This window comes from Oryzias latipes, chromosome 21, assembly GCF_053564925.1.
Source record: "Oryzias latipes strain Hd-rR chromosome 21, Olatipes_Hd-rR_3.1".
Classification (NCBI taxonomy): domain Eukaryota; kingdom Metazoa; phylum Chordata; class Actinopteri; order Beloniformes; family Adrianichthyidae; genus Oryzias; species Oryzias latipes.
In genome coordinates, this window is record NC_136257.1 from 4,962,977 (window position 1) to 5,106,778 (window position 143,802).

The 143,802-nt window shown below is 39.6% G+C and overlaps 6 protein-coding genes and 1 long non-coding RNA gene across 13 annotated transcripts in view; 2 read left to right on the forward strand and 5 right to left on the reverse strand.

Annotated features, from left to right (window-relative positions):
* Window positions 1-470: 470 nt before the first annotated feature.
* On the forward strand, window positions 471-43,001 carry LOC101156778 (radixin). Of its 3 annotated transcripts, none has more exons than XM_011489232.4 (15): window positions 471-766; window positions 10,984-11,075; window positions 30,806-30,889; window positions 32,281-32,376; window positions 34,083-34,205; window positions 35,024-35,175; window positions 37,366-37,449; window positions 37,890-38,036; window positions 38,508-38,604; window positions 38,678-38,841; window positions 40,061-40,191; window positions 40,524-40,684; window positions 41,390-41,482; window positions 41,674-41,883; window positions 41,994-43,001. In XM_011489232.4, the coding sequence occupies exons 2-15, from the start codon at window positions 11,064-11,066 to the stop codon at window positions 42,156-42,158; spliced, it is 1,719 nt and encodes a 572-aa protein (XP_011487534.1). In that variant the 5' UTR covers window positions 471-766; window positions 10,984-11,063; the 3' UTR covers window positions 42,159-43,001. The 3 variants fall into 3 exon arrangements, with proteins under 3 accessions (XP_011487534.1, XP_078795252.1, XP_078795251.1); XM_078939126.1 differs by lacking the exon at window positions 471-766 and adding an exon at window positions 857-1,070; XM_078939125.1 differs by lacking the exon at window positions 471-766 and adding an exon at window positions 1,235-1,258.
* A 2,072-nt stretch (window positions 43,002-45,073) lies between these two features.
* On the reverse strand, window positions 45,074-63,280 carry LOC101157014 (putative ribonuclease ZC3H12C). Of its 2 annotated transcripts, none has more exons than XM_023951145.2 (6): window positions 62,811-63,280; window positions 53,728-54,589; window positions 51,460-51,599; window positions 51,149-51,383; window positions 50,023-50,129; window positions 45,074-48,656 (listed from the first exon to the last, which is right to left on the reverse strand). In XM_023951145.2, the coding sequence occupies exons 2-6, from the start codon at window positions 54,498-54,500 to the stop codon at window positions 47,257-47,259; spliced, it is 2,655 nt and encodes an 884-aa protein (XP_023806913.1). In that variant the 5' UTR covers window positions 54,501-54,589; window positions 62,811-63,280; the 3' UTR covers window positions 45,074-47,256. The 2 variants fall into 2 exon arrangements, with proteins under 2 accessions (XP_023806913.1, XP_078795250.1); XM_078939124.1 differs by lacking the exon at window positions 62,811-63,280 and adding an exon at window positions 56,037-56,170.
* An 11,131-nt stretch (window positions 63,281-74,411) lies between these two features.
* Window positions 74,412-79,945, reverse strand: LOC144988833 (interleukin-1 receptor type 1-like). The gene is made up of 7 exons (XM_078939845.1): window positions 79,651-79,945; window positions 79,395-79,578; window positions 77,968-78,118; window positions 77,820-77,885; window positions 76,222-76,348; window positions 75,865-76,010; window positions 74,412-75,051 (listed from the first exon to the last, which is right to left on the reverse strand). Exons 1-7 carry the CDS (start codon window positions 79,869-79,871, stop codon window positions 74,546-74,548), a joined length of 1,401 nt encoding a protein of 466 aa, XP_078795971.1. The 5' UTR covers window positions 79,872-79,945; the 3' UTR covers window positions 74,412-74,545.
* A 3,048-nt stretch (window positions 79,946-82,993) lies between these two features.
* On the reverse strand, window positions 82,994-98,509 carry LOC101157257 (interleukin-1 receptor type 1). Of its 3 annotated transcripts, none has more exons than XM_078939128.1 (12): window positions 96,624-96,746; window positions 96,167-96,239; window positions 93,310-93,520; window positions 92,152-92,320; window positions 91,073-91,247; window positions 90,859-90,927; window positions 88,893-89,019; window positions 87,698-87,837; window positions 87,410-87,550; window positions 87,094-87,258; window positions 86,076-86,264; window positions 82,994-84,365 (listed from the first exon to the last, which is right to left on the reverse strand). In XM_078939128.1, exons 1-12 carry the CDS (start codon window positions 96,696-96,698, stop codon window positions 84,172-84,174), a joined length of 1,728 nt encoding a protein of 575 aa, XP_078795254.1. In that variant the 5' UTR covers window positions 96,699-96,746; the 3' UTR covers window positions 82,994-84,171. The 3 variants fall into 3 exon arrangements, with proteins under 3 accessions (XP_078795254.1, XP_078795253.1, XP_011487537.2); XM_078939127.1 differs by having other exon boundaries at window positions 82,996-84,365; window positions 87,094-87,261; XM_011489235.4 differs by lacking the exon at window positions 96,624-96,746 and adding an exon at window positions 98,393-98,509 and having other exon boundaries at window positions 82,997-84,365; window positions 87,094-87,261.
* LOC110017430 (uncharacterized) lies at window positions 90,504-96,645 on the forward strand. Its single transcript, XR_002292835.2, has 5 exons — window positions 90,504-90,641; window positions 93,353-93,494; window positions 96,005-96,097; window positions 96,177-96,272; window positions 96,381-96,645. It is a non-coding gene; the product is annotated as an uncharacterized LOC110017430 (long non-coding RNA).
* Window positions 98,510-99,356: 847 nt separating the features above from the next.
* LOC105356773 (interleukin-1 receptor type 1-like) lies at window positions 99,357-126,262 on the reverse strand. Its single transcript, XM_020713330.3, has 12 exons — window positions 125,628-126,262; window positions 121,148-121,225; window positions 120,037-120,289; window positions 119,059-119,251; window positions 118,269-118,440; window positions 117,248-117,310; window positions 116,840-116,969; window positions 116,617-116,768; window positions 104,015-104,158; window positions 102,276-102,443; window positions 101,829-102,082; window positions 99,357-100,650 (listed from the first exon to the last, which is right to left on the reverse strand). The coding sequence occupies exons 2-12, from the start codon at window positions 121,221-121,223 to the stop codon at window positions 100,294-100,296; spliced, it is 1,962 nt and encodes a 653-aa protein (XP_020568989.1). The 5' UTR covers window positions 121,224-121,225; window positions 125,628-126,262; the 3' UTR covers window positions 99,357-100,293.
* Window positions 126,263-129,777: 3,515 nt separating this feature from the next.
* Window positions 129,778-143,802, reverse strand: part of LOC101157495 (interleukin-1 receptor type 1) — a 23,931-nt gene continuing 9,906 nt past the window's right edge. For both annotated transcript variants that reach the window (XM_004081522.5, XM_020713333.3), the window contains exons 2-12: window positions 143,379-143,456; window positions 142,084-142,336; window positions 141,698-141,890; window positions 139,759-139,930; window positions 138,031-138,093; window positions 137,476-137,611; window positions 137,231-137,382; window positions 136,042-136,185; window positions 134,337-134,504; window positions 132,698-132,957; window positions 129,778-130,632 (exon numbers count right to left, since the gene is read on the reverse strand). In XM_004081522.5, the coding sequence (XP_004081570.3) occupies window positions 130,339-130,632; window positions 132,698-132,957; window positions 134,337-134,504; window positions 136,042-136,185; window positions 137,231-137,382; window positions 137,476-137,611; window positions 138,031-138,093; window positions 139,759-139,930; window positions 141,698-141,890; window positions 142,084-142,336; window positions 143,379-143,454 (1,911 nt within the window). In that variant the 5' untranslated portion in view covers window positions 143,455-143,456 and the 3' untranslated portion in view covers window positions 129,778-130,338. The remainder of the gene's footprint in view (window positions 130,633-132,697; window positions 132,958-134,336; window positions 134,505-136,041; window positions 136,186-137,230; window positions 137,383-137,475; window positions 137,612-138,030; window positions 138,094-139,758; window positions 139,931-141,697; window positions 141,891-142,083; window positions 142,337-143,378; window positions 143,457-143,802) is intronic.

Sequence of the window (143,802 nt, forward strand, 5' to 3'; positions counted from 1 at the left end):
TTGTCTGCAACTGAGTGCATTGGAATGGAGCGGAACCGGGCGCATGTGGCCCGCCTTTTGTAGCACCTACGTCACTGCTACAGGCTTTTCCTAACCGATTTTCGTCTGCTCTGGATTCACCACGATTTGAATAAAGAAACACTCAGAAACTCGATTTTGTGCTTAATTATTGATCAAGTGAAAGATGCCACAAGAACATGATAAAAAAATACCAATCGACATTATTTTCATTGCTTCCAAGTCAAGTTAAACATAGCATGTGAACACCTATTTAAGCAGTGTATGATTCTTTATCGTTCGTATGATATAAAATGCTTTATTAAGTGACGTGGGTGGTTACTCAAAATATAACATGACCTAACAGGATGTCCAGCCAGGTAGGAGAGCTGTCCTTGTTGGGCATGGTAACGTTTGGAGCCCCTTCACGCCCCGCGGGAGTTTGCCCTGCGGTTTAAGTCACGGGGCAAGGGAGGGGAGGGGAGGGGAGGAGAGGGGAGGGGGGTGAATCTGCAGGACTATCACCACGCCTCGGCGCGGTGAATTCGTCAGCCATATTGACTGGCTCTTCTCCGCTCGCGGGAGGGAAGGAGGCAGGCGGAGGAGTTTCCTCCACGGCGGAGCTCGGTGTCTGCGTCCGGCAAACGGCGTGAAGAAGCACAGGAAGGTGGAAAGCGCTCTATTTTTACCTCCCCTCCGTGGATATATTTAGGAGCCGAGAGAGGGTGACAGTTGGACAAACCTCCTCGGAGCAGCCAAGGCGTTAGAGGTGAGTTTTTTTTTTTTTTTAATCGCCTTCATCTCTCTCTCGCCGCCCGTCAGTCATCGCCTTAAGCGGGTCAAGTTGTTGAGGATTTGTGTTCTTCCGCAAGCTAAACGAGCGCCTAACGGGGCTCTCCCCCCTCATATTCGCAGAGGACCGTTAACAACGCCGTTTGCGCCTTTAACTTCCAATACATAGCACACCCAACAGGCGGACAGAGTAGTGCTTCGACGCCAGTTTCTTTCCTTTTTGCCATACCTCCATTTCGAACCGGCTTCTTACACTTTTGGGGACGGGGGAGGGGGGACGGGTGAGTCAACGCACGGGTCAAAAACGGGCGATGTTCTGCTGTCTTTAAGCAAATGTTATGAAACGCAGGAGCCAGTCAGGGTAATTAGATACCTTCATATACTGAATGACCTGCAGGCGACTCCTGAACTACATTACAGCAGCCGTTTTCCTTCCCTCATCACGGTCATTAATGGATTCACCCGTAAAGTAGGCTAGCTTAAAAAGCTTTTTTTTTTTTTTTGCTCGGTTCTACTGTCTAAAACGGGAGCTCTTGTGTGTGTTGGCTTTGCCGCTTGGTCTCTAAATCTCAAAAGTGCGGACATTAATTTTGTAAACTTTAAAGTGTTTTCTTCAGAAATAGGTGCTACTAAATGTTGGAGAAACGCAGAGAACACATCGCTTTATTAACACTGTTTTCCGAGAGCGCGTGCCATGTCCTCGCGAAGAATAAAATGTTCAAATTCCGCTATTTCTTCGTCTATCTCTAATATTCACATACGAGTGTCAAGCCAAGAACTCAAAACGTAAAATTAAGTGTTTTAATTAGCCTGCCATTTTGTCACGGGTTCATTTTTCATTCAAATCACTTGTTGCACGTAAACGGTTGTTGTCATCGCAGTCGTATTAGCGCGCCCACACATGATGCTAGCGGTCCATATTGTACAAACAGACGCTCCGCCGGCGTCACGCCCCTTGGCACCTGTTGATTGGTCTGATTGAAACACTGAGAGGATTTAATTGGCTGTCATCGCCGTCGCTCAAACCTTTCCTGTTACTTTCTTGCACCGCCCCCTCTGGGACTAAATTACAACTCATTTGAGGAAGAGGTTGTGCATCATGACATGAGATCCCTTTGACTGCTCGTTTTAGATTTCTCCCACCTGGACTATTTTTTATTATGGCCCACAGCAGTCATTTTTTGTGTGACCTGTTGATTAACCAATACAGAACAGGGTACTATTCGTTTGGTTGTATATATTTATACTAAAAAAAGGAAGATGAACCTGTTGGTTCACTCAAAACATCAAATTTAGTTTCTAAAAATGTACATTTAGAAATGTCGATTAACATCAGAACAGCTACACTGTGCAAAGTCTTCTGTAAAGAATATGCGTTTTAAGAAAGTCATCCTGACCTAAACTGTTGTCTTTCTGCTTTGTAGTAAATTAATTTTGTTTTGAGATAAACCCGTATTTTCTGAAAGTCATTTACTATCCTAACTTTTTCTTTTTTGAGCCTACCAGCTAGGGTTAATTTGGACTTGTCCTCTTTTTTTAGGAACTAATAATCAAGTCAGGCTACTTTAACTCAGAATTTGAATGTACCCGAATCAAGATCAATTCTTCACACAGCAGAGGTTTGATTGTTCGAAATCTCTCCAGTGTTTGTTGTGGTCACATGACTTATTGACACTAATGGTTGGAATATATTGGTGCCCCTTTTTTTGTGTTTTTATAAATATTTTACAGTTGAAAACTGAAGAAAACTTAAGTTAATTGATAATTGTAAACCTTGGCACGCTCCTTTGCCCAACATTGGCCTAATATTTGTGTTCAGTGACACCTAGTTTAACTTTTTTTTTCTCTGACAACTTAGAAGTCATGCTTTGCACTAGATTTAATGTATGCAGTTTACTATGTATGCAAACTTAGTTTGTTCAAACACCACGAAAAGCAAAATAACCACCTAGAAAAAGTCTGCAAAACATTGCAGCTTGTTCTCAACACATCACCCTGATCATATATTTGTTGCATCTGCTGTGGGTAAAGTATTATGGGATGGGTGTTATGTGGTAGGATCCAGCCTGTGTTGATATGCATCTACTTTTTATCTTTAGCTTCCTCAGCAGTCACTCATGGGAACAGTACATCTTTATCTACATCCGTATATAACTCTGGGTTGTTCTCCTCTACCATCAACTGAAAATTTGTCCATTTTTTTGCTGATGTTACAATGTGGGCAAATAGTTGTAATTTGCTGTTTTGTTGCAATGCTTGAAGTGATGAGCAGCAACGGGAGGTCAGCCTGACTTCACGAGAGTTCTGTGGTTGAGCCTTTTGTGCAGTATAAGATGTCCCGGCAGAATGAATTGATTGTTCTCATTCTTTCAGCCCTGTGTTTGACAATAAGTGTTTTGCTTCTCATGGAGTATAAAGTGGCCTTTAAGCCCCGATAGGTCCTATCAAAGGTTTACTGACAGATCCTATCTAGTGTTTCCTGTCCCAACAAACACCTCTGTGTTATGCTTTTCGTATCTCGTCTCTCCATCTTCGTGGGTCATGTTGTCTCATGAAGTTGCTACATAAATACCTTGCAAATAAGGTATTTTGGCAGAACACCCAAAGGATAAAGTATGAGAGTCACCGTGGAGCGTCTGAAATCTATACTACACTCATTACTTCCCGTGGGTAAAGTGGACTGTTCTAGACTCACCTGTGAATGTCACACTTTAGTTTGTGTTTAGCATTGTGCTTCATCTTCTCTTGTGAACTGCAAAGATCCAGCCTGATGTTTTTCCTACCCTCTTGTGATTATTACAACTTGATGTCTAAACTGTCTTGCCCACAGAAAATGGCTGTCATCACTGCCATTAATGCAAAACAGATATAGATAGCAGTTCACCTTTTCTGACTTGTTAAACAAACTTTGTCAGCGCAATCTTGCATCCTTTTTTTTTTAACAGCACACTGTGTTCTGCGTCCTGATTGGCTATAGACCTAGTCATCGAACCTCCTTTGTGTTATCTCTTTTGCACAAAAATGTGGCACCTTCAATTTGCCACGTTCACATAAATCCTCAGTCAAGAGCAGATCTTTGTTTTCATGAAAATGTTCATGTGTGTCGTGAGAAGTGTATATATTGAGGGGCTATAGATCCCTAAATCATTTACCGTATAATCTTACTTTGCAGTTTTTACCTTCTGTATGATTTTTAGAACGCAACCCCAGTGATAAACGAGGCAACAGTGTACTGGTAATTAATTGTAACAAGCTCTAAATCCACTGGTTTACTAATCACCACTTGCACATGGTGGATATTTAAGAGCTGTGCTTCTTGCTCAGGTGTTAATGTTTTGATAAGAGCTGTAGATTGACCTTTTGGTTTATTTATTGTCACTTAGCTTGGTATCTATTCTTGGAAAAGCGGCTTGTAGTGCAGTAGTAGCAGTGAAACCTCAAGCTTAGCAGTTGGTACAGCTTCCTGTTGTCAGAACAGCTGTGGAGCTTGAGACTTTTAGATATGGGAATGCGGTTCTTTCTTGGCACTGACAGTGGGAGGATTTGTAGACATTGCAAATGCCTACGTAACGATGAACAAGTGTTAGTCTTCCCCTGAGGAAACCAATATGTCCGATGAAAAAAATCAGATGTAGATTCTCAAAGTCTCTAAGTTTTGTTAATCACATTGACAAGATCATAAACAGAAGATCAACAACCACCCGTCAAAGTTCTAGTAACAAAAACCTTATGTTCTCAAAGGGTTTTTTATTTCTCCCAGATGTCTTTTTGCAGCTTTAGAAACTGTGTATTGGAGATGGCAATTTAAAACATGTAGGAGCTTGAAAGTAGGGTTTCATTGTGCAAGGGTCATATACATGTTTTTTTATTATTGCATGCATGAATAAAGAAAACTAACACTCTGACTTGAAGTAAAGCCGTCTCACAGAGTGTAGTTCTTGGTTTTAAAAACTTAAAACAGGATATCATAGACAGAATTCTCTCAAACCAAACAGCATTGTCGTGTAGTCGAGCTTCCTTCCCATTGCATTTGGGTGCCTCTTAAATTCTTGCATTGTATTTCCCTTTTTCAGAGAAGTTTCAGTTTAGCCCACTTTAATTCAGCAGATGGTTTTCCAGTGAATATTACATCTACCAGAAGGCAAGGAAATAAATACTTAGCCCTAATGAATTACTTACAGTATTTTGATGGGTTTTTTTTACGCAGAAAATTTTATATTAGGAGTAGATTTCATTTTCAACCTGCAATTATGGAAAAAAAAAATCAGAAAGTCTTGTTTATCTTTGGCATTGTTTAATGACAATGAGAATATTGTTATTGTTGTTTTTAACCATTTTTACATCTAGTTAGATAGGCAATAGATAATAATCAATCAATAAGACTTTTTTTACACAAGTCATTTTCTAGGCATTATTCATTTAAAAGTTGCTCTGTTGTATATAATTCTAACAAAAATTGCTGTTATTGTTGTATTGAAATTGCACTTTTAGAAATGTCTGTTTGTTAAAAAATCATCTTTCCCAGGGAGCACAATTTGTTTTTAAGTAGCATAAACAACATTTGCAATATTCATAAACTAATGTTGACGCAAGTAAAAAGGAATTAATTGGAAGTTATTTCTGATGCCAGCAGAGTTAAATTTTTCATGAAGGATAAACTTATATTTTATGTTAGGATATTTAAGAACACATGTTTCTGCTCGTATTTATTGTTGGTGCATACATAGGCTTAATAGGGAGGTCTCTAACTCTCAAACAGCTACATCACTATAAAAAGTCACCTGGCAATCTGATTATATAGAATACTGCTTAGAAGCTATGTACAATAAAGTTGTAGACATGGTTTTACTTTTCTCTCCCAACCACCCAGATGTTGCAATACTAAGATTATTCACAAACTCAACCAATTTCTGCTTTTATGGACTACAGTATATGGTATTTTTTGATTGAATGCTGTAGCTTTTGGACAAACATTGAAACTCCCACTGCTTAAAAACAAAGTGATGCTTTAAGTTCTTGATGGTTCATGGTAGGCACGCTAACCCAAAACCTATCCGAAATGTGTGCAGGAATGTTTAGACGGAGCAGCCAAGTCATTTGCAGTGTCATAGAATTCTGTGGCAGTATATTGTGTAAATGATTGTAAGACTTTTACTGATCTGGCTCGTCAGGATCTTTGTCAGCAAAAAAAGGGGCCTGCTAGCAGAAATTTTACTACCAGCTTTTTTCTTCTAACTCTGATCTTTGGGCTTTTGGAAATTGTACATTTTGCTTTGACTGTTGCTGGAGCTGAATGTGTCTGTGTGGTGGGAGTGTTCTAACATACCATGCACCCATTGGATCTCAAGAGTCTCAGCTTTCTAGTAGTAAACTTGGAGAGCAGACAGTTGAGCCATTGAGTTTCAGCCTGGTCCAAACACCGTCTCTAAAATGTCTCTGAAACTTACATTAACCACAGTTAAATATATTTTTCCAAAATGCTTTTATTGAAAAACATAAATGTGAACAATACTGCTATTTTCATTAAGTCTTTTAGCTCCAGTGTCGACTTTTTTTTTTTTTTTTGGGACGAGCGTAACTCTTCAACTTTTCCAGCTGATTCTGTCGTAGAGAAAAGTGGCTTTATTATCACGTTTTTTAGGTGTCGCCATCAACATTGCCTGTGTTGAAGGGTTAAAACATGAGAATCTGAATTATTTTTTTATTGTTCTCCTTTAAAATAGGGTGATTGCTGTATTATTCTATGAGAGGGGTTTTTGTTTGGCAGGTGAACTTTTTATTTAGGATTAAAAGGCAGCAGAAGACTAAGTGAACAAAAAGAACAAAATTTGATATGAAAATTCAGTGACCAAAAAGCTTATTAATTAAAGTTCTTTTGTCTAATGTGTGATTAATCAAACAAAAACGAGGTGAAAAAAGATCAGTTTTCCCTCATATTTTCATTTAAACTAAATTGCTGTCAATCCTGAGAAGATGGATGTGAAAAGAAAGGTAGGACCTCAATAGAGAGGTTAGCAAAAATACAACAGGATAGACTTTGATGAAACAATTGTAACAGAAGTACAATGTACTCAGGCTGCAGTTTCTTTCTGCATGAATGGTAACCTGGAAGCTACATCCACTGGGGATGACCTTCTGTTGTACCGAATGAACAAACATGCCCTGTAGGCTTTTGCATCCAGGTAGTCTACTAACAAAGCAGACATACTGCTTTTAAAAAGCTTGTTTTATACCATGTGGTGCCAAATGCAGAGAAATGGTGTAGAAATAGTTTTAATAAAGGCTAGACTATTTAAACCTATTTTTACATTTTTAGTCTCTTGAATAAATGCCAGACTGAATGGTTTCGCAAGATGCAACATAAACACTTAAGAATTTGTTTTTGAGATGATACATTTCTTGAATTGAATTCATATGGATGACTTAAGATATTTAAGCATTCACGGCCTTTACCTTACTCCTGGCTGCAGGTATATGGGTCAAGACGAGCTTTGAATATCAATGGGTCTTGTGTTCACAGTCTCGCTTTCTCTTTGCCTTTCTCTATTGTGCTCCTCACCCTTCAGTTAATTCCCCTCGCCGTCCCGTCTCCTGGTTCTGATAAGATAAATTAACTTGGGGAAAGATGTAGAGCTGGTCAAAAGGGGCATTTAAGCCAATAAATGTTTCTAGCATTGAGCGGCATTTGTTTTCTTTTTTTAAGTTACATTTTCAAGATGCTTTTACAACTTTAATGGATGATGGTAAATTCTGGTATACTATGGTATAGTATACATGCATGTCAAAACCCCACCTTTTATTTTTTTGGCAGTCTGAGTGGCTAAGGTTCATAATTTTACAAAGTAAGACTCAAATCTGTGGATCCTTTTTATATTTTGTTGTTTAGTTTTGAAGTGTACAGCTTTCAGTCTTGGAAATCCCGAAGAACAAGCTGTCATCAAAGTGTCCTGTTCTTGAAATAGTTCTATGGGAAATGAGGTTAAGCAGCCACTGGTTTCACACTTAATAATTTTATAATTTATCAGTTCTTAGTACTTCTGCATTGATTTGTGTTATGATCATCACAAAGTCTCTTGTTTGGTATGTCTTTGGACTCCCTCAAATGTCAAGTTTCAACTAGACGGAGTTCGCAATGTTGGCTTTTTATTTTTATTTTTAAAGCAAAAACTGACTTTTGTGATATCACTGTCCATTTTGAACGCTGTTGTACTTTAGACTCCATCTAATGCTAAACACGTCAGTCTGCAATGAGCTGATCAATTTGGTGTGCAGTTGGAGTGAAGCATGATGGCTTGTCTAGAGATCTGTAAGAAATGACAAATGGATCAACAGATGTTCATTTTGGAACCTAAAAATGGGTCACCACCGGACTGCTTACACAGGACCCTTTTTAACCCTTCTAAAAAACTGATATTAGTTTAAATGCAAACAGAGAGGAAGTCACAACATAATGAAACATCAGATAAAGACAGGTTTCTTTTGTAAGGAACTCCTGTATTGATTTCTACTCAGTCTTTGCTTCTGCTTTTGGTGTTTTCATGCTGTCTATAAAATGTTTGATTTTCAATCCCAAATGAGTTGTTTGTGTTTTCTTAATAGAAAATACCCCATGAGAAAAGGGTTTCAGTCAGTCACCTGTAGTCTGAACCAACCGGAAAGTCAAATTCAAAGCTGCTGAGAAAACGAGAACAGATTCACTAAAGGGGAGCGGATTGACGGAAAAAGCACTTTATTCCTAATTCTGCCTCCAGTTGATCCATTTTTACATGAAATCATTAAAAAGACAGCCTAAAAACATTATGGTAAATGGCGTATACCTATATAGCCATTAGGCCCCAAGCCCTTTACAGTTACAGACCCTTTCACACAGTCACTCACACTAGTGTGAATGTGTGTGTGTGGTAAGTCTACCGACCTACCACTGCACCACGGCCGCTCGATTTCTTTAATGTCCAATCTTCTTGCCATTGACAGTAAAGATGCATTGTAGCATCAATGTGTAACGATACCGCTGTCTCTAAATCAACAGCTTTATCATCCCGTTTCTTCTGGATCATGTTAAAAATCGTCACGTGTTCTGCTGCTTCATTTGCTTAAGCTGAAAGCTACATGTAGGCAATGGGGGTGGGGGTGCGCCCCCCCCCCCACAAAAAAAACCAAAAGAATAGTCTAAACCAACAAATTCTAATAGATTTAAATTAATTGCCCAACCCTAGTTAGGGCTGAGTTTACTAGATCTGTGAATCCAAATTGAATTGACTTGTAAATTAAAAATAAATAAATTGGGTGTAACGATTAATATAAACAATACAATTCATATGTCTAGTAAATTGTGTTGAATCATTTCATCTGAATTGGAAACTTTCAAATTGAAGCCAAAGTTGTTCTTGGCATGGGTACTGGGTCTTAATAGGGATTCGATAGCAGTAATGACACTTATTTTCACTGAAAGTGGGTGCATGTCTAATGTGTTCTTGTGGTTGGAGCCCTTATTAGCTGTCAAAGATGTTATTTCACTAGCCTACATTTATTGTTTTGTCCAGGTCACCAAATTCTTCTACAGATTTAAAAATTTGAAAAGGACAATTGCCGATACAGCTTTTTTACTCATCTATGATATAACACCAATCCCTTTACTGTTTGAATTATGCGTAATTAGTATTTTCTTTTTTTAAAGATTTAACTGTTTGACAAGGTTAATGGTACATCAAAATGACTACTTGTGCTTTATTATGAAACAGATGTTTTGTATGAAAGAAGGTCCTACGTTACAGATGTTTGGAGTAGGTTAGGGATTGTTCTGCTGCGAATGCTCAGAGATTTGGTTCATCAATAAGAATTCATGACCATATAAACAATAGGGCTATTTCTGTAAAGTTAAACAATCAATATTAAATCGATCTATACTTACGAAAAAATTGATACTGATTTGTCAAGTCAATTAATTTCTTTACAAGTAAATAACAAGTTTTACTTTTTTTCACATAATTATTCAATTTCAGTAAGCTTTTAGTATATTTACAATTTGCTTGATTACTTCCACTTTTATTCATTAAACAACTTCTAGGTTTGTAAAAAAAAATGAAGACAAAGAAAGAAAAATCATAACCAGATAAATGGTTTTTAACAGAAACTCGAAAATACATTAATGATCAGACTATATTGATTCCAATACTGGGAATATACTTTGAATTCTTGCACATTATATTAACAGTTCTCCCCTCTTAAATCCAAACTTCTAAATATGCTTCAGCTACTGAGATTCCTTTTTCTGTAGCCTAAAGAATAGAAGTAGAAATCTACACCCACACAATGCACTCTTACATCTTTGTGTTTAGCTCGTTTAAATAAATGTAAAACCTACTCACAACAAAAATATAAGACAAAAGGTTACAACAATGTCTGGAGATGATAATCTATGATTATAATACTTGTATGAGTCACTAATTATACACTAATTATAAATAGTTGGGTTTAAGAATCTGTCATCAATAAAGTCTTCGTTCAAACTCCGCTAGACACAGCCTACTTTAGTTCTGTGTTGACACTTGAAAGGTCTATTTATGACCTCACCCTATCAAAAAGTACTTCTGTTGGCCCCCTCCCAAGTGCTTTCTTTATTTCCCCGGCTAATAACTTGACATTTAAAAAGTGGTTTAATACAGTCTCATTGGCTATGCATCCATTATAGCTGGTTCTCTGCAAAGCAAAAGGTCATCTACAATGTTGTTGTTTGTTTTTATCTTTATCACCAATTATCTTCTTTAAAGACGATGAGTTCAGTTCAGTGCTCCAACTGAATGTCTTCCTCTAACATGCCTTTAGAGGCAACATGAGTACATGTTGTCATATAATAAAGGAGTACTTTATTACTGGAATTGGTCAAGTTTTATCCTCTGAATACATTACGTAATTTCAATAAGTTGCCCTTTTGCTAAACCAACAAGTGCTGTATCTACCTTTTCTGTATTAATAGTGAAAAAAAATAATTAGAATATATAATTAGATGCCATACATAAAGGGTTTTGAGTTGATAACAGAGAATCGAGCCTTGTTTTGTAGATTAATATTTTGTCTATCTCGCCAAGGATTCCTGTATTTTCACATTCATTTATTATTACAAGGCGTTGAAAAGCCATTAGCATGGTAGTTAAAGCCCAACCCCTAAATGTTTGTGGTTTTTGCTTGTTTCAGGCGCCGGTGCCCCATAGAGAAGCAGGAAGACGGAGGACGATTTCTTTCTATTTAATCGGCAACCAGGAGAGACGCGAAAGATGCCTAAACCGGTAAGTACCTGTCATACTGAGATTAATGGGAGGGGAGGATTAAAAATGGATTTATATTCACTGTACACACCCACACAATGAGAGAGATAATAGCTCCCCTACTTACCCCCTACTTATGAGGGAAGTACCCTCTGGATTCATTATGACACAGCCAGGAAAATGTTTATTGATCTCTCATTCTGAAGCTTGCTTCCTTTTTAAATGAGAATCTCTACTGTGGAGGAAGAAGGCTTGATGCTCCAAAAAAAGCTTCTTTAAATTGGCTCATTTTTAAATGTTTCTGATTTACAGCAAATGAGACACCTACCCCACCAAATGGGATTGCCTGTAAATTACTAAATTATTGCCTTCCAGCAATATGCACAAAAATGAGTTGTAGAGCTGTGACTGTGTGGGATTTTTGATCACCGCAGTGATGAACCAGCAGGGGGCGCGGTGTCGCGGTTAACCGCAACCCCAATCCCCCTGCCAAACACAAAATCCCCCGGCGGCCACGTCGCAAATGAATACTATAAAAACGCAGTATTCTTTATTAACAAATAACAGTAACAACTAGGGTTGTGCCGATGGACGATATCGTCCATCGTGATGGGTGACTGACATCCCGATGGAGAGACCACCATCGTGATGCCACGCCCCCGCCACGTTGCGAGTCGACACCATAAGCCGCGGTTACATGTACAAAATATCTTGATGGGATCAATGGTCGGATTAGAATCCAACCGTGTACATGGGCCCAGAAAAATGTTTTCAGAATATAAAAACGTTCACTAAGGTCACACTTTCCGTCGGAATAAATCATTAGCACATGCGCAGTAGGGTTTGAAAACCGGAAGGATATAAATTCCGCCGAGCGGCTTTTTTTTTTTCAAACTTTATTGAATGTAACAATTCAATACAAAACAATGTTAAACAGCGCCGAGCGGCTATATACATTGACATGTCAGCTCGGTAATATACGAGACGATCTCCTAAACGTGCCTTTAATAATGTTACGGTTATTATGAAACACCTGTTCGCTCATCATTTGAATTTTAATCCGTGTGGTCAGAGCTTTTTCTGAACGAAGCCAGGATTAGCAGTATGCTAACACGGGCTAACAACATTAGTTTTGGGTGGCGCTGCACGTAAACATGTAAGATTAAGCCTTTATTTAGTCGGGACACGACTGGAAACACAAATCCGCGTGATTGTTTGAATGTTTTCTAAGGACTGAGCGACATTTCTGCTTTGAAGCTCAAACCGCTGTGTGTGCTGACGATCCGAGCTGTGCTCAGACACACACTTTTAGACCCGGTTCTGAGTTCGGTTGTATGTACCCCTAGAGCTGCGGAACGGATCGCAGTCTTAAATCTCCCACACATACCGTTCATGTACCCCCCCCCCCCCCTTCCCATCAAACACAAAGCTGTAAGTCTGCGCTCCGCCGGTCCACTTCAGTAGTGAAGTGCGGGAGCGGACTACTTCTTTTCTATTTTGTTTGTTACTTTTTTTGTTAAAGTCACTTCCCTCAGTTTATACTGGATCATCGCGGATTAGTCATTAGTTTGGAAATAAAATGAAAAAAGCAAAAAAACGAATAGCAGTTATATAAGAACGAAAAATGTAAACATACCCCCCCCCCCCCCCCCCCCCCCCCCCCCGACGATGTCATCGTCCATCCCGATGGTTGACAGCAAACATCGTCAACGGCCAATTTCAGGGACATCGCCCAACCCTAGTAACAACTAACTACTACCTAACTAATGAACTAACTATATAGGTGTCGTAGAATGACTGTGTGTATGTGTCAGGCGCTGCGTGTGTGTAGAAAGAAGGAGCGCGCACACGTGTGTTGGGGGTGTGCGTTGATTCTTCTGCAGTGGACCGCTCTTGAGCTGCACGCGAATTTCACCTGTGCTCTCTGGTACAGACATCTTCTCAGAATATTATATATAATTATATATATATATATAATATAATATATTATATATTATTATAATAGTAATAAACAGACTGCAGACACTTTGTCACCTTTCCGGTCACTTTGAGCCTGACACCCATGAAGAACGCGGGGCCGGAGGCTCCGCCTTTGTTTATACAAACACGCAACGTTGCGCTGCGCAAAATAGTTCCCAAACAAAACATGTAGTGATATACTTTGAAACCTAACAGTGGACGTTCATGTTCGGTGTTACGGAGTAAAGGAGAACAGTGATACCCCCCCCCCAAACACAAAATCCTCTGGCGGGTGGCCTTGTTGTGCACTCAAGAACGCACGCAGCTTGTAATGGAAATGAATAATTAGAACACAGTAAATTTGTCGTATTTCCTTGCGAGACGGAAAATGCACCATATGCAGAACTTAAAAAAAAAAAAAAACTTTCAAAATATAGAAGTGCGGTGATGCGGTTATCGTTACACCCCTAATGAGTTGTCATGCTCCCAGGTGTGTGAAATGCGTTCTCCACATTTGATCCATCCCCTGGGGAGCCGTAAGCATCAGAAACAGCCGCACTCTGAAACGTGGTGGTTTAACCCTAACCTGTAGTCCTAACCTTAACCCTTCCTCTGGGTCCATGCGGCCAAGGAAGAAGTTCAGCACGAATTTAGAAAATTACTTATGAAAAGACCCTTTCTAAAAATTAAACAAGATAAAGAAGATAAAGACATGGCAAAATATGTCAAGAAAACTTGGTTTCAGACAACAATATGGCGCCCTGACAGCATTAGCCGTAACCGGAAGTCCGGAACTGGAAATACACTCCTCACCCCCCTCCCCTCCCCATTTTGTTTGGAAAATACTGTTTTGTTTTGTCAGTTTTCATTGTTAAAACTTTTAACACCGGAGATGTGTCTGTCAAAGCCTGGTTTGCTGTTTCCGTAACTCCTTTTGCGATCAACGTGAATCAGCTGACCGACAGAGAAAAGCGGCTTTGTGCCGGTAAGCAACACTTCAAGGCAGCTTTTGACAGATATGCATAGAAACATCGCCTACCGGCACAAAGCCGCCTTTTTCCCCCCGCAACATACGCTGATCGCATAGTGTTAAAAAGAGACAGTTGTGAAGGAATTTAAACACTGGAGCTAAAGGTCTAGTGTAGTTTGTAGTTCTACAAATGTGAACACTTAATGTCCTTTTTGAGAGGAATAGACTATTACCGTTTTCATCCCATTTTAAGCTCCTGTTGCACACTGAACCGTTTATTCACATGAATTAAAAAAAAAAAAAAAAACTAAGGTTCCTATGATAAAATCCATGAATTGATCCATAAAAGTAGAGATTGATATTTTATGCCAAAGTCTGCTAGCTTGATGCTAACGTATGATTGCATTTCCTTAGAACGGCTAATGCTAATGCTCGTTCATGAATTGAATTGATTTTGGAAATTGTTGGTGATATCCCTCCCCTATAAAAGGTGCTGCAATTCTAAAATCTTGTAGAATTTGCGTTTCCAACTGATGATGTCTGCACCATCTGGTCTTCAACCAGGTCCCCCTCAAATATGTGGATTCCATAAATGCTGTTGAAGAGCAGCTATAATCGCTCATCCTGCAAGTCAAACTTTATCAGTTCTGCTTTAAAGCTTAAGGGTAAACTTGAGTTTGGAGATTGTTTTATGAAATAATTTTTTGCAGGTTCGAGGGAGGTAGGCACTGAGCAGAAACAAATGACTCAAAGACTGCAAGCTAGAATAAAATGTGTCTTTTTATTCCCCGCTTCAAAACAGTCACACAACATAACACAGGAGTTTAAGCCATGCAGTTTCAACAGAAAACATTTCATCTGCCCCTACCGTGACACACGGACTGGAGAGCCAACAGTCCCGATAGAGTGGCTTGAAACAAAACTCCGGCTGGGCGTTCGTACGTAACCCACAGCAGACTCTAAATAAAGTTGGGCTTCCTTATCTTTTATATTCTTTGATGAGCGTGAGGAAAAGGAGGGCCGGTCCCTTCCCGCAGGCTCACCCTGCACGTAGACTCATCCTATACCATCATAAACATGTCAGAATATCTTCTACAGAGCACTCCTTTTACGGGTCAGTAACATAACAGGATAGGATAAAATTCTAAACATTGTCAGGATATGCTCTACAGAGTCCTCCCTTAACAGGATAAAACTTTATATTAAACATTCCTTTTGGGGGTCAGTCATAGAAACATCATAAACATATCAAGACATTCTCCTTTTTTGGTTATTAGCAACATAGAACCTTATATAAGAGTACATAAGAGTTTACATAAGTATTCCTTTTTGGATGGTCAGCCACAGAACATTATCTTTAATGCAGGGCAGAAGGCTCCCCCCCTGCCTACAGCTCATTCCACCCCTTGGTCTGGGGCTGACCATCAATTAAGGAAATGATTCCCATCCCCGGCATGTGAATCCCAAGTAATAAAACGATATTCTCGTGCTCCTAAATAATATAAGCATTCATTCTGGATATGATGCACAACAAAATCAAGTAAATCTACCCGAGACGGAAAATGCCTGATGGTACGGCGATAATTACATGAAATCCAGTAATCATCTACAAAAATTTCCTGTTGACATGAAGGATCAAGGCGGACAGAATATTTTTCTGTTCCAAATGAATCATCTCTGGTAGATAGAATAATTTTCATTTGAAAGCCAAATTATAGATCAATTTAGAAACCTCGCGTCGCACGTGACGAATGTACACACAGGTTAGGATATTGCAAAGCATCAAAACAGCGATAATAACTATTAATATGATCAAGGGAGGCACAACGGTTGTCCGAGCTGTTACAGACATCCCAGAAAAGATATCCCACCAGTGGTGCGCAGAGTGTTGTTCCACCATTCTAGCGGCATGTACCACCTTATTCTTTGTTATGACCGTGGATATCATGAGTCTGGAAACGTTGGACCTATAAGAATTGATTATCTTTTGGACCTCCGTGGAACGGTTCAGTGCGCATATGAATCGCTCCAGGGATACCTTCCATGGCATGTGAAGAACATTCCACTGCAACATGGTAAGGTGAGATTCTGAAGTAAAATTGGTCAATTGATAGGTCACATTTTTCCATTTCCAGATATTCACGTTCTTCAAACATCCAGAAAAAGGTGTCCACAGCAACATCGGATGGGGGTTAATCGTGGCTATACAGATAGTGTGGGGAGCTATCTGCCATAGCAAGTCAGAAGGTTTTTCTACATACCATTCGCATAGTGCCGTGTCTTCGGTTAAACATGGTTCTCGATATCTACTTGTCACTAAACAGGCCATCCCTTGATCCGTCTGATCACATGTACTAAGGTCATAGGTAAGATTAGTCTGCGAATTAAACCAGTCACCTTTCAGGATCACATACCAATAACCTGTGAGGGTTACGACAGGCAAAACATGATACTTACATACTGGCGTATGTTCAGTAACATTCATTTGCACCCATCTGACAGTGCAAGTGGTAGCATTACATATGGTCTTCTCAGGATGTATGTGCAACCATAGTCCATCAGAGATATTCCACAAATTCCTCCACTCGTGAGGATTGTTAGTTGTTACAATCCTCTTGAATCTGTCCTGTTGTAGACGTGCATGTAATCCTTGCACGTTACAGATCGTCATATCCAATGCTTTTGTCACATTTTTCAACACCGTGGCTGCCTCGTTAACCGCAGTCACAGTCCATCCAAACTGAGCGAAGAAAACTTTCGCCGCCTGCTGTTGGGTCAAGACAGTGGTTGGCATCCATGCACCCACAGAATGCAAGGCCTGTGAAGCATCTTGACCAGCGCTTGACAGCATAGAGCGAGTTACCTCCGTATTCGCAGTGTCAGACAGACCAAGGATTGTTCCAGCTCCACCCAGCAGGGTGTCATACCATGCCCGCTTTCGATGAACTCCATGGCAGGCAGGTATGGGTGGCATGGAGCACAGTCCAAGTGACATCCACATGATTTCTTTGTTGAGCCAGCTTTTGGCAGGTATTTATTACCGGAACCATGCAATCTGGAAGGGTTGCTTAATTACTGCAAGTCGTGTAGCTGGTGTTCCGCTGCTGCCGCAGCAGAGGCTGACGAGGACCAGGATAGCACCGAGTGCGTAGACCCCCATGCCCCATGAGCCAGTACTGCAACCTCCGTGGCGGAAGGACTGGCGTAGGGAGAGAACCATGGTTCTTAGGTGGTGACCGTCCGATCAGCAGTCTCCACGGGAACATCCTGTAAAATATAGTTACTTAACACACAAATTAATCTTCCCTCAAATAACATTTATTGGCAGGAACATTATCCCACTTATCTTCCCCAGGATACATCACAGTTAGTCAGTCCTGGTAAAACATCCATTCCAATTATCCATTCTTTAATGGGTGTTATTATAACGGAGTATTGCTCTATTGGCATAGTTTCAATTTTTTTAAGGCCAGCGTTACTGTTTTACCCATCACTACGCACCCTCCTAACCCAGTCAATGGTATAGTTAAACCTTTAAATTTATGAGGGTTTCCATGTATCAGGATGGCTGCTGCCCCAGTGTCAATCAGAGCCACCGCTGTTTGAATTGATTTCTTCCAATAAATGTCCAACATGACATGGGGCTAATGTCATCAGCAGACCATTTTACAGACCGAATTACTGGGGCTTGGCCTAATCCCTAATCAAAATTAGGGAGATCCAACAGATTTGGGTAAAGACGGCTTTTCTTTTTGTTTTTATTTTTACCCTTTTTCCTTTTTCTGTTTCTTTCTCTGGATGCTTTTGCTATTTGATAAGATTCATCTTCATCCTCACTGCTTGAAGATTCAGAGGTTGACTCTTGTTGCTTTCGTTCGTTAGTTCTGACATCACTCTGTACTGAGCTTCTATCATCACTCAGTGTTTGAGAGTGTATAAGAGACTGTAAAAATCCCTTAAAGTCAGCCCATTCTGCACAGGAGACTTTTAGACCCCTTTTTCTGCACATTTCTCGCAGCTCCGCAGTTGGTTTCCCATCAATCTCTGAGAGACGAACTCTCCCCTTCACTAAAGCTGACCAGATATCTCGAAGGGAACATCATAAACATATCAAGACATTCTCCTTTTTTGGTTATTAGCAACATAGAACCATATATAAGAGAGATAAAAAATAAAAATGAAATCAATGATCTCAAACTCATGTTTATGGAGATATTGGAAAATGAAATACAGATATTACAATTTCAGTTTGGTATGACACGTCACTTGTAGTTGTCTTCTCTTTATTGCCATATTTTAGGTGTTTTTTGTTCAAATTCAAAGGGTTTCATTTTCTCCATGTCAGTGTTTCCCAATCCTGGTCTTCTTGAAACGCTGTCCAGCATTTTTTCAATCTTGCCCTGATAAAACAGGCTCGCCTTTAATGACTGCCATCATCAGGCTTCTGCAGAGTCTGATTGGCTGAATCAGGTGGGGAACATAGAAAACACGCAGGACCGTGTTCCTTGAGTTACCAGGGTTGGGAATCACTGCTCTATCTTACCCATTTATAAGATCTGGTAGAACTCATAATTGCCATGACGATATTCTCAGTTCCATTCCATTCCACTCTCAAGTCTAGAGATGGGTTTTATGGTGCACCTCTGCAGCCAGGCTGAGTGTTCTGTGTCTGGGAATGTAGCCAAAGCAATGCCTGCAACCAAATATTAACCTCCTAGGGTCAAATAGAATGTCTGATTATTCTTTTTTTTTAAATTATAAATAAAACCTAGAATGATGTCTCAAAAATAAGAATGAAGCTTTTTGGCAATATTTTCCTTTCTAGATGAACCACCATGGGCTGTGAGTTCAGATCAGGATATGTAAACATTGATGAAACACCGGTGACAACAACACCATAGAGCCTTCAATATTCATCGCCACCTTTTTTTCTTTTCCCTTTCTGAGAAGAGGGTGTTAGTTGTGAGAACTGTTAAGTAAATTCACAAAGGTTTCAAACAGCATTCACAACTATAGAAAGTTCTGTCCAGTCTATTGAACAAAATGAAGAAAGAACCCTCTCTGCTCTATTTTTAGAGTGAATGACAGTGGCAGCGTTCTGGTTGGACTGACACCAGCTCGTAAAGGGCTGAGATTGCTCTGAAGCTTATATAACAGCATCATCCTTTAATGGTTGGGAAGCCATGTGGAACTTCTTTTAACCACAATAGGGTCAATTTAATTTATTTGACCTAAAACAAAACAGAAAAACTCAACTGAACTCCAGCACTATTAAATTAACATGTTCCGTTTTAGCTTGCTATCACATTTGACTATTTTAACAATTCAGTTTTTAGTTTATTGGAGATGAAAACACCAAAATGTCCTGAAATGGAGACACAGTTGGATCTGTAGACATGCAGAAGTCCTCAGTCACAAGAGAAATCCGTTAAAAACAGCCTTAAGAACTATTGAGTTTATTGTTTACAAGGTCTACAGAGGTCTGTCTCATTCTGGCTTGCTACAATTATGCAGAGCCAGCCTGTGACTTTACTGAGTATGTCGTCCATCAATCTCAGTAATGGGGATTTAGGCCAGACCCAATTCCTGGAAAGAGACTAAACATCATTTCCAATCAGGTATTCCTAGAGGAAGAGAGATGAAGCATGAAACAGGAAGTAAGAGGGAAATGATAATTGGATGGTATAAAAATGTTTAAGCAACAAATGAAAAAACAAAACAAAACCTAGAATGTAGATTTTGTTAGAGTAATGATAAAAAAAAGGATGCATCAAACAAAATGGAAAAAACAAAATTGATCTGATTGGGTGGAAAATGGCTCAGGAGAGATTGGCTTGACGAAGACGCTGGTTGCATCTCAGTTTTTCAACTGCATCACATGCAACATGAGTTTGACAGGTTGACCATTAGCAGCTGCCTGCCTCTGAAAAGGAGAGTGGACACTGCAGTGCATTGATCGCAGCATGAACTTTGTTGTTATAGATGAACATGTTGCCGGTTTTTATAAAAACCTAAAGAATAAATTCATTTAAGTAGGAAAAATGATTTTTTTTCTATTATTACACTAATAGTCAGACAGCTAACGCTGCACGGTGGCTCAGTGGTTAACGCTCTTGCCTCACAGCAAGAAGGCCCCCGGTTCAAGTCCCGGCTGGGGGACATGTAAAACAACATCAAAGGGGGACCTTTCTGTGTGGAGTTTGCATGTTCTCCCCATGCGTGTGTGGGTTCTCTCCGGGATCTCCGGCTTCCTCCCACCGTCCAAAAACATGCTTCATAGGTTGATTGGCAACTCTAAATTGACCATAGGTATGGCTGTGAGAGTGAATGGATGTGTGATTGTGGACATTCTACAGACTGGCGACCTGTCCAGGGTGTCCCCTACCTTCGCCCACAAGTGGCCGGGATAGGCTCCAGCAGCCCTGTGACCCCGAAAGGGACAAAACGGTATAGAAAATGAATGAATGAATAGTCAGGCAGCTGTGGTAGAGCGGAATGAGAGGTAGAGCAATTGACCTCCAATCGAATGTAGGTTCAGTTCCTGCCTTGCCTCTCAAGTCACCTTAGACAAGACACTGAACCCCACATTTGCTCCTGGTTATAGGATCAAATCAATCTTCATTCCTATAGCACTTTTCAGAGAGATCATAACACAAAGTGCTTGGCGCCATTAATGGCAGCTGATGTTTTTGAATGTGTGTACGCATGGGTGAATGGGACAGTGGCTGTTAAGCACCTTGGGCTAGAAAAGCGCTATAAGTAAACACATTTATTGTTTACCCTCTTGAGTCTGGTTAAGCTGATAATAGTCATAAAGCTGATACATCAATTTTGCAAAGACATTATTTCTGTTGGATCAAGTCTTTAGGATTTTTGTGTAGGTCTTCCCATGAAAATGTTTAAACAGTTTTCAATCTTTCTTTGAATCTGCTTATTATCTGAGGTTGGATTTACTCTTTATCATTCGCACCTAGGTACTCATCTCTTTCATTTGCAAATGAACCCACACACCCACACACACACCCACACACACACACACACACACACACACCCACACACACACACACACACGCAAGAATATCAGGACCTTGGCCAATCAAGGCGGGGTGCCTTCAGTGGTGGTGTTTTTTTTACTATGCGAGTGGTTTGGACCACAACTTTTTTAAAACTTAAAACAACTGGGCCCACTAGTGACCTGAGATTTTTGCTGGTGGCACCGTTGAAAAATTAGGTCACATGTTTACAGAGATCCGTGGAAGGGAAAGTTTGCTCCAGTGAAATAGAAACTTTCACTAAAACGCAAAAGCTCAAGTTAGCCAAACAAAATGAGGGAGTAGCAAGGAAACAAAAGGATAAGCGGATTTGGAAGAGGGCTGAGTGACAGTTACTTTGTTCTTTTTCAGTCCAGAAAAATGACACCCCAGCCGCCCTCGAGGGGAAGCCCCGCTCTGGTTACATCACACTGCACTTCGACTTTCAGTCTTAGATTGCAAATTCATCCACTCCGTCATTGCATCAAACTAGCAAACTATTTCTCCTAATCTTTGCAATCAATCTGAATCTTTGGAGTTGCTGGTAGCAGGCGCACTGAAAAGCTAATATTCTTTTAGTGCCGTTAGCTTGTACCTAAACAAAAAAACGGTTCTACAAACAGATAACAGAACAGCTGTTGGGTTTTTCTGTGAGTGCCAGCCTCCTAAAACACTAGTGAATTAAATGAGTCTAAAGCAACCCATTAAAAGTCACAGTGCCTTCAACCTTATTTATTATCTAAAGCTGCATTTGCTTTTTTGTCTGCAAACCCAAACCACACTAATACAAAGCAGAATCTCCCTTTCCACACAGTGGGGCTGTGCACAGTGGTTCACCAAAAAATCATGGCTAAATTAGGTAAGGTACGGGGGACAAAAATTGGAACAATGAACACAAAAGGTGTATGTTGATGGGTGTGTGAACCTGCATTGTCTTTGTTCCCATATGAACACAGGGTTTGTTGGAAAATATTTAATGATTTTTTTTGTAGCTGTGTGTGTTTGCTGCATATTTAAATTCTATAATATTATATATTAATATTTGAACCTGTACTTTTTATTTTTTTTGCAAAGAAATGTTGAGAATACCAGACTAGTTCCGCAGGTTGTTGCAGTATTTATTTCAGCGTTGGTGTCGGAGTGAACGTTGTGTGTTTGTGTGTGTGTGTGTAAACACATTGCCTGTTTTTTTCCGTGTTTTTGTAAATTCATCAAACCCTTTTAATCCAGGGTGTGAGATGTTGAGGGGCATCTTAATTATTGATTTATTGCTGTATTATGCACGTTTCCCCTCACAGTGATCATGTCCCAGAGGCCCGGGGGCTAGTAGAGGAGGGGCGGCGAGCCCTTGCTGAAGGTTTAAATATTTCAGAGACCCATTTTCATTTATATAATGGGAATTATCCAAGTCACTAAATCAAATTAGAGGTAGGGTGTGAGGTTCACTGCTTCTCCTGTTGCCTCACATTAAACTGTCATTTCATTCTTTCACTATTTCTATCAAACAAATTAAAAAATAGCCTTTTTCTGTCATCATTTAACCTACAATCACAAAATGCGGTTAACTGAGTTATGAGATATATGCAAATTAACTGGAATGGAATAATCATGAAATCCCGGTCTATGTGGAAGTTAATTATGATTTTATTTTGCACAACTATGCATGTAATGAGGCAACTGTCAAGCATATTCACATGTCTGGCCTTCATAAACATTGTGCCACAGTTCATAGCAAAACTAATATGCCTGGCGAATAAAGACATTGCTGCTGTTCTCTTGTTTCTTTTTTGAAAGAAATGACGGTTGCCTTGGTTACGCCCCAGGGACCTCATGCCACTTCCAGCTTCTCCATTCCATTTTTACTTGTGCTATGTAAAACTAAGAGATACATCGAATACAGGAGGAAAGTTTCAAAATCTACACATTAGTCTGACATCTCGTCACGGGATAATTGGCATTTTCAAATCAAGGACATTAGATTGTCCTGTATACATGTCACTTAAAAAACCTGACACTGATGTAGCAGATAAAGATTAGGAAAAAGCCAAATTCTTCAGAGAGATGGGTTGCCTTATACCATGTATAATTAGATTTTTGGTGCATAGATTGTTGGAACTTACTTTCAGAAATAGTATACTATTTGTTGTGTGTTTTGCTTTCCCTCCATGACGAGAGTTAAGCAAAACTTAATGTTTTGTAAAAACGTTTTTGTTTGCTGACCTGACTGTTGCTCTAAACCAGGGGTCGGGAACCTATGGCTCACGAGCCATATCTGGCTCTTTTGATGGTCACATGTGGCTCGCAGACAAATCTTTAATTATACTTTTTTTTTTTTTTGTCATTAGACCAGTCCTTCTCGGGCGCGATGCGATGCCAGAGGCGCGCAGTAGTAGCAGTGCTTAGAGAGAGAAATCTGCGCCAGCATTATCAGTTTTACTATTATCTATTATTTCACAGAGTTTGTACCAACTGGAAACCTGTGAATTGCCGTGCCTAAAACTGCGCGCTCCCGTCTCTGAGAATGAGCGCGCAGTAGCGGAGACGGGATGTGTGAGGAAGAAAGCAGAGGGTGGGGGTGAGGGGGTTGTGGGGACAGGCTGCAGGTGAATCGCGCAGGGATTGTAAAAACGTAAAACCCACTGCCCGTCACTCACTGCAGCGTGAGTGTGTGTTTGGCTCCATGTCTGCATGTGAGCAGTCTTTGTCACATCTACAGAACAGTCAGACCTAAGATCCCGTTTAAAGTCTCAACGCCTGCATGAAGCAGAAACTCGCCACGTAAACCAGACTAGACCATCAGCAAAACTACCACGAGAAATACTCATCATGTATTAGCAACAGCATAACGATGTTATTAAAAATAATCCACAGACTTATTGTACTTTAAAAATGTTGAAATTAAATCAAATGCACACATTCATTTGTATATTTAGTTTTGAACATATGATCGTGGACTGACTTGGACTGGGTGGCTGTCGGGCCGCGTTAAAAGTTCTGGAATTCAATGAACGTATCAAGCAGAGATCTGATTGGCTCTCAGTTCTGTCGCTCAGCCTGTTGTTAGGTAGTTTGGACCAATGGGGTTCAGCTATGGGCCGAATAATGGAAATGGGAGGGCTGGAGCGGGAGGGGGGAATATAAAGTTGGGAGAAGCGCTTTTATCTCGCTGGAGAGATTGAGGAGTTGCTGAATTAATTGTGCGGCGTTTGTTGCGGTCTACAGTAACCAGAATAAAGAACCTCAAACGAGGTTAAGTCTCAGTGCCTCAGTGTGGGAAAGGGCACAACATTATTGTATGGCTCTTTCGAAATTTCATTTAAAAATATGTGGCGTTTATGGCTCTCTCAGCCAAAAAGGTTCCCGACCCCTGCTCTAAACTGTTTTACGTTATAAATTTGATATATTTGGCAAAAAGTATGCCAAATATATCCAGGCTAAATGTTTTTGGTTCGACATTTCCAAGTGCGTGTGTTAATATTTCTATTTGCAAATGTTGTTTACAAAAACTTGTACATAAAATATTTGCAGGTATACAGGTTGTAAGTGCTTTTTGACATTTGGATTGCAACTACGGAAAAGTTCTAAAAAGCAGTTTGTGTACCGTTTACACACATTAGTGCAAATAATAATTTTTTTTTCTTCCATGATGAATTGGATTTTTCCTCAAACGCCCTTCATATTTTATTGCCTTTGTTCACACAGGTATACAGCTTGAGTGATCTCCACACAAGAACCTGAGAGCGGAAAACCTATATAGTTGAATGGATTGCAGGTATTAAAACCTGTGAAAAGACGAGTTAAGAAGGCAGTGTGGCTTTGTTTGGCCTTAAAGCCTTTATTAACCAGCAGCTGACAGCTTTTAATTGTAGTCGTCTGAACATCAAGTCAACAGGCGGACGGTGCCGTGTGGGTGGCCTCTCATACACACTCGCCCTGTGCTTCTCAATTACTTTTTTGCAAGGCCCCCCGTAGGAAAAAGAAAATGTCCCCCCCCCCCCCCCACACACACACACACTTGCGCGGTGACAACATATAGGTTAGTGTCTATAAAAATTGTGTAAGTATACCTAAAATTGTATCTTTTAACATTAACAAAATTATAAAAGCAACATAAATCCAGTTTCAGGCTGTTACAAACTCTGTGATATAACAAGATCATAGGAAACCAACAGTGACGCAGTTTATTTTCCAAGCACTGAGCCGCTGTCACCACCGCGCCCCCTTAAGTTTGCACCCCGGGCAATTGCCCGTATTACCTGTGCCTAAAACCGCTACTACTGCGCCCCTGGCATTGCATCGCCCCCCCTGGACTATTTGAGAAACACTGCACTAGCCAAACATTTAGCCGTCACTGCTGATAGTGAACAGCATGAAAGCATGGATGGATATTGGATTACCAAACCAGCTGCAGACAGTCATGTTAATTAAAAAACAAATCGACAAAAAACATTTTGTATGAAAACTACCATCAGTGTCAACTTATGTTGCATGTTCAATATTTAAGCACATCTATATGCTTTAATATGAAAGGAAAATAAGATGGGTGTTTTTCAAATTAAGGTCAGGTCGGGTCGCTCCAAGTTTCCTTAGTCTGAATACAATCAGTTCTTGCAGCGAAGCAACTAAACCCAAATGGCCACGGTAGCCAACATAAACAAAGTGGGAATGAAGCATCAGATGAGCCGCAGACAAATGTAAAGCTACGTTGTCGTGTTATCAAACAGAAAAAAGGGTCCAACTGTCGATTTGTAAGAATGTTTATTTTAACACAGCCGAAAACCCTTCCTACATGCTTTTCTATATTTCTAAATACAGAACTTCTGTTCATTCGCTCAGAATTAACAGAATTCTCTTAAAAACAATGCCATAACCACAACAGTGTGACACAGCAACTGATTGAAATGTGATCAAATGAATGCAGGCTCATTAAAACATTTTTTAACGTATATGTATCAATATACGTTTCCCAACAATCTATATGTCATAAACACCTAGCAGTAGAGCTGTGACTGTGTGGGATTTTTGATCACCGCTGTGATGAAGCAGCAATAATCACGGTCAACCATCAGAATGGGCTGAGCTTGAGAATACTGAGCTGGGGGGTATTCCAGAAAGCAGGTTATGCTAGCTCCCACGATAAGTTTGAGGCTAAGAAAGTTGATAACCTCAGCTTTCGGTTCCAGAAATGGAGGTATGTTTCAGGGTAGGTCAAGTTACCATGGCAACTCATGCTCTGGACATAACCTGGTCCGGAACAGGTTTAGTTGAAGCTTAGTTTGTTTACAGAGAGGTGAAGCAGCATGGCGTGTCCATTTGAAGATGATTTAGTGGATGAAAAAGCTCAGATAATACTTTTTCCACCATGAGAGGGTGATAAGACCACATATGGATGTTGGAAAGATAAACTTTTTTACTTTGATCTAACGTAATTATTTGCTTCAGTTAAGATAAATCATTTTTTTTGTTAGAAATTTTTTTGTTAAAAATTACACGTAGTTTTCAGAAAGTTATTTTCCTTTCGTTCAAATTAATTCAATTAAGTAGGTGTAACTTTGATGCTGCTGTTAGATCGGCACCGCAAGGGATTCTGGGATATCATTCCCTTTGCCTGTCTGGACGGATTTGGGTTTAAGTGTGGGTTTTTTACAAAATGTGTTTAGTTGTATAGCTGTTTTACTGTGTTTCACCGTGTTTGGCTGAGCTATTTTGTCCTACTATGCTTACGTCTCTGCACCATGAGTGAGAGTAAAGGATAGGATGATGAGTTTATATAGCACCCCTACCGCTTAGTGCTGTTATGACAGTGACGGAAAATTATTTAGTGAGTTTTTGCACTCAGTGCATTTTTATTTCCGTTCTTTTTATTGTTGTAAAAATGAGCATATCTGCCGGCTCAAACTTAGACATATGAAAGTTCAAGAAATATAAGTAATTAAGATGGAAAAAAGATTAATGGAGTAATGTGACATTTAGTTAGATAAATACGTAAATTTGAGTTGCATAAACAATTATTGAGTTTGAATTAATTTAACTAAATTATTTAAATTATTTTTCAGCCGTGTTACTTTTTTGATGGACTTATAATTTTTAACCGCCGTCATTAAAATCTCAGACTCCGTCTCACTTCCGTCTCAAGTGTCGCGCTTTCTTTTTTTCTCTCCACGCGTTTCCATGGTGACTCCAGAAATCGGCGATCTATTGAGAATGTCTTTATGTACCGTGCGTTAACCCAGGGTTACCAAGTCGAGCGTAATTACGCCAACTCATATCCGGTCTTTTGGAACCGACATACCCAGAGTAAGCAAGTTCAGGCGGATTTCAGCCAGAGTTCAGGCTCAAAGTCAGGCTAGTTTAAACATGCTTCCTGGAATACCCCCCTGCCTTTGACTGAGTTGGAGTTGTGATTATTTTTGAAAAGCGCTCTTGCACTCTCAGCTGTTTTAAAGGATGTATCATTCCATAGTTTTTCCCTTGAAACATATCTGATCTGCATGTGACCTGACCGGGTTGCTTTCCTGTGACCTTTTACACTACTAAAGCCCTGGCACTAAAGTAATATGTAGTGTATTGTGGTCCTCTATGCTTTGAGTTTGCATAGTTTGAGAGTTGAGGTATGTGAAATGAAAACAACTGTGGAGGAATAAATAGGATTTTCAAGACGTAGATGAAGGGTTTGAAACACAAACGTAGCGTTATCTGTAGAACTCAGTCAACACCGGGAGGATAGATTGTGGCGTGTGCATAGACCGCTATGTTATCTTTTAATGTTTTGGTATTCATCAGCAAAAAGTCAGGTTAGCTTACTTTGTTGTCTGGCCTTTTCTCATTCCGCCATTTACTTGGAGGACTGTTGTAGAATCAAATCCAAGAGCACAGTCACAATATTTTTCTCTGACTGTTAGTAATAATGTTTTTCTAAATAGAAGTGAATTCACCATTATGAAATGATTGATAAAATGTGCATATATACTACGTCACAATTGCCTTTTATTTTTGAGATTCGTAAAATTAAACACCCAATTCAATGCAAATGGTGTTTTTGATCTTCTTTAACAAGTCCTTGTTGCATTTTTTTGATGACATGAAAATTAAGCTTAAAATTTTGTTTTGGAGTATTAATTTAAAAAAAATGTTGTCAGGAGCAGACAAAAAAGGCAGTTTGAATGTATCGTATAGTGAGTCGTATATTGCAATAAATGTATATATCGTCAGACTCTTGCCAATGCACACCCCTACTGGGAATGCTTTTACAATCAAAACATGATCTGAGGGGGGACGTCAAAGGAAACCAGGATTTTTGATGCACATTTTCCATATATAATACAACAGTGTTCCATAATTTTGCTTTGTTTTGCTTAAAGGTTCAGATTATTCTCATCGGCTCTACATTCAGTCATTTGAATCAGGTGTGTCTGAGCCGTAAAGGTGAAAAATGCAAGGCAGTGAGTTCTGAAAGGACCGGATGACATGTTTGATTGCTTTATGAGGTTTGTCCCTTATAAAGCCAGTTTTATGAAACCATAACATCTCCAAAAAGGGAAACTGTCAGAACACAGTGAACAGGAGTTTGTTTTTCCTAAAACTGTTGCTTAGAGATGTGTAGAGAATTGGTACAGAATTGTCAAAGGCCTCTTGTGGAGTTCTGTTGCTACCACACACTCTAAACCGCTTTGGAAAAAAAAACACAGTACAAACATGTAGTTATTGTGTACTGGTGTGCTACGACAGTTTTTGTTTCCTGTTAGTGATCATCTATGTTGTTAAATGCAATCTTGTATTTAATATACCACCTTCCCTCCAGTAATGATCTTAGTTTTAAAAGTGCTGGATTGCAGAACTGGCAATAAGGACATGTCCTCCTCGAGCCACATCTTACGGACATGAAAAAAAGCATTTAAGTTTCTTTCCAAGTCAGTAAAATTTAGTCACTGTGTACCTAAAACTTTCCATCCTCACTATTGCTATTTGTGAAATTTGCATGTGTTGTTTTTTTTCATTTGTTTTACTCCAGAAGAAGCTCATTTCACACCTAATTTGTTCCTTTGTTTCTTTGCTGACTCGTTGCGTTTGTGTCAAAGCCCAAGAAGGATCCGTCTTCTCTTTGCTTCCCTGTCTAGTGTTTAAAAGCTGTCGTTAAAATGCCCACACAGCTTTTTGGAAAATGATAGTAAGGTATCTGACACATGGGCGTTGCCATAGAAACCTCATCTGGTAATCACTCACGTATGCAAGGTGTGTGCATGTAAAATGAATGAATGGACAGCATAGACATTTTGTATATGCATGCAATTAAAATAAAAGCCTCCATATGGTTGCAGTGCACTTGCACTAACATATTATTGCAGCAAACACGCACGCACGCACGGACACACACACACACACGCACACACACACAGCTCAAAAGCGTCTGTCACCACCAAATGGCTGTGTTCCCACACTTTGCACAGAGCTCCTCCACAAATACTACATTTTGTTCATTTTAGACCAAACAAATGCATAGAGTCCAAATGAAGAAAGGTGTTTATCCCCTCTAGATATTAGAATTCTATCAGAAGACGAGAATGCAAATTGTTTTATTGAAATTAATATTTCTAAAGTGAGGATTGATGTATAAATGTCTGGCTAGTTTATTTTTCTGTCTGAATTGAGTGCTAAGAACAAGCTTAGTTTGTTTTTGGAACCAAAGCAAACAACAAAGAGCACAACAAGAAGTTGGGTCTATTTTGGCTTGCTTTGTCTCAAAGCACGTCTCCGTCTTTATGGACAGTAACGGTCTTGGTGCGTCTTTTCCAGGTCAGTGGTGCTGTCTGTGATACTTTTCTGCGAGTCTCCTATTGATGCAGTCAGTTTGCTGGAGGCACTATTTATCTATCTATCTGTCTGTCTCTCTGCCTGTCTTACAACACACATGCACAGATATTGATGTTGTTTCTTGAGACTGCTGGGTCTTTGAGTCTGCTGTACCGTGCCGGGGTCACTTCAGGACATTGCTGGGTTTCACTGCAGGGATGCAGTACAAGAGACTGTGGAAAGCTAAACGTTGCACCTCAAACGGAACACTAGCAGATGTGTACTTTGTTTTCATTCTATCATAGAATACATGTTTCTTTAAATGTTTCTGCACTAGTTAAACACTCCCTAAGCTTATCTTTTTTCCTACAGCTTGTACTAAAAAGTGTATTTTATTATTATTATTGTTTTTTTACATTTTGCCTGTTCTACAGGTAATTGACTCACTACAACATTCCATGTGGTAACCTGAAATTATGCAGATTCAAAATATTTAAAAAGCTCTCTTGCTGAAAGTTTCAACTTTGTTTTCTTCCGTTTTGCAATAATATTCATGCAGTATGCATTTGTGTTGTATAATGAGGGCTAAAATAGAGTCAATACATTTTCACTTCAGCACAGTGTCTTTTTAAGAGACGAATGTTGATCTGAATGATCACCTAAGAAGCTACAAATTCTTTCATGATTTAGTTAAAAAGCAGTTTATTCCTTTTACATACAAACAATAAAAAGTCACTATCAGTAGGATGGAAGTGAAGATGGATTATACAGGTTTGGTTGGTGTTTTTTGTCATTTGTGATAGTTTTGGACAGACATCAGTAGTTTAAATTGACTAGTTTGTTTTTTGGCGCACTAACCAACCAAAATGTTTTACCCTTGGTGTGTTTTAAAAACCCTACAGAAGTTCTAGCTAAGAAAAATATTGTACAAGATGTTTGAATATTAGAAAGTACAAATTGTAGTCGTCAGAGACCAATGACTTGTGTTTTTATGTTTTCAGATCAATGTGCGTGTCACCACCATGGACGCTGAGCTGGAGTTTGCCATCCAGCCCAACACAACAGGCAAACAGCTCTTTGACCAGGTGAGGACTACGACTTCTCCTGTGTTCCTATGATCACAATAAATGCAGGAAAGGAAGTTTTTAACTGTCAGCAGCTGCAGATGGTTTGGATTGTGTTGGACTGGTCTGGTTCTGTGGAAGCATGAACCACAAAGGAGTCTTTGTCTAAACGCAGAGCTTTCAGGAGATGGCATTTTGTGTGTGTGTGTGTGTGTGCTTAGACTGGACAGTAAAAGGGCAGCTTTCAGTGTTCCTTTACATCAAACTGTACAAGGTTTTTGGGGTTATTGAGGGAAGGAAGACAGTAAATCTTTACTGCTTATTTTTGTCTTTCAAAAAAACTGAAGCTGCTGTCCTTTAATTATAATTATTGTTGTTGTCGTTTTACAGTCCTGTAGCTGCCTGTAGCTAATGAAATACTGTTTGAGATAGTTTTGATTGTTTTTATTTACAACCTGCAATCCTGCATTGAATTTTTTAAATTAAATAACTAACACCCAAACGCATGTTGGAATATGGTAGGAGTTGGGAAGTGGAGGCCTGTGAGCTCATTATTCCAGGACTAAAAAGCTGGAACCTTTTGCCGTTAAGCATCCATGAGCTTAATGCCTCTCAAGGCCTCCTTTCTCAATATTTTGATGAATTTATCTCCAAAAGTGCTCATGGACATTCTTGTTATGCAGCAGCTCTTGTTCATACAGACCCAACAGAGACCGTTGCATCTTTATGCAGAACAAATGATACCATAAAAAAGATCAATTCTTCGTGAGCAAATCATTTTTCAAGAATTGAGCCTTTTGTGGGTTAACTTGGTTTGTTGTATGAATACATGATTTCACATTTTACAATTAAGAAAATTAATCAGGAGCGATTTTCCTCACTAAATGAACAATTTCTTGAGAATTCCTGAGGATGATTACGTGTTTTCATCCTTCACATTGCTCTTTTTCCTGTTTCACATGCTCAATTGCTATACCTCCTTGCATTCTGCATTTGCACAACTGCTTAATTCCTTTGGGTGCCTGCACTTATTTTACCTGCCACTGCATATTTCTAATGAATGCTTAATATGTATTACAGAAGCATCCGCTATTCTACTTGCTGGTTGTTCATTTCCTAGCCTTTTATAGTCCCTAATGTTTTTTTTTTCTTGGGCAGAAACATTTTAAGTCCCAGTCTTTTGATGTATTTTAAAAGCGTTCTCAGAGGTCTTTTCATCACGACTGCTGTTTTTAGCCAAAATCCCCAAACCTGTGTCTCGTTTTCTAGGACATAGTTTCTGCAAAGCAGCAGTGGTTTATCAGAAATTCACCCTGGAGTTGTGGGCATTATTTGTTTACACCCTCTCCTGCTAGCTTACACGCTGAAATCTGATGTTGGTGATTCCAAACAGGCGTTCGTTGTTGTTGCAGGTGGTGAAGACGGTGGGTTTGAGGGAGGTCTGGTTCTTTGGCCTGCAGTACACAGACAGCAAAGGCTATGTGACGTGGCTCAAACTAAACAAAAAGGTGAGAAACCTCACACACAACTCTCTTCGTCTTTACTATTCTTTTGCACACCCTAAGTAAGAAGAGATTTCTGCACGGCAATGTAAAAACTGAAATTGGATTTCATAATCCTGCAGGAAGTCTTGTAGTTTCCTTGTTACAGGTTCCTTTTTCTTATGATTGAAATATAAAAATCAGAACTGTGACCTTTTAAAGCTCTGTGAAACTAAAAGCCTTGAAGCTGATGAATTTATTTATTTATTTAACCTTTATTTACCCAGGAAATCTCCCATTGATTTTAGGAATCTCTTTTTCCAAAGAGTCCTGGCTGGGAGGAAACGATAGTAAATGAACTTAATTCAGCGTTCAGCTTTAACTAATGGGGTTGGAAGTGTTGAACCTTAGTCACAACTGCCCCTTACGGGTGGATAGAGGCTGTTTTAGTGCAAAAACAAAAAAGAGGCGGCACGCAGGTGGCCAACAGGAAAATTTAAGACTGTACACCACCTGCTGAGCACGCACACATGTTTGACAGGTCATATTGAACATTCAAACATGTACGTTAGGGTGAAGTAGGTGGGTCGCAGGCACGTTGTATGCAGTTTTTTTTTAACCCCTCCAAATCCAGCGAAGTTCCCAGAGAACCCCTTAGTGCTGTTTAAGTGACAAGGTCCTTGACTGCAGCACGACTGTTACAAATGAGGAAATAAGACGGGTTGTAGTTTGTGTGGGCACCCTACGGGCGTCCTGTGGGCACCCTACGGGCGTCCTGTGGGCACCCTACGGGCGTCCTGTGGGCACCCTACGGGCGTCCTGGGGGCACCCTACGGGCGTCCTGGGGGCACCGTACGAGCGTCCTGTGGGCACCCTACGGGCGTCCTGTGGGCACCCTACGGGCGTCCTGCGAGCACCCTACGGGCGTCCTGGGGGCACCGTACGAGCGTCCTGTGGGCACCCTACGGGCGTCCTGGGGGCACCGTACGAGCGTCCTGGGGGCACCGTACGAGCGTCCTGTGGGCACCCTACGGGCGTCCTGTGGGCACCCTACGAGCGTCCTGTGAGCACCCTACGGGCGTCCTGTGGGCACCCTACGGGCGTCCTGTGGGCACCCTACGGGCGTCCTGCGAGCACCCTACGGGCGTCCTGGGGGCACCGTACGGGCGTCCTGTGAGCACCCTACGGGCGTCCTGTGGGCACCCTACGAGCGTCCTGTGGGCACCCTACGGGCGTCCTGTGGGCACCCTACGGGCGTCCTGTGGGCACCCTACGGGCGTCCTGTGGGCACTTGGACAATACCCCGTGCATGCATTATTTGCATACACCTCACTGACGACTAGAGCACAGTGTTAGGGTATTGTACGACAGCATGACCCGCATATCATAGTTGTGGGTAACGTATAATATCCTTACAAATACTACAAAATAGACCCACCGCATGCACAACAATGGTATGTTCCATTTTCATGACGTACCTTGGCCTTGTGGCCACATGAGCTACAATGAGCTACATGAGCTGTCTTGCAGGCCACCTGCAAGACACATAAGACGCAGCTGCTCCTGTCTACTATCTAAAAACCCGCTTCACCTGTACGGTCCAACCCCCCCAACGTAGAAATCTTTGCTGAATAACTTTGCCTCAAATAACAAATAAACGTTCATGTTTTAGTGTTGGATATGCTGGAGTTCAGGGTAAAACACAGAGCCTAACTGTGAGGGTTTCTCTGCAGGTAACTCAGCAGGACGTCAAGAAGGACAATCCACTGCAGTTCAAGTTCAGAGCCAAGTTTTTCCCTGAAGATGTTTCAGAGGAGCTCATCCAGGAGATCACACAGAAACTCTTCTTCCTGCAGGTGCACCAGTGTTGAGCTTTGGTACACTAGTTTGTTCCTGTGATCAGTCATAAAACTGATATTCTTACCCCCTTGGATGAGTGTTGTGTTTTGTTTTTTTTTTGAAGAAGAAAAACAAGCTAGCAAAACTCTCAGCGACCGAGGTACTTCCATTATCAGTAAGAGGCTGTTCTTTATGCTGCAGATCTCATTTGCTGCTGTCGCATCTCTGCAGCATGAAAGCGGAGCGAGACTTGTAAACAGATTAATGAAGGGAGCTACTAGACGTCAGGAGGAACTCTGACCCAGACAGATATCCCTAATGCAATTAGCCAAACCCTCATCATGGCCAGTCGTCGTTTTACTTTGTCAAACTCATAAGAATCTAATGAATGCAGTCGTTTGCTTTTGGCTTGACTTTCCTTTCTTTACATTGTCTGATTGACAGAAAAATACAAAGTTTTGTTTCAAATAAGGAATGAATAAGCCATCACAATTAGAAACAAAAGCTTTATAAATGTCAAGTTAGTTGACATTTTAGCAAAATGAAATCAAGCCTTTTTATAGCTGAAAAAACTTGGCACACAGAAATGAGTCCTGTTGTTTGCTAATAAGGCTTATTTTAATTTATTTTTATTTTTATTATGTGAATTTAATTTAAAAAATCCTATTTTTGAGCATTTAATATTTAGTCAAAAAACATTCTAGACATTTTTATTTTAATGTTTTCTGCAACAGTTTGCTATACTGTGAGGTAAAATAGCATTAATGACCGTTTTTAAGTCCTTTTCCTAATGTAGTCCTTTGTGTGTGTGTGTTTGTGTGTGTGGTCTTTTCAGGTGAAAGAGGCCATTCTGAACGACGAGAACTACTGTCCTCCAGAGACGGCCGTGCTGCTCGCCTCCTACGCAGTCCAGGCCAAGTACGGAGACTACAACAAAGACATTCACAAGCCCGGCTACCTGGCGTCGGACCGGCTACTTCCACAGAGGTGAAGTACATCCACGTGCACAGCACCAACCTGAATAGAACCGGTTCCTGCAGGTTTGATTGCAGGATCTACAAGCACATTGATGCATATGATAATGCACACTTCGTGGGCCCTTAACCCACATATAACATGGTCACTTACAATAAAAATAAATATTCAACCAGATTTTAGTACTTTATTCTCGCTATTTTTGCAGTTTGGATCACTTTTATTCACCAAAAGCAGACTATTTGTTACGTGGTGAGGTGTCTTGTCATGCGCTCCAAACTCCGATCTCTACTATAGTGGCAAAGGAAAGCGACATAAATGCTGATGGTCAAGGCGGGTTAAATAAAGCATCAGTTTAGAGCAGGGGTCGGGAACCAATGGCTCGCGAGCCATATATGGCTCTTTTGATGGTCACATGTGGCTCGCAGAGGGTGGGGGTGGGGGGTGGAGTTGTGGGCACAGGTAGCAAGTGAATCGCGCAGGGATTGTAATAACGTAAAACCCGCTGCCCGTCACTCACTGCAGCGTGTGAGTGTGTGTTTGGCTCCGCGTCTGCATGTGAGCAGTCTGTCTCACATCTACAGAACATTCAGACCAACCTACGATCACGTTTGAAGTCTCAACGCCTTATTTATCAGCAACAGCGTAACAATGTTATTAAAAAGAATCCACAGACTTATTTTACTTTAAAAATTTTGAAATCACATCAAATGCACACATTCATTTGTATATTTAGTTTGAAACATATCGTTGCTTACTGACTTGGACTGGGTGGCTGTTGGGCCGCGTTAAAAGTTCTGGAGTTCATTGATCGCATCAAGCAGAGATCTGATTGGCCCTTAGTTCTGTCGCTCAGCCTGTTGTTAGGTAATTTGGACCAATGGGGTTCAGCTATGGGCAGAATAAGGGAAATGGGAGGGCTGGAGCGGGAGCAGGGGAATATAAAGTTGGCAGAAGCGCTTTCATCTCGCTGGAGAGATTGAGGAGTTGCTGAATTAATTGTGCGCCGTTTGTTGCGGTCTACAGTAACCAGAATAAAGAACCTTAAAAGAGTTTAAGTCTCAGTGCCTCAGTGTGGGAAAGGCACACTACATTATTGTATGGCTCTTTCGAAATTACATTTAAAAATATGTGGCGTTTATGGCTCTCTCGGCCAAAAAGGTTCCCGACCCCTGGTTTAGAGAGAAAGTTCCCCTCTTACCGCTTGTTTTTGTCCAGATGATGAAGCTAAAGTTTGTTTTAAAGAAGCCGGCGCAGTGATAGAGAAAGATTGAATTTATGCGACCGGAACTTTTTTTTTTTAAGCGTGCATTATCACTTTTTAATGCAAACCCAGCAGCCAATCAGAAGCGAGAATTTCCCCGGCCTGTGGTGTAAGTAAGGGTTAATGGCCGACGAAGTATGCATTATCCTTTTTTTAACGCATGCCGTGGAAGCCTGAACCGTCCGATGCGAACCCTTTGCTTCCGCGAAGCAAAAGGTTGTTTTAAAGAAGCCGGCGCAGTGATACAAAACATTTAAGCTAGGTGACCGGAACTTCTTTTTTCACCGTGCGGTTATCCTGTGGTATATTACTTTTTAATGCACACCCGGCAGCCAATCAGAATTGAGTATTCACCCGGACCATGGTATAATGTGGTCTAACCCTTTAACACCGGAGGTTTTGCTCCAATGTTTGTATTCTGTTCATTCTGTCATTGCTTTGTGCTGCTGTGCAACAATTTACAGTAGTGAGGTGCTTACGCAATCCGTGTAAATCAGCGAGGTTGGTCTGAAAAGCGGCTTTTCTCCACTAGTCTGCTCATTTACGCTGATCACGTAAACAGTCGACCGGTTACGGTAGTTCAAAAATCCGCTGTGTAGGTGTCGCCAGCTACATTTCCAGCGTTTAAAGGTTTTCTGCGTCACGATTGGCTGTTATCCTTGTCCATCAATCTTATCCACGCCTCCTCTACAGAATGTGTCCAGTGTGCAACATTTACATTTAAAGATTGAGATTCTGGGCTCATCTTTCTACAAAGGTTAGAACGTTGAGAGTTCAAACAAGAGAGAAAAGAGTTCATGTCTGTGTGCAGTGAGGGCTTTTACAACCTGAAAACATCTAGACCACTACTGTACATACTTTACTTCAAGCTAAAATGCATCCCTGCTTCTTTTTTTTTACATGTGTTCTTCAGGTGACATGTTTGTTTTGTGCTGCAGAGTTCTGGAGCAGCACAAGCTGACCAAGGAGCAGTGGGAGGACAGAATACAGACGTGGCATGAGGAGCACAGAGGCATGCTCAGGTCAGTGCGTCTCTGTCCGCATTTAGACGCTCCCTGTCCGTGTACAACCTTCTAATCATAAGAAATCCCTAAACTGTAACTTTATAGACAAACATGACACTTGTCTTGAGTTGTTGATTGTGGAGAAAAGGTTTTACTTTATCACGAATCATGTGACCAATCAGCCGTTTGGCCTACAATAAACGTGGTAATAGGTACTAAAATGGGATTTACAAGTCATTCTGTTCAGGTGAAATATGCTGAGCTTCAGTTTTTTGTGTGTTTTGGCAAACATCCCGTTATTTGTGTCAATTATTTGAATGCAGATAAGTCTTTATGATTGATTGTTGGTGTGACGGAGCAGTTATTTAGCTTCAGTGCTCTTCATTCTGCTGGATTCAGTCTTTCAAATATGTACTCCCAGTACCAATTAGCCTCCCCCCCCACTCTGTGTGTTTAAGGGAGGACGCCATGATGGAGTACCTAAAGATCGCTCAGGACTTGGAGATGTACGGAGTCAACTACTTTGAAATCAAAAACAAGAAGGGCACAGAGCTGTGGTTGGGGGTCGACGCCTTGGGCTTAAATATTTACGAACACGAAGACAAGTAACCGACTCACACGCACAGCAGTTACACAATGAGATATGTTTGGTCTGATTACAAACCTCAGCAAAATACTTATCTGTACTGATTGGCAAAGCCTTGATTTTCTTTTTTTCTTTCTATATCACTCACTCTTTTAAATGTTTATTAATTTTATGCAATCTAAGTGAGAGAACTGAAAACCTCTGAGGCAGATGTGATGACATGTTAAACGGAAAAGAAAGTATTATCTTAACTGATAAAAAAAAAGTGTCTTATTGGGAATCCATCAGTCAACTTTGTTGACATACTGATAGATTGTACAAGTTAGACTGGAGCGCCCTCTTGTGTCGGAAAAGAACATAACAAACTCTGCAGATGCTCAAATTATTTCACATTCATACATGTTAATATTTCATTTTCAAAACAAATAATTTACAGCCTTAAATAACACAACACAAAATGTAAAATTTAGAATGATTCCTGCCTCCTCAGGTTGTCTCCAAAGATCGGTTTCCCATGGAGCGAGATCAGAAACATCTCCTTCAACGATAAAAAGTTTGTCATCAAGCCCATCGACAAGAAAGCTCCAGTGAGTGTTTGGTAAATGAGTGAACCTTTGACGGTAACCACAGCTAACCTCCTGCATGCTCTTCCCCCTCCAGGACTTTGTGTTCTACGCCCCTCGGTTGCGGATCAACAAGCGCATTCTGGCGTTGTGTATGGGTAACCACGAGTTGTACATGAGGAGGAGGAAGCCCGATACCATCGAGGTGCAGCAGATGAAGGCTCAGGCCAGAGAGGAGAAGCACCACAAACAGATGGAGAGGTAAAACGTCTTTCCATCCCACGATACCACTAACGTAATGAGCTATTTGCTTAAAATTGTATTTCTGCCTTTTTTTCTGCTACTTAAAACCAACATGAATGAGTCCGATAGCTATAGACTCAAGTTTATATCAGCATTTACAAATATTTAGATGAACACATTCAGAGCAGAGAAAAAGCCCAGTTTGGTTTGATGAGGTCCAATCAGGGTTAAATGGACAAACTGTGCTTTCACTTGGAGAAAGCATCTGCCAAAAACATTTTTCTACTTTACACACATTCAAACACCATATCCTGTTCAAACTCAGACGTCTGTTCAATTTAACTCAAAGATTTTAGTACTTTTCTTTCTACCTAGGGTTTTACTGGATGCTGTTTTTTATTAGTTTAATGTCACCGGTCCCAAAACTGTAGATAGAAATTAGCAATAGTTCTATGATCTGGATTTATATGATCAATGGGATTGTTCATCAATGAGCATTTTCAGTAAATGGAATAAAAAGAAGACGAGGTTAAATAAAATATAGAGCATGGTTCAAACTCATCCAGATTTGTTCCGTTTCATCAGGCTGAAAAACACATGCAGGTGACATGAATGCCCATAATTAACTGCTAAATTGACTTTTTAAGTAAAACATTGTCAACACTTTCTGGGCAGTGCAGCATAAAATCAACGGTTCTCTGAAATCGGTATCATTCAAATCCAAGGCGGAGCTCGTTCAACAAGAAACCACTTTTCAGTTCTAGAGGCAGGAATGAAAACGTTTTCAGGAAACATCCGATTTTTAGAATTTTGATGTTTTCCAAACGGTTTCATTCTGGAAGTTTTAGATTTTTTTTTATTTTTCTCTTCGATTTTCCTTTTGAGGAAAATTTAAATATTTTACATTACAGTTGCAGCATTAATCAGTAATATAACCTTTTTTTTAAGAGTGGATAAATATTTACCATAAACTTTGGAAACTTTTTTTTACATCATACTGCCAAATTTCCTTATAAATTTGCAAAAACTTCCATTCAAAACAGTTGAAAAGAAGCTAATTTCTCAGCATGGTGACATTTAAACATTCTCATCAGACACATAATATTTAAAAAAGGATTTTATTTTTTTACTGGACTAGAACGATTCCAAACCCTCATTTTTGTGTTTCATTTTTGTGGTGGTTAGATTGTGTTGCAGTCACAATTCCTGCTGATTGTGAGCCGTTGTGTTTCATCAGAGCTCAGCTGGAGAACGAGAAGAAAAAGCGTGAGCTTGCCGAGAAGGAGAAGGACCGAATAGAGCGAGAGAAAAATGAACTGATGGAGAAACTGAGGCAGATTGAAGAGCAGACGCAAAGAGCTCAGAAAGGTGAAGCCATGCTCCTGGAATTCACTTTATATGTATGTGCTCATATGTAAACATATTTGTTTTATGAAAATATTTAACCAATCAAAGCCAAACGAGTAAAAAAAAAAAAGAAAAACGGTGAAATAAAATGCAGAGAAAGCTTGAAATGAAAGTCAAAATTGTACTTTTGACTGCTGGACCTGCACACCTTTTGCGTAGGTTTTAACCAACACTAGTTAGACTTACCTTTAATTACCTGTGTGCACTACAAGATGTGTATTGGTTCTCCAGGACCTCCCCGCTGCAGGTTCTTCAGGTGTTCTGTTCCTCACTTTCCTTGCGTGTCCCTGCAGAGCTGGAGGAGCAAACTCGCAGGGCCCTGGAGCTGGAGCAGGAGCGACGGAGGGCGAAGGAAGAAGCCGAGCGGCTGGAGAGGGAGCGGCAGGCAGCGGAGGAGGCCAAGGCCGCTCTGGCCCAGCAGGCTGCAGACCAGATGAAGACCCAGGAGCAGCTGGTACCCTCACTGACACACTCATAGGGATGTTCTGATCCGATACGATCACGTTGTTAAAGTTGAAGCCTGTCACACCCCTAGGTGTGTGAAATTTGACCCTTCCCCTGGGGGGGCGGTGAGCTGCAGACACAGCCGCGCTCGGGAAGGGAGGCATCAGGTCCCATTTGTATAGTCTTTGGTATGACTCGGCCTGGATTTGAACTCACCACCTTCCAGTCACAGGGCGGACACTGTACCACAAGGCCACTGAGCTGAATTTCAGACCTAATCGTGATGGTTTGTTGTATGCCGATCAGGGATCGGATATTTCTTTTATTCTCATTATCTGCAGATTCCAGGCCTATTATTACAGAGAAAAACTCCAGTGGGAGTCTGCGTGTCATGAACGGATCCAAACATTTCATCGCCGCGCGAAAACAGTTCGATAAAGTTTGCATGATATTCACAGATTTGGACATCCATCAATGGCTCTGAGTAAACCCTTTAAAACTGACAGCAAGTGTCTCTGTTGGGTTGTCTTAACGCAAACAACGGCCTCCAAAAGAGATGCAAGTCTAGAATTATCCTTTACCTCTGAGAAACAGCCCAAACTAATACATGTCTACATTTATGAGCTCATCGGAACATCCCTAATGAATATTTGTTTGTTTCATATCAGAGGTGTTCAGGTTTTGTTGTAACTTCCTGTGCTGCTGTGTTCAACAGGCTGCTGAGTTAGCAGAGTTCACCGCCAAAATCGCTCTGCTAGAAGATGCGAAAAGGAAAAAAGAAGATGAAGCTACAGAATGGCAACACAAAGTAAGGCAACAAATCTACACCTGGGATGGAAATGTGACGTTTGTCAGAACAGGGGCTGATTTCTCATGGTTTTTGTCCTACATGCAAGACTTTCTGGAGGTTTTTCAAACAGAAGTCGGATGGAAAAAAATGTGTGTGATGCTGAAAGTTGAGCAAAGTACCAGATTTTTGTTTGTTTTTTTGTCTTCAAGGCTCTTTCCGCACAAGAGGACCTGGAGAAGACGAGGGAGGAGCTGAAGACGGCAATGACGTCCCCGCCAGCACCCGAACACGACGAACATGATGAAACGGCCGAAGAGGGCAGCGCCGAGCTCCCGAGCGACGGGGTCACCAACCACCGCAGCGAGGAGGAGCGCGTCACTGAGGCGCAGAAGAACGAGCGCGTGAAGAAGCAGCTGCAGGTATTCCAGAGATAAAAACGCGTCAAAGCAGCGAGAATGCTGTTCCTCTCAGCTCAGTCTGAGTTTTTTTGGAGTCATCTACCCGTCCGTCTGCTTTTCCCTCTGCTCAGGCTCTGAGCTCGGAGTTGGCCGAAGCCCGAGACGACACCAAGAAGACTCAGAACGACATGCTGCACGCCGAGAACGTCCGAGCCGGCAGAGACAAGTACAAAACGCTGCGCCAGATCCGCCAAGGCAACACCAAGCAGCGAATCGACGAGTTCGAGTCCATGTGAGCCCAGAACGACGGCAGACAAAGAGACAGTTTGTCTGGTTGCCATGTCAACCCCTCCCATTTCTTTGTAAAAGCCTGTAACCTGCTGCCAGTCCTCCCCCCATGACAAAAGTAAAGCCGATACGAAGCTTCGCCAAAGCTCTTCCTGGCAGCAGTCGGTCTGCCGCTGCACCCCCCCGCCCCTAACGAAGCTGCTTCCACAATCAGGCTCGGAAAATCACGACACATCCCTCCTTTGAGCAACGCTAAATCTTGCATGGAAGATTATGAAAGAATAATAAAAACTTTATATGAACTTGAAAATGGACAGGAATCTTGTGCTTTAACTACAAAATCAAATGGCCATCAGTAGCTGTAGCTCGGTGATAACGGCAGCAGGCTTTAATTATTGTTGTCTTTTTATTTCTGATGTTAGGAGCTGAAAAATTACGTTGTTTTTTTTTTTTTTTTTATGCCTTATCTGCCTAATTTCTTTGGAATAGTATTATGAATTCCGTTTTGGGACAGTTAATGTTTCATCCATTTTTGTCTTGAAGAAGTTTGCAAATGCTCTCCGTGTACACGCAAACAGATATGCAAGCCAGATCTGCTTACTTTACTTTCTGTTTCCTCTCTGTCCTTTTCTTTTCAGATAAATATTTTCCCCTTAATAAAGATGGATTTATATTTCCAATGAAGAAGCCAGAGTGTGTTTAAGCTTGACACAAGTGAAAGCCAGTAGAGCCGGTTGTTTAGACAAACCTTTGGATGTTCCGTGTTTAAACGCTGCTCAGATAGTGTGTATCGCTCCTTAAATAGCCATTTGTGTTTGTGTTTTCTGCTAATAAATTATCTTTTCATTTTCTTTGGTCAGCATCAATACTATCTATTTTTTTAATAAAATGGGAAGTCGTGAAAAGAGATCCTGTTTTTGCACAGTCGTGTTAAGATCGAGCTTCACTTTCACTTCGGTCACAGAATCTTTTCTCCATTTAATTTTTTTATTTGGATTTTAAGTTAAAATCAAGTCTCTGAATTTCACCCATCAGCCTATAAATGAAAGCCAAATGTAGTCGCTACTTAGGTTTATTATTGTTTGACTTAATTTCCTCTTTAAATTATGTATAATGCTTATTACCCTTAAATTATAATCCAACCTAATTTCTCTATAATCCACTGGTCAAAGCAAATTTTTTGAAAAGGAAAAGATTTTGTCAGATTTTTGCGTTAAAATGTATCATGCTGCATATGTTGGGGATGCAAAGAATATTTAAACTTCAGAGAGAAGTTAAGCAGCAATAAAAAGGAAAAAATGTAGGGGTAAATTAATTTAATTAAAAAGCAAAAACTGAAAAATTTCATTTTTACTGTTTTGGCTATATAAATTAAGTATCATCAAAGTGATTAAAGATTCAAAATACAGTTTAAGGTTAGCATAGAAAAGCCAACACATAATCCATACAAATACTAGAAAAATATAGTTTGAGATTTTTATCTTTTGCTATGAAGCTTTTATTTTGTATTAGGGCTGCACAATAAATCGCAAATGTCATTGCAATATCAAACTGTGCAACACGCATATCCCAAATGTCAGTGAAAATTGAAATAAACCTTAAATGTGCTAAAACAATCTTATGGCAGATGGAAGTATTTAATCAAATAAATCCATGTATGCATTTGACCAATCGGATGGAGCCGTTTTATGTTCCATGTTTGCCTCTTATGTAGACGAGGGTCATTCGAGTATGATTTATTTTATGTTGACTCCCATTGCAATTTATATTGTCATCGCAATATTGATCATTAACTTCGCAAATCGCAAGTTTTTCGTGCGGCCTATTTTGTTTGATAAAAAAGCATAAACAAAGACTTTCATTTTGTTCTTACATTTGATTAAGTGAGTCTGCAATTGGTCACACAATGCCGAAAAGCAGAAAACGGCATCGCCTGGATTTGGTCCCCAAAGGTTGTCCCACTTGGCTACTTATGAAAGACAAAAATAAAACTGCAACAAAGCATCTCAGGACATGGGAAAGCAACATTTGTCCAGTATCATTTTACTTATGTTTATAATTATTACAATTTGTTTAAAAATGAGACGTATACAAAATATTCTTGAAATTTTACAGAATAATGGGAAAAGATCCACTTTTACCTCATAACTAAACAAAAACCTGCTCTGTAAGCCCTGAGAGATGAACTGAGAGTCATCGTCCTACTAAAGTCATATTGGAAGCAACATAGTACATTTTTTGCTAAACACTTTGTAACAGGAAGTTGTTTTGCCCAACCTTAACCTAAATTAGAGTTACTTAGTTTATACTGAAAGTAAAGCAGTAGAGGACTACTTGAAGTTAACTTTTTAATACTATCTATAAATGTAAATCTAAAATGTTCCAATTCAATCCGAAAAAGTATTCAGTTGGTATACTTCCAACACTACACGTACATAGTTAATAGTATACTTGCTATACTTGGACTCAAGTATACTTTATAATCTTCTACTGCACTACTTTTTGCTAAGTAGCATTGTTGGAAAAAAGTTCTGCAAAGCTAGCTTGCAACATATACAGCTTTTAATCTGAGCACAAATGAATGTATTTGTTGTTTTGGGTAAAACAAAAACACTTGTTTGATTACTAAATCCCTATTTGGGAAATAAAATCCTCAGTGTATAACCCTTGTGCTATCCTAGGCACTTTAACAATGGGAGTTGGGTCATCTGGACCCACCAGACAGTGCACTAAACCTTTTTTGCACTAAACATTTGCTTGCTAATCAATCAATCTAAGCTTACTAATGCTAAGGCTGTATTATTTAGCACATTTTGTCTGATAAATTGGTTAATAATTTGATTAAAAAATACAAATGAGATCAGTCTTACCTCATTAGTAACATTAACACACATGAAGACACAAAGCAAATATTCATTCACAATCAGTTTCAAAAACAGCTTTTAATGGAAACAATTTATACTGACAACCACATAAATGTTCCCACCAAACCTCTGGGGATTATTAAAAAAAATACATGTAGTTTTTGATCCTGCAGACAACACCAGCACACAGTGCTAGACAACCAGACCTTAAAAAAAGACAATAAACTGTGAACTTGTGGTTTAGTTGTGAATCAACTTCCTGTTTTTGATGGCCCTTACTATGAGGCGTGTCACAGTTTACCTTAAGGCTTTTAACACATGCAAAAAATGAAAATACAGTGACACCAAACATTTGCATTTTTTTTTTAAAACCTCTCTCAATCTGACTGATGTGAAAGACGCTTTATCATCATTAACACAGTGGCTAACTTTTATTTCTTTGATAAAAGAAGAAGAAAAAAAAGTTTTTTTCTCCAAAATTTCCCTTTAAAGTATCCATTAAGTTTAAAAAAGGGGATGCAATTTTATAACAGTACCATGCATCTAAAGAGGAGAGGAATCCTGCAAAAATAGACTTTTTCGTATATTTATAAATGGCCATTTAGAGGTTTAAATGATACAATTTGCATCAACAAAGAGAGGAATCGTCCCACTGCTTGAAATGAATTTTAGCTTATTTAACCTGTTTTTAGTCAAACAGACAAATAAATACCAGCTGAGCCCTTTAATCAACGTTCCACTCAATCAATCCAGCTCATGTTAAGTTATGTAAAGACTGTGGAAATACCTAAAGAACAAAATGGACAGCACACATTAGGGCAAAAATAGCAGTTTGGATTGTTGCAGGATAATTATTTAAAGCTGAAATATGGCACTTTGATTATGTTACATTCAAGCTTTTATACCTGGATTTCACAGCTTCCTGGATGTTTTTTTTTTTTGGTTGTGCTTGTGTTTTGTGATGCTTTCACATTTGACACGAAGTTTGCTAATAAGGTAAACCGTTAAAGATGAACTACTTAAAACAGAAACACCCCAAAAATATGTTTTTTTAATGTGTTTATCACTATAATTTGACGTATTTAATGATAAAAAAAAGGAATATTTATTTATTTATTTTAACGCCAAGATTTAAATTAGTTGGGAAGTTCACTGATGAATGATGCAAAGGTTTAAAAATGATTTTCACTGTATCCATGTGTTTGAATTTAAAATGTAAAACTGAAAAATGTTTGCACATATAATTGATGGGTCTAAAATTGTTAAATGTTTGCGCACACACAAAAAAAATTACAAATAAAACTCAGCAACACAGACATCAACGCATTCAAAAATCAATAAATTAACATAAAATAAATTAAAAACACTTTTTTCAATCCCTCCTAAGCAGTTTGGTGTATCACACCAGTTTACTACAATTGAGAAGGTCATTGTGATATAAAAACAATTTAAATCTAAAAGTTAAAGCACCATGAAGTCAGCTGACGGCGCTAACAGAGCAGACGTGGTGCATCTTGGGTGGTAAAGAACAGCCCGGGGTTTTTTAGGTGGAGTTTTTGCTGTTTTCTTCAGAGTTTCACTTCCCTGTGGGGAAAATCCACAAAATCTCACGACAAATGATCTGCCACCTGTCAGCAGAGGCAAGAACATGTTTTTTTTTCTTCTCCGTCTCCTTCTTCCAGCATTAAATATGCTACAGATATGTTTATAATCTGACAGATAATGTCACACCCAACGTTCACATTACCGTAACTTTAAAAAATATATATATTTTCCCCCATCAAGAAAAACAACCTTGAGAAATACCCTGATAATGATTGCCCTGTTAAAAAAATATAATAAATAATAAAACAAAGAGGGGAAAAGAACTAAAAGTGCAAAAACGTAAGCATTTCAAAACCTAAAAAATAACATATAAATAAATTAAAAGGCAACAAATAATTAAATCACATTGAAAAATGAAAACCCAATAAATGCCACCTGACGCCCATGGTGATGTACTTCACAAATGAAAACAGCTCTTTTTTGTGGAAAATTCAAGTTTCTTTACATTTAAGTGCTGAAAAATCAGGCATATTTTTTTGAAAATATGGCAGTTTTGGGATACCTCTTCACAAAAATAGTAATTTATGCTAAAACGTCCCTGCAGTATAAAAAAAACAACCTTTTTTTTTCACTTTAGCACGATTATTATAAGTACCATTAATAACCAGCAAAAGAGGAAAATGTCACTTCATCCTCATTACATACGTTGTAATTTTTCCATCAAAATTGCAGCGGCGAGTTCTTGAGCGTCCATCACGTGAGGGTTCCTGGTCATCACTAACTTCACCAGATCTGGAGGGAAAATCCCACACAAGTTGTCAAACATCCTCTCCCTGAGGTCCCGGTAGTGACCGGAGGCTGCGGGCCCCGAACGCGGGGGCGATGGAGGCAGGGGGCTCTGTGGGAAAAACTGCAAACTTGCCTCCGCCAGAGTGCGGGGCGACGTCTGCTGGCTCCACTGAGACTGCCAAGTCTTCCCGTGAACTGGTGGGAAGCTCTTGTAGGAAAAAAGGTCGTAGCAAGTCTTGGGCACTGGCTGGTAGTTTGAACCCCAGTGTATCTGATGAGGAGGCTGTTGGTTTAACCTCAAATCCTTTCTTCTTAAGTAAAGCGGTGAACCTTCATACATTTTTGAGTCCTGAAACTCTCCTTCCCTCCATAGGGAGGCCATGGGATCGCGCCGCAGAGGAGAACCGGCCGTGCTTGTTTGGGTTGAATAGGGAGTTGGTTCCATTGGAAAACTGCTAAGCCAGGGTTGCTGGTGCTGGGATGTCGGATGAGGTGGGATGTAGGTTGGGGTGGTCTTCAGGGGAGACGTGTGAGGGGTAACCGAAAAAGAAGGCTCATCGGAGCTAAAGGCCTGCGGTCTTGGTAATGTTTTAGGACGTGACAAGCTGCGAGGCGAGTGCTGGTTGAATCCCGGAGATACCTGCGTAGCAGGATGAGTGTACAGGCTACCAAATCTGTGATGGTGGCAAGAGCGGTCATGGTGGCATTTGAGGCCATGATCTGAAGTGTTGTCAGGAGAGAAAGAGTCAGATCCATCACTGCTACCAACTGATGGATGTAAAGCTGCTCGCAGGTCAGTCGACAAGAGGCATTCTGGGGTTTTTGGCATCATAGCACTCAATCCTGAATAGGCCTTCATCAGGGGGCTGTACCCCACTTTTGGGGACTCCGACCTGTGATAGGCTTCAACCTGGCTTGAAGAGTTTGCTCCAACAAACCTGGGGCCTTTACTATCTCCTGCAGGAAGCTCCCATAGTTCCAGATATCCTGCTGAAGGGGTAGGACGGCCAATGCTGCCGTCACTTCCTCTACGGCCTTTTACTTTGGAATAAGCTTGTAGTCCATCCTCCATGAGGTCAGAACAGGAACCCCAAGGACTGTGGTCGGGCTGTCTATTGGCCTGTTTTGTTTCAGCTTCAGCCGTTTCTTCAGTTTGGCTTTTTACAGACAGGGCTTGCTCCAGCAAACCTCTGGAAGCTACGGAAATTTTGGCGCTGGCTCGGAGCTCATCGGCCACAGACCGCTGGGGATGGCTGCCCCTTTCTGGATGGTAAAACTTACACTTATGGCCATAGGTGCACTTCTTGCCTGAAATAAAAAACAGGAACACGTTAGAAAACATTGGAATTTTCTAATGTTTTTGTAATCCTAATCTGATTTTGAGGTGCTGAAGGTGACTTTAAAAAAATGAGTAAATTGAATGACTAGCAAGCTAAAATGTTCGAGAGATTCCTGTTTAGTGACAGTGAACTGTAAACAACGTTTACTCTGGGCATGTGGCACATGTTCAAGAATGGTGCACACACTTGGTGCAAAATATCAAAGTGGTGCAAATCTTCTGAATCTTTCTTAAGGTTTTCATTTTTTTCACAGCTCTATTCCGATATAGAAAAAGACTTGGTGTCCGGCAGGACATTCCTCCTCTATGATCAATTTTCAAATGGATGGCACTCTCAGGAATCAAAAGGGGCGGCATGCGTATGGCACTACCTGGTCCGAATCCCTGATTGATCGACCTGGATTAACTTTCAATGCACGCTCTAAGGCCACACATCTCGTACATAGTGCCAAAAAATGTAGTAGAAGTATTTGTAGCCACGCGTGAACACAACAGTTTTCCACACGGAAGTCCGAAAAGCGCATTTACACACATTTACAGTCTTTTTAATGAAAGTAGTGCATAGCTGAGGGCGGTGTGAACGTAGCTTCACTTAACAATCCCAGAGCAAATTTGAAAGATTTTTGTGTTTCTTTCCATCCTACTTTAACCCTTTTGCCATCTTGTGGGGTCAAAATGACCCCACCCTTACATTGTTCTCCCTACCATGACAAAGGTGGATAAAGGTGGAAAGATTTCATGTAATCCATGGACACCAGTGAAGATCACAAATCATTGAAGAAAAAAGGTTCAGAGCACTGTCTAGTGGGTCTACATGACCCAACTCCCAGTGTCAAAGTGCCTAGGATAGCACAAGGTATTAAAAGAAATGAACAACTTTCCAAAAGTTGGCATTTTTCTGATGATGGAGGCCAAATATTTAGACAATTAAGCCTAAAATTGTGTTGCTGAGTGTTTCTTTATTCAATTTGTTTAACAATTCCTGCTTGTAAAAGAGCTTATTTGTAACATGAAAAATACACTGGGCGGGCCACAAGCTCCCTGCTCCAAGCTCTCAGCAATGGGGAGGGGAAGGGGGGCGGGCTTGCTCTGAGCCAAAGTCCTGCCCACAGCTAAGAGTGGAACTTCTTATAAACTCCCGCCTGCCGCCCTGGAGAAACTATGTCCCAGAAAACAACACAGGCATGATCATAGCTAAAAGATCAATGGGAACACCTTGAAAATAGATCAAAAGATAATCGTGGAGGGACTTTAAATAAAAGGAAGGACACTTCATTTTTTAGTTTACAGAAAGCATGATTTGCCCCCCCGGGGCCCCCAATTGTGCCTCCTTACCATAAGGACATGGCTGCCTTCTATGTTCAGGAAAAACAGGCCTCTTCCTCAGGAAGTTCTCCAGACTCGGCCCGTGGCGCCCGAGTGGGTCGTCCGGTGGCATGAATCTGAACACACAGATCACAAAGTCACAACCAAGAACTCTTTTTTTTTTAAACGTTACAGCTGGTTTTCTGGATAAGTGAAGATCACAAATCATTAAAGGAAAAAGGTTCAGCTCACTGTCTAGTGGGTCTAGATGACCCAACTCCCAATGTTAAAGTGCCTAGGATAGCACAAGGGTTAAAGATTAAAGATTGAATCCAGTGACCAGCATGAGGAGGAGGGGCCAGCCTGTTGTGGCTGTGCATGTTTTTATAGATGCTACTATGAATACTGATTGTTAAATGAAATAATTTGTAAATTGTTAGTAATATTTTTTTTCTGTTCAGTGGTGGTGAAGTGTTTAGGACTTTTACGTCACAGTGAGAAGGCTCTGGTTCAAATCCATACCGGTTTCTGTGAAGTTTACATGTTCTCCTTGTGTGGGTTTTCTTTGGTTTCCTCCCACAGTCCAAAAACAGGTTTTATATGTTAGTTGATGTATTGTCCCTCGGTGTAAATGTGAGTCTGTGCCACCGACTGGGGGCCTGTCCAGTCGCTGGGAACCCTGTGACCCCAGAGGGGATCAAGCAGGTTTGGACTGCTTTTCCCATCAATCCTCAATCATTCAATTCACCCAACAGAGTCAGAGTCTGGACTGGAGAAGCTCTTTGGTGGGAAAAGACACCATCTTTTTTACAGATACAGCTCTGCAGTTCATCCATAGAGACCTGTCCCAAGTGTGGCACCATTGCTTTTCTACAGTTATAAGATTTAGGACCCATTTTTAAATAATAATCAACCAAACGCAAGTCTTCTTACTTTTTACACTATGATAAAAACAAAACAGAAAATCCTGCTTCAGGATTCAGGATTAAAAAGGTAAAACGTTAGCATCTTTTTTTTTTATGTTCTGGGATTTTCTTTCCAAGTATTTCAGCACACTAACAAACACGACTTTGTTTTTAGTTTTTTTTTATAGCATTTCTACAGAAAACATTGCATCATTGTCTCTTTAACTTGATGTTTGGTGTGCCTTGCTTACTTGTCGTTCACAAAGGAGTACATCAGTAAGCGTTCGTCAATGAATTTCTTCCACTCCGGCTTCTCATTGGCCAGATCCCTGTAGTTGTCGTTGGAAACGATGATGCCATCTGATTCGTAGGCCAGTTTGACAATGAATCGGTCGTCATAGCAAACCACGCGGCGGCCCTGCACGCGCCGTGACGGCGTGAAAACCAGGATCTTCTCTTTCTCCAGCCTCCGCAGGATTTCCTGGTCTACAGGAGGAGAGGGTGGAGAAGTGGCTGCAGAGCTCTTCTGGGTGTTCCATGTTCAGGTGTTCAAAACCCTCACCTGTGATGAGAGCGTCAGGACGCGACTGCTCTTTCCTCCAGGCCGGCACAAACACCGTGACATCTCGGTGGCCTCGCCCAAAGAACCAGTCGACGGCCAGCTGGATGCCTTGGCAGGAAAACACTTCCTTGTTTCCGTGACTGTTGGAGCAGAATGAATGAAAAAGAACGTTCAAGGATGCTCTTGTGATTACACAACCAAACACCCTCTTATCTGGGGCAGGTTACCGGAAACAGGCAACTCAGAGTTCCAAGGTTAGTTGGGGAATTTAAAAAAGAAAATTAGGATAAATTTAAAAAAAAAAACCAATCATTTATTTCAATTTACCAATTTGTCCATATTTAATATTTTCCTCCTTTTTTTGATTTGCTCAAAAGTTTTATATAATCCTTTTCGTCTAAACACTTTGATAAGAGATCAAATACATCTGTCAATTAATTAAAAAAAACTTAAATAAAAAAGACACACGATGCTTTCAAATACATTCTGCTTTTAGAGAAAACCTTTTCCAAATGTCCCAGGGAGACTTACAGCAGATCATTCCTGCAAATTAAACTCATATTTCTTGCAGACAGAAGTCTGGATCCACCCATCTTCAGAAACCGCCAATCCCCTTTTGTTGTAATGGGGTTGCTGGAGCCTATCCCAGCTACTGTTGGGTGAAGGCGTTGTACACCTGAACTGGTCGTCGGACTGTTGCAGGGCCACACACTCACACAAACACCTATGGGTCAATTTTGAATCAACAGAACTGGGACATACACAACAAAACACACAACCTTCTGTCTCATTTTAGAAATCTAAACAAAGCAGTTAAAGAAAATGTTTGATAGGGGAAACCCCAAAATGAAGCAGAGACACCAATTTATTTGTGCTGATTTCCTGTAACATAGTAGCCCCTAAACCCACTCTTCTTCCTCTTTCAGCTTTTCCCATCAGGAGTCGCCACAGTGAACAAGTTGCATGGTAAAATGTTTTACACTGGATGCCCTTCCTGATGCAACCTTCTCAAAGCAACTGGGCTTGGGACTGGCACAGAGGGGAACAGCCCAGATTTGAACCCTGGTTTCACGGACGGAAGGCGCCGCAAACCAGCACGAGCTAAACCGGCTCCCTAGCCACTAAACCTACTACTATGATGGAATCAACCAGGATGAATGAGAGTCTTCATAGACAAATTTCCTGCAACCTTTTTCAACGTGGTGTTGGTTTAACGTTTGACTGCAAAAAAAAAAAAGACGTGTATAATTTTATTGCCTAGTATTTTTTCTTGCACCAAACACTAGTCGACTGCATTCAGTTTTGCAGAAACTCCTTAATCAAAGCCGATGAGTGTGTTCCTTCCCAGATTTGACTGATACAGTAACACCTCTGAGATTTACCTCATCTTCCTTCCATTGGGGCTCTAAGCTGTCCATCAACCTGCTGCATTCTGGGAAACTCCTGGGACATTTTTAAAGTGATTCATGTTGACTGAGTAAAATACTGGGGTTATAATGTACGATTATTTTTGAAGAAGAGAACAGAAGTAATATTGAGAAACAGTGTTTTTAACATAATTAAGACTTTTGCTATGAACTAATAGGTTGATAAAAAGCTGCATTTACAGACCCACTCCAAGGAAAATAGTGTTTTTTGCTCTTTCTAGCAGGATCTTGTGGCATTTTTCACATGATGAAGATCATATGTCCAAAAATTAATCATTCAAAGAGCTATTCAAATCGTGTGAAACAGGAGCAGACAAAGAAATGCTGTTTGATAAAGATTACATTTGTGACGTCAAAAACACGTTTTTTTTTTTTTTTTGGTCTGCTCCATTCTGATGCATCCGCCTGAACTGGCGTCTGGCTCAAAACTGGACGGCAGGCCAGCGCCAATACTGCTCGCCACTTCTGTTGCACCGCTTATGTTAGATTAGGGGTATGAAGGGCTGTAACCTTGCGGGAGAGCATGTGAACCGATGGTGACAGGAAGTGGGGGCGGGGTTGCTTTGCGCCAATCATGGTACCGGCCGCAACTGTTCTTTTCTAGTCCAAAACTATGTCCTAGAAAAACAACACAGGTTTTTTGTATTTTGGCTAAAAATGTCATAGTCATAGCTAAAAGACCACTTTTGCGAGGTATAAGGAGATGATCAGCGTGGGTCTTTAACAGCCAAACTTGTATAATAACAGTAATTAGACACTTTCAGATGATACTTTAATAGACTCTTTAAGCAGGAAGAAGAAATCTGTACATGTCATGTTTCTGTAAGTTTTGCTCCTTTACCTCATGGCCACGTTGCTTCCGTCCACGACGACGGGCCTTAGGTTGTCTTTGTCTTCCATCATGGGGGGCAGGGACACTAGCCGGCAGGAATCCAGTGAGGAGTTGGAGGAGGAAGAGGATGCCAAAGAGGTTGACGAAGACGATGACAGGGAGTGAGAGACAGAGCCTCCCAGCAGCTGCAGCTCCGTCTTTGTTCCCAGTTTCACCAGCTCTCCCAGGATGTCGTTGATGAGCGCATCTGGGCCCAGTTTCTTCAGAACCAGCAGCACCAGGTCTTCGGTGTAGCCTAGCTTGAGTGCAAACTCCACCTTGGTGCAGTAGTTTGTGATGCGGTCGGCAGGAGGGGATCTGTTTGTCTGTTGAGAGCCCCCCGGTTGCAGGGTCGATTCCAGGTCCAGCCTGGCCACTTGGCTGTCCGAGGAGGACTCTCCCCAGTGTTGCTGAGGCCTATCTTGTAAAGGTTTCTTGGACTCAGAACCGGGAGCAGCCTGAAGTCGCTCATCCTCGCTGTCAGAGATGGCGCTCTCCTCTGAAAAGTTACTGCAGCTGCTGCTGCTGCTGTAGTATGACCGAGTGCTCAGACTCGTGCTACTTCCACCAATGCTGCCACTGCTCTTATTAGGGGCACTTCCTCTGACCTGCAGGACCCCGGGGCTGGCTGCATGACTTGGACCAGCCTTCTGCAGGGCACCATCTACGTGGAGGTAATCCAGATCCAGCCCCAGGCTGAGGATGTGGCCTGTTCCATCCTCCAGATGGTCCTTCAGGCCCATGAAGCCCACTCATGCATCCAGGCCCAGGTCCTCCGTGTCCGCCTCGTGCCTGACACCGCCACTGGTGTTTTAACCCCTCCAAGCGCTTCCTGGAAAGAAAGTTCAGAGGTGAGCACAACAAACACACAATCAGGCGATAGGGAACTGAAGCACAACTTATTAAAATATTCAGTGAGCAGGAAAAAACCAAACTGACGACAAAATCAGCAGCCGGCTTCTATAAAAACTCATCAGGTGAGTGAGTGGTTTCCTCCAGCTGATGTCACACTTCAGCAGACTTAGTCAGTGGAAGAAAAACACAAACACACACAATGGAGTTGAGAATCGCCCTGCAGGTCATTCTGATGTGTAGACATGCTGGTACGTGAAGCGCCAATAAAATATGAAAACAATTGTTTGATACATTCAAAGGCACATTTTTTTAAAGATATGGTTTATGGTACATATGTTGCATCTAAAATGTTACGTCTTTGCTAAATATTATATAGTTTTCTGTGTTCTAACCTGAAATGACATGACATGAATAATGGCACAAGTCCTCGATCCACTCTGTTCCTAAAGCAAAGCAAACATTTCCAACATGCATATAAAAAAAACCATAAAATTAACCTGTGAAAACCTAGTTTATGGTATAAAACATTGAAACAAAAAGACTCAAGGGAATAAAAACCTTCAAACTGATTGAAACAAATACAAATTAAAACGAGACAAAAGTAGATGAAACAAAGAAAGAAACAGCACAAAACCATACAAACGTTTTTGGATCAAACTAAAAGCATTTGTCTTGAAATGAAACCTGAATTTTCCAACTTTGAGGGCAGTGTTAGAAGTTAAATTAATAGATAAATAGCAATTCATGACAATAAATTAATATAAAAGAGGGAAGAACTTGGAATGGCACAAGCTAACTAGACTCCCCACAGCCAAGTTACCCACTTTATTTTTGTGTGTCCACCCTAAAAATAACATATAGGGTCTCTAAATTCAAAGTGCCTTGTTGAAAGAGGTTTGTTTCTTTACAACACTTGAAATGGGCAACAAACCTGCAGCTTAAACTGATTGCACATAAAAAAATAAAGTTTATTCGTCCAAAAAGTGCACAAAGAGGAGGTTAATAATTCTAATGTAAAATGTCAAACTCCAACTGACTTTGAATTGTCATATTCTCTGACAGATCTATCTTCACTCTTTCTTTGCACTAAGCGACCTTTGGGAAGCTTCTTGAGAGCAGCAGCACGTATTGAGCTGAAACCATTGAACACATGAGTTTTTCACTCTTCCTTCCAACAAAAGAAGACCAGAAGATAAACAAGACAAGTCAAAAACAGAACAAAAAAGACAAAAATAACACCAAGAGCTGCAGCTTAGGTGAAATAAATATTAAAAGAAACAAAAAGTGGTTAACATTTATTGTTTTTTGGTCTTTTGTGATGCAAATAGTAACTAAGTGTTTAGCTGCATTTATTCAGTGATTTTTGTGCCTATAGGGTGATTGATGTCCTACTAACGTGATTTGATTGAAGAGGTAATACTTACATTTCTGGCTTTAATTCAAGGAGAAAAAGACTAGATTTGTACATTTAGAAGCAGAATACCAAAAGTGGAATACCAAAAAGGTACAAACTACAAAAAGCCCAAATAGACAAAGGAGGTTTTTTAAAAGAATTTCAGCACCCCCGAGTTGGGAGAGGGAACTGGTTCATTTCTATTTTCCTGTGGGTGGTGGTTGTGGTGCAGAGATAGAGGGGCCGACCTCTGATTGGAATGTCAAAAGTTCAGTTTCCACTTCACCCACACGTCATGGTGTTCTTGGGCAAAACACTGTACCCCACATGGTGGTCATATGTTGGCGTCATTGTTCGGCAGCGGAGCCGCCATCAGAGTATGTACGTGGGTGAATGGGACTTAGTTCTAATTAATAAGTATCCTGCTATATAAGAATACCCCCTTTTACTTTAAATATATTTTTTATTGTTTGGCACCTTGATCAGGTGCTGTTTTCAAATCAATTATGTTTCCTCAAGTTGAAGTATGCGATGCCCTCTCTTAAAACCCACTTTTTGAACTTGACCACAGTGAACTGGTTCCCTCTCTTTCTTTTATCTTACCACATTTTAATTGATTTCTTTGTGCACTTTTAATCTATTTTAATCCATTTTTAAAATGTTTTTATTTTATTACTCAGAATGTTGGGTCTGCATGGATAATTGAAGTGCTTTATAAATAAAGTTGATTATTATTACTATTATTTTTATTATTATTGTTTATGACCGAGTCCTCTTACCCTACTGCCATCGTGTTCGAGAAGATTTCTTTTGGATAAATAATTTTAAAGCACATGTTCTATGATTCAGATCCTATCAAAACTGTTTTTCTTTTTTATTTTGATCAGAGTAATGACCCTTGAAGCACCCTCATAGTGTGGCCTGCAGACTTTGAGTTTTTTTCAAAGCAAAAAAGTAGATGATTAAGTTATTAATCTTCTTAATGACCCATAAAAAAACATTTGTCTTCTACATTTTACAACTACAATAAATAATTATATTCCGGCTCTTCAGAAAGTTTCTCTGTCCTTCCATTTGTCTCAAAGCTCTGAGCCAGTTTGTTTATTTCTGTCACTGATGATGTTGTTTACATCTTTTCAATCCAACCCAAACCGCAGGCGACGGTTGGCGAGCAGTCATCCAACAGCTGTAATGACGGTGGTGAGGTGGACCTGCCAGTCGTGGCCTGGCTTCAGTTTTCTCTGAGACAACAAACAAGCACTCTTGGGTTTTAGGGGGGTTGTTTTGCTGTGGAAATACCCCTCCATGCAGAGTACTTTCAGAGCTTCAACCTGCTCCATGCACAGTGAGGGGAATGTTTCTGAGTCTCTGAAATGTTCAGAGCTATATTTGGATGAAGAGATCCGCTTAACCCTTGTGCTATCCTAGGCACTTTACAGTAACATTGGGAATTGGGTCATCTAGACCCACTAGACAGTGCTCTGAACCTTTTTTCTTCAGTGATCTTCACTGGTGTCCATGGATTACATGAAATCTTTCCACCTTTATCCACCTTTGTCATGGTAGGGAGAACACGCCAATGCAAGGGTGGGGTCATCTAAGATAGCGCAAGGGTTAAAGAGGCCGGCTGAAATCAAGTAAAACGTGTAGAAGATGCTGGTTTGCTTCTACAAATGCAAACCAACATCAATAATAATAATAAAAAAATAAACTGAATATCTTACAGTAAAATGTGGATGGCTTGTAAGAAAAATTAAATTTTTGGAAATGTAGATTCACACTACAAAATGGATTGACAGACAGACAGACAGACAGACAGACAGACAGACAGACAGACAGACAGACAGACAGACAGACAGAGAGAGAGAGAGAGAGAGAGAGAGAGAGATAGATAGATAGATAGATAGATAGATAGATAGATAGATAGATAGATAGATAGATAGATAGATAGATAGATAGATAGATAGATAGATAGATAGATAGATAGATAGATAGATAGATAGGGTCTTTAATTTTCCCTGAGGAAATTTTAAAATGGCAATCTACTGACAATCATAAAAAACACACATTACAGTTTTTTTTTCAGTCGCTTTAGTACAATTCTCAGATCAGAATGAAATTCCCAAAACTATGTGTTCAATCTTCACATCATGATGTCACTTGTGCACATCATATAAGCAGTTTCTCACTTCTTTAAACAAGTTGCAATTTCTTTGGTACATCCATGCAAATGATTATGTACAATTCTCTGCACTTTGCTGCATTGTCAATTGTTTATGTCATGTTGATCAAAATGTCTCATATAGTTCACTGTGCAATAGTCTTACGCTTCAAAACACCTAGTCATTAGTTCATCGTATAAGTCATTAACTGCAAAATGGTTGACCAAGTTGTCATAATGTGACAAACATATTTCGCTGCATTGCAAGAGAGGATGTTCGCTGTGATGTGGATGAGAAGTGTAGGAAGACCACACCAGTTCCTACTGCACTGCCTGTACTGTTGTACAGAATATTGTCCTATCTTTTTTTTCCCTTTGTGTTACTGTTTGCAGTGGGTTTTTTCTATGTTGGTATGACATGGTCTGTCAACAAACTACAATATGAACAATAAAAGTGTAAATGTGAATCTTGTCCAGTCTCTTGCAATCAAACAAAAAGGTGTAACTTACATTTTATAATAATTGTCATCAAAACTTTAGCCATAGTTTACATCAGAACCTCCCTCTAAAGTACACAGTTATATTGACAACATGACTAAGTAATTTGACTGTCTTGTACGTAGACAAAGACACAAGGACTTGACATTCTGATGGCACTGACATGTTCAATGACATAAAGACTTAGTTTTGAGAGATGAACTAAAGATTTTGAGCAAGTTACAGGCTTTTGCAAGAAATCCATAGTGTTTTGCTGTTTGTACAAATTGTTTTGAGAAATGCACACACGTATTTGCAACCTTAAATTCTGATCTGAGAATTGTACTAAAGCGACTGAGAAAAACTGTAAAACAATGAAGGTCAATGGTTTAAAAGTTAATAGATTAACCCTTGTGCTATCTTAGGCACTTTAACGTTGGGAGTGGGGTCATCTAGACCCACTAGACAGTGCTCTGAACCTTTTTTCTTCAATGATTTGTGATCTTCACTGGTGTCCATGGATTACATGAAATCTTTCCACCTTTGTCATGGTAGGGAGAACACGTCAATTTAAGGGTGGGGTCATCTAAGATAGCACAAGGGTTAAAAACAAAAGAATGAAAAAGACTGAATAGTGAGTAGTAAAGGAATTCGAACTCAACCTAGAACTTGTTCGCTACACGTTATCCTTGGAAACTTTGGACGGTGTGTACTCAAAGTCATTGCTTGAAACTCAGAAAAAATTGTTTTATAAATGTACATTTTTTATCCGGATCAGTCTTCGGTAATTGATTTAGTGCTGAGTGTTTACATGGAAATGTTCTGACCGCTTTAATGAGGAATCTCCTAAACTGAAACACCGGAAAGCAGCCCCCCCCCAAACGTCCCGACCCCCCGATGTCTAATCTGCCGGGCCGCAGTTTGTCATTCTGAATGCCACAAGAGAGCTGGAATAATTTAGTCCGCCACCAACAAAGGATGTACAAAGGGACGGAGTGAGAGTGAATCTGTGCGTGTTGTGGGGATGGGGTGTGTGTGTGGTGGTGGTGGTGGGGGGGTTGAAAAGTGTGTCTGGCCTGCCGTCCTTCAACAATGCAGCTGCCACCCAATCTGTCCCCCTGTGATGGAGGCATTGTTCTCCCCGGCTTGAGCAGCATGCACAGACGGAGGCTGGGGGCCTTTAAACCCATTCAACCCCCCACGCCCCCCCCCCCCCCCCCCTCCAAAAAAAATGCAGCCGCGTGCTCAGTAATGCGGCAGAGTCTGCAACATCAGACGCACAGACAGGATCTTTGCGGAGTCAGCAGAAATGACTGCCATCACAGTCAACACCGAACCCACAGTCTGGTTTTTTTTCTGTGACACCTCCTCAAGGCCAAAGCAACACACTTCACACACACCCCCGTCTGAAGAAAATTAAATATTCAACACCTAATTCACAACAAATCCTGATTATTATAAAATCAGACAGCTATTGTTTGACAAACACATGATACCAGCGATGTGTGAACCCAGATGAGCAGCAAAAAAAAAAACAGAAAAGGAGAGATGGGATTCAACACGTTTGCAGAAACCAGACATCCCAAAGAAGCTTGACAATCCTGATGTGGGTAAGGATTGAAGATGAGAAAATGTACATAGGCTTTCATAAAAACTAAGCATACATTTTTACCACTCAGGCAAGCCACTGCAAAAAAGGGGTAGCCAAAAATATGAAAAGAACACTACACATACGAAGAAAAACACTGGAAAGTAGTCAAATTATCTGTCATTTAACAAGAAATGTCCTAAAGAGATACCATATCTAGAAACAAAGAAGCCCATACAGGCATTCAAAATGGGAAAAATAGGCTAAAAAGGCTGTTAAATACTTAAAGTTGAATGTTGGACGGTCCAATAATGAGTAGATGGTTTGAACTGCAGTTAATTTTAAAAACAGTAACAAAAACTGGTGTAAGAAGTGGAAATGACCCATTTTAGGACAAAATGTGAACAAAATGAGAATATGATCTGAGTACGAGATATTATAAAATTAGACAGCTATTGTTTGACAAACACATAAAAAACACCATCAAATATAAAACTAGGACTTGTTCTTAGAACATAACTCAAACTTTTTGTTTCCAAAATGATAACAATAAGTGCCAGTCTAACATTTATTGAACTTTACAATAAATGTATTATTATATTTAATAATACATTCCTCGTTAATGAGTCAAAAATGCTGGACTGCTGACTGTGGGAAAAGCTCAGAAAGTGTAGAGCAAAGAGAAAACAACATCAAACCTGGTCAAAGAGCTCGACAAACAAAGTTTTAAATCTTTGCAAGTATGAAATAGTTTGCTGAACAAGTTAAAAAGTGTCAAAATGCGTGGATTTATGTTCATTGTGACTGGGAAAAGTGGCATTTGGATCTGATTAGTCTCTTTAAACAGCTTATGTCACAGAATGCATTTCTCCTGAGTCATGCATTGTTGGAATCTTTCCTCTTCTTTAGCTAATTTCTCAAACATTGGCCAGAATGGTCACATTTGGACCTGCAGGGGGTTTTTAAACCGCTTTGAATCCCTTTGGTTTGGGGGGGGACCTGGCTCTAACAGCTGACTCCACTGTGTGCATGAGATGTGCAGAAGGATGACTGAGCGATTCCCTCCACAGTGAGCAGATGCTGCATCCTCCACCTCAGTGACCCATCCTGCCCGCGCTGCCTCTGCACTGTGATCTGGGGGGTCAGCTCCCATGGGGGGGTGGTAGGGGGGCATGTGGAGAAAGATGAGCTCCCCTGAGGGCAGACCCCGAACGGTCCCTCAGGGCACGCCGCCGCCGCACGGCTGCCGTTCGCCGGCCGGGCCCGGCAGTGACCGAGTCTGATTTGGCGGAGGTCGCCAGGGTTTTGGAGGGGGGGGCAGGTTTTGGGGGAGTGGGGGTGGTACATGGGGGGAGGGAGGGGGAGATAACAGATGCCTGCTGAAGCCACATGGGACCTCCCTGAAAGCATTCACCTCCTCCTCCTCTCACTTCTTTGCTGCAACTGGTGGTGCCCAAATTCAGCAATACACATCAATGCTGTCTGTCTGGTGGGCAACCTCTGAGAGAAGGGGATTCTGGGTAATGCACTCATTCACCCTTAAGTTGTACAGACTGCAAGCCTTGATTGTGCATGATCATGACTACAGCCTAGGCAGGCGCGTAGTGACATGAACCACCAGTTTTGTCCTCAGTAGTTAAGCGGCTGCACTGACGGCTTCAGATGCTGTCAATAGAGAGGAAAAAAAACCGAAATTCCCCTCAGAAATCCCCCCATGAACGTCCTATTGATCACTTCTTCATGGTGTTTTTGTTCCTCTATTGATCACTCCTGATCTGGCTTCAGACTGGGATAATTGACACAAAAGCTTCCTCAAGTGAAATGCGCACTTCATGAAAAGTGACACAGAAAATAGTGGGGCTATGGGTTACTTAGGTGGCGTCCCGACATGATTCAAGATCAATGACGCACAAGTGGAACCACAATTCTCACTATTTTATCTAAACATGTCTGATTGGTTACTATATGTATGTCTTCTTGCTTGATAATTGAAGCATTAAAAATAACATCTATTTATCACCGTTATCTTACCATTAGTGAGTGCAGGATCAACAAAACATAACAGAAAAAAACAAAGATAAAAAAGAAAAGGTATTTTTCAGGTCAACTTCCCGGTTAACTTGGTGAAATTGATTTTTGTACTGTTTTTTGATTCACATTTATTCATTTTTTTTCCCTTCTAATCTATGGATGACTTTTTCAGAACTTTTTGCGGTTAACTGAACTTCGGTTTCTTATTTTTTATAGCTACATCAATGTGGAAAACACTTGATATCTTTACTTTGAAGTTTTATTTACTGACAGTGACAGTCGTGCATTTGGTTTGTCTAGTTTATAAGCTTAAATCTAACATTATTCTGCATTTTAGAGCAAAGATATACAATTACTCTGATTTGTGGGAACAGATTGCAAATATTTGAGTATTTGAATACTCATTTCAGCCCAAACAAATACTCAACTGTTCTGACAAAGGATTATGACTCACGAAAAGTAAATGCTCCTCTGTCCACAGCATACCTAATATTCAGAGATTCATGCAGAGCCAAATGAAGCAGACATGAAGGGGGAAGAGGACTTACCACACTGCTTTAACAGCAGCACGCCAACCAAACACAGAAAAGCCAACAACTCCTACAGTCGCTCTCCCGATGCCTCTTCTTTGGTCATCTCTGCAGCAAATCTCAAATGTGCAAAAAGAGTCAGTTTCCTAAAGTAGCCAGGGATGAAATAAACACAGGAAGCCCAGATTTGATTAAAAAAAAACGTCCTGGAAAAAGGTCAAAACAGTGACTTGCGAGCATCCACTGGAAAGGGAGAAAACCAACCAAAGTGTGAGTCTCCGGATAAAGTTAAACAGCAATCCCCAAAACAAAATCCACTTTTTTTTAGATTGCCAGACTGGGGTTTCCTGATGCTTCAGGCTCACCAGAGCGACTGACAACAGATGGAGTGTAACTCATCTACCGTCTCCTCCCCTCTGCTCCACGGGCCACAATCACATGCATCTCCCTTTCCTGTCTTCACCAAAGCCTCTTCTGTACAACACTTCAATCACACCAGCAGTGAAACCAAGATGTGGTAAAATGACCCCGCCCACTAACCCCCCCCCAGCTAAGCCTCTCAAACACACACATACATGGAGCATCGGCAGCCCATCCTCAGGCTGGAGCTGTGAATGGACGACAGGACATGAGCTGACAATGGTGAGGAGGGGGACACAAAGGAAGGCTCTCGGCGGGCGGGCAGCTGCACACATACACATCATGCTTTGGGCTGTTACACACAAATGCAGACACATGAGGGGGAAGAAGACAAAAAAAAAACACACACACACGCATAGGACCCATGACGGAGCTCTGAGGAGCACCTGGCCCCAGCAGAGACGGCTGGCCTAACAAAGACGGTGAGGCGAGTTGTTTTAAAGGTCCTGTGGGCTCTGTGAGGAGAGAAAGCGTGAAATGAAAGCGTTCAAACGCACACGACTGAAACGACAACCAGCAAACCCAAAAACATGCTTTAAGGGTACAGTCCAAATGAGGATGACTCAATAGAATAGGAAAAAGAATAATTAAGGGGGAAAAAACAGGACATTAGGTAATTTTTGGTGGGACAGACCTTCAAATAAACAAATAAACATTTCCTGTCTGCGGATTTGACACTTCAAGCACAAAAAAGGTCGTGTTCCAACTGGATGGAAATATAATAGATGTCATATATGGTACTATAGAATAGAATAGATCTCCCCAAAAAAGGAAAACTGCCTTGTTACCATATAGCTCTATCAAAATAGCAACACTAAAAATACACATACATTTTGTAACCCTTGTGCTATCCTAGGCACTTTAATATTGGGAGTTGGGTCATCTAGACCCACTAGACAGTGCTGTGAACCTTTTTTCTTCAATGATTTGTGATCTTCACTGGTGTCAATGGATTATATGAAACCTTTCCACCTTTGTCATGGTAGGGAGAACACGTCAAAGTAAGGGTGGGGTCATCTGAGATAGGGGGTTCTATCTTGCAGTATTTATTGTACAGGCACAAACTTTCTGTCTTTGTCTCTTTTCATGGTTGCTTCATAGAATCCTCTGCTTCCATCTACCTTACAAACACATTATCAGTAAAAAAAAAAAAACAAAAAAAAAAAGAACATGATAAAATATATGATGTTCGTAACATTTCAAAGAAAAAACCTCATTGAAGTTGTAATATGAGAAAAATGACTTTTAATGTAAAGGTGATTGTTAATGTCCAAATAACACAGGACAAAGATAGAAAATAAAAAAGTTTCACTTTTTGGTAGTAAAGTGTTTTAAAGTCTACACTGGTTCTTGTTCTACAGTCTTCATTATCATCGGCTGTTATATAAGGATCTCATCATTTTGAAAGCAGCAGCAGTCCCTTGGCTCAGACAGATTTGATCTAATAAGACCAGTTTTGCACAGAAAATTAGGGGAAAAAAGGATAATTAAAGGTTTAAAAAAAGCCTAATTCTAGAAATCCCTCAGACTGCCAGCGACGCATTTCTAAATATCTTCCAGTTGCTGCATACTATTGATTGACTCCTTTCAGTATATGCAGAGGACATTTGGGAATTCTCCATGATATCAATTGTGAAGGGGTGAGCCTTGGGGAACTGGATTTTCGGCAGATTTAAAAACATTTTTGACAGGACAATTTCTTTTCTCTGGTAGAGGAAAAAAGTCCTAGCATATTATGAAGTAATAATTAAAAATCAAATCCATGTTTTACATCCATGTTTTATATATGTAGGGTAGTCAAAAGAGCTCAGCTGTGCTGATGTTTCATGTTGCTAGAATCTTTTTCTGTTAATTTAAATCCTCAGAAACTTGGTTCATGTGATCCACAGAGGTCTGCAAAGCGCTCACAGCAGGGATTCCAGTTTGGAACAATCTTTTGTTTCTGCTTGTGGACAAAAAATAACTGCGTGAATGAGGAAATATTAAAACGAGCAAATTAAAAAACACCACATGAAAGGAGAAAATGTCTTCTTTTCATAAATCCAAAGACACAACTTTAAGGACACTGGGTCTATTACCAAAAAACTGGAGAAATCAACAAAGATACAAGGCACAGACATATTATTTAGCTTCATGAAACATAGGAGGAATCTAGTATATTAGCACAATATATGAACAATTGTTCAGACAAACATAAAGAACAGATCAACTAAACTTTATATGACTGCAAATCAATAAGTCCATTGAATTCGTCATCCTCTGTTGATTTGGAACAAGCCTGACATAAGACTAAAGCGGCATTTCTTCTTCTGCCTTGCTGTCAGTAGCAAATACTGATACTCACACATACAGCGCCCTCTAGCTTTTAACCCTTTGTATAATTCACACCCCTGGCCAAATTATGCCAAAAAACAAATATGGTATGTCAAATTACCAAATGCAGCTTTACAGCAAACGTTGAAATGAATTCTGTTCTGCAAATTAAGGGTTTTAAGACATTATGCGTGAATTATCTCAGGGTTTTATTTACAAATGAAAATAAAAAACAATATTTAAGAAAACTGACAAAATTCCCCAGTACAGCTTAATCTGAAAATCAAAATTCAGCCTTCACCATGTGCCCCCGGCCCCCCGGCCCTTTTCTGACTTGCAGTGACTCCCTAATTGGGGCTCATCTGACGGGTTTTCCCCTCGGGGAGAAGGAGCCATGTGGGCCATCTGCCCATAGAACAGGTGTCCCCGTCCCGGCTGCCCGCCTGCACCTTCAAAGCTGCGCCGTGCTGCGCAGGAACAGAGCTGATGGCTGATGTTTACGCAGGACCAACAGCAGCGGTTTTGTTTGACCTGGGAATCTGTGCCTCAGACAGAAGAGGAAACATATGGAGATGTCACCTAATGAGAGCGAATGATCACAGCCTTTAAACTCAATCCTGCCGTTGTTTGTCTGAGTTTCAGTGACAATCCTGTTGTTTGATTGACAGATTTGTTTTCTGAAACATTTCATTTAAATGAAACTAAGAATGGGTTTGTGTAAATGTTACAGTGACTCAAATCAAAACTTTCTAAAAACCTAAATTAATTTGTTTCCAGATTTGATTTGCAACATTTTTGCTCCGAATAACCATCCGGTGATGAATGTGATTAATATTTATTTAATTCAAATTCTGTAGGAACCTCACTGATTAAAAACCCAAAAAAAAAAAAAACAGTTTACAAAGCTTTAACTTTTTTATTGGCTGACAAAAACACGTATCTTGAGACAAAATCTGTTAATTTTCCTGTCCACCTTTGGTGCTCTCATTCTGGGATTTTTGGACTGTACCACCTTGATTCTGAGGAAAAACAGGGAAACTTGATTCGGCCTGAAAACAAAGTTTTTTTAACAACATAAATTACTTGTAACATTGAAGCAAAGGGCCAAATTACAGTTCCCAGTTTTCCACGGGTTAAGGAACAGATCCATCAAAGTGGTCTTTTCATTGTGATCAGGCCGGTTTTAGCTTGTGTTATTTTCTAGGACATAGTTTCTCACAGCAAGAAGGCCCCTGGTTCAAGTCCCGGCTGGGGGACCTGAACCAGAACACCAATGGGGGACCTTTCTGTGTGGAGTTTGCATGTTCTCCCAGTGCATGCGTGGGTTTTCTGCGGGGTGTCCGGCTTCCTCCCACCGTCCAAAAACATGCTTCATGGGTTCATTGGTTAATCTAAATTATCCATAGGTGTGAGAGTGAATGGGTGTGTGATTGTGGCGACAGACTGGCAACCTGTCCAGGGAGCCCCCTGCCTTCGCCCACAAGTGGGTAATAGGCTCCGTCAGCCCCGTGACCCCGAAAGGGAATAAACGAAGAAGATGAATGAATGAATGAATGAATGAATGAATGAATGAATGAATGAATAGTTTCTGCAGAGCAGCGTTACATATTTACCTCTGAGTTGTGGGTGGGCTTCTGGCGTGGAGTAAGACTGATCTAATTTCCCATCATCCATCTATTTACTCGCTCTCCCACTAGCTTACAGCCCTCACAATAACAATTTAACATTACTGGTGCAACAAAAGTGCTGAGTAATGTTGGAGCGGTCCAGTCGTACAGTTTTGAGCTGCATTCCTGCTCAGACGAGGAAAACAAAGACGAGCATGGATGCTGTCGTCTACAAATGGATGCATCGGAATGGAGCAGAGCAGGGAGATTGTGGCCCGCCGATTGTGGTTTCTACATCGCAACTGCAAGCTTTTCCAACAGCAAACTTTTTCATCACACATGCAGATGACGAATTAGAAATTTCTTCTATGGTTCTGGAAGAAGATATGTATCCACACTAAATCCCTGCTTAACATGATGTCAATGTCACAACTTGGTCATACAGTTGATTCCTTCGGTTTTTTAATGTGACAAACTCAAGTTGCACCTCTTGTTTTTTTGTAAAGATTACTTCGATTTCGAGTAAAAATTATAAAAATTTGGGACATTTTATAAAGTGACTGATCTTATTCAGCTAAGTGATAAAACTAAATAACTGCAGCGTGGTGAAGATTTGGGTGAGACTGATGGATGCTTTAGTAAGACAAAAGCAGGGGTTTGTAGAGGAGTTTTGATCAGCCTGCAGGGAGGAGAAAACTGACCCATGGATTACTCCGGCCTATTAACAAACCCTGAGGGGTGAATGCATGGAGAGGAAGACTGTCCAGCTGGTAGCAACCAAAAGCACACACTTTACAGGCCTAACGCTATACCAACAGCCTCTACACATGCTCCCATCTTTGGAGAGGAAGGCCAAACAAACCACAACGCCACATGATGGTGTGTGTGTTTGTGTGTAGAGGGGTCAGCGAGGACTTAGAGAACACAATAGGCTGGACTGAGGGCCGATGCCCTTAAGGTCACACACTGAGGACAAGGAGGCAGCAAAAAAAACCATGTCAACGTCACACACACACACACACAAACACACACGCACACACACCAGCTGCTGCTCCTGCAGGCTCGTGTTTGAGGTAATGGAGATGGAGTAGCTGGAGAGGCACACAAGTGTGACACATTGCTGAGGTTTAATCACGTAATTTGGACCTACTAACTGCAACTCCACCAAGCCTCTGGACTTCACTCAAAGGGATTTTGCATTTTTTTAAAAGCACAATTGTACGACAATCCAAGCTCTAAAAAATGCCTTTTTTGTGTTTATCACATCACAGTCAGCTTTAGTCCAGCAGACAAATCTCCACATCTAGACCCACTAGACAGTGCAGTGAACCTTTTTTCTTCAATGATTTGTGATCTTCACTGGTGTCCATGGATTACATGAAATCTTTCCACCTTTATCCACCTTTGTCATGGTAGGGAGAACACGTCAATGTAAGGATCGGGTCATCTGGACCCCATATGATAGCACAAGGGTTAATACGCCACAGCGCGTAACCATAACCTCAACCTTCCTCTGGATCCGTGCAGAAAAAAGTTCAGCATCTGTTGAATGTGTTTATAAAATTATGTCCGAATGTACACGTTCCAAAAAGGAAAGTAGGGAACTCCTTAATGTGGTCCGGGGAGGGGGCTGTCAGGTTTCCTGCCTTAAATGTTTCCCTGCTTCAAGCCTGGTAACGCGCCCCCAAGAGTCACATACCCCACTGTGATTTGCTGGTCCATCAGCTTTGCACACAACACTGAAAAGTGTCATTCTTAAAAAACTGGTGGAACGCACTATCATGAAACTTTCATATTAAGGCGGGGGACGCAAAATGTTGTTTTGGGGCTGCAAATTGCCCGCGGGCCACAAGTTTGAGACCCCTGCTGTAGATATTGACATCATCTCACATGTCCTCTGAGATGACATGCTCAAGATGCTTCATCTTATCAGTACACACAGGCTCAGCATTTGAAGGTCTTGCATTAAATGCAATATCATTATCAAGCAGAACAGTTGTTTATCAATTGTTGAAGACCAGCAGTGCTTAGACTCAACTCTATGTCATCAGCATACAGTCAGACATAATACGTATTGGGCTGATTGGGAATTTTACGAAATGTTTCTGCTTCATTCTATCTAATCTGCTTTCACACTGCTCTCCTAGGAGTGGACACGATTAAGTCAAACCTCCTTGGAGCATCAGGCAGTTAGAACGGCCGCTCGTTTGAAGACAGATTTGGTTCACAGCAGAGTTTAGATGAACTTGGACATCTGCCCAAATAAAACAGACTGTCTGAAGAAAAAAACTATATGTAACTATAACTACAGCCCCAAGTAGAGAAACCGAGTCATTTTATTACTTCTTTCACCATTAGAGAAACCCAAAGCATTAACAGCGGTTGCAAATATCTTTAATTTTGAATTCCACTTATTCAAAAACACAATTTTGTAGACACACATGCACAGACACACACGTCCACCCAAAGTCCAAGCACTCTGATTAAGTCATGATAGATTGTCCCTCCAGGGCCTGGCCTATTTCAACACCATTTGTTTGGACAGCATGTGCTATAGCAAACCCACACATTTACATACATCCTTGTGCGTGCCTGAATGTGTGTGCGTGTGTGAGGTCATGTGTCTGACTGTGTGCAGGTGTGTGTGACATTAGGACGAGTGCCGGGTCAGCAGGGTCAAACACAGACAAAAGACCCGAGCAGCTCCCAGCTGCCGGGCCAAACGTCACACAGCCACCCCCCTGGTCCTGGTCCACACACACACACACACACACACACACACACACACACACACACACACACACACCCCGGCATGCTCTGTGGGAGTGTGCCACACAAACCCTGACCGGAGCAGCATGCACTCATGTCTGCGGAGTGGAGAAAAGGAGGTAAAAGGGCAAACAAGACTGAGATTGAGATTGAGACTGAATTCACATCATCATAAGGACGACACGATCTAAGAAATCCCAGAAAACCACAAACTGTGGTTATTATTATAGAGTAAAAGCAACAGAATGCGAACATTAAAAAAAAAATTGGGAATTGTGTTCTTTGAGCCCATAATTAAATGTAGAAAACTATTTAATATACCTCAGGGCTCACTGCTGGGATCCCTTCTTTTCTACAAATACATTCTCTATGAGACAGTTTTCACTCAAATATGATTTTTTTAAATTAAGTATTACTTGTAGCTCCATCAGTCACGATGAAACTGTAGTCAATTGTCTGCTTTTCCACACAGATGGAAATATGGTAATTATTAGACCAAAAGAATAATAAAAGAAGAAAACATTAGACCAAGACAGAACCGTTGCTTTTTTCAGTTAGCATTAAAATTAAAAAACAAAATTAGCTCCTCCACTATAATCACATCCTACGCCGATGTGCAAGTTATTCTTTGTGCAAGTGATTGTTTATTCTGTTTAAAATGGCTGTTATAATTACAATGAGCGTTGGTCCGAGTTACTTTCTTTGTAAAGCCTGCTGTGGTGAATACAATATAAAGTGACATATAAAGTGACAAACATATGTCAGTGGTGGTGATGTGGCGCAAAAAAAGAGGTCTTATATCTGTCAATGCTTTGTACATTCACTGCTTTAAACAATGCATTCTGGGTAGTTAATCTGGTTAATAAATGAGGTACTAAACATGTAAGGAGTAATGATTTTTTGAAAAGTGCAATGGTTACACCTTGCACTTTACAGCAAAAAAGTATTTTGTTACTGTTATACTTTTGCAACGAGTTACTCTCACTGATGATGGGCAGACACCATCTTTCCATTATTTTCCTTTCATTTTCAGACTGTGCAGATTTAGAAAGTCTAACTTAAAAAATCCAGACAAATGTGTCCAACATAAAAAAGATGTTTTCCCACCAATAAATCATAAATAAACAGTATTTTTTTTTAAAAGCAGACATTCATTTATTTTGCTTCAAAGCAGCCTGATTTCGTCCATCCTGTTCAATCACAGTCACTACAGCAGAACCTGTCTGAGAAAGTGGAACACTAAAAAAAAAGAAAAAATAAAGCAAAGAGCACGCCTTAAATCTAAAGAAACATGGGAACAAATAACTCACAAAACGTTTGTCTGGAATGGACCAGCCAATTCGGAGAAAATGGAGAACAGAATTATTTTTAACAGGTGGGAAAAAAAGCTTGCTGTCTTGGTCGACAAAAAAACAAACAAAAAAAGAATGATGACTGGTCATATGCAGAGCAGCTTGTTCCTAAAATAAGTAAATAAAATAAACATTCTTAACAGTATGAGCATTTGTTCTATGAACTATTGAGACAATTTTAGAAGATGTACTGTTTATTTGCTTCTTGTGTAAAACTAACAGCATAAAAAAAAAGCAGCGTCAACTGTTAAACATGGGGGTGGTAGTATAATGGTATGGAGCTATTTAGCAGAGCTGTGAATCGTACAATCTACCATAAAAATCCTAAAGAGTATCCAGCTATCAGCACGGAAAATCATTTCAGTTGAAGTTGTGAACTATGTCTAATATTTATATTCTGACATTTCTGTGAATTGATATTTTCACAAAGACACTTTGTAAAATAATTAATTTCACAAGATTTGTAAAACTCAAAATATTTTACTTTTTTGGGGGTGAAAAGCAGTAGCAGACAACATTGATTCTTACAAAAACTTGTTTTCTCAAAACATGCTTTTGTTAAAAATCAAACTTTTAACAAAAAGGTTATATGAATTTAACGTTTGCGTCTAAAGGAGGGAATATAAGCAATGTGAGTAGAATAAAGCAGGTCTCTTACTGACTTACTGTTAGGGTCATCCGAGCTGAACTGTTTTAAACGGGACTCTAACACATCCTAAAATGATAAAACAAATGTCCTGGTGTGAACAGATGTATGTCTTCATAGCAGTGTTGGACCTCAGACAGGCGTTAATGCTCTCATCATCACCCGATGGCCATCATTTGCATCTTTACCAGCTGACTCCCTGAACTCACTGACTCCCCAGGCTGATTTAAAAATCAACAATTAACTTAACATATACAATTCTGAAATGAACAAGTAAGCTGGAAAAACCAGAGAGAAAAAACAGAAACTCGAGCGTGTGGAAAACATGCAAATCCGGACGGCTGCTGAGAGCTGATCGAGTCACAGATCATGTGACTGAAGGTGGAGTAGGTTTTGTTTTCTTGATGCCACGAGTTGGTAAAAAAATACTAATAGTGCTAGGCTTTCTTATTTCATTCCTCTAATTGGTTTCCTTTTTTCTTCTGGCCTTTAAAGAAACTTTTTTTTGTGTTTTCAATATTTAGATATTTAAACTGAGATCTATTTTGGCCACAATTCCACTGACTAACAGCTTGCTAAAGATGAAGAACGTATTATAAAGAGGAATTTGTCTCCCTCTTCTGGATAAACATAGAAGCCCTCACTCCAGCCATTGAAGATCCAGTAAAAAAATAATATTATTGCTCTTCTTAAGAAAAGAGGTAATAATAAGACAGAGGGAAATAAGTCTGCAGTTTAATTTTTAGATAACCATTTTCACCTGTTGCTTGAGAATATAAGAAAGGTGTTTTTGAAAATCCCAGATCAATGAAACTCACCATACGCTGAGGACATTTGTTGTTGTAGCATCCCAGCTCCAGAACAGCTTCCAAAATTTACCGTTAGCCTTAATATGATAAACTGTATTTCTATATCTCAGCCGTAGACAAAAGTAGTGGAGTAACTGGCAAAAATAAATGTTCCATTTAGCATGTGTACGTGTGTGTACTTGTGCGTGTTTGTAGTATGTAAAATAACCTGTGGAATAAAGTCAACCTCGTGATTTGTCAAAACCTTTGGTGGTGCTCAGACTTCGACGGAGGGTTAAGATGCTTCTCAGCTTCACTCTGCTCTCAGTATTTGTTATGAGCCAACTCTGGTTATGGTTATTCATAAAACTGATTTGTTATGACAAAGTCTGTCTTTGATGAATGAAGATGAGGAGCTCTTCCATTACCTTCAGTCTTTCATTGTAACATCCCACGACTCATGACAATCAGGCTTAGATGTTTAAGGAAATTTTTTTATTTACAATTAAAACACAATTAATAAAAGACAACTATACCCCAAAATTCCACTGTACAGCAGGGTGTGGGTGACAGGAAGTGTGAAGCCTTAAGGAATAAATATTCTTTCTCTTTACACAATGTACAACACTGACATACGATATTATTTCCAGTACAGACCCGAACAAGATGAGACATACAACAAAAACGCATACACAGTTCAGAGTTGACTGAGGCTGCAGCAATAAGTGCGCTGCCTTACTTAGGGATGGGTGTAGATGGGTTACAATGGGGGGCATTGGAGACAAAAAGTCGTATCTCAACGTCAATGTCTGATGCAATGTGTAGATACAAGAAAAAACTACACCGTTTAAACTCAGAAGCACATAATCACATGACAACACAGTACACGAGGCTCAGTGGGAGTAGGGTGGAGTGGGGGGTCCCCCTGTGATACACTCTGAGCGCAGCTGCAGAGTGAGTCTCAGGCAGTGCTCACTGAGGGGAGGGGGACTTGTAGGGATGCCGAGGTCAAGGGGGGGTGGGAAGCAGCATCAGCCTTCAACACAACAGCGGTTTTCACACTCTGGAAGCGAATGTCTTCTTTTGTTGGAGCCAAGGACAGGAGTACTCAGCTCACAGGGGCTGATCAGATCCAGATCCAATGTATTAAGCACACCTGTCCAACTGCTTGTTAACAGTTGTTAACTTAATGCATCTAGGCATGTAGACATGGTCAAGACAATCTGCTGCAGTCCGAACTGGGCATCAGAATGGGGAAGAAAGACGATTTAAGTGACTTTGGAAGCGGCTTGGTTGTTGGTTCCAGATGGGCTGGTCGGAGTATTTCGCAAACTGCAGATTTACTGGGATTTTCACCCACAACCATCTCTAGGGTTTACAGAAAATGGTCCAAAAACAGAGAAAAATGGGGCTACAATTTACACAGAATCACCAAAACTGGACAATAGAAGATTGGTTAAAAACGATGTCTAGTCTGATGAGTCTCAGTTTCTGCTGCCACATTTGGATAGTAGGATCAGAAAGTCAACAACATGAAAACATGGATCCATCCTGCCTTGTATCAGCGGTTCAGGCTGGTGGTGGTGCTGTAATGGTGTGGGGGATATTTTCTTTGCACACTTTGGGCCCCAAGTACCAGTTGAGCATGGTTTCTACACCACAGCCTACCTGAGTATACAGTAGATGCTGACCATGTCCATCCCTTTGTAACCACAGTACCATCTTCTGATGGCTACTTCCAGCAGGATAAGGTGCCATGTCATAAAGCTGGAATCATCTCAGACTGGTTTCTGGAACATGACAATGAGTTCTCTGGACTCAAATTGTCTCCACAGTCACCAGATCCCAATCCAATAGATCACCTTTGAGATGTGGTGGAATGGGAGATCAGCATCATGGACGTGCAGCCGACAAATCTGCAGCAACTGCGTAATGCTGTCATGTCAACATGGACCAAACTCTCTAAGGAATGTTTCCAGTACCTTGTTGACTCTATGCCACAAAGGATTAAGGCAGTTCTGAAGGCTAAAGAGGTCCAATCCGATACTAGCAAGATGGACCTAAAAAGGTGGCCATGAGTGTATGTTTTTATAATTTTTTTAAGACTGGCAATCAACAACACACCTATGACGTTCATTCTTTTTCTTGTCAGTTTTTGGGGTTTATCTCTGATTTTCTGATGGAAGCTAAACAATTTTTGTAAATAATAACACCTTTTTTTCTCTTTACCTTTGTTTCTGCTGAGAGGAAAGAAGGGTCTGAAGAAGAGAGTGAGGTCAATGGCGAAACACTTGATGAGGACAGCAGTGCAAACAGAGGCAAACAGCACACACACACATCCAATCACGAGTGGGATGGCTGACTCTGAGAAAAGAAAAACACAAACACTGACATGCACAGGTAATAGGTGTCGCAAGAACAGGTAGACAGCTGGATCCAAACGCAGCAAGTTTATTTGCTCAGCTAAAACTCCACAAAGCTAAATCAGGGTCAGGCGTATAGGGGAGCATCAGAGAGGAAACTACAGTAATCAGGATCCAGGCGAGAGTCGGGGCAGGCAGCAGGCAAACAGAGTCAGAAACCGGGTCAGGAAACTAAGGCCAAAATACAACACTAGGTAAGGAAGACAGAGTGGCACAAACAATACTTTTCACTGAGTGAGGCTCAGTGCGGTTCATAAGTGTACCGAAAGTGGTTGCAAATGAAAGTCAGGTGGGTGGCATCCAGAAACTTTTGCGCTGGGGTTGCTGGAAGATGAAGTGCATTAAGAACTCTGGAGATGGTTTCTGCAGGTGACCAGAGTGGGAAAGAGAGTTTTGACTTCTGACAATAGGAAGCATAACTGTAAACCTCAGTAAACATCTAAAACTAACAATGAACTTCTTAAATGATCCATCATGTTTTCATTTTAAGTTGAACATGTTTGTTGTTCTCTAAATGAAATCATAGCCCAATGGAACACATTTATAAATGAAATAATCCAAATAATGTTATACAGTGTGCGACAGTCTTCTGTTGTCTGAAAACAAAAAATATGTGAGTTAAAACCCTGAAAACCATCCCCTTCATCTTCCTCGTCTCCAACATGGATTCCACGCACACATCCAAAACCTTGGAGTGAAATATTCTTGACAACATGTAAGCAAATGTTGGGCAATCTGTGATGCATTCACTGACCTCTTGCTTTAAGAGTAACAGTCTTGAAAGCTGATTTGTAATATCCTTCACCAGAACATTTGAACACATGCTGGAAATCCTGAGCTGACAGTTCAATAGTCAGGGTTGCAGTGTTGTAGGTGTACTTTGAAGGGTTCTCATTTTCTCTGACAAAGCACAAAGAGACATGTTCTTAAAGAAGTTTTAATAATACCTATCTGCTCTATCTATTCGAAAATGAAAAAAAGTTATTGAGGGATTACAAATTCTTCACAAATTATTATAGTTTAATGAATCTTGACCAATGAAACTGTTGACATTCAGATTTTTAATCTTAATCATTAAATTGGAATTGGTTTATTTACTCTTCAGGCTTACGTGCTGATGGTTTGATGATATCCATCCATCCCTGTCACATTCTTCTCATTTATCTTCCAAAAAGCTTCACAACTATGAGCCACATTGTTCCCACAGAAAATGGAGCCATTCAGCTTGATGCTGTAACCTATAAGGGAGCAAAACCATTTCAGCTTCATTCTGTGAGCTTTGTGCTTTAGCATGAATTGAGCATAAAGAGAATGGTTTAAAGAAACCTCACAGTTTCAAGTTGTTCCTTTTGCTTTAAATTAAAGTAACTCAAACCAGAAGTGCAAAACAACTTTAATATGAAGCAAATATTCCCTTTGAGTTGGCAAAAATATTTAAGGCAAAGGGAAATGTTAAACAGACAACATAATTAACTTGTATTATCATATTTTCTATCAATCTGGAAAATGGCTAAGACGGGCTAAAACTGGTTAAACCTCATAGAAATTAGACTAAAATTAACAACATTAAAGAAATCATTGAAGTATGAGTATATATGGTTCTAAATAAAACAATTTTCATACATATACATACACATGCCAGATTTGTTATCTGGCATGTGTATGTACACACTGCCTCTTCATTTACTCAGAAAATTCTAGTAAATTTGACTATAATCTCAGGAATGGTAAAAACAAGGGGAAAAATACAACAATTTGTTATACAAACATAATATCACCCCAATTGAAAATTCTAAACACACATTACAAAACTTAACCAAATCAAAGTAACCTAAACTATATGCCCATTATTTTTTCACATTATTAGGTTTTCCCCCCTCAAAGTCAAAGGGTCAATAGAGGAATTAAAGAGCCCCATGTGGCTTTAGAGCCTCAGGTTGGAAACTGATACTGTGTTAGATCCATCGATCCATCGATCCATCCATCGATCCATCCATCGATCCATCGATCCATCGATCGATCCATCGATCCATCCATCGATCCATCGATCCATCGATCGATCGATCCATCCATCCATCCATCCATCCATCCATCCATCCATCCATCCATCCATCCATCCATCCATCCATCCATCCATCTGCTTATCCGGTACCGTGTCACGGTGGCAGCAGTCTAAGCAAAGATGCCCAGACTTCCCTTGTCCCGGCCACTTCCTCCAGCTGCTCTCAGGAGACCCCGAGGCGTTCCTAGGCCAGCCGAGAGACATAGTCTCTCCAGCGTGTCCTGGGTCTTCCCCAGGGCCTCCGCCCAGTGGGACATATCCAGTACACCTCTCCAGGGAGGCGTCCAGGAAGCATTTGGACTAGATGCCAGAGCCCCCTCAACTGGCTCCTGGATGTGGAGGAGAAGCAGTTCTACTCTGAATTCTCTACAAGTGGTTGAGCTTCTCCCCCTTTCTCTAAGGGAGTGTCCAGCCACCCTACGGAGGAAGCTAATTTCAGCCGCTTGTATTCAGGACCTCGTTCTTTTGGTCATGACCCAGAGCTCATGACCATAGGTGAGTATTGGAACAAAGATCCACCGGTAAATTGAGAGCTTTTCTTTTTGGCTCAGCTATCTCTTCATCTCTATTAGAACCAAAAGAACAAAAACAGTTCTGGCAATTTTTCTGGAAAACACAGAGCGTGATGTTGAATATTGTTTAATTACCTTCATCAAAAAACTGCTCATTGTTGACTGGAGACAGGATTTGTACATCCCTGTGGTGAATTGGTTCTAAAGGAGGAACAACAGTTGTTATTAATCCAGAATATTATTAGGTGAATCAAATAGTCCATTAATTCAGGAGAATATTCACCTAACACAATTAAGTGCCTAGAGGCGGAGGAGTTGTATTCTCTGTGGTTGTGCGTCCAGGTACACATACAGGTATAGATGCCCTCTTGGGCTTTGGAGGCTTCATTTATCCTCATTTTTGGCTCGTGTTCGCCTTGAAGAAGACTGCGATCCTGCAGCAAGAGATGTCACAAAAAAGTGAAAGTAATGCCATTACTTTGAAATTACAGGATCTCAATTTCAGTTTTTATCAATTGTTTAAACTCAAATTTTGGTACCTGAGACACAATGACCACAACATATAACTCATTCACCAACCACCTGAAGCAATTCTGCTAAACGATTACTGCTAAGCACTGTACCTGTTTTACACTCAAATTACAGTTCTAAAACCTTTTTTTTTAAAACACTACACACAATTCTCTGCTTTTGGCACATTTTTCATGCAGAAAATATCTTGTTTTCACAAAGACCACACTGCCATTCAAATGTGCACATTGACTCATCATGAAGGCAAACACCAGTCACACAGTTTTACAATTAGTACTCAGAGCACAAGCATAAAAACGCCTTTTGAAAGTGCAAAAGGCATTCAATTCTGTTGTTGAGCAATGGATGCCAACAATGGGAACGGAGGCAGAGCCAGAGGAGTAAAAGAGTTAGAGGAGGAGGACAAGGAGGATGAGGACGAGGAAGGCCAAGGACCATATCGAATGCGATGTACATTTGTTTCACAGGAAATATAAAATAAACTTTTACTATGTATTTTTACTCAGAGTATAAAAATAATATGATCAAATATCTTACAACACACTTATATATGTACTGTCTGTAGTCAGTGTAACACCGAACCAAGAAAAGTCCTATGTCGTTAAGTTGAATGGAGAAGTGTTTTCCAGTCATCATGGTGTTTTACATTGAGCACTTCAGTGTTCAGCTGGTTCTTATAAATGTCTTGTCATATGAAGGTTGTGTGTGTCATTTGAAAACACAATCCCATTTTGAGAGGACATAACATTGTTTTTAATGTAAAGTTTGATTCTTCAGGAGAATTGAGGGGTGTTGCACATTGTGTGTGTTCTTTTGGATTTGTGTGTAGAGTTCTGAGAATACGAGGCGTGCTTTCAGGAAATGTGTGTATACAATTAAGAAAAACTGTAGAAGCAAATCTTTAAATGCAGACGTGGTATAGTTTCTTGTGAACTAGAAGTTATTAGATACTTTGAAAAACTCTTCACCAACTTCTAAGATAATGAAAACATTTTTTTTTTAATCTTGACTTTAGGTACTTTACTAACATCCTCTGAATCTGAATAAATCCAAAACTCTTGCGTTACTTGCATGATTTCTTTTGCACATGAACATACGTTGATTGTTCTTCAATCAAGAAACAGTGAAAATATGACCATAATTGCCGTGTACAGCCATGCTAAAGTCAGACGTCCATACCTTATACCAGGTAAAGATCCCACTGAAAGTTTCACATGTCTGTTGGGCCGGTGTCGGACATATCAGCATTTTGTTCAATTGGCTGTTTTGGTTGCGTCCATAGGTGGTCTGCCCTCGGCTGCTTGTGTTGTAAACTGTAATGGTCACATGGTGTAACTGACAGTTTCCTGAAGGCATTGTTTGTCTGGAAGAGGAGAAATAACAGGATAAGATTTTAAACCCATTTACCTAAAAAAAAATGCAAAAAACATCTTACTGTGCGGTGTAATGACCAGAGTCGGCGGAGCTGATGTTAAGGAAAAAGAGTCCTCCACCATGGTAGTGTATGGGGTTTTCTTCCTCCGTCGTTATGTTTTCAAATTGCGGGTTATTTTTGTACCACGTGAAATCCTCATCAGGGAGGTCAGGGTTGTTCACGGAAATAGGAGAAAAATAAAATGCGTCACCCTCAAGGAGCCCAAAGCTCTCATTGTTCATGTTGTTGCACCTGGAAGCGTCTACAAATGAGAGGACATTTTGACAAAAGTTAGGTACTGGTACTACATTACTCAGTTTTCAAATATATTTGCTAAAAATCTAAGAGACAATAGAAATAACAGCTGTTTCTTCATTAACAAAAATGTGTCTTCCATGCATTGTAATGAGACACACACAGACAGATATGTGAAGGTATCTGCTGTAAATCCAAGTATTGCTCACATCCGTGCTTATGAATGTCCCATTCCCTGAATTATTATTTCGTGGGAACAAAATGATTATTTTTTTACGCATGTCAGATCACGGGCTCCGTAGCTATACAGTCAAATGTTATGCACATAACAAGAATACATGTTTGCTTTTCTCATTTCAAACCATCTCAACGTCCAGGAAATTAAGAAGGAGACTAATAAGGTTTAGGTTAAAAAAAAAAAAGTTAATGTTACTGTTGTGTTTCATGTGTTGGGTTGACTGTTGTGATTCACATAAAGAACTCCTTTCCACTGAAACTGAAACGTATATAACCTATTATGTAACCCCCTTCGAGCAACAGAGACTATAAATCAGCGTCCACAATATAAAAAATAAATATTTTCCTCAACAGTGGGTGTTAAAAGATTGAGAGAGCTTTCTGACTAACAAGGAGACACAATAAAACCCATATTATGTTGTTTCTCTGACCCTATAAGTTCAAATGTGTATGCAGCATCAGCACGCAGAGATGATGACAAAATCTGATTCACGAAGAAAAATATAATGTTTGTGAGCTTTTTGGTTTGAGGATTTTAGAGGAAGTTTGAATAATAAAATAATAAAATGCTGTTATTAGAAATAATCTTTTATGGCTAAACTGTAGCTCATACACTTCTACAGATCAGATCATTCCAGCGCGTTGCAACCAAAGAGGCCGTTTGATGCTCAACAGGACTCTGCCGTGCCGCGTGCTATGGTAGCCAACATTTTTCTCCATGCTGCTTGACAAATATTGCTTGAAAAATTGTCAGAATGTTTTTTTTATTACTAAAAATATCAAAATTTCAGTAAAAAAAAAAAACCTTACATGGAAAAACTTCCCAAATCTTCCTTGTATAACAATCAGCTTCTAACAGGGCTGTTATTGGGAAATTTTTAGCAGTTTTGATTGAACTAAAAAATTTCTGAAACAGACTTTCAGATTTCGTTTACATGGTGGGCAACTCCATAGTCTGTGTCATTAAACACTCAGGAAAACGTCATCTAAACGCAGCATTTGCTGCCATGGAATCTGGTGTTAGTAGGAAAAAATGTTAAAGTGAACATATCCTAGAAGGCAAACCAACAAAACAAAAACAAAAAATTCCCATTTAGGAGCGCAATCTGTTGCATTTGTGTCCTCATATCTTACCGATGCTGACTCTGCTCTGATGCCACATGGAGTAAATTTAATGCTACCTTCTAAGTTTTTCTATAATCGACGTCCTTTTAATTCTAAGGAAAATATATTGTGATTGAAAGGAAACCTTAAAGACACAAACAAAGCTCAAAGACAGGAATGAAAGTCTTTCCTACCTTCAGACGTGGTAGTTGGTGGTTACAGAGAATTGAGAGCTACTTACATAGATCAGCTTTATATCTTCACAGCAATCACTGCGCACACATCAGCTTGTGTGGATGCCCTTTTATGGGTTTGTCTCTTACCCCATTGAACATTTGAATTAACGTGCACCACAGTAAGATGTCATCGCATGTATTTGAAACATAGGCATCCTAATCAAATTACCTTATTATAAAAAATAAATAGTTACATAAAAAATGCTTAATCAATTATTGAAAATGGTTAAATTAATTGATTTCTAATATTACTTCACTTGCTCCAAAAATTGAAAAATTGGTTCATGATTTTTCCTAATGTCATTTTGCACATATTTTAACTTTGATACTTGAGCATTTATTGCTAGGAAGATTTTTGAAACAGTGTTATGTCTATTTTACCGATACAGTATTATTTTTTAATCATATAAATGACTTTTATGAGTAACATAATCTGCATATATTTTGAATAACTGATCTGCATTTGCCATGTTGATTTCTAAAATAGTTACTTTTACATAATTAAGTAATTCATCTTTGTCATGTGCTTTATTGATACTTCAAGATTCTTAATTCTGTCTGATAAAAGCTAGAATCCGGATAATGATAAATCATGTAATAAAATGATTACGGTATAACGGTTTGGGATTATATAAATTTGCTTCCTTCCACTCCCTTTCAAGCAATATTTATAAATATGTCTAAGTATCCTAAGTTTGATTCGTCATTGTATGAATGTATAACTGATGATTGTAATGTTTTTGTGTATTATTCCTATTTGATTGCTTGAAATAAACCATTTCAAATCAAATCAAAAACCTTATATCTTACTCTTCCCAGCACATTATATATTACAGACTGGTTTTTATCATCATAAGAAATATGCAAACTTGGAGAGACCAAAGTGGTTGGTCAGAGGAGAGGATGGGTATTTCAGATAAGGACATTAGTCAGAGATACCACATGAAATATCCTGTTTGAGATATACATTTGGAAAGATAAAAAGATTCTCTGAAATGCAAAACAGGAAGTGCTTGAAGATGATAAAAAGCTACAAAGTTTGATGTAATTTTTTGCTTTGCTGTTTCCTGTCATTTTAGATGAATGATTTACAAAGAAAAAGTCTGAAATATTGACTTTTTGACTTTACAAAAACGGGGCACGTTCTATGGATGGGCGATAAAACTGGAAAGTTCTTGAAACATCAGCGTTGGTTGGACGACACAAGGAAGATGATTGCTGCTGCTGCTACATGATTGAGGAAACAATTTTGTCAGAACAACTTTAGGAATGATTCCTGTAGCAGACAAGTGGAGCATTAAGACTTTTTCACCCCAACAATGGGGGACAAAGACGAAGTTTTGCATATTTAACTGCATGAAAGGCACATCCATTCATCTTTGCTGAATTCTCTTTAGTGTCACTGGAGCCAACTCAGCCACTGTTGGGGGAAGACAGGGTTCGCCCTGAGCAGGTTACCAGTCTGTTGCACGGTCACAAAAAAACACGCCTAGAGGCAATCTATCTGTTTTCTGGACTGTGGCTGGAAGCTGGAGTTTCCGGAGGAAACCCATACATGTGTGAAGAGAACATGCAAACTCCACACAGAAAGGGCCCAGCTGGGATTCATACCAGAGCCTTCTTGTTGTGAGGCATTACACAACCGTGCAGCCCTGAGAAACACAAGATCCAAAGTAAGACATTTCAATTTTCTTCAGCAGGGCTCCTCAATCCTGGCCCTTGAGATCCTGTTTTCTAGCGCTCCCTTTCCCCCTTGCTGCTGATTTGCTGACGCAGATATTTCCATGTTCTGATTGACTGATCACACCTGATTCAGGTAATCAGCACCGAGAAGTGCGGGGACAGCTGGAAAACAGGCAGGGTGTAGATCTTGACAACCAGGGTTGAGCAGCGCTGGAGGCCCTTGCCCTGCCTTTGACCCTCCGTGTGGCCGATTCTGTTGATTCTTTTAAAGACATTTATATTCAGACAAGCTTTTAGTTCATTTTACAACTGCATGCCTTTTATTTGTGTTTTATATGTTTATTGTATTTAACTCTTTTTCATGTATAAATTTTTCTTGCATTCAACTTGCATATTGTGCTGCACTTTGACATTTTTTGTAAACAGTTCTACATAAATAAATTCTTCTTTTTGTAGATCAAAATAAAGGTTTGTGCCAAGGGTTTTTTTGAATCCCCTAAACATTGAAAATGAAAATATCTTTAAAAATCACACTATTCCCAGATTTTAAAATAAACCATTTCTAATCTATCTTTACTTCTTACTCTCTACTTTTCTTTACCCCCCAAAATTTGTGCTTCTTATCACTTCATCAGTCAATATCAAACTCAAATTAGCTTAAAGAAATTAGCTTCCTTATCTCCCTTCATCTGAAAGCCGCCCTTCTCTTCTGAAAATGGTTCAGCTGCTTTATCTTATGACTGCCATCGTACAAAATAAAAGCAACAAATGTCTGCCATCATCAGAAAAATGCCACAAGAACATGTTAAAAACACCAAAAGCACTATTTTTTTGGGTCTTTAATGTCTTTAAGTTCAAAGCGTCCAAATAAATTACACATGCAAAAATCTTTACACAGTTGCACACAACATAGCAATAAAAATAAAGATTACAATTGTAGAAAGTTCAACACAACTGTTCCAAAATAGAAAACAATAACTTTAAAACTGTAGTGATCAAAGCAGCTCATGGATGCTGAATCCCCGCTTCAGACGACAGGCCGGCGTCTCCTCGCAGGGACTGAAGGCATTTGATACTTCAGATTCTTCCAGAAGTGTCTGTTTGAGAGCCAGCTACTGAGCGTGTTCTTCCTCATGAAGGCTTTTCTCCACTTTAAAGCTCCTTGCTGTCTTTTGATATATTCCAGAGACTCTGGCAGTAATCTGTAATCCACCGGACCATCTAGAAGCAAAGAATAATAAAGATGTGAATAAAGATCCATATTTCCACGGCATCATTTTCAGAGGGCGCTATGTGACTGGAGTTTATTCATTTATTGCAGTTTGTTTATTTCTTGTTAGTGTTATTATGTGTAAATAACAATAATAAAATTGTTTGAATGGCCCTCCACTTTGCTGTTCTCATTTGCCACTATTTCAAAGTCTTCTGCCCCCCTCCCACCACCCCCATATAAAATGTTCTAATTCTGATGCCAGTCAAGTGCATTTGAGTTCAGACAGTTTTTTTTCTTTGCTTCAGATGTTTGACTGAACCCACAGAAGCAGCAAAGGAAACTGGTTTTTCCTTTTTCTTTTCTCACACTGCAATATGACAATACAGTAATCTAAGAGCTGGGGTAAATAACCCCAATAATGAGATCTAATAACCTTGCAGAAAATGAATTTAAGGTAATAGGTGATGCAAAAAAGTCGATTTTCTGAGTTGTTACTTGCTGCTGAACTTTGGTTTGAGGGTCTAATCCAAAGAGCTCCTAAGTAGGCTACATACTGGTTTGTGAATCTAAAAGGGACTTTTTTTGTTATGTTGTCAGTTTTTGGGCAGATCCTGTCAGATTTATTTACTCAGGGATCAGTCATCGAACTAAACCAAGAGCTGCAGCTCCACCTACTATATTAACAGGGAACACTGTTTGATTGATGGACAAGTCTGTGATTTATTGTGATTCATTATTTATATATATATCTTTGTTAGATATTTAAATATTTGATGTCTTTATACTTTATTAAAAAAATGCTAGTTTCAAGGTCAATTGATTTAGTGACCATCAATGTTTACCTTCCTTGTAAGGTGTACTTATTATTTAATATCTATTAATTTGATTACTTATTTATTTATTTGATTATTTACATCTGCTTTACCTTTTATGTATTTAACTCCTTTAGATTTTGTTTTAAGTATTTCCTCAGGCCGATCCTCCACACACTGACCAGCCCTTCTCATGGTACGGGGTTGTTGCAGTGGGACCACTTTGGTTTCTATTTCTTTTTCTATTTTGAGTTTTATTCATGTCATTTGTATTTCATTATGTTGGATGTGGGGGGTCGGGACAGTTGAGGGCATTTTGTGTATCCTATCACTGCGGTTTTAAATTGTTCTTAGTCTGTGAAGCTCATAAAAGTGCTTTATACATGTAGTTTGATTTGGTTTGATTTCTCACTATATAAAAGGATCCTTATTTCTTCTAAGAAACATAATCCTAGCTCCAAGCAGGCAGAATTTAAAAACACATTTTGCAGTTAAGGGTCAGATGGGGTTTATTTACTTTTCTAAATAATTTTGTTTAAAAAACTCTTTTTTTTTTACACTTTTCAGCAATTGTCATGTTTCTTAGGTTTCAAGTTGCTTTAGTGATTTTTCTGGATATTTTTAATCCCAAAACAATACCAACACTTTTGTTTACAGGTGTTGTTGTTCTTTACATGATCCACGCCTTTTGTCTTGATGGTAGCAGCATAAATAAGCATTCATTTTTTGCATTTTTTTTATTATAGATTTCATTGTTTATGTATGAAACAAATATTGTGTGTTTCAGTTCCTCAGTGATTATTCTTGTACTGCTATATGTCTGCATGTTTTTCTGTAAAGAGAATACGAGCAGCTCCTATCATGAGATTTCCTTAAAATAATCACTATGGCTATGGAAAAACTCACCCATTTCCACCAGAATGACTTTGGGGTCATTAAGCATCAGAGCATCATGAAGACCAAGTGTCCGCTCATACAGCAGTTGCTTTTGGTTCTCACATAGGCAGGACGGCTCATGTGATTTGTTATCGGATGACAGGATGATTATCAGTCTCTGTGATTGGCGGAGTGTGGCAGTGATGGCGTCATGTATCGCTGTAAGAAATGAAATTCAAATTAATTTTATTTAGCACCTTTTATGTAAAAAATACACCTCAAGGTGCTGCATATAAAAACCTACAAGAATGCAAAATTCCCACTCATGCAATCAAATGATTGAATAAGCCCCCCCCCCCCCCCCCCCCCCATAGTAAAATGCACAAAAACAAGTAAAAGAGAAGGCTGGGGTGTTTGTGTCTATGTTGACACCCCAGCCAACGTAAGCACTCAAACAGTCTAAAATGAAAAAGTGATCAATAGAAAAGTAAAAATATAAAAACAGCTGAAATATGAAAATTAAAAGAAGTTAATGCAAAAAAAGTGCATAAAAAGTCTAAAACACCTGAAATATAAATAAGAACAAGTTAATACATAAAAAAGACAACTTGACTAAAAAACATTAAACAAATAAAAATTTGATAAACATCACAAAATATAAGAGTAAAAATACCAGATCCCACATATGAGATCTAATTAAACAATAATCTTATTGGGCCAAACTAGATTTCCACAAAATAAAACTCTGTCCAAGTACAATTTAAATGACAAGTTTATACAGTCAATCCTAGAACCAATTCTCTTTTTTTGGCTCAAAATCTCATCTCTATGAGCAGAAACTAAACAAAAGAATAATATATTAACTACAAGGAAAACAAGTATTTTTTTGGAAATGTTTTAAATGACATTATCAAGTTTTCTAAAATGTAACTTTTGACAAAAAGATTTTAAATGTCCAAATTATTGACTTTTGCCACGTTTGCCTTTTCCTTGCTCTCGTTTTTTATTATTCAATTTTCCATTGAGTGTGTCATAGAAGCTGTACAACCTTCACCAGGGGAGTCGTCTCGTCCTCTGATGTACAGCGAGTAACCCTGCTGTCGCTCCAGCTCCTCTGGCAGGATCTGAAGAGCGAACTCCGCCTCCTGCGCCACACTCAGAGATTTGGGTTGGAGGAAGCTCACATAGGCGTCATATAGTTTCCCATCTGAAACTACTATTAAAAATTAAAATTGCAGTCAATTCGTTAGGACATCCAACTCTTTAAAAGGCTCGTTATGTTTTTGTTGATTGTGCAACACAATTTCAAATAAAACAGTCTTATGACAACAGAGAAAATTAAACAAAAAAGTAAAATATCTCACCTTTTTTGTAAAAATGTGCCGTCAGTGTTCTGTAACCCAAAATCAGATAAATTTTAAAGAAAAAAACAGCCGGCAGCAGCAAAATAATGAGGGACGCAGCGATGCAGATGGCCACATATGTGTACACAGCGCTGTGATTGGCTGGGGAGGCAGACATGTGGAAGGTCAGAACTAAGCCAAAGGTTGAGAAGAGCAAAACCCAGAAAAGATTCTGCTCAGCATTTCAGTAATCACTCAGACTAGGCAATATTTGCATGAGGAAACTTTTTTTTTTTTAAAAGCACTGACCTTCTATTAGCCAAGCGAGGCCGAACTCACTCTCCACTGGGCTTGTAATATGACACTTAATGGGAACGTTTAGGAAGTGACGGAGAACTTTGGAAATGGATAAGGTGGACTGAGCATACACCACGCCACTGTTGCTGATACTTAAAGAGGAAAAAAATAAAAGCTGTCAAACATCCGTGATCAAGTTACCAAACTGAAAGAAAGAAAGTTTAGATTTAATAGGAATTTAATGGGTGTCTTAAAATGTTTTACTATGTCAAAATTTGGTCCATAAGAAGCTTGTGAACATTTATTTTTTTAAATTTAATGTGTTCATTTATTTGTATGTGATGGTAAATGTGTGAAGGTGTTGTACTGTACAGGTGTTTTGCAGTAGAAAAGTCTGGACTTTTTCTAAAACCTACTATATAGTTGGGGGCAAAGCCCTGATTTAATTGTTAATAACATAAAACGTAGTCAGTACATATAATAATAATAAAAGAAAAAGTATTAGAAAGTTAACCTTTTTTGACGAGGCCTCTTTTTTTGGTCAAATAGACTGAACTGTAACTGAGAACTGGACTGAGTGACTCCTCCCCCTGACATTCCCAACAGGAAGTACCTGCTGGCTTGAAGAAGCCAAAATCCTATTGACTTATAATGAGAAATAAACAGCTGTTACTCATTCTATTTGTCAGAATAACTACTTCTGCTCACATACCTTTTGAGCAGATGTTCTTGATAATCCTAATTTTCCTTTTTGCAAGTTATTTAAGTTATAAATCAGATGCCCCAAGTAAAGTATGTGGTCTCAAGTCAAAAACTTTTTTAAAAATCATTCTATCTCACTTTTGGAGGTAAAAAAAAAAACTGTCCTTAAGGTATCTTTACGTTTTTTTACGTTATTTTTTGTAAAGGGCTTCTGTGTGAGGTTGGCAATTCTTTCCACAGCTTGAATTGTTTTCTACTATCATATTGGTTTGTTAGATGATAGGATTGGACCAAGAATATCTGCATAAAGTTGTCCTACAGTCCTTAAGTTGAAAAGGTTCCACATCTGGAGCCTCTAATATAAAACAATAAAATAAAAAAAAGTGTGAAAAAAACAATAAAAAAAACAAAACAAACACTTTATCTGGTTCTAATCCTGTGTATGTTTATGTTGTTTACACCAATAGATGCCATTTAACGGTGTAACAGAAAAAGAGAGACTCACAACTTCCAGGACTCACTGAGCTCTTCATAGTCCTCGGTCAAAGTCGTATTTACGGTCCAGAACATGAGGATCTCGGAGTCCTCGCTGGGGCCAATGGAAGCTAAACACTGAAGCTCTGCTCTCATCCCTATACATTGATGGGAGTTGAGAGCAAAGGTCAACACCCTGCATGTTGAAAAATGTCATGGCAGGAAAACACATAAAGTATTTGTCATGATTAAACGTGATATGATGCAACATGTTTTCATTTCATTACAGTTGTATTGTGGGAGGTGGGAGGAGTCAGACCTGAAACTGGAGGACTCTTAACGACCGGAAACCATGTAGGCTAAGTTGACAATACCATCCAGTTTCAGGTCTGATTCCCCCCACATGAGCGCATATACCAGCTCTTTTACCAGCTAATTCAGAATTGACAAAGCCTCTTGGATAAGAGGTGAAACGTCTTCTAACTTTAAAACTAAGTCCAGATGACAGCCCCTAAACCTACTACATAAGATTGTAATGATTTATACCTCTTAGTAACACACTGCCCTGTTGTTGGGATCTAATGTCTTATTCAAAGTCTCATTATGTTTTTGTGTTATCCTGTCTAGGAACAGCAATTGGCATTCCTGCTATAATCTGGCATATGAACAAGTATCACTGTCTGAATAAACTGTTGCTTTTTCTATAAATGTGCAAAAAATAAAAAACACGAACAGCAGTTGAAACATCATTTGGTCGACCACAAACACGTCATTGTCCCCGGAAATATGAATGACTACAGCGGAGTGGTTACAATAGGTTCAGTTAAAACCACGCTTCAGACGTTGAGATAATGAGAAATTCATCCATGAATAAAGCACAGAGAAGAACTCAAACATTTTCTACAAACACAGAATTGCTGTTTCTCTCAACTATTGTTCACAGCTCTGTCTAAATCCCATGATAGTGGGCACCTCTCCTTTGCGGAAATAATACATCCCACCTCACAGGTGTGTCCTATCAACATGCTCCTCAGACAGCATGATCATTGCACAGGTGGGCCTTAGACTGGCCACAATAGGAGGACACTCTGAAACGTGACATTTTGCTTTATTGAATCCACAGAGACCCTGTGACGAGATCCTGAGGCCCGCTGTTGTGCCATACATCCAACAACACCACCTCATGCGGCGGCGTGATGATGCACGGCCCCTTGTTGCAAGGATCTGTACACGGACACAGGAAGCTGAAAACAGTCCCTGCCCGGGCAGCAGCCTCACCGGACATGTCACTGGACATGTTTGGGATGCTCTGGATCGGTGTACATGATGTTCCAGTTCCTGCCAACATCCACCTACTTGGCACGGTCATTAATGAGAACCAGACCAACATTCCACCATAAATAACCTGATCAACTCTATGCAGAGGAGATGTGTTGTGCAGCATGAGGCATGTGGTGATCACACCTGCTATGACCGCTTTTCTGAGTCCCTCGGACCCCCCTCCCAATAAAGCAAAACAGCACGTTTCAGTGGCCTTTTATTGTGGCCAGGTAAGTCACACCTGTGCAAGAATCATGCTGTCTAATCAGCATCTTAATATGGCACACCTGTGAGGTAGTATGTATTCTCTCAGCAAAGTGTGTTCAGTGAAGTTGTTATCTTTAGCTTGTTTTAATGTTTATTTTGCCGTTTTATGACTAGGAGCCTTATAAATGATCTTAATTCAATATATTTTGGATTCCAAATGAGAAATGTCACTCAGTACTTGAGTACCTCTCTTGTAAGTAATTATTTGGTCAATTACCTTTGACCTCTGCCTTATATATATATATATATAATATTTTTTATATATATATACTTTTTTTTATATATATATATAAATCTTGAAGAATTTTATCCATTCAGCACCAATTTTCCAGCCTTAGAAAAGCTATCCATCGCTCAGTGATAAGAGCTTGTCAATAGAAGGTTTTTTTGGTGAGTTCTTGTATACTTGCCTACTTGAACTGGGATCTTAGCCTTTTGAGGTTTTAAAATGTGAATTTCTTGGAAAAAATCTGGAGGCTCTGAAAGTAAAAAAAGGGTAAAAGTGAGATGAAAGCACACACTAACATTTGTTGGTCACCAGCTGTGTTCTTCTTATTGTCCCTTCAAAATAAGTTACATTTGAGATATTTACTTTTGATGGTAACAAAAGTTTCCTGCACATACCGTTTTTAACTGTGAGCTGAATGCTGCGTGCAGCTGTGTACGTCTTGCCGTCCAAGCTGACGTCTATCAGACAGGTGTAATTCCCAGAATCCTCCAGCGAGGGAGCGTTGAACCTCATGAAGCCATTTTCACTCACAATGACCTGCTCTTCATTTTGTTGCATGGGATGACATTCCTGTACACAGAAGCTCAATGTCAGCATTTGAGAAAAACATCTAAATCTCAAGAGGCAACATGTTCAAAGAAGCGAAGCTGATCTGAAGCAGCCCTCAGCAAAAAGTAGTCTATTTAAGTGTATTACAAGCACACTGAAGCTACATGCAAATTCCCAACCTAACCCCTACATAGTGCACTATATAGTGGGTTTGCCATTTTATAGTGCTGTCTGAATCTACAATTACAAAATCAAGTGCCCTAGAGATTTCCCAGAATCTCTGCGAAAAACCATCGATGCTCACTAGATCGGCGAACATAGACCACAATGCATTGCGTCTCAACCATTTTTGCCTAAAATATGTATTTAAATGTATTTTTTTAATGAACCATCAACGTTTTTATCTCCAGAAGACAGTGGACTCATAAATTATCGTTGCAAATTGCTCATATCAATTAGATTTTAACTTTGTGAAATCGATGACGTCATGTCCGCCGTTTAAAAAAAATAAAAGTAGTGAGCATGGTGTCCGAATTGGTTTTAAAAGTCAGGGCACTATGTGGTGCCGCACTATATAAGTTTTTAGTAGTCTGGGATTAGGGTAAGAGTTCGGACACAACCCTAGTCTTTACTAAAAGTGAGGCAGTGTACTTGAAGTTTACTTTTTATTTTCTATCTGTATATTGTAAACTTAAAATGTCACAATTTAGTCTGAAGAAGTATTTAGTTAATATACTTCCTGAACTAAATGTACATGGTCCATAATAAACTTGCTATACTGATACCTACATTCAATTTAATGAAATAAACTTCCAGTGTACTACTTTTTGCTAAGGACACATCTACTCTATCGGTCTTTTGGTTTCAAGCCAAATTGAGAGTAAATTAAAATGAGACAATAATCTAACAAAAACCTGTTTCGTACCTTCATCCACCGAACCTTCTTTGTTGCGTTCAGTCTGAAGATCTCCGTCTGTTTGCATGGAAGACCTTCACTGCTTCCCATCGGGAAAGAGAGAATCTCCCTTGGATCAGGACATTGTCCACTTGACAGCGACAACCTAAACTTCCTCTTTGCTGAATCCAATTTATTACTTTTGGAAGCAAAACAAACACAGAGATAAGGGACACTTAAACAATTAGAACAAGTTAAAACAATGTTTTTTTATATGTTCTTGTGGCATTTCTCTAACGATGGAGGACATATTTAAAGAAAATTAAGCTTAAAGTTGCATTTTTGAGTGTTTCTTTATTTAAATTATTGTGAATAAGGGACAGACAAAAAAAGTGGTTTGAGAAAGAGCTTATTTGTGATGTCAAAAATACACTGGACGGGGAGGGGAAGAGGGTATGGAGTTGCTCTGCTCCAACAGTCCCGCCGACAGCTCAGAGGCAAATAATGAAATTCTTCTTTTTTTTAAAGAAAATAAAGAAAATTAAAAAAATAAAATAAAAAAATATGTAAAAAAATTACACAATAAAAAAAAATTGAACATTTTTAAAAATATAAACAAGGAAAAAAAAATGGAAGAAAAAATAAGAAAAAAATTCTAATGAAATTCTTCCGCTCAACTGAAACTATGTTCTAGAAAACAACACATTTTTTACTTTGGCCAAAAACGGCGACATCATAATTAAAAGATCACTGTGAACGCTTTTACAAAAGATGATCACAGCTGTTCATTGTTTCACATATGTTTCATGAGCCTTGAGTTTCTGCAGAGTTTAGTTTTTCACACATTTTTTTGTTTTGTATTAAGAATTATTTTATTTGCTTTGTTGATCTGCCAGTGATTTTCGTGTTTACTTCTGCCTCTCTGTTTATTTGTGTTTTTGTAAAAATATTTCTTTTCGGATTCTTATCATCATGATTAGCCTAATGTTTTTCTGTCTTGTTCTAATTGCTTCTAACGGGTTTAAACAAATGTAAAGACTAAACTTCGAAAAATGCCTGTGCAGCTTTAAAATGACACATTTTATTTTGAACAATAATTAAAATGAGAGTTCAAACATTTGGTAAAAAAAGTAGGAGTACAGCTACATTTTAACTAAAGAATGAATATATATCCATGTATTGCTTTACCTTCGTTTGCAGTTGTACTCTCCTTCATGAGACTTCTCCACAGGGAGGAACCACAGCAGTCCGTCCCTGACCTCCACTCCAGCAGGCAGGCTTGTGTTGCTGCCGCCTCCTCTCTCCCACGTCACATTGGCACCAGCATCAACGAAGGAGCAACTGAGCAGAAAAAGGTGGCCGACACTCGCATGGTAGGTGTCTGCCTCCTCTTTGTGGTCTGGATGATGCAGAGCAAACAAGGCAAAGTCAGTGGTTTCTTGACGCCAAGGTGAAAAACCTGAGCCCTAGTTTGACACATGGCACTGTGAATTAAACTAAATGTATTAATTTGTTACATTATGTAATACATATCTAAATAAATATCTATTGACATACAGTATTTCCATCACATCATTGCACGAAAACAAAAGGAGATAGCAGAAAAATAGAACTATAATATTGGGACAACCCCCAGATAAAAAGAGACTCCAAATTAAAAGGGAAATAAAAAATAAAAGAAATAAAAAATAATAAAAAGTTTTTTAAAAGAAATAAAAAATAAAAGAAAAAAACAAGTAATCTAATGTGAAGAATATAAAAAAAATCTTTAAATTACATATTCTGTGTATAATTTGCGATGAAGTCACAAACGTGTGGTTAAAAGTCTATTTTTTTAATGTACTTTTGTAGCAAGTCAAAGAGTTTGCATTTTTTAGAAGATCAGTCTGATCAGTATTCCATGACTGGAGTCCATGATGTCCTATTGATAACTTCTCTAGACTTCTTTTAATGCTAAATCATACAGATTAGTTTTCAATTATGCCTCTTCATTGGACAAGAAAAGATCATTTTTGAACTCTTTGAGAAAACATGAAATGACTGAGATCAAAGGCATTACTGGAACTTTTCTCTTTTCTTTTAAATGCAGTAATTCTAGAGGAATTTGGTTATTAGAGATGTTTGCTAATAAGAAGACTTTTATTTATTGCTGCTGCAAACAGATTATACAAAAAAATCTGTTTTTGTACCCTTTTTAAGGGTTATTTGTGTCAATTTAATATTAATCAGTAACATATGAAAGTACTTTTAAGTTATTTTAAACACATATTCAGTCACGTAGATTTTGCTAAAATTCCTGTTTAACCAAAATAGACACGTTAACAGCAAAGTTTTACTAAGAGCATCCATTCATTCATCGATTTTATACTGTTTAGGAATGGTCAGGCTGCAGAAGCAGCAGTCAGAAATCTCCTAACTTCCCTCTAAATGAAGATGAGGTCAGTGGAAGTACACGTTTCCTCCAGAAATTGGTCGTTGGCTCTCTCTCAAAAAGGTCATGTCTGAAACAATTTGTGCTATGTCTGTAGACGACTGAAAACAGCTGAACTGGCTCCATTTAATCCACGAGAAACGTGAACCCTTCTGATGTAGAGTCCATTTTCTTAAGGTGTAAAGAACTGAGCGTTAATCAAACCAGAACTACTTTTATATTCTGCAAAACCTGAATTTTAAGAAAGTAAAAGTATCTTGCTTCCAGAAAAAAAATATCTTGTTTTCTGTCTTGCAAGAAAAGAAGCCTGGTCAAGAAAGTCAATCTTAGTTTAGTGACTAGAATGTTTTTCTCAACATAAAAACTCTTTGTACGACCATTTCACTGATCCTAATGGTAGATTTTTGCTGCCTATTTAAAAAAAACAACTGTAAGAATTTTTGACTTTTTTTTGAGGAACCTGTTTTTGTGGTATCTTTGACCGGTCAATAGGAGCACAAAAAAAAGTTCTTTTTCGTTTTCTCTGTGCCAGGTGACATAATTCCCTTATTTGAAGGTGTCAGCTCCTACTGGCCTCAATATTTCTCGATTACACCGTCTGTCTAAAACAGAGCTATAGTTCTGTACTGATCAAATTTAAAACATCCAAATGTATATCATAGTAGTAGGTTTAGGGAATGTCATCTAGACTTAGTTTTTTAAAGTTAGAAGATTTTTCACCTCTTATCCAGTAGGCTTTGTCAATTCTGAATTAGCTGGGAAAAGAGCTGGTATATATGTGCTGATGGGATGGCGGAGGAGTCCGACCTGAAACTGGATTGTATTGTCAATTTAGCCTACATGGTTCGGGTCGTTAAGAGTCCTTTGTCCTCAGCTAGGGGTTGGGGAGCCAGTGACTCCCTCGCCAAACTGGTCATCTCTTTTAGCTGTTAAGGACCCAGGTGGAACCAGTTCCAGCTGAGGACAAAGGACTCTTAACAACCCGAAACCATGTAGGCTAAGTTGACAATACAATCCAGTTTTAGGTCTGACTCCTCCCCTATGAGCACATATACCAGCTCTTTTACCAGCTAATTCAGAATTACCAAAGCCTCTTGGATAAGAGGTGAAACGTCTTCAACTTTAAAAGCTAATTCCAGATGACAGCCCCTAAACCTACTACTTTGATGGAATCAACCTGGATGAATGAGAGTCTTCGTCGACATCCAAATGTATACATTCAGTCATAAAGTTTTAGGCAAAAAAAAGGGAAGCTGCAACAGAGTTTGACACTAAGCAAAAATAGGGTTGACTTCTGGAAAACAAACTGAGCTTTTAGTTCAGTAAAGAAACAACCGTTCAGCCTTCAGCAGGTTTCTGTGACAATGCCAGGGGAGCTTTGTGGAACAACAATCGTGTAATTTTAACCTTCTTGGATGAACCTAAGGCTAATGTTTTTATGCTTAAATTCAGCTGCTCCTCTCCCAATATGGACCGGAATGTTACTTTTTTAAGGACAAAGCCATTAAAGAGTCAGCAAATCCTTAAAGAAATCATCTCAAAGAGGTTTCTCCAACAATATATTCTATTTCAGAGTTTAACAATAGACACCCAGCTGTTTAAATCTGTACTTACAATTGTCCAGGGTGACAGCCAGAGGCAGCAGTGCAGCCAGTAAGCAGAGCCTTGCTGCTGCCATTCTGATCGCCTGTGGTGAGAAGCAGGTCACGGCTCAACAAAGGTGTGTGTTCTCCATCGTGAGACCTTTTTTTTAAACTGACAACAGAATATATAAAGCTTGGAGAGACATTTATTGAAGTGTGTGATTTTTTTTTTTCCCATCGTAAAGGGAAGTGAAAAGGCGCAAACTGGACGCCTTACACAAGAAAGTCTTCCAATAAAGTCCAAAGGAAGTTCCAGGGACCTGCAGCCTCATGTATGCAAACATTTAACAAGAAGCTGTTTTCTCTGTAAATGGGATTAGCTGATGTTTTTGTCCTTTTTGTGGCAAAGGGAATAACAGCTGTATTGATTCTGGAGGAGAATTGTCTAACATAGTCAGCTGTATTTTAAAAGGGGAACTTAAGCTCACCCAAAAGGAAAGATAGTGCGCCTCCTCTTGACAGCTTTGAGCTTCAGTGCTCGTCTCTGCTGACCTCACCCACATGACTCTTGTCTCGTTTTTTTAAATGTAACATTTATTTAAAGATTTTCTTAGATGAGGGAGAACAAAAAAAACTTTCAAAGACAGAATTTTAAAAAACAATTACATAGAAAGACAAAAATAAAATAAAATAATTATACAAAACAATATAGGGTGCTACCAATCTATGTTAAGCAAAGGGATTGAACACAGTCGTGCTAAGATGTACAAGAATTCACGGGGTCGCTTCTAAAGTCAAGGACATGGTCTAAAAAAGGTAACCAAATTTTGAATCTTATCGCTTATGAAAAATCTGAAAAATACTCCTTTTTTTCTTTCTTTTTTTTTTTTAGAAAGGTTTGCTCACCTCATTCAGGACCTCCTCACTAAGGTGCACAAGAGGAGGTGCAGAAGGGTGGACGGCATTGAATTGCAGTGCTGGTCTCTGCTGACCTTATCTAGACAACTCATATCGTCGAGATACTTGTGAAAAAAGACAGGTTTTTATTTTAGAAATGGATGTTTCCTCGCCTCCTTGAGCACCACCTCACTAATAATAAATAATAATAAATTTTGTTTCAAGCGCCTTTCAGGTCACCCAAGGTCGCCGTACAAGGTTAAAATAAGAAAAACAGAATAAAACATCAATGAGAAATTATCAGAGTAAAACACGAGTAAACATAAAGACATAAAAAACATTTAAAATAAATACATTAATAAATAAAAAAGGATAGAAAAACAGACAGACAAACAGACACTAAGACACTAAGGTCTGTAAAAGAGGAGGTGCAGAAGGGTGGACGGCATTGAATTGCAGTGCTGGTCTCTGCTGACCTTATCTAGACAACTCATATCGTCGAGATACTTATGAAAAAAGACAGGTTTTTTATTTTAGAAATGGATGTTTCCTCGCTTCCTTGGGCACCACCTCACTAAGGTCTGTGAAAGAGGAGGTGCAGAGGGTGGAAGTTTTGAGGCTCGTCTCTGCTGACCTCACCTGGACGACATCACATCTCTAACCAGGTGAAAACGACTCAAAAAACATAATTTCTTCCTTTAGCATCTCCTGACTAAGGTCTGCAAGAGCAAGCGTCCCCTCTTACTCCTTTTAACGCTGCATAACCTAAAATCCCAGCTTTTTAACTTACTGATTTTTGTCTTTTGGTCGTAAGTTTCTTTAAACTTCCATCGCGGATGTTAGGTGAGGTGCTAAACTGCCTCTGATAGTTTTACTTTGACCTATTATAATAAATATACCAATATTGTTATTCACTATTATTATCATTACCTCAGATATTTCTGATCTACGCAGATCAACGTACATGTTTTTTTTTTCACTTGGCAATAGTGAAGAAACCTGTTATCTACCTTCATTAAAAAAAAGGAAAACCTTCTAATTAAGCAAATGTTTGTTCAAATCGACAAACTGTGGAATCTTTGACCTTTTTGACATCCTTTCAATATTTTTGGCACAGACATTTTGTAGTAAAAAAAAGTTTGATTTGTTTTTCGCTTTTAAACATTTGACATTTAAAAAACAGCCACAATCGTTTTTCTTTTCGTTTTTTCCAATTTTCTGCACAGTTGCTCTTAAATTAAAACAACTTCTTTATGGTTTCAGAAATTATTGCCTTGCAATAAATCTTTCCATAAATTAAAAAAAAGGAGAAAGAATTAATAATATACAAGTACGGAGGGGAAAAAGTAATGTTACTTACTCATTCAGGTCTGGAGACTTTCTGAGAGCCACTGAGGTTTTTGTCTCCTTGACATATACGATGTTCTACTGACCTCTTTAGAAGTTTCCACTCGTTGAAAAGAAAAACCCACTCTCCTTACAGAAACATGGAGATATGGTTGACGTAACCACAGCTGAGGAGGTTTTAGGGTCAAAGAGAACTTTACCTTCAAACAGGAAAGAGGGCAACAGGCTTTTGTAAGGAAGGTTCAAACCACAAGAAATGTCAAGGCATCGTTCATCTACTATTACTTTTAGTATATCTTTCCAGATAATTATTGGAACCAATGTCCTTTATCCGGATTTTAATGGGGTCCTATCTGTTTAAGTCTGCTTTTAATGTCATTTTTCCACTTTTGTCCAAACCAACAGGGCTTTACTATGAAGGAACTGTGATGAGTCGCTCAGCTCATCCTAACTATGAGGAAACACGAACAGGACATTTTTATTTCTTTGCTGCAGGAAGGAATACATTTGAAGCAGCCGTCTCTGGTCAACACTGCTGCTTCCTTTTGCTGTAGAGCCTCCAACACTGAGTCATGTCACCTTGAACATGTCCCCATTAACCTGTGTGGGTTTCAGTCCTAAAGGTGCTGGCCTATTCATGGTTACGCATCTTTGTCTCTGTGGTTAGCAGGTGTTTGACTGTGCATAAAAAAATTAATAAAACATCTACATTATAGCTAAACTGTTTGGGACGATTTGTGCAGAGGTTTTTCTAGGAGCTGGTCAGACAAAAACATAATTCTATGATTGTTTTAGATTTGAATCTGGTGCAGAGGTAGAGCGGTCGACGTCTAACTGGAAGATCGCAGGTTCATTTCCCGCCTTGCCCGCCCAGGTCTTTCAAGTGTCCTTGGTCAAGACTCATGTGGTTAAGCACAAAGTGGAGGCGGAGTGTATAAATACTCTCTTCAACATCTTCAAATGATGCTTAAATAATGTTTGCACTCCAGGTATCATCACTTTATTTCAATGAAGCTGGTTAATGTTCAAGAGGTTACACAGGTTTTGAAGAGGAATGAAAACAATAACCACTAAAAGGTAAATGAGGTCAACTGCACAGCTCTGACAAAAAGTGAAACCTGGCTCTGCAAAAAGAACAAACCATGGATGCAGGTCCAGAGGATGCATGCACACACGAAGGCACACAATTCAACACAGAAAACGTTATTTAGTGATCAAACATAAAACAATTTGTGAAAAAATATACTAAAAAGTATTGTATTGTCAAAAGTCCAGAAATGTTCTGACCTCAGTACAAAATAGATTGAACCTAATAGCACTGCCTGATGGAAGCTGAGCCTTCACACTTGAAATTTGTTTAAATAAGTAAATAAGTTGATGTTTTCACAGATTTGGATTTTTGATATAATATTTTCATTTGTTTTCGCTTAAATTATAGCAGCAGTAAATTTAAAGAAACAAACTCCTAATTCAGAACATATACATACTAAATTTAATATGAAAATGGATTTGATGTGGCATTTTTTACCACTACAATTTAAAAAGAAGGCAAGAAACATTTTGAATCCTTTTGCAGAGAGAGAGAGAGAGAGAGAGAGAGAGATCGATCTCAGTGCTTATTGAGGTTGCTCCTTTAAAGATGAATTATCAACGACTCCAATCAAATTATTTTGTCATATTGAGAATCAGGGCTGCGAAAAACCCCCAGAAGAAGAATGCAATAAATTAGCTATAAATCAAAAGAATAATCATAAATAAAAAAATTGACAAAATTCAAAAACCACACACACATTTCCAGTAAATTTGCCTTTGCAGAGCTTTGGAAGTATTATTTTTGCGGCACCTTTTAGATGCAGTTTGTCTGTTATCTGCAAATGTCTCACGTCAGCACGTTATTTTTTGTTTGCTCCTTGGTTAATTGGTTTTGGTGTTATAAACATTAAGAATCGTGGGGTTTGGGTGCCGGACGTCTCCATGACCTCCACCAACAGAGCAGTTTTCCCTGGATTCCCGCCTCCTGCCCTTGACTGGCATGTGATACCTCATTTCCTTCCAAAACCTGGAGGAGGGGCAGAGAGATGCTGACAAATGAGAGTCCTTGCTCCCTCGTTCTTCATCTTCCTCTGTCCTCAAACACGTCCTCCGTCTTGTGCTCTTCGTCACAGTCTTCCACAAACACACAGCTCCCTGCTTCTTCCTCAGGTGCTGCACTGACTTTGGGAGGAGAGCAAGCTGGTCGGAGGAGATCTCCTCTAATTCAACCAGAACCACCTGGAAAACAGATTTTTCTTTCAATTACAAGTTTTAAAAACATGTTATTTCCTCTTAAAAGAGAATACCAATCTTAATTTGAAGGGTTCAGTATTTTGAAGCCTTTTTAGATCATATTTGACAGGATTCAACATTTTGTGCATTACAGGTATTTTTTACAGTCTTTCTGTGTCTGACTATGATAAAAGTTGAGAGATTTTGATAGCATGTGCTACGTATAAACGAGTGAAGTTCACCTTTCAAATATCAAGCTGTTGATTGACATACAACAGCAACTAATTTAAAATGAGAACCAAATCTTGTGAAAATGTGTACAAAAATGGCAGACAGGAGCTTCTTAGAGTAGAAATGTTCAAATTTGGTCAATTTTAAATCATAATATATTTATTTTAGTGTGATTCATTTAGTTAAAATTCTGTCTGCTTCAGTATAAGTGAAAATAAGGAAAAATGTAACCAAAAATATATATATTTATATATATATTTTATATTAATAAGTTATAATTGGTTACATTTTTAGAAAATGGCTATGAAAAGGTAGGAAAAATGTAATAAAATGATACATATTAATTATATTTATATATTATAAGCAGAGAGAAATTTAACACAAAAGTGAATTACCCTGAAATACCAAACGCTTTTAGCTGCATGTCTTTACAAAATCATCAAAAGTTGGAAAAACTAACTTTAAATTTGGAATGCAACCAACAAAAGACGTCAGGGACACAGAAAGTAGAGTAGATCAGCTCTCAGTGGAATTTAAGGCTTTTTTACTGTATGATGATCCTGCTTCACCTTCCCATCTTTTTTTACTTTACATGCATGGGAGGCACTGACTCTTAGAACAACCAGCAGTTTCTTGAAAATTGTATTTGTTCTCATAGACAAACTCAAAAATATAGTTTAGAAAGCAAATATAGCTGAGTAAAAATGTGTTCATTATAAGTATTTGTGGAGTGTTTTTACATTAGCATTAAAACATCAACGTTCGGGAATCCACTGACAACGGAGCTTTTGGGTAAGAAGGAATTGCCAAAAAAAAGTTGTTTATTTTTCTTTTTTATGTTTTCACCTGTTTAAAATCCACATAAGGCTTTGAGTTGCTTTCAAAAGTCCTAACCGTCATATCTATTGCCTTTTAACAAACATTCCATGTGCTGTGAAACTCTGCAGCGTTACCTTCAGGGACCCTTCCAGCAGTGCTCTGTGCATCGCAGCCACACATTCAAAGTGCTGCGTGGTGTCTGTGCACACTTTATCACTTGTGTCCCCACAGGCCTGGCTTGAGGTCTTGTTCACTGTGTCTCTGCTTTTGCAGATGCGGTTGCTGCAGGTGCCGTTGGTTTCTTGTTTGCAGATGAAGGTGGAGGCGGAGTAGAGCAGGAGGAAGCAGCGACTGGCTTGGATGTTCTCCTCCACAGAGTCCACCATGGCTGAGGGAGCAAACACAGAAGAGACAGTTTACTTGCAAAAAGTTATTAATGAGCTTAAAGAATAAAAAATGCCACATATTCAACAAGTTTTAGTGAGCCCGTCTGGCTACTTTTAACGGTTGAAAAAAGCAGGCAGAGCTAAGGTTCTGTCAGTTGAAGCTCCTACAGGCAGATTATCCTGTTGGGTCCTTACACTGGCCAAGCAGCCCATCACGACCTTCAATGAAGACTTTGTAGCCCCAAGAATCCTCCAACACTTGAGGCAGTGTGTGTAGAGCGAACTTCTCAATTTCCTCACTGAACCCAGCAGCCTGTGGCTGTGGATACGCCACATAGGCATCATACAGCTTTCCATCCAAATCTGCAGAACACAAGAGTTTAGTAAGCATTGTGCAGGTAGTCATGCGTTCAGACAGAGACGAGACCTGAAACAGCAGTTTCATCCAAGAGGGAAAACAGGCTATCAGTGGTTTTATGTATTTTTCTTTTATAATTTTTTGATTTTGTTCAGGTTTCTTTAATGTTGGCTGAAAGTTTTCCTAAAACCCCGTGTAACGTTGTGCTTCCAAACCAAGCACCATACATAAAAGTTAATAAAAAAAATAAAAATAACAAAAAATAGTTGAAGACTCACTTCCACCTGATCTCTGATATATTTCCAGTGTTGCCAGTGGTATTTTTTTATTACAATTCTGCCATTTTTAGCCCGAGTCAAAAAGCCTGTGTTTTCTAGGACATCGTTTCTGCAGAGGGGCAGTAGTTCATAAGAACTTCACCTCTGAGTTGTGGATGCGTTGGGATCCCTGCCTCTGTCTGTGTGTGTGTATCTCTTGCGCCACTACCTTCTCAGCGGAAGTCACTTCCCTCATCAGGACAACAGTATAAAGCCCAGTTCCTCCACTCTGTGCCAGATTGTCCCCTTGCTGACTCCAGCTCAGCCATTTGGAAGATTTGGCGCCAGAAACAGTTGTTTTATTCTGCCTGCCTGTCTCTCTGCCCAGCTCCAAGCTCTCAAGAAACTGTCATCCACTAATCTGTTGTCTGTTATTTTTGATCCATCCAGCCTGCTCTTTAAAACAGCAAAGGACTGTTGGTGCGGAGCAAGCCTGCCCTCATTCCCCATCATATTCTTCTTCTTTTTTTAACACTCTCTCCCACTAGCCCCTCACACCCCCAACCTAACATTACCAGTGAAACAAAAGTGGCGGGCGATATTGGAGCCATCCAGCCGTACAGTTTTGATCCAGATGGAAAACAAAGATGCACACAGATTTCGTCGTCTGCAAGTGGATGCATCTACAACCGTTTTCCAACAGCATTTGTTCATCCTCTTCAGATTCACAGTGATTTGAATAAATACTCAGAAATGCAATTTACATTTTTTTATTTTCTTTATATGTGTCCTCCAGCATCAGAGGAATGCCACAAGAACATGTTAAAAACACCAAAAACATCATTTTTACTGGAGTAGGTCTTTAATCAAGTGTTATAAAATTCTCTTTAAGAATTCTTGTGCAACTATTTATTACTTTCTTGAAACTTTTACTCTTTAATATTCAAAATTTAAAATGTCCTTGTTTTCTATTTGTTGTCCTTGAGTTTCACATCTGGACTTTCTCTGGATTTTCTTTTGTTTTTTACTTTTTGTTTTAATTAAACTTCCTGATGATGTGACGCTACAAACTTTTGTCCAACAGTTGGTACAGTGAGGCTTGATGACATCTCACCAAACACCAAAGGTGACCACAACGGTGGTTTCCAATGTTTTTTCTTCTTCCGCTAGGTTGCAGTTGTGACACGCGGTCATTTTTGAGGAAGATCGAGAGATTCCTAAACACACAAGTGTTTGAGGTGGTATATACTAAAGATGTAGCGCTGAATTGTTGTGTGAACGTGTGGATTTATTTACAGCTTGCTGCTACAAAGGTTTACCTTTATCTGTGTAAAAGATGCTGAAAGTTTCTCTGAACCACAGGACAATGCTGATCTTAAAAGTGTAGTAGATCGTGACACATATGATGAACAAAAGTATCAGACTCCCAAAAACACATCCAACTGGAAAGATTACGTCTGGTTCTGTAGAGAAAAAAATGAAAAAAGAAAGTCAATTGTAAGTTTGTAAGAAATAATTCAGGTAGAATTTGAATAAAACTCTCAAAATGTGAATGAAGTAATACAGCAATGGTGGGGGGAAAAACCTTTTTGAAAACTGAAAACAAAGCAAAATCGTAGGTTTGCAGCCTTAAATTGATTACTCCTGAAAGCTAAAACCTCTAATTTCATTTTCAGAAATTTGTCGGTTTCTAATTTTTTTACTAAATTCTAAAAGTCAAAACAACCTGATGGCTTTTTTGTTGTTGTCTCTATTGCCTTTGATCATGTCTCGCTTGGATTTGTTAGACTTTTCTGGAGCAGATGCAACGACTGTGACACCTATGGTGAAGCATAGTGGCAGTGGAGTAATGATTAGGGCCTTTTCTGCAGCAGCATAACCTCTGCAACATGTCACAGCTGTCCCAAAGAATCAAAGAAAAAAAACCCGGAGCATACCATCTGGTATGGTACGATATTTATGTATTTATCAGTCATTATTTACAATATTTACAATAATGTTTCTGCAAAACTTTTAACAGCATCACTTACATGCAGCAATGCCTTAAATGGAAGTTCAATAATGTAGAAGGGAATGTAGGGCATTAAGGCAAAATTAAGGCATTTCAGCCCAGAGTTAAAGAGGTTCTGTCATGAGTTTGCAAACATTTGCTCTCTGTTTGTTCATGTTGTCTCTATTTTTAAGGTATCAACTTCAGTTGTGGTACGAGCACTAAACACAGTTACCTAAATTTAAGTTCTACTTTTATTTTTCAGGGTTTTTGGGGTAGGATTTTATACCAAAATGATTTGTGCTGTGATCAAATGCATTATAACAAGGTTGTTATTTTTTAACCAAAAAACAAAACTTGTTTTTTAATCCTTATGATATTATGTGAACCCACAAATCTGCTTGATTAACGAAACTTGTGCTCAGTTTGAGCTGAAGTCCTGCTGAAGCAGATATGCATTCATTTGCATTCAATATGTCTCAGGCTTGAGAAATAAATGTGGGATATACAGATGATGAACTCACCTGATACTTAGGCACACCTGTCCAACTGCTCATTAATGCAAATTTCAAATCAGCCAATCATGTGGCAGCAAATCAGTGCATTTAGGCATGGAGACATGATCAAGACGATCTGTTGCAGCTCAAACCGAGCATCAGAACGGGGAAGAATGGTGATTGATGTGACTTTGACATGGTTGTTGGTTCCACACAGGCTGGTCTGAGTATTTCAGAAACTGCTGATCTACTGGGATTTTCACCCACAACCATCTCTGGGGTTTACAGAGAATGGTCTGAAGAAGAGAAAATATCCAGTGAGCGGCAGTTCTGTGGGCAGAAATGTCTTGTTGATGCCACAGGTCAGAGGACAACGGTCAGATTGGTTTAGCTTAGTTGAACCTTCGGCAGTTCCAACCCGGTACTAGCAAGTGGTACCGAGTAAAGTGACTGAATGTCAATCTCAGTTCAGCCAAAAATATAAAGTTACATAAATAAATTTAATAGATTATTTATTAATTTGTTGACCTTGTAACAGAAAACAGTCTGAAACTTCACAAAACCACTACAAGTGAAGGGGGAACCAGTTTGGGGTATGGGCCATCCTCTAGACCAGTGGTCCCCAACCACCGGGCCGCAGTCCGGTAACGTGCCGCGGGACACTTTGCACCGGGCCGCGGGAAATTTTGGCACCCGGACGCACAGAAAGAAAAAATAATTTCGATTTTATTGTGTTTTTTTTTTTTTTTTTTTGAAAAATTTTTTTTTATTTTGAAAAGTGACCGGATTCTCTCTGTTACATCCGTCACACTTACCATAGCAACCAGAGTGTGTCGCGGTAAAAACTATGTTGCTCATGTGATGTTCTGTTGTTGGTGTGACGTTACGAGGACACCGCTAATAAATTTGCACATGATTACATAGTGGATTTACGTTCATTATTATTATTAGGGCCCGAGCACGGAGTGCAAGGACCCTATTGTATCTGTTAGGTTTATTATTATTAGGGCCCGAGCACGGAGTGCAAGGACCCTATTGTATCTGTTAGGTTTATTAGGGCCCGAGCACGGAGTGCAAGGACCCTATTGTATCTGTTAGGTTTATTAGGGCCCGAGCACGGAGTGCAAGGACCCTATTGTAATTCGAATGTTTATTATTATTAGGGCCCGAGCACGGAGTGCAAGGACCCTATTGTAATTCGAATGTTTATTATTATTATTATTATTATTATTATTCTACCGGAAGAGTCGCCTTTTTGAGGCCTTTAACATACCCCAAAACTCACCAAATTTGGCACACACATCAGGAGTCGCGAAAAATTTTGTATTTTATAGGAGATTGGCATGGGCGCAGAAAAACGGCTCGATAGCGCCACCTACAGTGACTTTTGTCCCGACGCCCCGCATACGCTTTAACGTACAAGCTTGATTTTTACAGGGCATGTTCTTCAGATGGAGACCTACAAAAAAGTCTGAAAGGACCCACCCGTCACTCGCACAGGAAGTCTGATATATTGAGGTCAATATGTCATTTTTGCTTCATTTTGGACATTTGCAGGCCTCGCTCTAGAACGAACTCCTCCTAGAGATTTTGGAGTAATGACTCCAAACTTTGGTTTTGTAAACTAAACACATGTCCGATGTTAAATTGCGAAGCTTTTAAGTTTTTACGGTTGTTTGTGACCGTGGCGGCGCGTCGAAAATGGAGGTCATTTTGAAAACACGCCATGAAAAGAAAAATGGCCATTACTCAGCCATGCAAAATCCAATCTGATCCAAAATTGATATGCATGATTGTAGTCCAACTCTGAACACATCAGAGGTGGAAAAATCCAGAACATGTGTAGCGCCACCTGCTGGCAACATGAAATGACATGTTTTACTTGGAGCATCACTGCTCCAAGTAGGATGAGCCGACACACCTCAAAATGATGTCCACCTGTTGAAAAGCCATTGAAGTTTGCTCTGATAAAAAGCCATAACTTTCAATGCGGGGGTGTGGTCGTGACAGAGCGGCGAAGTTGGGCGTCTCGCCATGCACACAAAAGTTGCTCTCACGTGCACATTCCTTGTCCAATCTCACTGAAATTCAATGGAGGTGATGAGGCTTCCATTCTGAACCAATGGATATGACAATCTTGGACGAGCTCCATAGCGCCACCTAGATATTGACAAATACATTTTATGTCACATTCTGACCTATGTTTTCTCTGTGTTTTGTCCGACAATCATAAAATTACAACAGGAGATACTCATAAGGGTCTTCTCTCATCGTCTAAAGTTTCATGGGTGTACACCTGACGGTGCCTGCGCAAGCCACCACCAAACAGGAAGTGGTTGATGGCGTTGCAGTCAGATAATTAAAAATTCATAAAAAATCAGCCGTTTGTATCACAAGGCTGAGATTTCAGAATGAGATGCCTCTTACATATCTCCAACTTAGATATACAGCACTTGTATGGGTGAACAAAAACGGCTCAATAGCGCCACCTACCATGTTTGTTTTTGAGAGCCCCGCCATGTTCTTTAACATACAAGCTTGATTTTTACAGGACATGTTCATCAGATGAAAACCTACAAAAAAGTCTCTTGGGACCAAGCTGTCAGTTGCACAGGAAGTCTGCTATATTGGTGTCAATATGTCATTTTTGGTGTATTTTGGTCATTCGCAGGCCTCGTTCTAGAACGAACTCCTCCTAGAGCTTTGTGAATAATTACTCTAAACTTTGGTTTTGTAAACTAAACACATGTCCGATGTTAAATTGCGAAGCTTTTAAGTTTTTACGGTTGTTTGTAACCGTGGCGGCGGGTCGAAAATGGATGTCATTTCGAAAACACGCCATGAAAAGAAAAATGGCCATTACTCAGCCATGCATAATCCAATCTGATCCAAAATTGATGTTCATAATTGCAGTCTGACTCTGAACACGTCTGCAGTGAAAGAATCCGGAAAAAGTGTAGCGCCACCTGCTGGCAAAAGGAAATGACATGTTTGACTTGGAGCATCACTGCTCCAAGTAGGATGAGCAAACACACCTCAAAATGACGTCCACCTGTTGAAAAACCATTGAAGTTTAATCTGACAAAAAACCATAACTTTCAATGCGGGGGTGTGGTCGTGACAGAGCGGCAAAGTTGGGCGTCTCGCCATGTACAAAAGTTGCTCTCACGTGCACATTCCTTGTCCGATCTCACTGAAATTCAATGGATATGATAAAGCTTCCATTCTGAACCCATGGATATGAAAACTTTGGACGAGCTCTATAGCGCCACCTAGTTATTGCATGGGGCACATTCTGCCCTGTATTTTCTCTGTGCTTTGTCCGATGTTCATAAAATTACAACAGGAGATACTCAGAAGGGTTTTCTCTCATCGTTTTAAGTTTCATGGGTGTACACCTGACGGTGCCTGCGCAAGCCACCGCCAAACATGAAGTCGTTGATGGCATGTCAGTCAGATAATTAGAAATTCATAAAAAATCAGCCGTTTGTCTCTTTAGGCTGAGATTTCAGAATGAGAGGCCTCTTACATATCTCCAACTTATATATACAGCACTTGCATAAGTGCACAAAAACGGCTCAATAGCACCACCTACCATGTTTGTTTTAGCGAACCCCGCCATGTTCTTTAACATACAAGCTTGATATTTACAGGATATGTTCATCAGATGAAAACCTACAAAAAAGTCCCTTGGGACCAAGCTGTCAGTTGCACAGGAAGTCTGCTATATTGGTGTCAATATGTCATTTTTGCTTCATTTTGGTCATTTGCAGGCCTCCTTCTAGAACGAACTCCTCCTAGAGATTTATGAATAAGACTCCAAACTTTGGTTTTGTAAACTAAACACATGTTCGATGTTAAATTGCGAAGCTTTTAAGTTTTTACGGTTGTTTGTGACCGTGGCGGCACGTCAGAATTGGAGGTCGTTTCGAAAACACGCCATGAAAAGAAAAATGGCCATTACTCAGCCATACATAATCTAATATGATCTAAAATTGATGTTCATGATTGCAGTCTGACTCTGAACACATCTTCAGTGAAAGAATCCAGGAAAAGTGTAGCGCCACCTGCTGTCAACAGGAAATTACATGTTTTACTTGGAGCATCACTGCTCCAAGTAGGATGAGCAAACACACCTCAAAATGACGTCCACCTGTTGAAAAACCATTGAAGTTTACTCTGATAAAAAACCATAACTTTCAAAGCGGGGGTGTGGTCGTGACAGAGCGGCGAAGTTGGGCGTCTTGCCATGTACAAAAGTTGCTCTCACGTGCACACTGAAATTCAATGGATATGATAAAGCTTCCATTCTGAACCCATGGATATGCCAACTTTGGACGAGCTCTATAGCGCCACCTAAATATTGCATGGGGCACATTCCTGTATTTTTTCTGTGCTTTGTCCGATGTTCATAAAATTATAACAGAAGATACTAACAAGGGTGTTCTCTCATCGTTTAAAGTTTCATGGGTGTACACCTGACGGTGCCTGCGCAAGCCACCGCCAAACAGGAAGTGGTTGATTGCGTTGCAGTTGGATAATTAAAAATTCATAAAAAATCAGCCGTTTGTATCACGAGGCTGAGATTTCAGAATGAGATGCCTCCTACATATCTCCAACTTAGTGTCCAGAGCCAATCACTTTTACACTTAAGGCCTACTGGTGAATGAAGCAGCAGTAATGCAGACATTTTGGAAAGTCTGGGTCAGCTTTACAGTGAGTGATGAAACCTGTTTGTCTATTGATCATAGCAGGAGTCCCGTCTGAAGTCACTGCTACCAGCTTTTCTAATGGTATCTTTTTCTGCACAAAAACTTCTTTACCGTGTTATACATTTCAACTCCTCCTATATTTGTTTGTAAGGGCAGTTCTGTCAAGAGTTCTTCTCTTGATGTAAAGAAAAACAAAAAAACAAACAAACACACAGCTGCGCTGCACTGTTGCTGTCTAGAGAATCTTCAAACTGGATGCAAAAACACATGCGCTTTGCAAGATCCCGGTCCACCTGATCGGCCAAGTTATCAAACATAGCTGACACTTGTATAGACATTGTAGTGGAAATTAGATCACTTCTATTTTTCACATCTTTAGGTACAGTGTTAGTGATTATCATCATTGCTTGATTGACAACTTTTTAATCTGAAAAGGCCTTCTGGATGAGAAAATGAGCAGGACTAAACAAAGCTTTGTTTGAATTTTTTTTTCACAATATATGAAAAAATATCAGTCCTTAAACGAAACAGATTACAGTCCCCCCCCACCCCCACCTTCCGCCGACAGGCTGCTGTCATGTTAAATGTAGCTTGCAGCTCCAGAATGCAGAAGGAAGAACGACACAAAACGGCTCGAGCAGGGCGTTGCTGATTCACTCATTCGTTCATGCTATATGCAAAAGTCTTTGTCCCTTAAGGCAACAGATTACAGTCCCCCCCCACCCCCCACAGGCTGCTTTCATATTAACATTAGCTTGGAGCTCCAGAATGGACAAGAAAGAACGACGAGAATGGCTCGAGCAGGGCTTTGCTCACGGGGCGGTCGCTCATGCCAGGCGGTCGCACGTGCTCGGGCCCGCTAAATGCTACTTGTAGCTTTAATTATTATTATTATTCTACCGGAAGAGTCGCCTTTTTGAGGCCTTTAACATACCCCAAAACTCACCAAATTTGGCACACACATCAGGAGTCGCGAAAAATTTCGTATTTTATAGGAGATTGGCATGGGCGCACAAAAACGGCTCGATAGCGCCACCTACAGTGACTTTTGTCCCGACGCCCCGCATACGCTTTAACGTACAAGCTTGATTTTTACAGGGCATGTTCTTCAGATGGAGACTTACAAAAAAGTCTGAAAGGACCCACCTGTCACTCGCACAGGAAGTCTGATATATTGAGGTCAATATGTCATTTTTGCTTCATTTTGGACATTTGCAGGCCTCGCTCTAGAACGAACTCCTCCTAGAGATTTGAGAGTAATGACTCCAAACTTTGGTTTTGTAAACTAGACACATGTCCGATGTTAAATTGCAAAGCTTTTAAGTTTTTATGGATGTTTGTGACCATGGCGGCGCGTCAAAATTGGAGGTCGTTTCGAAAACGCGCCATGAAAAGAAAAATGGCCATTACTCAGCCATGCATAATCCAATCTGATCCAAAATTGATGTGCATGATTGTAGTCTGACTCTGAACACATCTGCAGTGAAAAAATCTGGAAAAAGTGTAGTGCCACCTGCTGGCAAGAGGAAATGACATGTTTTACTTGGAGCATCACTACTCCGAGTAGGATGAGCCGACACACCTGAAAATGACGTCCACCTGTTGAAAAGCCATTGAAGTTTACTCTGACAAAAAACCATAACTTTCAATGCGGGGGTGTGGTCGTGACAGAGCGGCAAAGTTGGGCATCTCGCTATGCACACAAAAGTTGCTCTCACGTGCACATTCCTTGTCCAATCTCACTGAAATTCAATGGATATGATGAAGCTTCTATTCTGAACCCATGGATATGACAATCTTGGACGAGCTCTATAGCGCCACCTAGTTATTGCATGGGGCACATTCTGCCCTGTATTTTCTCTTTGCTTTGTCCGATGTGCATGAAATTAAAACTGGAGATACTCAGAAGGGTCTTCTCTCATCATGTAAAGTTTCATGGGTGTACACCTGACGGTGCCTGCGTAACAGGAAGTGGTCGATTATGTGCACCCAAATAATAGAAATTTATTATAAATCAGCCGTTTGTCTCAGGAAGCTGAGATTTCAGAATTAGATGCCTTTAATAACCTCCAGCTTTGATATGTAACACTATAGGGTCTACGAGAAACTTCATCACTTGATTTTTTTAATGAAATTTTGGACTGAACAAAGATTTTTAGCATAAATTCTGTTTAGGTTATCAGCACCAAGAATTCAACTTTCATAGGCATTTATGTGCTACTGCTTCCTAAAAAAATTCAGAATGATTGAAGTTACAGGTGAACTTTTAGACAACATTTCATCCAAAAAGGTCCGAAAACGTCTTTTTAGGCAAAACTGCAAACACCTATTTTTTTGCATAACTTATCTTTCAAATATCAGCACAAAAAAATTAAAAACGGTAGGGATCTGTGTTTGCTGCCTTCCATATTTTTTTCAGACTTAAAAGTGTAACAGATGATTTATAAAAAATCCTTTTTCATCCAAAAACCTGTGTTAAATCTGTCTAGACTCCAAACAAACATTTTTTTATGGTAACTTATGTTTCAACAATTGACACCAATTTTCACAGACCTATAGCTAAACATGTCCCATAGCTACCTGAATATTTTCATAGATATAAAATGAACTGGTCATTCTAACATCTGGCATTCTAACATCTAACATCTTACATGTCAAAGCCTCTCTCAGCCTCGCTCTGCTGAAGGAGTCGTGTTACAACCCCGCCCCCTCCTGCTGGGACCCCTGCTATGTAAATTAGCAAGCAGTGAACAGAGAGATGAGAAGTAAGAATGGCCATTACTCAGGCATGCATAATCCAAAGACAGCCAGTTAAACACTGAAAGACATATTTTTTCGGTATGTCTTTCATACATCTTTAGTATTAAAAACTCTCCAAGATGAATGTGCCTGACTCCACCTGCAGGTGGATCACAGACTTCCTGACGGACAGACAGCAGTATGTGAGGCTGGGGAAGCTCGTCTCAGATACTCGGACCACAAGCACCGGATCCCCCCAGGGCTGTGTCCTTTCACCCCTGTTACTCTCCCTGTACACAAACAGCTGCACAGCTGGTCACCTGTCTGTCAAACTCCTGAAGTTTGCTGACGACACCACACTCATCGGCCTCATCTCTGACGGAGATGAGTCGGCCTACAGGAGTTAAATAGCCAGGCTGGTGTCATAGTGCAGCGCTAACAACCTGGAGCTTAATGCTCTGAAGACAGTGGAGATGACAGTGGACTTCAGGAAGGCCCCAGCCCCCCTCCCCCCTGTCATCCTCTGTGACTCCCCGGTGACCTCTGTGGAGTCCTTCTGCTTCCTGGGAACCATCATCAGCCAGGACCTCAAGTGGGAGCAGAACATCAGCTCCATCACTAAGAAGGTCCAGCAGAGGATGTACTTCCTGAGGCAGCTGAAGAAGTTTCACCTCCCTGAAAAGATGCTGGTAGACTTTTACACCGCCATCATCGAATCCACCCTCACGTCCTCCATCACAGTCTGGTTCGCTGCGGCCACGGCCAGAGACAAGGCCAAGCTGCAACGCGTCATCCACTCAGCAGAGAAGGTGATCGGCTGCCACCTCCCGTTTCTCCAGGAGCTGCACATCTCCAGGACCTGGAGGCGGGCAGCCAGGATTGTAGCCAACCCCTCTCATCCAGGACATAATCTCTTTCGGCCCCTCCCTTCTGGCAAGAGGCTCCGGTCCATCAGGACCAGGACCTCGCGCCACAAGAACAGCTTCTTCCCCACTGCAGCCAGCCTGCTGAACAGAACCCCAACTCCCCCAGGTGATCCCCCCTCCACCCCCCGCCCACCAAAGGACTGTCGGTGCCACTTACAGGCCCCACCATCCCAGCCCATCTGTGCTCCCACTTTAATTCACCTTACTCTACTGTATATAGTGTGTTGTTGTTGTTAACTTAATTTTTAACTTATTCTTAATTGCACTATACACCAAGTCAAATTCCTCGTTTTGTAAAGTGCGCTCTACTGAACCTGGCAATAAAACTTTTTCTGATTCCTGATTCTGATTCTGATTCTAATTCTATTAATCATTGTTTTTTATTCATTCAAAATGCAATTAAATCAATATTTTATCTTTTTTCTTTTCCTTTTTCTTTTTTTTTATCTCTTATATCCTTTTTTATAATCAATGTTTGAACTTCTTTTCCTTTCTATTGTCATGGTTTCAGTTTGTTGTCTTTTTTTTCGCTTTAGTTCTTGTTCTGTCTTGTTTGGTTCTGTTTCCTGTTTTATTTTGAAAGGTTTCCTGTCTTGTCATGTTTCTTGAGTTTTACTTCCTTTGGTCCCCATCTGCCCTAATCGTGTTCACCTGTGTCTTGTCTGCCCTGTCTGTATCTCCTTGGCAGGAAAGAGGAGCTTTTCTCCGGTTAAACACTGCCGTGGAGGGTGTGCGTTTGCATTGTGGTGACTGTAGGGTCAGAGGTCACAGCACCAACAGCATGTGCTGTCAGCGGGGAGGATGAGTGGCCTGGGTCTGACTCATCTCCCGCCAACAGCAAGTGCTGTAAGCGGGGAGGATGAGTGGCTGTCTTGTCTCTGCCTTCCTCCTGTGCTGGTCCATTAACTTCTGCTCATGTTGATCACGTCTTCTTGTCTGGCGTCCATGTCCCTTGCCATGCCACAGTAAGTTTTTGTTTTTAGTTTTGTCATCCTGCTCTGCAGCGCTTTTTGTTAGTTAAATAAACCCACTTGCCCTGAACCCGTTTGCCTCCCGTCTCTGCGCCTGGGTCCTACCTGCTCTCGAGCCTCCCCCCCACACGACATCTATACATCCAATGAAATTAAACTACAAATCAACAAACACAACTGATAACAAATGTCTCTAAAAAATGATGTGTATATTTGCAGAACCTTAAAAACACCAAACAAATAACAAATGCTTCCCAATTAAAGCACAAAAAATGGAACACAAAATGTAAAACCCAAGTTAGAAATTGCAATTTGAAAAAGATACTTTTTTCAGCAGCTTTTCAAAATCAATCACCAATTCTACTCTTCTGTGGATGAAACAAAGAACTCCAGAACAATGAAGCCATTTCTCTAAGTCTCTCTCACCTTCAGTTTTAAACAAGGTCTGTGAAAATCCACCATACATTGGTCACATGAACTCAGAGACCTGCTAAAAGTGCACAATTGTAAAAGCTCTTTTATATAGGCAACTGTTTGTTTGCTTAGAGCTCTAAATATAAAAAAAAATGCTTTTCTATCACCTAGACACAGATGGAGAACCATATCAACTGGATTAATAACAGGGTGGCATGTTTAGACAACATGAAGCTGTCCATCACATTTTTGACCTAAACATGTAAACACATCCTTGGCTCTGCGGTTAGGAAATGGTATTTGGGAATCTCTTTATACCAGGAGCCAGCCTGGCCATTGGAACATCGCCACAGTGCCCATCCAGACTGGGACAGCAACGGGGTCCACTTCAGAGCCGTGAGCTGCTGTGTTTAACTCCAGCTGTCCCAGCAAGGTAGACAACTGCAGCAACATCCACTGACCAAGCTGACAAGCCCTGGCAGAAAAGATCCCCACAAGAAAAACACTGGCTCAGGCAGGCTGGTCAAAAAAAAATAGTTTTGCCATTGTCTTGCAGCTCGCAGATCAAGTGGTTTAGTTTTCCAGTAATGTCAGTCAAGAATGCAAGTTCAGATTCACAATGTTCATATTCACCATATTCAACAGACATCTCCTCCAATAGCACCTTAAAAATCCTGTGCTGTTTTGCTTTGCAGCTGAGGTTGTTTACGATTTTCAGAATAAGAGTCATTATATGTCCAGAGCCAATCACTTCTGCACATAAGGCCTGCTGGTGAATGACGCAGCAGTAATGCAGACATTTTGGAAAGTCTGGGTCAGCTTTACAGTGAGTGATGAAACCTGTTTGTCTATTGATCATAGCAGGAGTCCCATCTGCAGTCACTGCTACCAGCTTTTCTAATTGTACCTTTTTCTGCACAAAAACTCCTTCACCGTGTTATACATTTCAACTCCTCTTGTAGTTGTCTGTTAGGGCAGATGTGTCAGGAGTTCTTCTCTTGTGGAAACCAAAAGCTATGCTGTACTGTTGCCGTCCACAGACTCATCACACTGGACGTTAACCACCTGCACTTTGCAAGATCCCGGTCCAGCTAATTGGCCAAGTTATCAGACATAGCTGACACTCATCTAGACATTGTAGTGGAAATTGAATGAGTTCTATTGTTCTCATCCTTAGGGACAGTGATAGCAATAATCATCATTGCGTGAATTTTTTTCATGCTATATGCAAAAGTCTTTGTCCCTTAAGGCAACAGATTACAGCCCCCCCCCCCCCCCCCCCCCCCCAGGCTGCTGTCGTATTAACAATAGCTTGGAGCTCCAGAATGGACAAGAAAAAACGACGAGAATGGCTCGAGCAGGGCGTTGCTCACGGGGCGGTCGCTCGTGCCATGCGGTCGCACGTGCTCGGGCCCGCTAAATGCTACTTGTAGCTTTAATTGTTATTATTATTACTAAAGAGAAAATTCCACCCCTGCTCCACGGTAAACGTGTCTTGCGTTGTACCGGTCCGCGGTGACAAAAAGGTTGGGGACCACTTCTCTAGACCCTAAATATTCATATTTGCAATGATCTGCCATTCTGAGCCCAAGTCATCCCCGGCGATAGTGTCAGAAAATGTGACTCCACAAACACAAGAAGCAAGTAAACAAGAACAAAATGTCCCACGTACCGGCTGGAATCAAAGTAAAATACGCCGGGGGTTGGACTCTGGAGCTCTGCACCAGACACGTGTAGTTGAGGTTGAAATCGTCTTCCCTCAGTTCCGAGAAAATCAGCAGCCTTTCAACCAACAACCCTGCAGGGGCATCACACCTCCTGGAACTACCCCTCAAACAGTTAGTTTATCAAAACAGGTAAACAGAAAAGTTAAAAGGCAGGAGGAATGCGCCGACCTTTTCTCTGACACATAGATCCGTTCTGAAGTTTTGTTGCTGGCTTTGAAGTCTCGGACATACCAAATAGGATCTACCGATTGTCCGGTTTTAGGCACAAACGCCAGGCACTTCTTGGTGAAACTGGACCCTGAATGAAAAAATGGCAAACTGTAAATAAATAGAAAATCCCTCAGACTCAACATCAAACAGCCAAAGCAGAGACCCTAAAAGTCGATATTTGAAAAATGTCATGAAGAAAACCAATGTTTCCATAAAAAAGTGCAATCTGAAATGAGAACTTTCATTTACTCCGAAGACAATCTCCAAAGTCTGGAGCTATTTTTTCAATATTATTTTATCAGAGAGGACAAAGAGACAAAAAGGTAGTCGGAATCAAAAAGTCATACAGTCAACGTGACTTCTCACCCTTCTGTGCTTTGATGGTTTCATTGGCTGGTTCAATTATATGAGGAACAGAATACTCCTCATCTGGTTTGGGTAAGACAACAATAAACACAACATTTAGATGAATAAAGATCCAATAAATATCAAATGTGCATTCAGTATTTGCACATTTAAAAGAAACGTTTTAAAACATTTACGTTACCTGCTTTGGTTTGAATGTTTGGACATTTTAAAGATCCTTGAATACATGTACTGCTGATGCAATTTTTCCTTTTTATGTTCAGTTTTTTTGCACACAGCACAAACAGCCCCCCCCCTACAGATTAGTCAAAATTTTCCTTCAAATAAGCAAAACAAAGTCTTACCAAAAGAGTTCTTATTTTAATAAAGAAATTCGAGTCACGAAAACATGCTGTACAATTATTTTGCTATTGAAAACTTTGAAAAACTTTCTTGATAAGATCATTTTTAAAGACATTGTTTTTAAACAAGAGTCTTAAGATTCAGTTTTTGCAGGGTAGCAGTGAAAGTACCACACTCAAACATTATTGTAACTTTTTGTGTCTCTATGTTGAAGATTTTAATCTTTTTGCAGCTCACCTGTCCTACCAGGACTAGCAAAGATTTGTTTTCAAACAAATCTAACAGGGGCTTATCTGTGTGAAACAAATCAGGTATTAAAATATTTTTTTTGACATGTTTTTGGGAACCCTAGAAGCTTTGCTTTTCCAATCTGTGCATTCTTTGCTGTTTTCAAAGGGCCTTTACTGTGCAAAAACATTTTTGTGTATTATAATGTTCATTACTCACATAAAGAAACCCAAAAGCTGCATTTTGATCCGTTCATGCATTTCTCAGTATTCCTCTAAAAACCAGAGATTGAGCCGTTTTACTTCCAGCTATGAAAATAACTCAGGAAAAGAACTAAAATGGATTAAAAAGGTGTTCTTTAGTGTGCCAAAGGTAATATATTATCATATTATCTTGAAAGACTAAAACCCACTGAAAGCATTTTTTACCTGTTTCATTAAAATGTACAAACCTTTGACTGTTGCATGAATGGTCTCCGACACGGATCCAACAACGCCACCCAGAGTGAACCTGAGGGTGCAGGTGTAAAGGCCACTGTGGTTGGAATCCACCTCATCAATGTTCAGTTTGGTCCTGCCCCTGTATTTGTACTTCTCTGTTTCATCAGATATGCGGTCACAGTCCTACAGTCGAAAAAGATCAACAATTTGTTTTATTTTCTTTAAATATTATTGTCCTCTATTACTTACATTGACATGATTTGGTTTATTCTAAATATGATTAGACGTATGGCTTCGTTTATACCCAAACATTTTTAAGGATGTTCACTTTTGAGTACAAGACAGTTATTAAGACAGATAATAGTCTAACAATGTGATTAATCAGTATTGCATGGATATTATTTCTGAATATGAATAATCTCAAATAAATTAACTAATTAAATTAAGAAATTAACTAGGGGAAAACAGATTTTTACCAGATCCAGTTGTCAAGTAAGAAAATAAGTTTTGCTTCATCACTGTGGTTGAAATGAACACTAATAAATACATTTGAATACCGTTTTTAACTTTCAGATGTTAGTTATCATGTTTGCAGGGCTAAAAAAATACACTATCGTTGTCTCTTTTGGTTGGATAAATCTTTTTATTATTTGTCAGATTTTAGCTACCAAAATATGTTTTTTTCTGGCTGAACGTTTATTGATTGACAGACCATGATGCCATTTTAAGGGCAAACAAAAAGGTGACTAAATGAGAGATAAAGTACACAAAAAAGTTGGATTTTTTTGGGGGTTTACTGACCTTGAACCATGTGATTGTAGAAGAAATGTTGTAGCCTTTCAGTTTTTTAATATAATCCATGAGGGGACAGTTCAGTGTGCCCGCCACTCCAGCATCAAGCTCCTGCTCAGCTTTCAGCGGCTTTCCACATTCTCCAGAAACACGCTTTTCCACCACCAGCTTAGCGGACTGCATGTAGCACCGAGAAGGAGTTCTGAGCATGAAAATAATTTTTAGTTTCCTGTATTTATTTTCATTTCCACAAAGCAACAAAAAACCAATGATCTTACATAAGTTATTTTACTAAGGAAGTGAAAGGGTGAAAGGGAAAAGCAAAACTTATTTTGCTGCCCCTTTTATACACGGAGAAGAACGCAAATAAAGGAGTAAAGTAATTATTAACAACAAAGGACTTTAACTAAACATATGCATATTTGTAATATAGTGTATAGGTCTGCTTGTGGTTCACTTAAAAACATTCTATTCAAAATAATAAGTGATTTGTAATTTGGTTTCTTTAATTGATTGTTTTAGACTGTTCCATATTCTGACCTCCTTAGTTTGTTTTTCTTCTGAGGTTTGGCAATGAGAAAATCTCACATCCTTCTAAACTATGAGTGCTTACATTTTCTCTTCATACTGTGTGGCAGACAATTCTGAAGTGCTTTGTACATGAAATTTAAAATATTTTCATCAACTACATCTTGAAATGTTAACATTTTTTAATGAACTGAATAATAGATTAGATGGATCTCTGTAAGTATATCATTCTTATGGCATCTTTGTGCAAAATAACATTTCAACTTAAGTATGTTTTACATGGTTCCCCAAATTTTAAATCAGTAATATAAGCATGGAACAATCAAGCAGTTTTACAATAACTACAGCAATTTTACTCAGAATAGCGGCACAAAGCTGGTCTTTGAAAATAAAATCCATTTTCCCCTGCCAACCTTGTCTGAGAGGCTGCAGGTTACGTGTTAGACTCGGCACTCTTACCTCAGGATGGTCACATATTCCCCGTCGTCCTCCAGTGTTACGTTAAGAAACCACAAGGTCTCCTTCAGAACTAAGACTTTGTAGGTCAGGTTGCTCATCTCTTCTCCTGTTTTCAAGTTGTACCATGTGATGTTGTACGGCACAGTTGTGTAGTCGAACACGTTCGGAGACACCAGGGTGCTGTTCAGCATGGCCACATCTCCAGGAACAGAGAAAACCCGCTCAAACTGCAGCTTGTAGTTGGTGCAGTTATCTGTAACGCACACAGGATGAATGAACGACGAACCGCTGAACCAAACCTGGAATGACTCATTATGGACCTCCGGTCACTTTAATCCGAAGTCTGTTTACGCTCAAACTGTCAGAAACTGAACACTCTCATATTCTGATCTCCAATCCGTAGTAGTTTTAAAAGCAGCTGAAGCCAGAAAGTCAAAACTAATAGCTTGTCTATGTCAATGTTAAAAGTAAAACTTTCATTTTACTGGTTTGTTAAGACATCTAAATAATTGAACATTTTAAAATAATGGCATGGAGGAGTAATTCTTTTTATTAAGTCTATGTTCTGCAGTTATTTTGATCAAGTTTTTATCTTAATCGTTTAGAAATGATTTAAACGTGGTTAGAAAGTTATATACTGGCCTAAAACGACCCATGCAGTTCTTAATTTGTGACAGTGGCTCAGGCAGTTGAGCGGGTCGTCCAATGATCAAAGGGTTGGCGGTTCGATTCCCGCTCCCACAAGACACTTCACCCTCCTTGCCTCCAGCGTGGCTCCACTGGTGTGTGAATGTGCATGTATGATCCCGGTGATGGTCAGAGGGGCCGTAGGCGCGAACTGGCAGCCACGCCTCTGTCAGTCTGCCCCAGGGCAGCTGTGGCTACAACCGTAGCTTACCATCACCAAGTATGAATGAGGAGTGAATGAATAATGGACACAATGTAAACGCTTTGGGTGTCTTGAAAAGCGCAGATAAATCCAATCCATTATTATTATTATTATTATTAATTTGTGCACAAGAGGACATTTATACTCCTTGATAAATACGCACTCTATGTAAACTCATCATAAATCTGATTGATAAAGATAAATAAATGTGGTTAAGCTCACTCTGTGGGATCTCTGCACGCGTCCATGTCGTCCACAGAAAAACTAGGAGTTTTGATATCGTCAAACTTAAGTTCATGGCTGAAAAACAAAAAACACAAATGCATGTTATATTGGCGATGAATACGTTTAAGTTGCAAGGAACAGTGTGAGTTGACAAACTTGTGGTTCTTGAAGATTTGACCTCAGGTTTTGCAGCTCATCAAAATTGAACAACAATACTCCATTTACTCCATAAAAAAACCATTTCATTTCACAAGAAGACTTTCTTTGTTATTTTACTTTCATGTTCACGTTTCACCATCAAACATTCACTTTTTATACCTATATAAAACAGGTTAAGTTAAATTTAAATAGTCAAAATGCATAACTAAAATACATAATTACGGTGGCCCTGAAGTGGAAATCACATCAACATGAGACTTGACGCAAACAATTTTTGAAAGACCATAACAACAAATAAAAAAGCAACAACAAAATTTACATATATATATATATATATACACATTTTTAGAAATATATTTTAGAAAACCAAGCCTAATAAGCAGGAAAAAAATAAATTTTAAAAAACAAAATCAAATGTTATAAAAACAAAACAAAATGAGAAACCCAAAAAGTAGGTATTTTGGGACATCAATAATTGGATGAAAATATAAATGATTTGTTCAATATCGCTCAATGTCAATCAAAGTCCAATCAACAACGTCCTATAGTTACTATGTGATTGTAAATCAGAGATCAAGTGCAACTGTTCCAGTAAGATCCTGCAGACATCTTTGGATGAGCAGGATCAACTTTCAATGGAAAGATGGTTGTAAATCCTCCACATGTGGACTGGTGAGAATCCTGCACTTGGATTTTTGTCGTGTTTCTTTGTTTTCTTTTGTCATGTTCTGTTTTCCTTGTCAGTCTCACCAGGTTCAGGTTGATCAACCGTCAGTTAATTACCCTTAGTGTATTGAAGTGCCTGGGACAGTGATTATGTTTGCCAATGTCAAGTCACAATAAAGAAAAAGTATTTAATGAAATTTAAACTGTTTTTGCTTCTTTCACCAATTGTTGCTTCTGTTTGCGAGACAGTGGTGGAGTTTGCATTATTAGTAGTGACGAGAACAATGTAACTTGTTGGACTGATGTGTAGCCTCCATCCCACGATATCACACTGATTTGTGAAATCCAGATTTAACCACATTTTGTTGGATGATTTTGGATGAATTTTGAGAGCACAGTCATGAAGAACTTTGATATAGTACAGCTGTGTATTTCTTTGGGTTCGACGTGTAACATTACAACTGTCTTTGCTTCAGCCCCCCCCCCAAATAAGCTCCAACAGCTCAACCCGCTCCATAACACCCATTTATCAGTAGCTTGCTGATTGCTCTTTCTGATCGGCATCCTCCCTCAGTTTGTTCCTCTTTCCCACCTCAGTACCGGGGGGAGCACTTTTGGAATTCCCTCGCCCCAGATATCAGGGAAATTCAAGATGAAAACACGTCTGTTTAGACTGGACTTCTCACTATAACTGTCATTAACTTTTGTTGTTTCATTGTGATTTTGATGCCTGTCATGCATTTGTGCGTACTGGATTTCTTGTTGAAAAGGGTTGAATCAGCACGATTTCAACAGGGTGTAACTGTATTAGAAAGACTTAATTATCAACAAATTTAGCATTCTTCCAGTGCAACAAGAATCCATTCAAATGAATAACAATAGATAAGTTACTCTTACTGTAAAGTTTAGAAAATTAGCAAAACTTTTCCCGCCAAAAGCGTTTTTGTGATTTCATGGAACCTCCAACTTTAAGTGAGCAGGAAAAGTCCTTCAACTGCCAAACATGGACAAAGTAAAATACAATGGGTTTTTAACCCTTGTGCCATCCTAGGCACTTTAACATTGGGAGTTGGGTCATCTAGACCCACTAGACAGTCCTCTGAACCTTTTTTCTTCAATGATTTGTGATCTTCACTGGTGTCCATGGATTACATGAAATCTTTCCACCTTTATCCACCTTTGTCATGGTAGGGAGAACACGTCAATGGAAGGGTGGGGTCATCTAAGATAGCGCAATGGTTAAGGCAAGTTTTGAGATAAGAGTTCTAGAAATGTGTGTATCAAATATGATACAAATGATTATGGGGTTAAGAACTTGCAGAAATGAGGACTTGATTGTATGCAATGATTTTTACGCACATTCTGAACAAACCCCACATCCTGTAAAGTCTATGTTTCCTATTTTTCTATTACAGCAACAGGAGTACATCTCTCCTTTCTATTACTGCCTCTTTGACAAGTCAGAGCTCCTCAGATCCTGTTGTATTGCTGTTTGATGGCATTCCCATTTAGAGCATCTTGACTACCAAATCTGGTTCATTCTTTTTCAACATTTCTTTTTGAACAGGTCCGTTTTTGATGGGGGAGGGGGTAAGTCAAGGATGGAAAATTTCGCAAGACAACAGTGGCAACCTAATGTGTGAAAACGGATGCAGAGACTTGAATGTGCAGCAAAAACAAAACGCATAAACCACAAACATGAATTGTACAGAAACTCAAAATGTGCTTCTGAGAACAAAGTGTTTGAAGGGCTGCAGCAAAGTGAAAGTTTCCCGTTTTTATGCCTCATGAAACTTTCCATTAAAGTTTTCGTTTTCATTCAGTTAAGACTCTAACTAAAAACTGTTAACCCTTATTTGAGTTAATACAAGATTGAACATAAACATAAACAGGAAGTGCAACAACACAACATGAATGTTTTAAAATGTGAGGTTATTTTGGAGTTTAGGTTTAACCAAAAACTTTCATTTTCTTTGTTTTCTGAGTTAATATATTCTTTTTTTCATGATTGGATCTGTTTGCGCTATTGGGTCTTTCTCTGTGGTCATGTTAGAATTTGATGGCACACAAGAAACTTACAAATTTCTCTTCTATTTTGTCCCCAATTCTGGAAGTTTTCCACACTTGCAATGATTATCCAACCAGCTGTGTGACAATGCAAGTGGCTTTTTTAGATTTCTGAGACTGTTTTCAAACTCCAATGTGTTTGTTTATTAAATGGTCTGGTTTTCTTTTTTAAGACAAGTTTTCAATGAGACATTGATAAGTAACATAATTTTTGGCTAACTCTGAATTTGTTGTGAATTCATCCACTTTTTGGTCGTATTTTGTAAAGTCTGAACAGGAAATGTCCTCCTCTGGCTTTATGCAACGTTGGTAGTTTTCCGAAAGCTGTAATCAGTGCTACAGTAGTGATGAGGTTGTTGGTTAGAGTGTAACACATTTGTAACCAGAAACTTCATCAAGACCACATGAGACATTGAGGACCTTCTCATCCCTTTGGCTGAGAAGGCCAAACTAGTAAAACTAAAAGTGAATAGTTTTTAATGATTAAGTTAAAAAATATATATACTTTTTGATTTATTGATTTCAAGCATTGTACTCAAAGCAATAAAAAATGTAAACATATCTATCAAACTCATCACAGAAATGATGAAATGCATTGATTAAAAAGACAGAAAATAAAACAAAACAAAAACGTCACTTAAATTACATTTGCTTAGTTAAATACAGTGATCATTAACCAAAATATAAAAAGTAAAGTAAACCATTAGGCTAGTACTAATGAGGATTTTCTAAACCTTGTCATTATTACTTGTATCATATCTATACAATAGTAAATCTATTGATGCTGCAAACTCCAAAATACTTGGCATTTTTAAAGCAACTCTTTTAAATATTGGTCCTTCTGGAATAGAAGTCGCAGCAGCCAAAAAAATTCATAAGAAAGAAGAAATAAATCACATAAGTCACTCTGGAGTTTAAGTTGGACTTTTGGGAGAAATTTATTGAACAAAATACAAAGAAAATGTAATCTTAAAAGCCCAGTCATGAAAATGGAAAAGATAACAACAATAGACTGATTATATGCCACTTTACTACCATAACACCACGCTTCCATCCTTTTTTTCTAAATCCGGTTTATCCCTTTCAGGGTCACTGGTTGCCGGAGCCTGTCCCGGCTACTGTTGTGGCGAAGTCGGGCTACACCTTGGACAGGTCGCCAGTCTGTCCCAGGGCACACAGTCATTCCAAACGCTCACCAGGATCCGCTTGGGTGCATTCAGATGAAAATTTGTTTCAGATTTATCGTGGGAAACTTGTCTGAATACACCCTAAGTAGCACAAGAGCTCAAACCCAAACAATACATTCAAGGCAGTCCTTCAAGTACTTTTTGGTTCAAATTCTGTTATTATTTAAACTGCTTAAATGTGCAGATTGCTTCTAAAACACGCCCTGTGTGTTGATCGGAGCATGCCCTCTTTGTGGTTACAACTCCAGCAGACATTTGTAGAGCAATCACGTTCCATCTGAACAGTGTGCTCTTGAGGACTTCAAGATACCTTCATATCTCTGGTTATGAGGCCACGCAGCACTGCAGCTGCACTTTGTTATCTGACAATCACAACGAAGCAGAGTAAGCTCACTCACCTTTACGAAGGAAATGCTGAGGCAGCTACAGACGGAAGGATGAGAGGGGTTTTCTCTGCACCACAGAGCTCTGAGAGGAAAGCCACCACTGACTCTAGAGGACTGCAGATCAGCCATTTATACCCCGACCCACATACAGGTAGAAATGAGCCTGTGATTGTTGTGCTGCTGCCAACAGCACAAGTGGGTACCACCACTTGCATATGCCGATCAGACACTTTGACAAGCAGACCACAATCACATTTTTAGAAAAAAACACAACCTTTTGTACAATAAAAGTAAACAGATTAGGCATTTTATGTCATTAGTAACTTGCAATGTGTGTGTTAGATAAAAGTATACTATTTTAATGAAACTCTCCACCCTCCAGAGGTGGTGCTTCGCCCAAGGTCTATTCCTCCAGTTCAGGGGTTACTGCCCCAAGTGCTCCGAATACCATGGGAACCACTGTCACCTTCCAAGCTTTCTCCAGTTCTTCCCCGAGTTCCTCTTTCTCCAGTTTCTCGTGTTCGTTTTTCCTGATGTCGCCATTTCTTGGTACTGCCACATCCACCACAACGGCTTTCCTCTGTTCTTTATCTACCACTACAATGTCTGGTTGGTTCGCCCACACGATCTTTATGCTCTCAATCTCTACCACCATCAGAGGTGTTTCCAATTTTGACTTTGGGGTTTCCAGTTCATATTCTGCACACACGTTTCTGTATATTATTCCAGCCACTTGGTTGTGGCGCTTCATGTATGCTTTCCGTGCTGCCAGCACCTTAAACCTCACTGGATTGTTTCAGGCGCCCCTTGGCACAGTCTACGTCTTGTCTGGTGTGGTCGATCTGAGGCAGTTGGTCAGGAAGTTCCACAGGTGAGGCCCACGGTGCTGAAACGTGGCATCGCCTTGGGTCTTTGTTTGGACTTTTGGGATCACCAGCAGACCTTCACCTGAGGACCTGAGGACTCTGGGAGGGTCATACACTAAAGAGGATCACACACAAAGTAAATACGACAAAATTGAAGGCCCAAATCCATTCAAATTTTTATAAACCAAAAAAAACCTTAATAAAACCTTAAAATTGATCTTAAAGCTGACTGTGCTCCTTCTTTATGGTCCTAGTTAAAAGACGTGCAGTTGACTTTAGAACAGGCTGTAGCCCAATGATAGTATTGTTCTCAGTTCCAGAAGGAAGGGCATTCCAATAATCTATTCAAGAGTTTAAAACATGTATTAATGTTTTAGTGCTGCTGTAGAGAGAAAGGATCTAACTCTGGCAAAGTTCAAAGATGATAAAATGCAATCTTTGTAACATGGTTCGTATGTGTGCTTAAAAAATAAGATCAGTATCTACATGTGAAACCTTAAGCAACGTTTTGTCTCTTTATTCAGCAATCCCACCCCATCCTGTGCTTTTTTGTGATCCTTCTTCAACTTCTTCACACCCTTCTTCATGTATTGTACCCTTGAAAAGAAATGCAAAGATATAGAAATACATTTTAGCCCCCAATACAAATAAACATTGTGTGTCCAAAGCTACTCAACCTCCTGTTGTAATGGTAAAAGCTGTCCAACACAGGCTTTCAGCTCTCATCTGTTTGCTTAGCTCACATCATCATAACCTCTATGAACAAACCGCCAAACCGATCCAGTGTTGTCCGTCGTAACCCTTGTGCTATCCTAGGCACTTTAACGTTGGGAGTTGGGTCATCTAGACCCCACTAGACAGTGCGCTGAACCTTTTTTCTTCAATGATTTGTGATCTTCACTGCTGTCCATGGATTACATGAAATCTTTCCACCTTTATCCACCTTTGTCATGGTAGGGAGAAACACATCCAGGGTGGGGTCATCTAAGATAGCACAAGGGTTAAATCATCGTAATCGATGTGTAATCATTTCACAAACATTTGTAGTAAAACTTGTTCAAAGTTAAAGTTACAGTATTCATGTTTTTGATGATTCGATGAGATGGGGCCGTTGCACAGCCTCATCTGGGCTTCCCCACATTGTTCAGAAGTTTCATACATGGACACAAATCAATTCCTTTTTGACTAACATTCAGTTTTAAACTAATTGCCATAACCACGAACCCTGTGCTTAAAGTTTTTTTTAAACCACAAACACACAGCAAGAACCCCAGGGAATGTCATTCTAGAAGTGACACCGTTTTTTTTTTACATGCTCATTCCTGACAGAGGAAACACACGAAAATGAGAAGTGATTTATTCTATTGACAGGAATAAATCTCAGAAACTGTGAACGCTAAATAGCATTTAATACTTTAACACTTTAGAAAAGAGGTTTGTAATTGAATAGTCATTTTGATGAGTTTATTATTCATTTTTACTCGTCATGACAAAGTGTTTTTGGAGACAGACACAGAATTCACAGTTTGGGTTTTACATCATATTTCTTCAAGGTATACTTAATTAATAGCAGAACATCTATATCAAAGATAACGACAGATCTCCTTTAACCTCTTGCATGTGTTGACAGGGCTGAAGAATTGACTAAATCAAACAAGCAAATCACCGTGGGACAAAGTGAGTTGTCACAGTGAAGCAAAGCCGCTTCTGTTCTGCATGCTGGAAGACTGTGGTTTCAAGTGCCTCAGAATTCAGCCTTAACAGTGCGGCGGCTTGTAAAGCAGCACAAACTACGTAGATGTCTTCCTGTGCACACCAACCTGTTTTTTTTTTGTCAAGTCCAGCAAATAAACACAGATTTTTGCAGCTGAGTGTCTCTTGTGAAGGACATGTTTTGCTTTTACATTAGGGGTTGTCTAATACTCCTTTGAGTGTGTTGATTTAAACCCCATTTGTCACTTTGTGTATTGACTTTTAGCTGCTCGGACAGGACGAAGGGTGCATGGCAACGGTACTGATAGGTTTGCCTGCATGGCATTAATCCTCAAACTAATAAGGCGAAAACAAGAAGCTGTTCTGGATAAATAGTCGTCTTCTGCAGCTCCAGAGATAGACTGGCTGTAGGGTCAATCAAATGGCTCATAATTGTTACTCTGCTGTCCTTTGTTCATGACCAACTTCTAAATCAGAGCCAGTTTACACTTACAAAAACCAATGACTCCGTTCTTGTGTCAACATGCACCAATAACATACTATGTAGAATGTATGCATGGTAATGTTCTGATTTTCTGCTTTTATTAATCCCTCTTCTATTTGTTTTTAATTGACTTTCTGTTAGTCTGAGTACCAAACATGAAGAATTCTCTTCTTTTTAAAGCTAAATCCTAATCTAGGTCATCCTGTTTCGACATCTTGTCTTGAAAGAAAGTAAATGAACCTTTGAACTTTTTGGTTAACTGAGTTTCAGAGCTGGCTTGTGGTTAACACTCCCACATCGAGAAGGTGCTGGGAAGAAACCCGGGGTGGACCTTTCTGCACAAAGTTTGCATTGTCCTCTTTGTGCATGCATTCATGTTCTCAGGCCACTCCTGCTTCCTCCAACAGTCTAAAAACATGTGTCAAAGGTTAGATCATGATTCTAAATCGTCTCCAGGTGTGAATATGTGTGGATGTGATTGTGTGGTAATGTAACATACTGGTAACCTATCCAGGGTGTACCCCTCTCTTTGCAAATAGTAGTCTATTTAAGTGTACTACAACTATACTTAGTCTATACTAAAATTGAGTCAGTGTACCGGTACCTGATTTTTATATATCATCTATGTATTGCAGACTTAAAATGTTCCAATTTAGTCTGAATAGGTGTTCAGTTAGTATACTTTACACACTATACATACATGGTAGACTTGCTATACCTATACTCAAGTAAACTTAATATAATAAACTTAGGTGGGATAGGCTCCAGCAACCCAGTGACCTGGATAGGGCTAATGGGGTTTAGTAAAATAGATCAATGGAAGCTTATAAAGTCAATTATCAAAACTAAGCTACAAGCTAAACTTAGCTTTTGGTAGTGCTTCAGATTTATTATAACCTCTATTGGCTGCACAGAGACACTATTTGAGATGGAAATACTTTATTTTGCACATATAAAATTGTGTTTGCCCGGCCAACAATGGCTCCATTGCCTTGCATTGTACTTCTTCTAGATTTTAGAGAGTGGTTTGGAGTTTTTTAAAGCTTTCTGGTGTGGTACATATGGCAGGAGAACTCAAACGTATCAAATGACCAATAAACACAAGATATTTTTAGTTTATTCACAGCAATTCAAAGCAGTGGTTTCTGCAAAGCAGCTGTGCATTGCTTTCATGTTGCAACAATTTGCTTTCAAACATTCCCATTTTCACATTGCTCAAAGTTTAACATCAACAATGCATCACAGATACAATACTTAATATTCACAGTCCTTATAATCTTTATACACATTTTTTACAAAATCTACATTTCTGAAACCATGTACCAGGAACTCCTACAGTTGTTTAAACTCTGGAGAGCCCAAACAGTAAGATCAGTCTATTGGTGAACCTACTTTTCCTTGACTGGCCACTTTGGTTTGACTACATATTGCAAACAAAATAAGAGTGGAGCTTTTATTATTTTAACCAGAATAAAAGCAGCTTTAAAGTGATTGCACCAAAAGTAACTGACTCTTTTACTGTTGCATGGTTAATCTTTTAAAGCACACCTGCTCTATTACCTGAAAATCCGCTCCTCTTTATCCCTGTGACAAATCAGTTCAAATCTGAGTTGTTCTGTGCATGAGGAGTTAAACCGTTTGTAAGAAAAAATAACGTTTTTTATACATTCAACAGAGCAGTTTTCTCTGGATACACCACCCTCTTGCCTCTAACAGGCATGTGATATCTTATTTCTTTCCAGAACCTGGAGGAAGGGCAGGAGGACGCCGACAACGGCGAGTCTTTTCTCGGTCCTTCATCTTCTCTCGTCATCCAAAGGGTCCTCCATTTTTGTCTGGTCTTGAAATCCTTCCACAAACACACAGCGCCTTGCTTCTTCCTCAGATGCTGCACCGACTCTGGGAAGAGAGCCAGCTGATCTGGGGAGATCTCTTCCAGCTCAACCAGAACCACCTGTAAGACACAAATTGACTTAAAAGAAGGAATGCCCCAGAATTGTGGGGAAAGTGAATCATTGAATTCCTTAAGCTCAATTTAAGAAAAAAATATTATTGTTTCTATTATTACAATAGGCTTAGTATAAGCCAACTGAAAGGTTTTTCTTCATTGTTACTTGCGTGTTACCAAATTTAATTTAATGTTTAGCCTTTTATTGTTATCTTATACACAGATGATTTATCAAACTGAAGCAAAAATTGAGGTTTGAAGTGAATCGTGGGGACAGAAAATCGTTGCATCCCTACTTAGAACCAAAGAGTATTTTGGTAACCCTGCAAAGCCCACTACATAAAGGAATTAAAAGAAAAGTCAAAAATATATTTTTAAAGAGGTTTTTCAACACCAAATCCACAAAAAAATTGCAATTTTAGTTTTTTGTGGATTTTATGTTGGGGGATTTTGTACATTTTTTTCTAACAGCAATGTTAGTTAAGATGCAAAAAAAAAAAGAAAAAAGAATGCCCAGGAAAAAAACACCTCATTTGGGGAGGGGGGAGGGGCTGTGCAGTAGTAGAGCGGTCGACCTCTGATCAGAATATTACAGGGTCGATTCCCGCCCTGCCCACACTTGCCTCTGGTGGAAGGCTGGCGCCAGTGTTCGGCAGCAGAGCCACAATATGTGTTTGGGTGAATGGGTCTGTGACTGTAAAGCGCCTTGGGTCTTTTAGAAAGGTAGAAAAGCTCTGAACAAGTATACACCATTTAATATTTACCCACTGTCTCAAATTTGATCCACACATTTTTAACATGGTGTAACTGTAAATTTTGCATTCTTTTGATGCAACAAGTAGTCATCGAAAAATGAATAACAAGAGGTGAGTTATTTCCACCACAAAGTTTTGAAAATAGCAAAACATTTCCTGCCAAAAGTGATTTTAAGGTTTAATGGAAGCAACCATTTAAAATTAGCAGGGAAAGGCCTTCTACTGCCCCTGGTGGAATGATGATGAACTACAGGACAGAAAACGTGGACCAATTTGGATTTTTAAGGGATGTTTGGATTATCTTAATGGTATTGGTGTCTCAGAAAAATGTGTGTATAATTTATAATACAAATGGTATATAGGGTTCAAATTGAACCAAAAAAGAATTTATTTTCTCAATTTAATGCAGTTTTTTTTATACACGATTGGTCATATTAGTTTGTAATCAAACTGAAAGTATGATGGAGTGTGCATTTAATGACCAATCGGCAGGTGTGTGTTCACCCTAAATATTAATGTACGGTTTACAGCCAGCTCAAACCTAGACTCATCTCATCTCATTTCAGATTTATGACCTCTGTCATGGCTGATTGATGATCTAATCATCGAGTCAACCTTATTTCAGCACAAGCTCAGGCTGTAATGCATGTTTAAGTGCACACCTTATTCTGATCAATGAGGATATTTTTAACAAGGAGATGAGCTGAGTACCATGTTCAGATATTACAATATTAGTTGGCGTATTTTCAAACAATCTTAAATGAAATGTGCACAATGTGCAAAACCAATTCCAGCTAATCTGAAAAGCACAGTTGTGTAGTAATTTATTGTTTTTTAATTATAAGAAAGTACTGATGTGTAATTAAACAGTTATTGCATTTCCTCAAGGCCTCTGTGCTTAAAAACAACTACAAAAATGTGCACACTCCTCAGTAGACCTAAAAATATAGTAAAAGTAAGGGGTGGGGCGCAATAATATCAGTAAATCTTGGCTTATCCAAAAAAAATACACAAAATAACACAAAATGTGATCAAGTGAGCAAGAACATGAAATATGAAGGACTGATTACAATCTTTTAGATGAGCTTTCATTGAGGTTTTGTTTTCTCTACCCAATTTGTAACCGTTTTAATCTCGTCTTTGATGCAGAGTGTGTACTTCCTGTCAGCCTGCCCTCAAAAAAGAAGAACAAAACTTTGTTGTTTTTTTTTCCGGTCGACTAATGTCTTCAATAATAGAAGAACTTTGCATAAGATACTTGCCTCAGGCTTTCAGAGGAGACAAAAATGGCTGTGTGAATATCTGTCCTGTCTTACCTTCAGGGATCTCTCCAGCAGTGCTCTGTGCATGGCAGCCACACATTCTAGGTGCTGCCTTGTGTCCGTGTACGCACTGCTGCTGTCTAAATCCATGCTGCTTTCACAGGTCTTGCTCTCAGCGTCGACACTTTCATCACTGCTTTTGAAGATGTTGTTGTTATTGCTTGTGTGTCTTTTGGAGATGAAGGTGGAGGCGGTGTAGAGCAGGAGGAAGCGGCGACTGGCTTGAATGTTCTCCTCCACAGAGTCCACCATGGCTGCAAACGCAAACAAGCATTTTGGGAACCAGAAGTACAGTTATTAAAAAAAAAAGGTGATGCTGAAACACAAAAGTTAATTTATCATTTATGCATTTTTAATTTTATTAGACATTTTACTTTCAAAGACCCACTCAGATGTTTTAAACATGCTCTTTTGGCATTTTTCTGACAATAGAGGAGACATATATAGAATTCATGCTTACAATGGCATTTCTGAGTCTTTATTTAAATGACTGTGAATCAGGAGAAGACAAAAAAAATGTCATTTGAAAATACGACATTGAAAATATTCTCCTCTGCTCCATTCTGATGCACCCCCTTGTAGACAACTAGATCTATGAACGTTCTTGTTTTCCTTGCCTGGGCTGGAATCTGGCTGAAAACAGTACAACGAGATAGCTGCAATACTCCTCGCCCTTTTTGTTGCAGTGGTAAGCTAGGGAGAGAGAGTAGATAGCGAGCTCTCAGCAATAGAGAGGGAAAGGGGGCGGCGCTGCTCCACACCAGACAGTCCTGCCCACAACATTGGCTCCCTGTGCGTTTCAGGATGGCTTTTAAAGTTCTTTTGATGGTTTTCATGGTCTTGGACCTTTTTATTAAACCAGTCTGCTTTTAAGATATGAGACCCAAGACTTTTGTAAATGCTTAATTATTTTATTCTTTATCTATTTATAAATTCATCTATTTCCTTTTCCTAATATTTTTTTTACTTACATGACAGCTATTATTATTTTTTTATTATTATTAATATTTTTTTTCAATATACTACCCTTTTTATTATTATCATATTTATGATGTTGAAGGATATTTCATTTACTTTATTTTTTGAATTGCTATTATTGTAATATCTTTTTAAATGTATGATTATATTTTTATTTTTATTTTTTTCTGATGTTTTTTACCCCAGAGATTCCTCTTTGTCTGTGGTCTAACAGCTCCGCCTGTAGGGGGTGCTGTTCCTGCACTGCTCGTTCTCATTGGGCTGGCTGGAGTCCCGCTCTGTGGTCTAATAGCCGTACAGTGGGCCCTGAGCTGCTCTTTGTTGGGCGGGCGCTGTGGCAATGACCCTCATGGTCGGGCTTGGCCTTGGAATAAATGGATCCCCATTATAACGTTTCTGCACATTAGAACTGAGCCAGACTGTTTCTTAAAGCTGCAGTTCTTAAGTTTCTGTTCAGGGTTACATTTGAGGGAGGAATTTGGTGAGGAAGGGGTGGAAAATGTGTGTGATTGTCGTATGTTTTCTGCTTTGATTAATTATCATATTTTATTCCTATTTTATGTGCTTTTATGTGAAGCGCTTTGTGTTTATTTGCTATACAAATAAATAAAGTTTAAGTTTGATCAGTTATTAGTGGTTTAAGTCTTGTCCTTACATTGTCCAGGCAGGCAGTCCCGGCCCGCTATGAAGAGTTTGTAGCCACAAGCTTTTTCCAACACTTGAGGCAGCATCTGCAGAGCAAATTTCTCCACTTCCTCTCTGAAGCCAAAGCCGTAATGCTGCGGATACGCCACATAGGCATCAAACACCTTCCCATCCAAATCTGCCAAAGAAAATAGACGTACATTAGAGATCTGCACTCACAGGGAAATCTGGAATAGAGTTAATAAATGAATTCTCATCTTCATAAATTCAACTAATCCCAAAAAGCTACATTAACATTAAAATGACTGAAATTCTTTAAGAAGAACAGAGAGCTTCCTTTAAAACAAACATATGTAACCCTTGTGCTAATCCTATGGGGCCAAGATGAGCATTGACGTGTTCTCTCTACCATGACAAAGGTGGATAAAGGTGGAGAGGATTTCATGTAATCCATGGACACCAGTGAAGATCACAAATCATTGAAAAAAAAAGGTTCAGAGCACTATCTAGTGGGGTCTAGATCAGTGTTTTTCAACCTTTTCTGAGCCACGGCACACTTTAACCTTAAAAAAAATCCCGCGGCACACCAGCATCCAAAAAGTAAAAAAAAAGGAGAAACTCATAGTCTGTATTGATCTACAGTCCCTCCACAATCTCACATGCATTTTTGAGATAATTGTTACAGAAAAAGCTGGAAACTGCAGCTGTTTTTTTTCCTAAAAGATGCAATAAAAGTTAAGTCAGAAGATTTAAAAACAGTTTGTTGTGTGTTCGTTGGTTTCAATACGTTTAACAACAGATCTCCTTGTGCGCTGTCACTCTCACAACCCAATGCATCATGGGAGATGTAGTGCATAAAACGGCAAAAGATCGCTTTTCGGAGCTTCATTGTTTTGTTCACTTGTTCCACGGTCTGATACCGGATTCTTTGGAAAGCCACACCGCTAAAGACGAGCTTTAGCTGGTATTTTTGTTAGAACTGAGCGACTTTACGAGCTAAATCGGGACAAGGAAGTGAAGACTTTAAGCACTTCTGATTGGTCAGACTGATGACATGTGATTAAGCCCCCTAGGGATGATTGGTGGAGACAGTTAAAGGGACGGGACTTTTCCAAAATACAGCCGAAGGTGCAGCTGAATCGCGTCATTCTTATCAAAATGTCTTTAATAAAATAAAATAAACGCAAAGAAAAAGTATTTTATGATCTTTTATATTCCTAACTCCTCAGTGTTTTATCAGGGCCTGTTTGGATGAACAGAGAGCTGAAATCCTGGAGATGGGAAATGTTTTTAGATCAGTTAATGAGGGCAATTTCCCACGGCACACTTGACCATCTCCCACGGCACACTAGTGTGCCGCGGCACACTGGTTGAAAAACATTGGTCTAGATGACCCAACTCCCAATGTCAAAGTGCCTAGGATAGCATAAGGGGTAAGCATAACCTCAAGTCTTTTTAATGTTGTGTTTCTCAACGTTTCCGGTGGAACAGCCACACAGAATTTTGCTTTTACCTGATAGTTTTTAAAACTCAGTTTTCTTTTTTTGGCAATAAAAACTTTTCAGGTGTGCAAAATGCTGGCATGCCTGGACAGTCTGAGCGTGCATTCAGACATGCTGTTCTGTGATAAGGATGTGGTTGTCTGTGCCACAGCCGGGTTTATGGCATCAGTTATGTCATTGCTTTGTAATCATGTAGCCTGTAGAACGTATTACCTTTGTTTGCATAGAGGACTGGAAAAGCCCTTCTGAACCACAGCACTAAATCAACCTTGAAAATGTAATATACAGTAACAGTGGTGATGAAGAGAACCATGACGCCACTGAGAACACATCCGATGGGAAGCATGATGTTTGGATCTGTAGGGATGAAGAACAACCGTATAGTCCACATTAGTCACGTATCCATTCATGTTATTTCAATTTATGCAAGAATTTCTTTATTTCAACATTTTGTTAATCTTCTTAACTGTAAGAAAAAATGATTCTCCTCTGATCATCGTAAAGCTTGATAAAAACCATGTAATTGCATCATTTGACAAACCCAGCATGCAGTTTGTTTTTTCAGACATACAGGTATTAAGTCGTGGCTTTGTTGATCCAGTAACTCTTTTTTGGTGGTTGATCACGCATGTGACCCTAACACTAGCATACTTTGACTTAAGTAGTTTCACCCTGTAGCGTTATTGCTAATGCTCATTTTGAGCATTAGCAATAATATTAAAGCAGTTCCCTTGAGGCTTGTATGGACACGTCATGAAAATGGAACGTACCATTGTCGTGCGCTTGGTAGGTGTATCGTGAAGAATTTGTAGATGATTTAAGTTGTGGACAGGTGATGCTGTTGTACGGTGCCCTCACGCCACACTGTAGTTGCTTGTAAGGTGTGTGTACTGGCCGAGCACAAATGCTGCACCCACAGGGGTGTGTAGATGATACGTAAGTGTCTAAGATGTCCACACAGACTACACTCTGATTGTCTAATTTCCTAAATTCTGACAGTCAGGCTGCATGCTATGCACTTACCGCTTGAACAGTGATAATGGGCTCATTGGGCAGCGAGCAGGATTTGGGGTGAGTAATCTGTACGACGTGCCTGTGCCTCACCTACATCACCCCTATGTGTTAAGTGTTCGCTATGACCTGTAACCCACACCAAGCCCATAGAAAAAAACACAAACGAACATAGTGTCTCTACGGCCCGACTGAGCGGTTAATGACCTTAATATTTTGTCTGGGCCACCTTTGTGCTCCATACATTTTGCCCATTTTTGCCCACAGACAGCCCATATCCCCCCATAAGAGCAGATGTGATTAAATAATCAATATAGACTGGATTCTGTTTCGGTTGAACACAAATAGAGACACTAAAATGAAGGTACTTTAAGGATTCTTTGTTTTTTACCTGCTGGGACCAAAGTAAAAGAGGCCTCTGGGTGGCCTCTGAAACTGTGCGCTCTGCAAGTGTAGTTGATGTTAAAATCCTCATCTCTTAATTCAGTGAAAGAGAGCTGCGTCTCAAACCAAAACCCTTTGGGATCGTCTTGAGTCCAGATGCTGTTGAGAACAACAGATTAAACCAAAGATTAGGTCTGTTCTGGTGGACAATGGCAGAAAAGATCCAAAGAACGGAGCGGTGAAGGCGCTGACCGCTGTTCAGAGGTGTAGATGCGCTCAGAGGGTTGTGTATTGAAAATGTAGTCGTCTCCGGCCAACCAGAGGACATCAACAAAGGACATCCCAGAACCTGGCACAAACACCAGGCACTTTTTGGTAAAGTTGGACCCTAAAAATACAGAACAAAAACACAACATTGAACATTAAAAGTAAACATTTTGTAGAATGTGAAATATAAAAGAGAGAAAAAAATCACACACACAAAAAACAAATATGGTTTTTAACAAAGCCTCAACATTTAGAGAATGTTAAAAATGATCTTTGTGGTTGTTAAGATCAAACACTGTTGGTAATATAAAAATAAATTGAATTCAGTGGGTTTGGGGTATATGTTAAAATGTTTTTGTAACAATTGTATTTACTTTTATTAAACAGTAATATCAAATTTCAGGTAAAAAATATATACCAATTAGCTTAGTTGTATGGTACAAAAAAATATTGGTCTTAGTACCCCTAGTTACTTTTAGAGGCAATCTGAAGTTTTTGGTAACTTTATTTGTGGTAATTTTTAGGAAATGTGTTTACCACCTTTATTTGCTTTGATGATTTCATTTGCTGGTTGGTGCACCTGAGGACCAAAAGAAGTATCATCTGGAATGATAAAAAAATAATAATTAAGACATGAGGTACTGGACACTTTTAGAAATCTCAATGTTTCCTAGCGGATAGATCAATACCAAGAGGATGATTATTGGGGTTCATTGAGGTCATTATGTCACTTTTAGTCCCGTTCATCAGCTGAGCAAACAGACAAGAGTCTTTGTACTTACAGATCTTATTAAAAACATGGGTTGGGTCATGTTTTGTGTATATGAGTACAAACATCTGAACAGTAACTCACTTCACTGCAGAAGATGGCACCATTAACGTCTGCTCTAAACCTCCGAATTTTAACTTTTTAAAATATCTCTACAATTATGATAACATTCAAATGAATAGATAGAGTAAATACATGTATTTATAGATGTATGGATAATATCTTGCATATTGTATTAGTAAAGTTTTTGTTAAATAGACCCAAAAAAGTCCTAATGGTAAACATTATATTGCATAAAGATATACAGTAATTACACAATTATATATCATGCAAGATTAGCTCTATTTATAAGTACAGCCATGCATAGTTGTAAAACAGTATTGCATGGATGCATTTTTCTATTTTAGTCAGTGCATCGTATTATATTTGATACAGGATTTTCGGAGATCCCTATTACATTAGTGTGATCAAAACTTTTCTTAAAAACCCATTGTACAGAATTTGTTTTCTGCCCTGCTGTTCATCACCATTCCGCTAGCGGCAGTAGAAGGGCTTCTCCTGTTCATTTCAAAATGGTTTCTTCCGTGGAATCTCAAAAACAATTTGGGCTGGAAAAGTTTAGCTAATTTTGTTGTTTATAGTGAGAATAACTCATCCAATTGTTAGTCACTGTAAATGGCCTCTTGATGTGTTGAAATAATCAAAAATATATTGCTAGATATATTTTTAATAGTTACACCATGCTTAAAAAGTGTGAATCATATTTGAGAGAGTAGCTAAATAAATAGGTTAATAACCTTAAACTAAAAATGTGAGCAAAAACGCATAAATCCCCCATCATAATATAATTTATGCTATTATCTACAGTATTTCATAAATGTATAAACTTTTCCAAATTCTTTTTTGTATTTCATCAAAGAGTTTAAAAAACATCCTGATTCTATGGGGTGGACTTCATAAAGGTTAAGGCTTTATTGAGGCAAACATGTATTCATTGTTTGTAGATTTAAAACATATTATTGTAAAGTTGCTATAGTGTGAATTTTTGGATGAAAAACAGACTTTAATGTGTTTCTTTCTTTGTCTAAGTCTCCCACTGTTAAAGCGCAGGTGTGGATTTTCTTATATGTTTTTATAAAGAAAAAAGTTGGTGTAGATTCGTTTTTATTGTAACACGAAGTTCCATTCCTCCCTGAAGCTCCAACAGACTCGGACAAGAAGTTTGCCACCGCCCAGGAGTCCTGAGTCCCCCTACCCCCAGATAAATATTTATTCCGGCTAACGAATGACTAAGTATGAAGGAGTGACTGTAAACATGAGCAACTATTTGTATGTCTGTGGCTCCTTCATGAACTTGTGACCCTTTCAGTGTGGACTTGAGTCTTTTGCTGCCGTGAAAAGCTGCAGAATGGCTTTCAATGAGGCAAATACAAACAATTTTACAGTTCTGCATTCCACAGTAACAAGCACTTCTCTGTGAGGCACGAAAATGTTCAGACCTATGACTGGGGCTACAATGGTCTCCGACACAGATCCTCCAAAACCCCCGAGGATGAAAGTCAGAGTGCAGGTGTAGTAGGAATCGTCATCGGAATCTACCAAGTCAAAGGACAGCAGGGTCTGACCACGGTAGGTGTACTTGTCTGTTCCATCAGCTATGGGGTCACAACCCTACAATTACAAAAGAAAAAGTTAACATTTGCAGCTTGACATCCCATTACGCCCGACTTATGCTTCATAGCGATTGGCCATGGCGTCAATCGTAATGCGTTCCTACCACAAGGTTGGCCGGCTTTGCTTGCGACGGTTCGCAATAACTGCCACAAACTTCTGAGTTGTGTGTATACTTTTCTAGCCTGATGACCCGATGGTCTCCAGTGTTTCAGTGATTCTGTATTTTATTAAAAATGGATATATAGGGATCTTTGAGATTCTGTTTGTCATGTAAATAAAGCTTGTTTTTTACATCTGAAGATGCTTATGTTTACATAAATAAGTTTGTGGTTAATTATTGGTCCAGACAAGACCAGGTATTGAAAAGCTTCAACTTACCAAATAACTACACTTTAAAAAAAACACTTTTTTCATTTCATGATGTGCCACCTGCTCCATATCTTAGTTGAAAGTAGCTAAAGATACAGTTGCATGAGATTGTAAATATGCAGTAAAAATGTTGTGTTTTCTTTTTCATCTGAGTCAGGATAAAATAATGTCTCTACCCTCTTGTATATAGAATACTGCAGGGGTGTGGGTGGACTTTTTGACTCGTGGTGCCACAGAGGGTTCTAAAATTTGACAGAAGGACTGGACCAGGAGCTAATGTGTAGAGTGTTTTGGTAATCCACCTCATCCGAGAAAGAAACAACATTGAATCTGGATCAAAACATGCTTGAACTGACTAAAAAATTGATGTATGTATTTTAAAACTGAACATTTTGGATTTTATTCTCATTTTAGAGCCAATTACACCGATGGGTTGACGTCTCTCAAATGCCAGATCAGAGAAATGCTGCGATCGTGTGCGGTTGGAATGATCAGAAAACAGCAGCAAAACAACAAATCTTCCGAAACCACATGAATGCTGAAGAACTTTCTACATCCAAGCAAATGTCACTTTATTTGTAGAAGAACCATTTGACAGGAAAATGAGACCTTTATAAGGATTATCGATTTATTTGTTGCAGTTTCGCGGGCCACATTAAATCATTTAATATGGGCCGTCCCCCACCCCTGGAATACAGTAATAGCAACTTGTCTTTAAAATCCTGGGACAAGATAAACCACAACTTTCTCGAGCTCTGTCCGCTATCGTGTCTTCTAATTGCATAGAAGTTTAGGGTAAATGGCGTATGCACGTACTACAGGCGTTAAATTCCAAAAGTTTGTGTTGCGTTTCACAGGGATTGGGGAGATTCTATTCCGACGTCCTTGTAACCAATGTGATCTGAGGGATTTCAAATGGCTATAAAGTTTAAACAGGGTCTTACACAACAATTGTTTTCAGTTATTAAATGTGAAATCGCGTTCACTTGGTAAAACAATCAGTAATCATTTCTAATACTCGGTCCCAACGCTTTTAAATCAAAAGATCGAATCAAATGTTTAATGTGCTTAATATGTTTAACAACTTTTTTTAATTTTTTTATTTGAAATGGTTTACTTCAAGCAATCAAAGCAAGAATAATGGACAAAACAAAGCAATCAGCAGTATCAATTTAGGATAATTAGACATTAAATCAAAGATTGCTTGAAATGGGGTGGAAGGAAGGGAAGTTATATAATCCCACCCCTGTTATGAACCAGATTTATCATTATCTGGTTCCTAACTTTTTGTCAGATATCTATGCCTCACCAACACAGTTTCAGGTCATCAAGAATCCTTAAGTATGAATAAATCACATGACAGAAAGGGTTGTTATACCAGTTCATATTACTCACTTTGTTCCAACGAAGTGAAGAAGAGATGTTGTAGCTGTGCAGTTTCGTGATGTACCCCATCAGGGGGCAGTTCAGTGTGTCCGCTACCCCTTTTGTAAGCTCTTGGTAGGCTTTCTGTGGCCTCCCACATTCCCCAGAGACTGGCGTCTCCACCACCAGCTTGGTGGACTGCGTGTAGCAGTGAGAAGGAGTTCTGTAGAAACACGTAGACAAAAAAGCCTAAAGTACACACAACCACAAAAGAAAGTAACCTCTAAATGAGACACTGAAGGTACAATACGGGGTGTAAGTTTTTTACAAAACATGGAAGATTTGATCGTAAAGACGGATGTCATGTCAGACTGGTGTTAGGGTCCTGAAGGTTTGGTCTTAAGCTGCACTCTTACCTCAGGATGGTCACATATTCCCCGTCGTCCTCCATTGTTACGTTAAGAAACCACAAGGTCTCCTTCAGAACAAAGACTTTGTGGGTCAGGTTGCTCATCTCTTCTCCGGTTTTCAAGTTGTACCATGTGATGTTGTACGGCACAGTTGTGTAGTCGAACACGTCCGGAGACACCAGCGTGCTGTTCAGCATGGCCACATCTCCAGGAACAGAGAAAACCCGCTCAAACTGCAGCTTGTAGTTGGTGCAGTTATCTGTAACGCACACAGGAGGAATGAACGGTGAACGGCTGGGATGCCACATGTCAGCGTTTTTTTTAATTAATCATGATTATGTCGTTTTTAGCCAAAAGGAAGAGAAGTCCAGATGCCGTCAGTCAACTTTAAGACATCATCTGGATGAATAAGAACTTTACGAAAGATCTTTAAAAGACAAAAAATCAAGGGAATAGAAAAAACTTTGTCTGGGTTTTATTTCTTTATATTATAACCAATATAGGTAAAAAAATGTTTTCTTTGGTTTTTAGTTTATTGGCTCCATGCAGAGGAATTTTTTCCTTTTTGTTATGATTTATTGAAGGCAATAAATAGTTAAACTGTTTAATTCTAATCCAAACTACTTACAAAATTAAGGGGGTACTTTAAAGCCCCACTCCAATCATCGTTTGAGCTCTTTTCAAAGTGTCCCCAGTTTTTTTGAATACATGATGATCCCGTTGGTAGTGAGAAACTAAAAAACCTGTGTTGTTTCCTATGACATAGTTTCTGCAGAGCAGCAGGAGTTCATCTGAAATTTGCGTCTGAGTTGTGGGTGGGACTGCCCTGACTTCCCTTCATCCCTTTGTTTACTCTCTCTCCCTTACAGCTCCTCGCACCCCCAACCTAACATTACCGGTGCAACAAAAATGGTGATCGACATTTGTCTGCTCCTTATTCACAAAGATTTGTATGAAGAAATACTCAGAAAAGCATTTTTAAGCTTTTTTTTTTAATAATATGTCTCCTCCATCATAAAAAAATTCCAGAAGAATATGTTAAAAACACTATTTTCATCAGAGTGGGTCTTTAAGTGTTTAAAGACTAAAAAATATTAACAGCTGCGTGTAGAAAACTGCAAATGTTCCCCTGCCGTTCTAGATTTACTTACAAATGTTTCTCATGGTCTACTGGACTAAAGAACCGAGTTAATGAGGCAAAGTAAAAAATACATAACAGAAAAACTTGCATTAATTAAGTTTCTACCTACAGTCTGTGATTTAAGTAGAAATACAAGAACTAAAAGAGGAATTCTACTCACCTGCTGACATCTCTGCACACAGTTTTGAAATCCAAATGAAAAGCAGAATGCTTTTCAGTGTCGATCCTAAGTCCATGGCTGAAATTAAAAACATACACAAAACTCAGAAGTGAACTAAAACTCAGAATACACACACTACTAAACAACAGGGGCTATACGAAAATGTTATTTCATGTGTACCGGTACATATTATTTCAAATATATGATTTACCCAAACGTTTCTGATCCTGATTTGTTCTCTGCATTCTTCCACTTTCGGCTTCTCCCATCAGGGGTCGCCACAGCGAACAAGTCGCATGGTAAATTTGGCAATGTTTTACGCCGGATGCCCTTCCTGACGCAACCTTCTCAAACCGGGCTTGGAACCGGCAGAGGTAGAGAAGGGAACAGGGAGCAGCCTGGAGACGAACCCGGGTTTCACGGA

Coding starts and splice junctions, on each gene's coding strand:
- LOC144988833 (XM_078939845.1), bottom strand. CDS start 79,871: ATGAACAATGAGAGCTTTGGGCTCCTTGAGGGTGACGCATTTTATTTT. Junction 78,119..79,394: donor GGATCTTTACCTGGTATAAG/GTATGGACGTCT, acceptor CTCTTGCTGCAG/GATCGCAGTCTTCTTCAAGG. Junction 76,349..77,819: donor TGAGCAGTTTTTTGATGAAG/GTAATTAAACAA, acceptor GCTCCCTTATAG/GTTACAGCATCAAGCTGAAT.
- LOC101157014 (XM_023951145.2), bottom strand. CDS start 54,500: ATGGGCCTGAAGGACCATCTGGAGGATGGAACAGGCCACATCCTCAGC. Junction 51,600..53,727: donor GGAAGCAACGTGGCCATGAG/GTAAAGGAGCAA, acceptor CTGCTCCAACAG/TCACGGAAACAAGGAAGTGT. Junction 48,657..50,022: donor AAGGCAGCCATGTCCTTATG/GTAAGGAGGCAC, acceptor TTTTTATTTCAG/GCAAGAAGTGCACCTATGGC.
- LOC105356773 (XM_020713330.3), bottom strand. CDS start 121,223: ATGAACTTAAGTTTGACGATATCAAAACTCCTAGTTTTTCTGTGGACG. Junction 117,311..118,268: donor CATTCATGCAACAGTCAAAG/GTTTGTACATTT, acceptor TACCCAAACCAG/ATGAGGAGTATTCTGTTCCT. Junction 116,769..116,839: donor ATCTATGTGTCAGAGAAAAG/GTCGGCGCATTC, acceptor TTTGAGGGGTAG/TTCCAGGAGGTGTGATGCCC.
- LOC101157257 (XM_078939127.1), bottom strand. CDS start 96,698: ATGTGGGTGAGGTCAGCAGAGACGAGCACTGAAGCTCAAAGCTGTCAA. Junction 93,521..96,166: donor GGCTGTCACCCTGGACAATT/GTAAGTACAGAT, acceptor TGCATCATCCAG/ACCACAAAGAGGAGGCAGAC. Junction 86,265..87,093: donor AGACGACTCCCCTGGTGAAG/GTTGTACAGCTT, acceptor CATTTCTTACAG/CGATACATGACGCCATCACT.
- LOC101156778 (XM_011489232.4), top strand. Junction 34,206..35,023: donor AGAAACTCTTCTTCCTGCAG/GTGCACCAGTGT, acceptor TGGTCTTTTCAG/GTGAAAGAGGCCATTCTGAA. Junction 37,450..37,889: donor GAGCACAGAGGCATGCTCAG/GTCAGTGCGTCT, acceptor TGTGTGTTTAAG/GGAGGACGCCATGATGGAGT.